Source organism: Dendropsophus ebraccatus, chromosome 6, assembly GCF_027789765.1.
Source record: "Dendropsophus ebraccatus isolate aDenEbr1 chromosome 6, aDenEbr1.pat, whole genome shotgun sequence".
NCBI classification, from domain to species: domain Eukaryota; kingdom Metazoa; phylum Chordata; class Amphibia; order Anura; family Hylidae; genus Dendropsophus; species Dendropsophus ebraccatus.
The window spans coordinates 35,383,012-35,527,190 of NC_091459.1; the positions used below are offsets into that span (position 1 = coordinate 35,383,012).

The 144,179-nt window shown below is 43.3% G+C and overlaps 2 protein-coding genes across 3 annotated transcripts; both read right to left on the reverse strand.

Annotated features, from left to right (window-relative positions):
* Positions 1 to 30,433: 30,433 nt before the first annotated feature.
* On the reverse strand, positions 30,434 to 83,230 carry POPDC1 (popeye domain cAMP effector 1). 2 transcript variants are annotated; one of them, XM_069974783.1, is made up of 9 exons: positions 83,069 to 83,230; positions 56,675 to 56,892; positions 52,420 to 52,544; positions 48,850 to 49,037; positions 47,457 to 47,565; positions 44,754 to 44,921; positions 38,249 to 38,390; positions 35,499 to 35,605; positions 30,645 to 30,733 (listed from the first exon to the last, which is right to left on the reverse strand). In XM_069974783.1, the coding sequence occupies exons 2-8, from the start codon at positions 56,880 to 56,882 to the stop codon at positions 35,538 to 35,540; spliced, it is 1,008 nt and encodes a 335-aa protein (XP_069830884.1). In that variant the 5' UTR covers positions 56,883 to 56,892; positions 83,069 to 83,230; the 3' UTR covers positions 30,645 to 30,733; positions 35,499 to 35,537. The 2 variants fall into 2 exon arrangements, with proteins under 2 accessions (XP_069830883.1, XP_069830884.1); XM_069974782.1 differs by lacking the exon at positions 35,499 to 35,605 and having other exon boundaries at positions 30,434 to 30,733.
* A 15,476-nt stretch (positions 83,231 to 98,706) lies between these two features.
* On the reverse strand, positions 98,707 to 115,101 carry POPDC3 (popeye domain cAMP effector 3). Its single transcript, XM_069974784.1, has 3 exons — positions 114,305 to 115,101; positions 101,144 to 101,252; positions 98,707 to 99,843 (listed from the first exon to the last, which is right to left on the reverse strand). Exons 1-3 carry the CDS (start codon positions 114,874 to 114,876, stop codon positions 99,547 to 99,549), a joined length of 978 nt encoding a protein of 325 aa, XP_069830885.1. The 5' UTR covers positions 114,877 to 115,101; the 3' UTR covers positions 98,707 to 99,546.
* Positions 115,102 to 144,179: the final 29,078 nt, after the last annotated feature.

A 144,179-nucleotide genomic window follows, 5' to 3' on the forward strand; every position in this document is an offset into this window, starting at 1 on the left:
GCGCTTGCTGGGCATTTATTTGCTCGAGGCAAAGCTGCATTGGGCAATAATTCAAATCCGAAAAGCCAGCCATTTTAATATGAAAACTACCATGATGTGTACGAGACTGGTTATGCGGTATTACGGTAATATTGCTGCTGCTCATCATGATTATTATATCCACTGGCACATATCAAGTCACTACACTTGAATATCATAACTGTGCATTTTATGGTTATATAGTACTGGTAATTGTATTTTAATTCTCATTGTGGTCTAATGCAAAGTTTAACTTTTTGACGATATTGAATGTGATGAATTCATGAAATGCTTCCTTACCTTATGTAAGGAAAACTTATTTAAGTTATGTAGACGAATCAAAGTAGAGTTGCATAACCTAAGACCATGTGCTGTTAAGAGCGCCTGGAATTGTCCTGATGCTTCTGTACTGTGGGTTCTACGACAAGTGCTTGATAGAAAATCACAATTGTCACTGTGTATGAAACCAAAGTTTCCTCACTTTCTGCCAATAGAAGGTTTGCGGAATTTGAAAAGTGGGCATTCCCTGTTTACATAGAGTTCCAAGCTGTAATCTGGTGGTCACTTAGACTATCACTGCTCATATTATGACCCTACGCCTGTGCATCCCTCCAATCTAAACTACACGGAGCACATACCAAGCCTATGTTAACACTAGGTTTTATTTTTGTACATGAGAATTATTATCACTATATCAAAACCTACTCAGGACTAAGAACTTTTCTCAGGGAATATACCATGTGATATTTTACTTCCCATGACCGAATCGTCTACAGACCTGTTGTATCGGAAAGAACCAAATAGATGTAGAACGTATATCTAATATATTAAGTGTTATATTCTGGTATTAGTAACTACCTCTCATATTTCATATCAACCCACAATTCTGGTAATCACATAAAATATTTTTTGTATTTTTATTTCATGTGTTAACTATAAAACGATGTGTTCATATTCTAATTATTTACTGTATGTGAATATTTGTGATTTTTGAATTTTTTTTTTTTTTCGGTTGTATTCACAATGCTTACATTTTAATGTTCTTTTTTGTTTTGTTTTGTTTTTTCTTCTTCTGTTTACAGCAAAAGGCTACCTCATTCAACCATATAGCATTTTATATGCTGCTTCAGACCTAGATAAATGTTATATCAGTGGTACATTTTTTTTAACCTGCTTATCCATTCAAATGAATGCAATTTGAACAGGGCTGTGTTTTAGATAACCTCATTTTTTTTTTTTATTTTAAGTCATATTGAGTGTTTTTTTTGTGATTTTGTTTGGAAAGAGGCCTTTAGCTTTGCATACCTTATTTTGTGAATGTTAAGACCTTACACTAGGGGAAATGACCAGGCTGGACCGATATCCATGCCCATTCACTTATAAAATCATTATCAAGAATCTACCTCTTACTCTCTACCCTTTTTGTTTTCATGAATGTTCCTCATTTTAGTTGTGCCATTTAAAATATCAATGTAAAGTCATCTGCTCAGAATAAGAGATGATCAAACATCAGGATTTTGCAGGTTTGATCAAACTCGAACCTTCCGCATTTGATTCCCAATGCCTACCCGTTCTATGGGGAAGGAGGAGACAGACTATTACTTAGGCTGTATCCCGGAATTCCAGGCGGTACTCAGGTTGTCTGCTTACCCACGGAACGGGAAGGCATCGGGAATCAAATGCGGAAGGTTCGAGTTCAATCAAACTTGAAAAATCCCGATGTTCGATCATCTCTACTCAGAATTTCTAATATCTGCTTTGAATAGGCGCTACTTTTGATTTTGGTTCAAGGGTTAGTGCAACCTTTCTTCAAAATATTCAAGGTACCTTGTAAGTCTTCTACAGTAGTGTTGCACTTTGCATAAACACAAAGATGCCAGTGTAGTAAAATTTGCAGAATTTTCACCCTTTCAAAGTGCCTCCATAAATCTCAAAGGATTTTTCAGTGGACATGAAACTCCTTTGATTCATTGTTGTCTATAAAAGCCTACACTTGGCTCCTCATTGCGCCCAAGTCTTTTTCAAAAGTAAAGGAATTAATTTTTGTTATTTTGGCAGTGGAAATTTCCATGTTTCTTTTAATGTCTGTAAAGGACATATTATAACATAACATTTTGCCATATAATAGTTAATCGTGGCAATATTTTTTAATTTCAGTAGGTTTCCTTGTTATATAGCTTTTTGAGACTTTTTATTATCCAAATTATACAAATAATAATCCCTTTGTGATTTTTATTTAGTAAGTATACTATGTTTTATGCAGCAGATAACATTCTTTATTAAGACAAGTAATGAGCTGTGGAATCTCGATAAGTCTTGAAAGTAATTTAAGTTTAATTTATCGCCTGTAAAATAATGTTTATCATTAAAGTTATATATGTCAATATGACCCATTTATAAAATAGACCAGGGTTGGGGAATATGTGCATGTGCACTGATATCTTTATGTAGATGTATTTTATGAGCAAGACAAGTTTTAGAAAATAATCCAACCTTTTTGTTTCTGTTACACTTATTTTAAGTAATGTACCCTCTACTTTTATTCTGTAGTAACACAAACATTGTGCTGACCTGTTCTGAAAAATAACAGGAGGTTTGCATATGAACTATTATAAATCCCATTTTATTGAACAAACACCTAAAGGGGGTCTCCAGGATTTACAATAGGCCTTCAATATCAGTTTGTTAGGGCTCTGACTCCCGGCACTTCCATCTCAGCTGACATAAGTGGATGTGGGGCTTGGGTGGGCACAGTGGCCTCTTCATTACTAAGCACAGCCGCTAATGTATCAGTTGTCTTTGGTTCTATACCTTGCTCAGTCTGTTCACCGGGACACAAGTGAGCTGCAGTAGCAGGCACAACCACTACAAAATCTATACCAGCGCTCGCTTGTAGATTACAGCCTCCTGAATTGGCTGATCATTGTGGGGTGTTGGGTGGAGACGATCTAACAGCGGAAAATCTTAGTTTCTATAGAACTCGAACCATGTCGAACCTTCCACATTTGATTCCCGATTCCTTCCCAGTCCGTAGGGGAAGTAGGAGACAGCCCGAGTCCCGTCTGGAATTCTGGCATACAGCTTATTACCTAGGCTGAATCCCAGAATTCCAGGTGGTACCCGGGCTGTCTCCTCCTTCCCCACAGACCGGGAAGGCATCGGGAATCAAACGCGGAAGGTTCAACAAGGTTCGAGTTCTATAGAAGCTAAGATTTTCCACTGCTCAAACCCCCAGCAATCTATATTTGATCTATCCTAAGTCCTAGAAAATCTTTTTATGGCTGTGTTCACACACCATCAAATTATGGAAGTTTTTGTTGGACAGACGTCATTTAACAGGAAATAGACGTTACTTTTCGGCTGTTATATGAATAACTACTGCTGTTATAAAACAACGCCTGATGGCTGTCAGTATACAATAATGACTCATGGTCGATGTTATAAAAAAAGTGTGTGAACATAGCCTCAAACACTATAATGTCGTTTTTCCTTATTGGACCATGTTATGTTAGCACAGCTACTGAAGCCATTAATAGATGTAAGAGGTTTGATGGAGTCCAGCCTTGTTTGTCAGCGTTAATGTAACAATAGTGACTACCTCTTGAAGTTTCACTTAGAGATATTTTAGGGATCTAGAATGTTCTCAGTCTTTAAGCATTCATTGCTTGAAAATACTTGTAACTACAATGAAGAACAAAGTAAACACTCACTTTGCTCCCTGGTGAACTAAAAAAACATTGCATCTAGTTTACGCTAACCTTTCTAGAATAGAACCCTTTAAGTTCCTGTTTCTTTTTGTTTTGTTTTTTGTTTTTTTTTAAAACTCGTTTACAAGAACATAAATATTGCTTGAATTATATGTAATATTTCTGTAAAAGGAAAAACGGAAAAGCAGCAAATTGAAGTTAAGGGTCATGATGCCTGTTTACGGTCTTCTCAATGGACTAAAGCACTGATTGCCTTTCTGCATATCACATATTTTATTTTTTCATTTCATGTCTTTTTATAACTGTCAATCATGAAATTGTGAGGTTTAATATGAATTACTTGATTTAAAAAATAAAATGTATAACTTTGGCATTTATCATACGTACCTGTGTCTGCTTTTTGGGGGATCATACTAAATTCTGCACCTCGTATACACGATGTTCCTGTAAAATGTAAACTTCAGTTATCAACTTGCCTTTTATAATTTCTTCTGAAAAGCTTCTGTCATTCATCATGTCATCTCTGGGCAGCTGTGACTAGATACAACAATTTCCTTCATTCTGATTTTGGCACATTGCAAGCATCTGGGTCCAGGTCTCTGAGGACTATGCGACATACGTCACCATAAGATAACTGGTCCAGTTTGGTCAGTCAGATCAATTATGTGGTTGGACAAATGGGCGGGGTGAATTGCTTGCTACAGAACTAGAATGTCAGGCGTTTTATATTGCAATTCCTTTTGAATGCACCCTTAGGTTTTGAATGCACCCCCCCCCCCCCCCCCCCCCCCCCCCCCGGCGTACTGGGCAGAAAGTGTCCAAATGGGAATATTTTATTCGCAAAACGGCCATTTGCGCATAAAATTATTCGCATCTGGCCCCTTTCCGCCAAAAATACACATTTTTGCTTTAATAAATGTCCCCCATAGTATACACCCCAGCTTGGATCTCTATCAGCGCCGTAGAAAACTGACATGTCAGTTTTCTGTGGCCGCTATTCAGTGAATAACGGACGCAGAAAACCCTGCGAGTTCACACAATGGAGCGAGCGGCTCCGGCCGCACGCTCCATATGTGCTGTGGGGAGTTCTGATGCAGGCACGCACTGACGCGAGTGCATCAGAACTCGGAGGCACTAAAGATCATCCGGCTAAATATGCCATTATCTGCATTCAAAAAGACTTTTCCCAGGTCCCCCTCCCTCCTCTCTCTCATTCACTGCTCATTATCAGGAAATCTCAACTCCTTTACATCAGTCGAGCCCTGTGTAACCTAAGGAGGAGGGAGGAGGAAGATTAGTAGCCAGCAGAGGACAAAGGATTACACAGCAGGACCTGTGTGAAAGACGATATACAGAGGTCAGTGCTGATTTCAGAGGAGATAGCCCGGTGATGTAGCTGTAATCTAACGCTTTGTTGTCCTGTTTTGGTGCCTCATCTCCCTTCACCCCTCCCCTCTCCCTAGAAAACCATGAAGACAGGGGGGAGAGCTTCAAACTGCTTTTTCATGATAAAAATGCATTTTTCAGCTAATAAACCCAATTACAAAGTTTTTTAAAATCACCTGTACTATTAATTTCTCCCCAAAAAAATTAAATCACAATGACACTTTAAACAGCTGAAAAACCAGACCAACAAGCAAATATCAATCTTTGGTCCTGGTAAAAATTTTTAGCCGCATCAGACAGAACACACAGTAATGGCAGAAAATGGAGTTCTAAGATTCACCAGAATTATCACTTGGGCCACAGATTGATTTACTATTACAGATGTCAAAGAGAGGTGACGGCAACTATACAATCCAGTGACTCACATATGACGTCTTTTCTGATCAGAGTCACTCTCATTCCCTTTTCTTCTTCCTATAGTCTATAGGACTTCTCGTGATTGCAGTTTGATGAGACGTCTATGGTCCCTTAGTTCTGAATTCATCTGCACATTTCATCAATACAAATAAATTTTTATCACAAACCCCTGAATACATTCTTACTGCAGACCCCTAAATAATATCGTACTCATCCATGGATCAGTTTTGTTTTTGTTTTTTGCAGACCCCAAAAATGTATATTTCAGACCTTCTGAATACATTCATTTCTCATATCCTGAAATACATTCATATCCCAGATTCCTGGATAGTGTCACAACCCAGACCTGAATCAGTTATAGACCATTCCCCAGCATGCCCCCATTCCCACACAGTAGTCCCCCAGATCTTCTCTCAAGCTGCAGGAAGAGGTGTGTTGTCAGGGGGCAGAGCCAGCACCAGGGACAATAGAGGAAATTCTGCTCAGGCAAGAACAGAACACATAGACAGTAGAGGAGAGACATTGCTAAACATTCAGATATTAGAGCATTAGGCCTAAATGAGGAATAAACAGGAATAACAATCTGCAAGGATGAAAAAAATCACCTTGGTCTGGTCATTTAGTATACCCCAGTACTGAAATGTTTAAAGGAGAAGTCCAGGCAAAATGTTTTTTTTTTAATATGTTATTACATAAAGAAAGTTAGACAAATTTCTAATATACACTAATTATGGGAAATGCACATAAAGTGCTATTTCCCTCAATTAAGTAGATCAGGCAGGCTTCAATTCTCCTAAAAAACGGTAACGTCACAAATCAGTTGTAATTCCTATGAAGTGTCCAGCAGGGGGCGCAGAGTATGAGAAATTGCATTGTAAGAATAACTATTTCACAAGTGCCAGCAGCCCGATCCATGGCATCCCCCCATCCCATGCCAGCAGCCCCCAGTGAACACCTCCCATCCCTTAAAGACCGCCAAACTACCCCCATCATAAGTGCCAGGAGCCCCATTCACGGCACATAGGACGGGGCTGCTGGCACTTGTAGTGCGGCTGGGGGTGTTCACTGGGTGCAGCTGCACCACAAGTGCCAGCAGCCCCGTCCTATGTGCCGTGGTTGGGGCTGCTGGCACTTGTGATATAGTTATTCTTACTGCTGGACACTTCATAGAAATTACAACTGATTCGTGACGTCACGTTTTGTCAGGAGAATTGAAGCCTCCCTGATCTACTAAATTGAGGTAAATAGCACTTTATGTGCATTTCCCATAATTAGTATATTAGAAATTTGTCTAACTTTCCTTAAGTAATAACATATTAAAAAATACATTTTGCCCAGAGTTGTCCTTTAATATATACTTTCATATATTCTCTATGACTAAACATACTTTGCTGCCATATTTGATTTATGGCTGTGACCTGGTATAATGGTTATGGCTTCAAATAAAGGGACAATCACAGAAAGTGAAATGATATCTAGCTTTTATTGTACTTGTAACACAACAGTATTTTAAAGACTATAGGTAATTTGCTGTTTCTTATAACACTTTCTTTCTGACTGCTGTGTTGTAGTGTAAATGTAATATTTGTATGTGTTTTATGTGTACAGTTTATGGAAAATGGGAGGGAAGTGAAGCAGCGCACATGTTCCAGTAAACCTACAGCTGCATACCCCCTAAGGCAATTAAAATAATGTAAAATTTATGGTTGATAATTTGTCAGTGTAGGAAGTAAAAAGGATTTACAGTAAAAGATAAAGCTGTATACTTTATTGTTTTAGATATATTGGTCACAAGTGTCTTGCAACATGAGTGTCTTAAAGATGTTCATTTCTAGCTCCCAATATAAAAACTGTTGTTTTCTGTCATATCTGCAGAAATTATTTTATTCAGTGGTAATACAGTAATAGGCTATGTTCACACAACGTTCTTTTTAAGTAAAGAACGGAGGCTGATTGCAATTGCCTCAGCGTCCGTTCTTTACTCCAAGGGCAGCATTGCATTGAAGTCAATGCAATGCCGCCCGCTGTGTTCTCACATCGTTATTCTAACGCCCGCTCTTTAGAACAAGCGTTCACACAGCGCAATTCAGCGTTTAACTGTTCACACAACGCAATGTGCAGCGACGCCGCACATTGCATTGGAGTGAATGGCTAATTGATTTGCGGGTACAGCCCGCAGCCGATACGGAGGTATCTGCTGCAGGAACGCAGCCCGACAGTCGGCTGTTTAACAGCGTCCGTTGCTATGCAACGGGCGCTGTTAAATGTTGTGTGAACCTAGCCTTAGGCTAGGTTCACATGTCAAAAAACGGCCGTTTTATATTAAAAAAGCCGTTTTTGCCACGATTTAACTGACTGCAATGGCAATGCATTGAAGTCAATGGGAGGAAGGTTCACTGAATATAGTATAACAGCACAGGCAAAAATAGAAAAAATGGATTAGTGCACGCCTCACCAGACTGGGCTCAATGTCCGGGATTATCCAATATATTAGGAGACAGCACTTTGTAGAGTGAAAAACAGTGACTTTTATTCACACCTCAATGTTGCGACGTTTCGGCTATACACAGTAGCCTTCCTCAAGCATAAAACCAAGTGCCAATACACACACTTATATATGTGAACACTACAATCAATTTCAAAGCATCAGCTGTGAATCATATAAACAGTGATAAAACAATTCCAAAGTAATCAGAGAATATAGATGTTTAGTGAAGTATATACAAAAGAAATATACAAGTCATCATGTGTCTGTGTTCATTAATATTCATAAATATGTGACATAGGGAGCGATCCTCACACCGATCACTCTATAATCCCAATATTTAATATATAAACAAAAGCAACAAGTGACAATCATGTGTATACTATGAACTATAATGAAAACGAGGGAGGGATGTTATTACCTAACACACAAGGATGAATGGCGTCCCATGACTCCAGGTATACCAAGGCGCAGAAACAATGACTACACTGATGCCGCGTCACTATCCGGCTGCCGCGCATGCGCACAGCAGTCGGCTGTTCCGCGGCGGCCATTTTAAAAAAGGGCTGAGATGCCAGGAGTTCGGTAATAGTGAATATCATGTCAAGGCAATAAATTAATGATGCGAATCTATTAAGATGGATTATAAAGGGAAGACATGAATAATAGCAAAGCATATGTGTCGGTTGGTAGAGATATAAGCTCGCTCACAACCATAGTGAATCGTATTATGGACTTATATATATATATATATATGTGACGTCACCTTCCCTGGTGGACTGCGCCACCTTCTATGACTCTATGTCGAAACTCCAACCTCATGTTTATATATGGCAATCTACACATAGTGCTAACTACCACATAATCAACACAGCAGACCACCAATGAACCTCCGGTAAACCAAGAGACTATAATTGGGGCTGACGTGGAGTTCAACTCAAGTCAATTATTGAGGCAAGGGACAAGTTGCACTATATAGTGCTTACAAAAACGAACAGCACACTATAGTGCTTACACGAACAGATTACTCTCTGTAGTATTTATAGGGACATATTGCACCATATAGTGCTAACAAGAACACATTGCACTGTGTAGTGCTTACAGGGACACATAAGGGCAAATAGATTCGCATCATCAACCCACACTAATCCGCACTGATTCCACCACTACCATGACTTTACAGAAAAATTGAACAAAGTATAAAGTGTAAAAAGAATAATCAGCCTTTTAATAAACATAACTCCATGTGCATGAAAAGATGACATAAAATTCTGATATAAAGATATTTAAATATAGAGTAAAGGGAGCCAAATAAAGTTTCCAAGCTTGTGGTTGGTAGTTTTCATCCAATCCCATAGATGAATTATCTAGAAGAAAAGAAATAAGAAGGTTACTGATCAAGGTAAATCAATATAAATAAATACAACTCTGTGTAATAGTGGCACTAGGTAACCTCCCACTACAGAGATGTGAAAGGACAGGATCACAGGGACACACCGCGTTACAGTCGTATCCCAGATGGTACATTCAATGGTATACTCTCAGATGTTGAATTCCAAATTCAAACCATGTGGGGCAAGGCTATTCAGTTTATGTATCCACATAAGCTCTCTCTTTTTTAGTTCTGCCACCCTATCCCCTCCCCTGCGTTTTCTTGGGATCCTATCAATGATGGCAAATCTCAGGTCCTCTACTCTGTGAGACATTTCCACAAAATGGTTGGAAACAGGCAGATCCACTCTCTTGGTTCTAATTGTGGACCTATGTTTATTGATCCTTGATCTACAGTTCACAGTTGTTTCCCCTACATATACCATTTTGCAGGGGCAGGTAAGTACATATATCACGAAGTCAGTACGGCATGTCAGATAACTACGGATCTTATAGACCTGTCCTGTCAGAGGATGTTGGAAAGAAGGGCCTTTTAACATTAGGGGGCAATTACTACACCCCAGACAAGGGAAACAGCCATTTTTAGAGGGCCTAAGGTATCCCTGAGTAGTGGTGGCTGTAGGACCCAAATCTGCCCTAACTAGGGTATCCTTAAGATTTTTAGGCCTCCTATATGCCATCCTGGGGGCTGTATTAAACTCCTCTATCTGTGGGAATGCCCTACCAAGTACACCCCATTCTTTCTGTAGTATACGTGAGACATGTCTGCTGGCATGGGAATATGTAGTCACAACTGTCATCCGTGGATTAGTCCTTGTCTCCTGTGGATTCGTGGTTGGTCTGGGGGATAGGGCCTTCTCTCTCTGTTGAGCAATTAACATCGGGGGATATTTCCTTGCCCTAAATTTCTCACACATGGTATCCAGTCTTTTTGGGAGTCTCGTCTGGTCTTGTACAATCCTGGTCACTCTCAGCAATTGGCTGTATGGTAGAGAGCGGACCATCGGTCGTGGGTGGAAGCTGTCAAATTGAAGTAAATTATTCCTATCGGTCGGCTTTACATAGAGGTCCGTCAGCAATCTGTCACCTTCTCTGTAGACCCAGGTATCTAGAAACTGTATCCCTTCTTCTGAGGCTACATATGTAAATTTGACCGTCTCATCTATAGTGTTAAGATAGCGGTAAAAGGACATTAGTTCTTCATCTGTGCCCTTCCAGATGACAAAGACATCGTCTATGTATCTCCACCACCTCAGGACATGCCCGAAGTGGTGGGACACATAGACGTGTCTATCCTCCAACGCTGCCATATACATATTTGCATATGTAGGCGCAACATTACTGCCCATTGCGGTCCCACGCCGCTGGGCATAAAACTGGTCACGGAACAAAAAATAATTTTTGGTCAGAATGATGGTCAGCAAGTCCAGTAGGAATTTTTTAGCATGAGGTGTGATGTCTGAGTAGTCAAGGGCCTCCTCAACTGCCCCTATTCCCCTAATGTGGTCAATAGACGTATACAGGGATGTAACATCAAAGGATACAAGGATCACCCGCTCTGTCACGACTACCTCCTTCAATTTACACAAAAAGTCCTGAGTGTCCCTAATGTACGACCTGGCACATGTGGCAAACCCTCTGAGTACCTTATCCAGGTAAATAGCCAGAGGGCCAAACACAGAGCCACAGCCCGCCACTATAGGACGTCCAGGAGGGGTTTTTAAACACTTATGGATTTTGGGAAGTATGTACAGGACAGGGGTCACTGGGTGTATAACTTCCAAGAAATCCCTGAGTTGGGTATCAATGATATTTAATGCATACGCATCAGCAATAATCCCATCAATCTCGTTTTTGATCTCCACCAATGGATCACGATCCAACGGAAAATATACCTCATGGTCAGAGAGCTGTCTCTCAATTTCAGCAATGTATTGGCTCGTATCCATCACCACCAAAGCTCCCCCTTGGGAGGAAGGTTGTCCAATACATTCAATGCATACACTGCATTGAAAAACGGATGTTTTTACCGCGATAAAAACATCCCTTTTTCAATGCATTGTGTGCATTGGATGTCCGTCCTCCCATTGACTTTAATGCATTGACATTGCAGTCAGTTAAATTGTGGCAAAAACTGATTTTTTTAATATATAAAACGGCCAGGCTAGGTTCACGCAACGTCAAAGATGGAGAAAAAAATGGGCGATTTAGCTAATTGCAAAAACCTCAGTTTTTACCTCGATTTAAAGGAGAAGTCCGGCCAAAATTATTTTTTTATATGTTATCACTTATGAAACGGCACGGCACTTCCTGGTGTCCCCGGCCGGGGTGGGGGCGGGCTGACGCGGCCGTCATGCATGAGCAGAGAGCGGCAGCCAGATAGTGTAAGGAGCGGTGAGGAACGGGGCGTGCGGGCGGGAGTCAGGGAAAGTGAAGAGCGGTGCGGCCGGCCGGATAGTGAGTAGCGGCCCGGGCGGGAGGGAGTGAGCGGCAGTCAGAGGCAGCCCCTGTGTGAGCGGCGGCGGCGGTGATAGGCATAGCACAGGTACTACTCCCCCATTATCTGCAGAAAATAGGGGAGTAGTACTTTGTATATGTTCCCAGCACCGAGCAGGGAGGGGGGAGGTAGATGGCACTCCTCTCCCTCCCTGCTCGGTGCCCTGCAAATCTATTCATTGAATACATTTATGGGATACTTTGGGGAGCAAGGACACTTTCTCCCCAAAGTATTCTATAAATGTATTCATGAAGTCCCCAAAAGTACAGTGCATAACATAACATTACATACACTGTAATTCCTATGGAGTGTCCAGCAGGGGCGCACTATATATAGAAGTCAATGGTACTCATTGACTTCTATATAAAGAGCGCCCCCTGCTGGACACTCCATAGGAATTACACCTTTCGTCGTGACGTCACTGCTTCTGAGATAATTCTAACACTTCCTGATACACTAAATTAAGGATAATAGCAGTATATGAACATTTCCCATAATTAATGTACATTAGAAAATTGTATAACTTTTCATAAGTAATAACATATAAAAAAATAATTTTGGCCGGACTTCTCCTTTAACTAACTGCAATGGCAATGCATTGGAGTCAATGGGAAGACGGACATCCAATGCACACAATGCATTGAAAAACAGACGTTTTGCTGCGGACGTCAAAATAATGAACATTATTTTCAGATGTCTTTTGCAAACAGAGGACGTTTTTTATTAGTTGTTCACACACAATTCTTCTTTTTCCACCGTTTTTTCTCCGTTTCTACTATTAAATTCAATGGACTTTTAAATTAAGACACACCCAAAGAGCAATTAATAACCCAGACTAGAATAATGTGCAAACACCAGTCATTGCACTAAGGGAAGGCCAGGCTGCTAAATGACGTCCATTATTTTAGACTCAAAATAACAGACGTCATTTTAAACGGAGCTGAAAAAACGTAGTGTGAACATAGCCATACAGTGGTGCCTTGGATTACGAGCATAATTTGTTCTGGGACCGTGCTTGTAATCCAAATTACTCTTAAACCAAAGCAATTTTTCCCATAAGAAACCACTGATATGCAGACAATTGGTTCCGCACCCCCAAAAATATTTTTTTTATTCTGAATAACATGTACAACAGATAAAACAAACAATGAGAAACAGCTGGATATGTCATATTATAAGTTACTGTACAGTACAGCAGTCAGCATGTAGAGTATAATGTATAGCAAGTGCTTAAAAAAACAGCAGCAGTAGATACAGAATGGAGATGCAGATCCCCATCATGCAGTAGCGTAGTATAACAGGCTAGAATAGAGAAGCAGGGCTGCTGTCAGAGGTCTGTGTGGTCACATGACAGCAATCGGGAAGGGGACCAGGAAGTGAGAATAACATAGCTGTGCAGGAGGACAGTGACAGAAACTTTTCTATACAGCAGTGGGAATGGCTGAATGTAAGTGCAAGCACATTATAGCAGCTGTGTGTATAGCTGAATGTAAGTGCAGGCACATTGAAGCAGGAATGGAGAGGATGAGAACCACAAGGGCTGACAGAAACTGCAGGGAGTATGAAGAAATGGACATAAGTGGGCACAGTATAGCAGCACTCTCTGTCCAGGGAGAGAGGGGTTACAGCTATAAAGACATTACCCCCACAGTCCTGTCCCCTGATGCAAGCCCCAACCTGAAGTGGATCTGCTATGACTTGGAAGGTGAGGGAGACTTCCTGGGTCAGATTACAGGGCTGTAGACCCCGCTATACAGACCATGCCCTTCCCCCACTCACGCTCCCACCCAGTGCAGGGAGCTTTTAAACCAATGCAATGCTCTTACTCCAAGTCACAATTTTGAAAATCTGTAAGCTCTTCTTGTAAAACGCTCGTAATCCAAGTTAGTCTTAAACCAAGGTACCACTGTATATGGTAAAGTTTAACACATGGAAAAAAAAGGTAACCATTATTAATACCCTATAAATTTTACATGATTGTATTAGACGGCCAATCACTATAGTAGATGAGTGGGGATCTGCTAGATGAGCAGGCTGTTATTTCAAACCCTGGCTCTGAAGTTGCATCAGCCGCTGTGGGGAGAACGGGGAAGTGATGAGAACACTGGGGAGCATGAACAGGTATTGTATGAGCTTTATTATTTTCTTTACAGATTCATCTGCCATTGGCCTCGCATTACTATTAGGCCCCCATCTACCCGGATTTCTTATCAGGAAATGGTGTTCGTTCTGGAAAAATAGGTCAGGATTTTTTAGATCCTGTCCTATTTTGGTCCAGAGATCCGGCACGGGCGCCCCATAGAACTCTATGGGAGCACCCCTTGGCACCCTCTCGTGGATGTTAGCGCTCGACCCCCTGGACCCTGCAGTGCTGAATACTGCTCCTGGACCCTGGCAGTGCTGAATATTGCCCCAAACTCCCCCCCCCCCCAGACCTCACCTGTGCCCTGCCCGCCACCCTACCCCCATTCACCCCTTCACCCCGGACCCTGGATGCGCTGGATCCCGACTCCAACCCCCCCCCCCCCCCCCCCGCCTTTTCTCCTCTCCATGCTAACTCATCCACCTCGGCCCCTCCCCTCTCCATAGAGCATAATGGACAGAGAAATCCTGCTTCTTCTGTAGTGAGGGGGGAGGTAGGTAAACAGCTTTTTGAATACAGGAGAAAACTCTTTTGCTTAATAAAACCTATTACAGAGTTTCTTAAAATTGCTTGTACTATTAATTCTTATTGATTTCTAAAATCTGACATTTAAATGACAGTTACGCTTTAAGTAAATTGGACGGCATGGCTATTCCCATGTGACGATGAGACCTAATGCCATTCACTTGCAGAAACCTCTGTACAGAATTAGATTAAGCTACTTTTATTCTTTATTACCAGAACCATGACAGTTAAATAATCTTTATTATATGCCCATGGCATCTTGAAATCACAAGAAGTAGATAATCAATATACAACCTAGACTGGATCTCCAGTGTCTCGGTTAGAACTCATATGTGGGCCTAGCATATTGGTTAAAGTGGCGTTTTGATTCCACTTGTATTAGGATGTCACTGAAGGCTTGTTCTCATTAGGGCTTGTGTAAAGTGCTTCTCTTCCTAATTAAAATCCTCCCAGAAGTTCATGTCAAGGTCAATGTGAACAAAACCAAATGTGCAATATGACTTTCGTCTGTTTAGAGAGGACCCTTTCAGCAGAGCTTTTAAGAAGGACTACGACTAGTACTTAATAATCCATGTAACGTGCGCCACTATGTCATAGTTCATATTCAGGTGCCCAGATATCATACAACATTACGCATAAGCATACATCATGCAACATGCATTTTTTTATTAATATGTAATCAGTGGCAAATACAGAAATATTATTAGTATAAAGTAGATGCCAACATGAGTACATGTAATTGTTACTAGAACAAGCTTCCCTGGTCTATTAGTACAAATACAATTTCATATAGCTTGCCTGGGTTAGAGAATACAAAGTCCAAAACCTGCCTAATGTATATGAAAACATAGCTCCATTTAACCCCTATCATTCCTTATATCATGTAAAACTTCAGTAACTCACTATAACTGGTCTGGTAGAGAATCAGATAAAGCAAACCATTGCTGTTACTTAATACTTCCTATAAATAATGAAGTAAGAGCCTTCCCGTAACAGAAGGTATTCTATTCTAACTTCTCATTGTCCGCTTGTAACAACCAGCATGATCTCCAACAAACATGGTAAAGGATTACATTTTCAGATAATATATGAAAGTTGTACTTTATTGTCTATATTCTACCATGTCCATTGTGTATTTGAAATCCATACCAGTCTGTCTGTTCCACGATTGGTATTAGAGATAAGTGAATTTACAGTATTGCCTTTGAACTCCATGCTGCTCCTTGCCGCTCCAGGTGCCTGGAAAAGCTGAATCCAGTGCTGGGAAACTAGGTTTATGCAGGCTTTAAATGAGGGAAACATAAATGCTGAACAGATCAATGTATCACATCATTTTGCTCAGCCGTTCTCCTAATATGCAGGAGAATGGGATTCATGCCACTCAGTTGACTGCCTATATACAGCATGGATAGATAACTGCCAATCAGCAGCTGGTGGCTGGAGGCTCATGAATATCCAGGACTACTTGGCTCACGCAAATAATGGACTACTTATTGTCCATGTTATTCAGGAGAATATCTCCAAATCAGCTTCACAGAACAATGTAAGTGATACATCATTCTGTTCAACTTCTCTGCCACCCTTAACTACGGCAACATAAACCTACTGACCGAGTCCCTTTAAGCACCATTTTTAACTGATACATTTCCGATGCATGCTACAGATGAGGAGACTTACCTGGGACACTTTTGAACCCAATGATATACCTGCCGCCTGTGCCGCTATCATAAAAACAATAACAAATGAACTGCATGTGAAATGTCTCGATTCCATCAGAAAGGACCTTGTTATTTCATATATAGATGCAATCAATCAGCCTGTGAAATGAGATTTATTTATTACTTTCCTTTTGATTGATCACGATTGTTCAGAGCTTTGAAGCAGTAGAATGTCATACTTAGTCCAACACAAATCACTCATTCATTCGTATGATTTTGTGATTGGGTACTTAGCAGGCCTGATTGAAGTGGCCGTGTTTTGCTTTAATGTATGTTTGTTATATCTTATTTTCAAATATTTTACTGTTTTTGGATATTTGTTCCTCAATGAAAAAAAAAAAAAACAACAGCAACAACAAAACTTCCTTCCCATGTCAATAAAATTCCCCTAGACTATTCCTATTAGACTTATGTTGTGCATGTTTGCTTTATTTTAAAATTATAATTTGAGATAGGATAGAGCCACTAAATTCTATAATGAGAACAATAGGAAGGTACAAGGGGCTTATGCATAAAAGTAATGCCCCCAGGAAGGTAGAGCACACAGATAATTGCAATAATGTGTAGACAATCACTAAAATTCTGTTCTGCAAGAAAAGGTAGGTGGCAACAGCTAGGCCTAGGGGGGACAAGCTTTAATCAGAAGACCCCTTTAAGTAGAGGCCCTGAGTACAGAAAGAAGTAGTTAAAACCAGGTACCAGTTGGTCAGCATTCCCAGTTCCCATACTGGGATTACGCTTCTTTATAAGGAGAGCCTCATAATAGCTTACAGGCCAACTGTACATCACTAAGAATTCTGGGAAGAAAGAATATGCAAAGCAACTCTTACACCACCTGTTCAAGGTAGCTTTCAATTAAAACTAGTGTTTCACTCCAACTAAGAGTCTTAAGACCTGCTTAGGAATGTATGCCAAGCCAGAAAACTGTCTAGAAGAAAAGAAAACCCATCTTAGACAGCTATGGGACTATGAGATCATGGGAGGGGGAGGGGCTAAACTCTGTACCCCCCGCTGATCTCCATATCGGGTCACTGGGTTCTTTGTTATGAATACAGCTGTGGGTACAGCACATGACCAGCGGCTCCATTCGTTGCTGTGGAGCTGCCGCAAAGTGCTTACTCGGTTTGTGCCATACCCATGGCTGTATTCATCACAAAGAAGCCAGGGACCCGACACGGGGGTCAACGGGGGGTGTAGCGGTCAGACCCCCTCATGATCTCTTACTTGTCCCCTATCCCCTATTTTGCCTGGATAACCTCTTTAAGGGAAAGCTACCTTGAAAAGGTGGTGAGAATTTCTTCCCAGAATTCCCAGATGTACTATAAATGGCCGGTAGTCTCTATATCTCTTTATGATACTCTCCTTAATAAGAAACTTAACCCCTTTGGTCCCATGACGATAGCTACTGACGAAGACCAATAACCCCATAACAGCTGTCTACAGAGTGTACAGAGTCTGGGAAACCTCTTTAAGTTTGTGTTCACACAATGGTTTTTCAAGTGTTTTTGTAGCTGTTAAAAAAGAAGTAATATTGTAAAAAAAACTATTTTATTTTATTTATTTTATTTTTTTACAAATCTTGTTTAATTGTTAGTTGTATCATTCATTGCCTTATGTGACTGCACAAACCCTTATTGAATGCGGAGTACTGCACGCTTTCCCTACAGAGCAGGTCGGAGTGGTCTACCACTAACTGCAGCTCTGACTTATGAGCCTTCACTTAACTCATGCAGGATGTTTCTGTGTTATTACCCTGAGTTCAACAGTCACGAGCAATTACCGGAGCAACTTCCTCATCCAATGCCTCACACAGACACTCAACCATTCATTAAAAAAGAGAACTTTATTTCCTGAAATATAAAATCTGCCAAATTCTAACTGCGAAAATGACTAAGAAGACAAATTAAAGTGGCATGTCTGAGGGCAGGCTGTAGCACACGTTAAAAAAAAAAAAAAAAATTATTTTATAGATTTTTTTTCATAGGCTTAATTATTTTTTATGCTTATACACAAATCTACGTATTATTCAAATACAACTTTACGTTTGTGAAATTTGACTTCGAGTGAATCTGGATCTGATACAAATCAGCATCTCTGTTACAGGACTAGCGTTCCAGTGATCACATGACCATTAGGATTAATAGACTTAGGGCCCTATTATCGTTCGCATAATCGTTAACTATTAACGATCTCAAACGACCGCTATTGCGAAAGACCTAAAAAACGTTTACTCATTTCCATGGAACGATAATCGTTACTTATAATCGTATTTGCGATAGTTTTTTCTTCGCTATTTCTTCGCTATTGCGTTCGTATCTATTGCGAATGACCGAACGACGTCTTATTCAATGCGAACATTTTGGAAACGAGCAACGACAAAAATAGGTCCAGGTCTTAAAAAGCGATCAACGAATTCTCGTTCGGTCGTTAATCGTTAACTCCATTTTAACCGAACGATTATCGTTTAGATTCAAATGATTTAAACGATTATTACAGTATGTAGCTGTATTATGTCCTGGGGGCACAGTGTGTAGCTGTATTATGTCCTGGGGGCACAGTGTGTGGCTGTATTATATCCTGGGGGGCACAGTATGTAGCTGTATTATATCCTGGGGGGCACAGTATGTAGCTGTATTATATCCTGGGGGCACAGTATGTAGCTGTATTATGTCCTGGTGGCACAGTGTGTAGTTGTATTATGTCCTGGTGGCACAGTGTGTGGCTGTATTATATCCTGGATGACAGTGCTGGAGCTGTATTATATAGAAAGTAAGGGATGTGATGCAGGGGAGGTAAGGAATTTCTTGAGGAGCCAATTGTTAGAAAACTCTTCCAAGAGATAAGTAGTAAGAGGGAGAAGTCATCATGGAGATCTGGGCTGGATGGAGAAGAAAAGGAAATAGGACGACTCTGATCAGAGAAGATGTCATCTGGGAGTCAATGAATTTATAGAGGAGATGCTACCGGAGCTGTGTTTTGCATATTTAAGAGAATGGTGACGTAGAGTTAGGGAAAGTTCAAAGTGACAGGACTGTGATATTGATATTTATGTGGGCCGTTGGGGCTCTCAAAACACAAAAACACATAATTCATTGAATGTCACATCTAATTCATGGTATAGCTGATGGATTCAGACTTGTGTAGTCTTTTACTATACAACCACCATGTTGCCCATCTTATACTGACCTCTAGTGTTGACTCCATGCTCTGAATTGGTTATAATTTTTGAATGGACTGCCTTTGTGTTATGTTGGACATTAATAAGCAGTGTTTGTAACTATGACCCAGTGACCCCCAGCTCAAACTCACAAGCACCTAATCTAGTCCTGGGCTACATGCATTTAAAAAAAATTGATTTGATTGAGACTTCTCCTCTCCTCAAATCCATTCCTGGCTTTGGCTTCAAAAATCTGTCAGATAAATCTCTCTGTGAAAACACACCATAATGGGGATTCATTAGAGCACTATAATGAAAGGAATTATTATTAAAGTTCTGGATTTTATTCATGGAGAAAACACTAAAAAAAAAAAAAAATTATAATCCATGTCTATCGCCCCCTGATGGTGAATTATTTACTTGCAACAAACCTATGAAACATTTATCTGATGATATGTCCCTATATACAGTCCACACATGTGCTATCAGTTTGGGACATCCCTTGCCCATTCTAATAGATTTCAAGTATTACATAGTTAATATTGCATAGTTAATAGGGTTGGAAAAAAAAACAATAGTCTATCAAGTTTAGTCCATAACCCTACTGTGATGATCCAGGTTACAAAAACCCTCATGAGCCAGACGCCAATTGCCCCGTGACTTAGAGAAAAATTGCGTCCCAACTCCAATGGCAAGTAGAATAAATCCCAAGATCAACGTCCTATCACATCAAACTCTAGTGCCCATAACCTGTTATATTATATTTATTGAGTCAAGCTTCCAGGCCTCCCTTGAACTTATTTAATGAATCAGCCTTGACAACACCATGTGGCAGAGAGTTCCATAGTCTCACTGCTCTTACAGTAAAGAATCCGCATCTGTGCTGATGCATCATGTAGCACAGTATCAAATGAAAAGTCCACATACACAACCCAGGTCCAATCTTTGATTGTTTAATATGCGAAATGACTATATTATTCTAGGTATAAGTGAGTCCCTCCTCAGTCAGTGATTGGCTGAAAAGTCTCAGAAGTAGCAGCCAGCATGAGCAGGAGGGAGCCAGGAGTCGTCATAGGGAGCACCCAGGTTGGTAAGTATATGTTTTTTTTTCCCCTTTTAGTGCAGCCCCAGCAATATATATTAACCCCTTAAGAACCCATAATGTTTTGGTACATCATGGGAAACTGGGACTTAAGGACCTGTGATGTATCAGTACTGTTGGAGGCAGTCCGACTGATGAACTTCTAAGAGAAGAGAGCAGAAAACACTGATTAAATGCTATGCAATGGCATAGAATTGACTATTGTAAGCAATCTAATGACTACATGTAATAGTCCTCTAGGGAAGCATTAAAAGTGTAAAAAAAAAAAGTGTTTTTTTTTTTTTTTTTTTAATTTGACAAAGCCCCTCCCCCAATAAAAGTTAAAATTACCCCCCTTTCCTTCTCTACAAATAAAAATAAACATATTTGATATCGTAGCGTGTGTAATTGTCTTATCTATTAAGATATAACAATAGTGTTCCTGCACGGTAAACTGTGTAAATGAAAAGCGGAAAAGACGCCAGATTTTTGCCGATTTTTTTGTCATATTATATATCAGAAATTATTTTATAAAAAGCAATCAAAAAATTCCCATCTACACAAAAATATGGTATCAATAGATACAATAGATCATGGTGCAAAAATTAAGCCCCCGAACAGCCCTGTAGGTGGAAAAATTAAGCAGTTATAACCTTTTCTATATTACAAAGGATATCTTCAGTATACAATGCTGCTCAAATATAATCATCGAGCATCCAGGAAGAGAACAGCACAAATCTCCCCCCACACAATGGACTCTTCCAGCTCAGAAACAAACTGCCAAATAGTGACCCCCAACTTTTCCCCAAACAACCTTTTGTAATAGGGCCAGTGCTTTATTACTGATATAAGAGTATGGAGGTAATGCTTCACTTTTCACTAAATGTATGTCAGAAAGTGTTTTTCTAGTTTTAATAAATAAGCTACTTAGATTCATAGAAAAAATATTGAGGAGTAACATTTATAAAATTCATATGAAAACTTACAGGATTTTTTTCACCAATTTAACCTTTATAAAATAATATTTGTGGGGTTTCGTCAAACATTTTAGGCTGGGTTTACATATATCAGTTGGCATCAGTTGCGTTTTTTGCTTAAAAACTGACCACAACTGATGTCACAACTGATGCCAAAAATGCATCAGTTGTCATCAGTTTTTCTATCCGTCTTTTCATTAAAAACCATCAGTTGCCATCAGTTTCCATCAGTTGTCATCAGTTGTCACAAGTTGCGCTCATCAGTTGACATTTTTTTCCCCAGTATGTTTTCCTGTCATTTTCAATGGGATTTGCGGGGGAGCGCACGGGGGCTATATACTAACTGGGGGAGCTCACAGGGGGGCTATATACTACAAGGGGAGAGCGAACAGGGGGGCTATATGGGAGGGGGAGAGCGCACAGGGGGGCTATATGGGAGGGGGAGAGCGCACATGGGGGGCTATATGGGAGGGGGAGAGCACACATGGGGGGCTATATACTATTGGGGGAGAGCGCACAGGGGGGCTATATACTATTGGGGGAGAGCGCACAGCAATGCTGTATACTAATTGGGGGAGAGCACACAGGGAAGCTAAATATTACTGGGGGGGCAACAGGGGGGCTATATACTACTGGAGGAGAAACAGGGGGGGTGATATACTACTGGGGGACCAAGGGGGGACTATAGGGGAGGGGGAGAGCACACAGGGGGAGATATATGTTTATTTTATGCTACTATTTGACTGAACGCCGGATGCCAGGGCCGAACGGCATGCGTCCTGCCCGGCGAGGCATCCGGCGCTCTATTCGATTGTATTGGTGCGGCGCCGCATCACCGGAGCGGCGGTCCGCCAGGACGCTGCAAGATGCGTCCTAACGCACCGACGGTCCGGTGATGCGGCGGCCACTATTTCCCGCCGCACATTTTGAACGATCCCATTGAAAACAATGGGATCAGTTCAAAGATGCGTTTCCCTCCGGCGCTTTTCTCCTGCGCCGGAGGGAAACGCCGCCGCACCGCCGGACATATGTAAACCCGGCCTTACAGTGGATTGGAAGGAGTCACAACAAAGTTAAATTGTTTCTAAAAAAAAAAAAAAAAAGCCGTTTAGATAGAAAAATTAAAGAGGTATGGTGCGGAGGAGAAAACACTAATTTAAATTGTACATTTGGTATTCCTGTACAAAGTGGCACAGTAATAGAGAGATCACTTACTGGAGGGAGTCCACATCTCATAAACAGGTCAGACTCCTGCCTTGATGCTCTGTTAGGCTAGGCTCACATAGAATTTTGGTCAAGACTTGGTCCTTACTCTCATCAGTATTTTTAGCCAAATCAGTAGCGGGTCTACAAAACACAGAAAGAGATGAAAATTTGGATCTGAATTTGTCTAAAAATACTGAAATACCAAAATTATGTGTGGAACCAACCCAGGTTTACACATACTGTATACACTGAGGATTTTATGTGTATACAGCACCTAGCATAGGTAACATACATACTATTTAAATCAGCAGGTCTTTTACTACTGTACTTCATGATGCTCTCAGATAGGGCAGAATAAACCAGGTGAAATGTTCCCTTTAAGCATTTAAAGGGGAACTCCAGGTAGAGGTTAAAAAAAATAAAACTTCTGCAGAAGCATAACGCATTACTTGTCTTGTCTATCCCAGTTTTGAAACTACCAAAAATCCATTTGTTTGTTTGTTTTTTTGCTCTGTTGTGTGTTTCTCTTCTTCCTGGTTTAGCATTTGCCAGAATGCAATGCTTTCCCTCATGTGATCATCACAGCCCCCCCATTACAATCAGTAAAATTAGTGCAGCAGCTGCTTCTGGCTGGACAGAGATGGTGAATCAGTCAGGGGATTGGGTTATCCAGCTAAGCCTCCTGTGACATCACACCCTGCCCCCTGTATGCATCATCAGCAAACACACACAATGTTAGACAGAGGCATGGAATATTTGTCTCCTAGGGGGGGGGGGGGGGGGGGGGGGGGGGGGGATAGCAGCAGGAGCAGGAGACAATGTGAATTGGCACAGGGGCCATTTTTTTTTCACTTCCTGGATTTCTATCAGCTGCCAGTGGCTGAACAGATACAGTAATACATTGCATCATAAAGATGGCCGGACCATAAGAACAATGAAGCTCTTGGTCCCGCTGCCATTTTGTCTCAACCCCCCCCCCCTGATAGTCTGTAAGCTGATGCATGCGAGCAGGGCCCTCACCTCATGTATGGATAACTATATGTATATCTCTGTAACGTCTGATTGTTGTCTGTGTATGTACCCCCAGAATTGTGAAGTGCTGCAGAATCTGTTTGCGCTATATAAAATAAAAAATTATATAAAACAACAAAGAGCAGATTGTGATTTTTTTTTTAGATGATTTAAATGTGACAGGGGAATAAACTGAGTCTTTGCCCCATTTTAGTAATATTTTTCTTCTTGTATGTTTAACCCCTTGCCGCATATGGGCGTACCGGCACGTCCAAATCTGCAGCCCGTTCCTGCAGATGGATGTGCCGGTACGTCCTCGGGATGACAGGGCGCAGGAGCTGCGCTCCTGTCATCCCCGGCAGGGCCCGGCTGTCAGTGATAGCCGGGCACCCGCCACAACTGCCGAGATCCGGGCCGAGCCCGGATCTCTGCATTTACCCCTTAGTGACCGCCGATACGGTGGTCACTAATGGGTCAGCGCCACACTGCCTTTCATCTCCCCCCACCGTGAATCCACGGCGGGGGGAGATTAAATAAGTCAATCAGACCCCATATCAGCCCCCCCTAGTGGGCTGGTCACTAACCCACTCCCTCCCCCGGTGGCCATCAGACCCAAGATGGCCGCCGCCATCGTTGTGAACGGACTATGTCTGTTCACAGCGATGGAAAATAAATAAATAATCAAAGCCCCATGCTCTCCACCACCGGAGGTAGCGGAGAGCATGGGGCAGTGATTGGGGACCCCCCTGTGGGGTCCCGGTACACGCGATCAGCGGTATATATATATACCGCTGATCGCTTGTACCATGTGCTGATCAGCACTTTTTATCCCCTGTCACCATAAATGATTGGTGACAGGGGATAAAAAGTGATAGTGTCCCCCCCTCCAAGTCGCCCCCCACCCCCAAGTCACCCCTCCCTTCCCATTATACTCACCTGATCCTGGGAGGCCCTTCCTTCTCGGCGTCCAGGCTGCTTCTGAAGTGCGAATGCGCTCCAGAAGCAGCCAACTCTAAAAAATTTAAGTGACAGAGACCAATTTGGTCTCTGTCACTGAACTATGATTACTGTGATAGAAAATATCACAGTAATCCTAGTAATACAGTGAAAATTAATGTATAAAGTACAAAAAGTGACAAACATTCAAAAAAATAAAACACACACTTTTTATTATAGTAATAATTGCAGTTTACTCCTAAATTACCCCTAATCCCCCCAGATTACCCGTAACCACCCCAGGTTGTCGATAATCACGCCAAATTGCACGTAACCCCCCAGATTACACGTAACACCGCATGTTGCCCGTAACCACCGCACGCCGCCTCTAACCACCGCAAGCTGCCTCTGACTATCACACGCTGCCTCTAACCACCACAAGATGCCTCTGAGCACCGCACATTGCCACTAACCACCGCAGGTTGCCTCTAACCACCGCACGCCGCCTCTAACCACCCCAAATTGCCAATGACCCCCTCCAGATTGCCCGTAACCACGCCAAATTACAGGTACCCACCTCAGATTACCTATAAGCACTTCAGTTTATCCGTAACCACCCCAGATTGTCCGTAACCACCCCAGATTTGCTCCAGCAAATTGACGCTCCTTCCCTTCTGAGCCTGGCTGTGTGCCCATACAGTGGTTTATGCCCACATATGGGGTACCGTTCTACTCAGGAGAACCTGCTTTACAGATTTTGGGGTGAACTTTCTCTCCTGTTCCTCGTGAAATTGAGAAATTTCAAACTAAAGGAACATAATTTTGGAAAAATTCGAGTTTTTCATTTTTACTGTCTAATTTTGAATATTTTCCTCTAATACCTGTGGGTTCAAAATGCTCACCACACCCCAAGATGAATTCTCTGAGGGGTGCACTTTCCAAAATGGGGTGACTTCTGGCGAGATTTTACTCCGCTGGCACTACAGGGGCTCTGCAAACGCACCTGGCGCTCAGAAACTTCTTCAGCAAAATCTGCATTGAAAAGGCTAATTGGCGCTCCCTTCCTTCTGAGCCCGGCTGTGTGCCCATACAGTGGTTTATACCCACATATGAGGTACCTTTTTACTCAGGAGAACCTGCGTTACAAATTTTGGGGTACTTTTTTTCTCTTGTTCCTTGTGAAATTGAGAAATTTCAAACTAAAGGAACATATTATTGGAAAAATTTGAGTTTTTCATTTTTACTGTCTAATTTTGAATACTTTCCTCTAATACCTGTGGGGTCAAAATGCTCATACTACGCCAAGATTAATTTTTTGACGGGTGTACTTTCCAAAGTGGGGTGACTTATGGGGGGTTTTCTCTCTGCTGACACTACAGGGGCTCTGCAAACGCACCTGGTGCTCAGAAACTTCAGCAAAATCTGCCTTGGAAAAGCTAATTGGCGCTCCTTCCCTTCTGAGCCCTGCTGTGTGCCCAAAAAGTGGTTTACACCCACATATGGGGTATCGTTGTACTCATGAGAACCTGCGTTACAAATTTTGCGGTGCTTTTTCTCTCATGTTCCTTTTGAAAATGAGAAACTTTAATCTAAACGTATATATTATTGTAAAATTTTAATTTTCCATTTTTTTTACGGCCTAATGGTGAATACTTTCCTCCAGCCCCTGTAGGGTTAAAATGCTCATTATACCCCAAGATTAATTCTTTAAGGTGTGTAGTTTCCAAAATGGGGTCACATATGGGGGTTTCTAGTATACAAGCCTCCTAAATCAACTTAAAAAAAGAACTGGAAATTTTCACGTAAATGTGGTAATTTGCTGATAAATTTATAAGCCTTGTAACACCCTAAAAAAGAATAATATGTTTATGAAATTATGCCAGAATAAAGAGGACATATCGGTAATGTGACTTAGTAACTAATTTATGTGATACGACGTTCTTTTTTTAGAAGCAGAGAATTTCAAATTTCATAAAATGCTAATTTTTTAAATTTTTCATGATATTTTGATGTTTTTTACAAAAAACACACAAAGTAGTGACCAAATTTTGCCACTAACAAAGTGACATATGTGACGAAAAAACAGTCTTATAATCGCTAGCATACGTTAAAGCATCACTGAGCTATAAGCGCATAAAGTGAGACAGGTCAGATTTTGAAAAATGAGCCTGGTCATTAAGGCCCAAATAGGCTTAGACTTGAAGGGGTTAAACTAAAACCCTATTTTGTGTATACATGAATACAATGTATGAAAATTCTTATTTTACTTTACTGATAATACGTTGAGTAATTGCACATGCCTCCACTAGAGAGCACCCTTACTCTTTACCAATCCTTGCTTTGACATTGTTATATGAATTTTGCGGTTACAGTTCTGTGTCCAGTTTTTGTAGAGGTTTAAAAACACAAAAATATTTGGGACAGCTTCCAAAATATAAAGGTGTAAATATTAGCTTTTAACATAAACAGAAACTGGATTACAAAATATAAGATATGAAATAACCTATAAATTGAAATCTACAAATAAAGATGACAGACCTGGTTGGAAATGGGGGCAGTTGGAGAGATGTAACATCTTAAATGCCACAATCGTTATTGACCACAGTGAATCCAGACAGCCGTGCACCCCATCCAACAAATCTACTCCCACCTTACCGCCCCTGCTCGCCCATCGGGGGATAAAGCAGGTGTACACCAGGTACAAGGGGCGAATCTGCGCCTTCTCTCTGGGGTACACCCTGGCTGTAGGTTTCATCAATGTTCCCCAATATGACGATCTGAAAACTTTTGAATGCATATGTTCAATGTTTCAGTACTTTTGCACAACTTGGGTGTTATGTAGAAAGAAACTTGTTAGGTGATGCTCGGTGATGATGCTACAGTGTGGCCAAGTGCGGTCTATGTTTTGACCCTTTATCTTGCCTCCAGGATAAGGAAGTCTGAGTTCTGCAGCTAGAGGACACCAGCAATATCGCCACCTGCAGGCTGTGTAATGTATACTATGTTAGATATGCCTCAAGAACACTAAAAACTCGCATTAGAAGTCATATGTCCCATGCAAGAGGTGAAGCAGTAAATGTCTCGTCTCTTTCAAGGCACTTTAGAGATGTACATGGGGGGAACATTACTGTTATGGCTGTAATGGGTATAGAAAAAGAGTTTTCTGCCACAAGAGGATACTCCTAAACCAGCAATAATCTTGGATATTCAAGCTGGGCATGAGATATCCTCTTGGTTTAAATTCAAACCATGACTTAATCTTGATGTTTTGAATATATGATAGTAAGACGGAACGCATACTCAAATCTTTATATAGATTAAGATGAAAGTTTTCAATATGCGCTATATGTTTTTAAATGTTTCTCATGTGATTAGATTCTATGTAACTAGAGGAGTGTGACCACAACAGGGTTGTGGATCTCCTCCCTATAAGTAATTCTCGCAGAATACTCCGCCGATTGCTCCCACCTGAATTTCCGCCTGTCACATGGGCTCCATTATATGCTCGGGTGGATTCCGCCATCCGCCCAAAGAATTGACAGACAGTGGAATCCGCCAGAGCATATAATGAAGCCGGCGGAGATACCTGTATTTCAGATACAAAAGTGTAAAGTTGTTGTGTGGTTGAGGAATCTTTGCAAGTTATTTGCATATACTGCCCTTACAGGGAGTTAGGAGCTGACTGCTTCCAGACCCATATTCCCCGTAGTGTGGGTGGCAAACAGATGATTGGTTGGGCACCAACAGTCAGCATTCCGCCGATCAACCATTGATGGTCTATCTCATGGATATCAGTAAAGTTGTCTTCAGTAAACCACACCACACTTCAGTAAATATGTGGGGGTCCTCTACAGAAGAGTCTAGTCCTACAGCCTATGACTACTGGGACTAGATCTGTTCGCCAGCAGGCAGGATGATATGATGTCATCACTTTTTATCACAGGCTGAAGGCCTTTAGAGAGAGATGGCAGCTCTATGTATCATGGAAGCTTGGACTAGATATGCATTAGTCTGATTTTTTTTCTGTCTGGTCACACTGGAGCATTATTACTATATGGGGGCATTATTAGTACAGGGACACAGGGGGACATTATCACAACTAAAACTATTAAGGATTGTTGGTTTGAACTAAAGTGGAAAATGACTATTAAAAAAGAATGCACATACCGTGAATTATGTTATAAAGTATTTGCCCACCTGATCTCTAGTTGTACAAAATTGTTCTGTACATTCCCCTTATGTTTCTGAACACTGTAAGTCTTTTCAGCTCTGATTTCCCTGTGGTACAGCACAAGCTATATGTCCTGGGGATACAGTAAGCACAGGTTACAAATTCAAGAAGTATTATGGTCGGATATATTCTTACTTTCAGAGTCTCACAATATCAAGGATATCTCCCAGTGGAGAAGCTTTGGAACTTATACTTTTTATGAAATTTCTCTTTAGTTCCCAGATGTGAATAGCTAATTTACACTATTTTTATGAATACAACAATGTCAGCTGTCATAGAGATCTGCCTTCACCACTTGCTATAAATAGAGCATAGGTTTAGCGGCAAGCATGGACACTTGCCAGCTCTTTTGTGTACAAACAGTACATCAAACATGCTTAATAGTCATCCTCCAACACTGCATCTCCATTTTCAAGAAGAATGGACCCCAGCCAAAACACATTTTAGCTGAACCCAACCAATCAATAATCACCTTGGTAGAATAAAAATACTTCATTTTCCTGTAAAAGATAAACAGACTAACACTTAAACCTAGCACACTAATATTCAGAAAAATTGTCTAATTTCTTTCAAAGGAGGTCTAGCCCCTCAACAGGAATAATCGAGTGCTTTGTTTGAAACCACTTAGTTTGCCATTTTGTTTTTCCATGCACCACACTGTCTAATATGGTGTATCATTCAAATGGATGACTGTATACACCACTTCCATAGTGTTATAATGTGTGTCACAGAACGGCCGCTGTTTGTGCCCTGTGTGAACATGCCCTAAGGCTAAAATCATATGATGTTATGCCAGTAACGTCTGGTCAACATTAGAGAAGAAAAGCATACCAGCAACATTCCCATTCCTTTTAATGGTCAAAGCATGCTCGACTAGTGATTACATTTGGGCCACTTTCTCTGTATATATGTTTACTTAACAGAACTCAAAAAAGTGTGGCTTACAGCACTTCTTGGTCCTGCTAAAGACATATATGTGCAGGAAATAGTTCATTAAAGGGGCATTTGCATCCGATAGAAGTATTTTTTTTAACTATTTACAGTAAACAAAATATTTTTTTTGAATTTTGGCATGCAGTCACATGACTAAGGCCACACTCCTTTTTACCAAGGCCCCGACAGGCAGAAAAGTGCGTCTAAAGTGTTCGAAACCTATAATAAATTTAGAAGAAAAATCCCATGCAACACTTTTTGGATATAATTCTGGTGAAACACATTAGTACATTTGGACCAGTGATGGTGTCCTTCATCCCCTTTTCTTGGAAAACAATATTTTTTCTACCTTGTGGTTTGATAAGAGGAGGAAGCCAAAACCTTTTATTCCATAGTGCCTTCCAAGCCATTGGGATATATTTGAAAACGAGCAATTTCCCGATCTTGGGAGGAACCACCTTGAGTTAGTTATGTAAAAAGGGTACAAAGAACCCATCTGCACCTTTCCTTTAACAGTCTGGACTTTTTGCAGGTGTCAGGAGATATGAATAAAAAGTTACAGAAAGAAGCGTTTTTCTAAGTCTTGCAGACTTTATATTTTTATTAACACTAAGACAAACATAAGTTAAATGATAAGGACAGTAAATCAAATAGTGAGGTGTGTACAAAATGACAATTGTTCCAAAAGTGACAAAGTGAATACTATTTTTTATTATATGAAAAACAAACAAACTGATCTTTTTGGACTCATTTACTCCCAAAGCAACATTTTCCTTTTTAAATTCTTTGGTCACGGCTTATGGCAGCCTTTGGGTTTTTGCTGCCAGTGGAAATGCTGGCTCAAACACATCATCCTCAACACCTTCTTCAATTGGCTTCATCTTGGAAGAACCTCTCATGCACGGGGATTGACCTGTCAAAGAGGTCAAACACAGTATTATTTTTGTACATATTTAGGCCTAGCTCTGGTATATTGTGTTAACTCAGAGACAAAAACTCTACTTTTTTTAAAGGGGTTATCCAGCGCTACAAAAACATGGCCACTTTCCCCCTACTGTTGTCTCCAGATTGGGTGGGGTTTTGAAACTCAATTCCGTTGAAGTAAATGGAGCTTAATTGCAAACCGCACCTGAACTGGAGACAACAGTAGGGGGAAAAGTGGCCATGTTTTTGTAGCGCTGGATAACCACTTTAAAAGATTATTCTTCTTGGACAAACCTTATGAGTCTCCTTTTGTAATTCCTTAGCTCAAGCAATAAGGGACAACATTACTATTTGTATTGTGCCACATTACTAAAATGAATATACTGTATATATGTATTCAAGTGACACTGTCACCCCCTTTTTGCATTATGACTTCTCTACACAGGTGTAAAGGGTAAATTTAGCAGTTTTCATACCTTATTTTATATCATACGTTCATGGTGCTTGTTCCAGTAAAAGTGATCTTTTTTTTATCATCTGTGGATTGTGCTATCGGGGCGGGGCATCACAACCAAAGGGGCACTTAGCCCCGTCCACAATGTCACAGTTGGCCCCTCCCCCAGGGCTAAGTGGCGCTTTGGCCATGAAGCCCCGCCCAGATGGCACAATCCGCAGATAAAAGATCCCTTTTACTAGAACAAGCAACATGACATATGATATAAAATAAGGTATGACAACTGCTAAATTTACCCTTTACACCTAAGTCATAATGCAAAAAGGGCAGACAGTCACTTTAAGCTATGTATAAACTTGAATAAATATGGTACTATAAGTAGGAACACAGATTATGCAAGATGGAAAGTGGCCAAGTAGCCTACAATACTTATCCATGTCCCAATGGATACATAGACTTACCAAGGTGCTAAAGTTTCAAAGCAGACTCTCTAGCAAACAGCTAGAAGTGTTGATTTTGCCTGAAGGGAGAGGGCATACCCTGTCCTCACAGATATACTTACCTGGTCCCCACTGATCGAACAGGATCTTCATACGGGTGGCTTCTTTAACCATGTTTGCTTGTTCAGCCTTTAAGCCACTGGGCCATGAACCACCGAGGAAAGTGTACAGAGAAAGAACATCTCATAAAAACCACTGCTCAGGACTCTGTAAAGAATAAGCTGTCTGTATAAAAATCCCACACAGAACTCTAGACTGGTGGGCAACAGCTATGACTGGGAGTTAGTTTTAAACTGGACAAATTCACTGGCCTTAATTGCAAAAATATAATACTCTATTAAAACAATCTGCTGTTTGCCAGTATGGTCTAAGGACACATGAGCTTTTCACTATTCATCTAGCCAGGTAGAAAGTATATATTACTATTTTATAGATTATAGTTTATAAATTATTTTATAGATTACAAGCACAGATTATACCCCTTCATGTGGTACCAATATTCAAGAAGGGGTCAAAGAGTGATCCTGGAAACTACAGGCCCGTAAGTCTAACATCTATAGTAAGTCATAAGAGAAACAGATTGCTGAACTCAGGGAGACTAGCCAAACGACAATACTGCTGGCTGCTAGTGAAAGCGCTCAATGCAGTGAAGTCCTAGGTGCATTGCCCCCTGGGAAACATGAATATGCATAAGAGGTGCCCGTGGAGCCTCATTGAAGAGTCTCAAAACACAGGACTAGCCAGATATCCCTCCGGGAAGGACTCAGCTCCTGTTAGGAAACCACCAAATCCACCATATTAAGTGGCCCTATAAGTCAGTGTAATGACAAGGGATAAAACCAAGGCTAGGAAACCATCCACATACAGCTGTTTCGGGTGTTGCCCCTCATCAGTGTGGAGCAGGATTCTGGCTAGGTGGGAGCAATGCCTAGTAGAGCCATAAGAGAAACTATACTGGAGTATCTTAATGAAAATAATCTTATAATGCAGCACCACCATGGATTTATGAGGGATAGATCCTGTCAGACTAATCTGATCAGCTTCTATGAAGAGGTCAGTTATAGACTGGACCTGGGGGAGGCTGTGGATGTTGTGTATCCGGACTTTTCAAAGGCATTTGATACTGTGCCACATGAAAGGTTGGTCTACAAACTGAGGATGCTGGGACTAGGGGAAACATATGCAAATGGGTTGAGTGGGGTGGAGTGATAGAAAGCAGAGGGTGGTCATTCATGGAACATATTAAAATTGGGTTTTAGTTACTAGTGGGGTACCACAGGGGTCAGTGTTGGGTCCACTTCTTTTTAATATGTTTATAAATGATCTTGTAGAGGGGCTACAGAGTAGAATCTGTAATCAGTACAGAGGAGGATAATTTCATATTACAGAGGGATTTGGAGAAGCTAGAGGCTTGGGCAGTGAAATGGCAAATGAAGTTTAATGTGGATAAATGTAAGGTTATGCATTTGGGCCGTAAATATAATAAGTATAGTTATGTGCTAAATAATAAAACACAGGGTAAAACTGCTTCCGAAAAGGACCTGGGGGTATTGGTGGACAGTGGATGCATCAAAAGAGGCATAGATCCTAAGATGAGAACATAGTTTTGCCTCTTTATGAATCTCTGGTCAGACCACATATGGACTACTATGTACAGTTTTGGGCACTGGTATATAAGAAGGACACAGCTGAACTGGAGCGGGTGCAGAGAAGGGCAACAAAGGTCATTAAGGGAATGGGTGGTTTACAGTACCAGGACAGGTAATCAAGCTTGGGGTTATTTACGCTAGAAAAAGGACGTCTTAGGGGCGATCTGATTACAATGTACAAATATATGAAAGGACAGTACAGAGGTCTTTGTAGTGAACTTTCTCCCTGTGATGGGGCAATTGTCATCTGCCTCATAGGGGTTTTTGCCTTCCCCTGGATTAACACAGTAGGGTTTTCCTAGGTTGAACCTGATAGACTCTTGTCTTCTTTCAACCTTTTTTACTATGTTTTACTATGACTAAATCAAAACACCATTAAGTTTGCTTAATTATGTACATTGACATCAATAAGGGTAACATATCTGATATGGAAAGGTTTAATGTGGAACACATTGTACATGTATGTCCTTTTCCAGTCAGGTCTCTATGCTTGTCTCGTAACTATGCCCTAATTGCCAAATTAGTATAAAATTATTTGAGTAGTGTTAAAATATGTTTTACGTTATGCAATTAAAACTTGAGTAGGACATGGTTTTATCTTTAATGTATATGAAATCACAAAATATATGGTTTAATCAAGTCTACCAAAGATGGGAGCCACTTTCTGAAGTGGGGGAGACCAAGCAGTGGGCCCCGCTCTGTGATAAACAAGTTTCCTACTAAGCCTGGGAAAAGAGTTATCCAAATCAGTTTACCTCCCTTAGGGAAATGTTATGCAGCTCACAACAAATCATTTAAATTAATTGAAGGATAAGTCCTGTGAAACTAAAAAAATGACAGTAAGGCAGGGGGTATGGGAACATGCCCCCTGTTTAGGCTCCGCAGTGCTGCTCCCGAGTCTCGCTGACAGCAGCCGGCCTCTTGCAACTGCAGCTGCGACGTCACGTACCAGGCTGATCGACTGTCCGCTCAGCCAGTGACTTGGGGGGGGGGGGGAGAACCACCAATGTGACCTACTTGTATTCCAGCTGAAAATGACAGCCAGTGGCTGTTACAAAGACCGGGGAGCGGTGCAACGGAGGCACAGGAAGGGTAAGTACACTTTTTTTTTCCATTTTTATGGGACTTCTCTTTTAAAGGAGAACTCCACAGCATATGATAATTATCTACAAGGGAGGAACATAATAAACAAGTAATACTCACCTCTCTCTGTGCCTCTGCAGCGCTGCCTTACCACTCTGGGACTCCTGTTAGGCTCCTGGATCTTCTTAGGCAGCAATATCCCGACTCAGATGATGGATTGCCCACTCACCCAGTCAGTTACTGGGGTGGAACACCACTCCGGTCACTGATTGGCTGAGTGGACAATCCATCGGCCAGGTTTGGGTATTTTCTCCCGAATTGTGATGTAATCACACACAAGGGAAAAATGAGTTCCTACAGGGGTCCTGGAGTCAGTGACACAGCGCTGCGGAGAGATGTAAGTAGTGCTTGTTTATTATGTTCCCCATCTGCTCCTGCCTCCTAGAAAATCATCATTTTCCAGAGTTCTCCGTTAGGTCCCATCATAATCCGCCTTAAACATACTGTCAGCCAATAGCAATCCACAACTTGCAGGCTGCTGATGGGTGAAATTGGGAGCCCCTTAATCTTTTGAACAACTCAGATGCTGTGGTTACAATATGACCATTACAGAGGGAGTCCTGCTGTTAGTCATAGAAGCGCTCCTGCAATGATTCTGTAAGTCCAGCATCTAAACCTGTGTTATCTGAATGACATGCATGCACAACATTCTGCATAAATTAGCCCATGCAGGTGATGAACATGAATATTATTTTGCATCAAGAGGTTAAAACACAAGCAAAAACTGTATAAAAAATTAAAAGTTAAACATACAGTTTCAATGTAGAAGAAAAAATTGCATTTGCTTTTTTTTCTTTCTTGCTAATCATTGCAAAAAAAAGGAAAAAAAGGTGCTGAGAACAAGGAATAACACGTTTACATTAACTTTACACTTAATTACTCGGTTATCTTAGTACTTTGGAGATAATTTGATTAAAAGGATTTGTAATATTGAGATAATGGCCTAGTATGGCAATTAAAATGAGTAAAAGCCACATAAACAATGTTCTAAGATGTACCCATTAGTACCTTGTGAGTAGTCCTTGTATTTTTTTTAAAATGTAGTTATCAACAGAAAACACCATGCGTCACACGACCCATTCCATATGAAATATAGAACTCTTGGTGGTTATTTCCTTAATGTAAAATCAGATGGTTAGTATACCTTAGTCAGCAAACACGCAACACACATTAGACTTGGCATGACAAGACTAAAAATAGCACCCTGAAAACAAAAAGAAAATCACTTATTAGATTAATTGAGTTATCTAAGCATGTGGCTTTAGGTCAGCTAAATAAAACCATTACAAGTAGGCACTTTATAAACCATATAACATTTTTAATTTTTAACCATTCTACAGCCAAAAGTTTTTACTATAACATGGTGGTGATTAACTTGGCATACTGTTGGGGTCTTAAATGTGGCCACTGATCATACTAAAGGTCTGAATTTCCATCCAGTTTGCATTCAGATTTACTTGTGAACTGGACCTGGAAACTTGGAGCAACTTGCATAATATGACATAAAATGATAGACTACCAAAAAGTCTGAAACACGCCCCAAAGACAGACATTATATAAACATAGCCTTAAACAGTGTCGGATTGGCCCACCGGAGGCCCGGACGATCCTCCGGTGGGCCCCCTGCTTTAGAGCCTGCACTAAAACTGATTGACATGTTGTTTCTCACTGGTTTTTTGTTGGAGGGACCCCAGGATCATTTCCTCTGGTGGGCCCCAGATACCACAGTCCGACACTGGCCTTAAAAAGAAGGTTAAATATTTATGTAAATGGGGCTTTCTATGGAATTTTGGATGAGTTAAAAATGTTTCATTCTTTGGGATTCAAATGTTAGATGTAAATATGACTTTTGGTAAACAACAGGGGTGACAGGAGTTTTCGCCAAATAATATATTTAGCTGTTTATCTTTTTTATTTTTTCTTATTTTGCTATGGTCTCTCCTGCAGAGATGCTGAAAATGCCAGACGCTTATACAGCAACATCTCTCCCGAGCTGTCAGGCAGTGATCTATTGCAGGGTTTCTTTGTTCATTGTGCGCTCAACCTCTCTGTATAATATACTGTGCTTGCATGTGTCTTGTGGAGTTCACTTTTAGGATTTTGAATATCCTGCTGTGTAAGCCTCATATATGCCCACTCACTGTACAGCATGCTCCCTCTATGTAAATCATGTAGTTTCCTCAATCGTCAGTGTGCAGAGGACGCTAATGGACATGATTTACATAGGAGGGGGCACAGATAATTGGCACCCAAAGCTATTACGTGGTGTTAAAAACTCAATTTGCTTGGGAAGACAACAAGTCTGGAGACGGCACTAATGAATCTGCCCCACTGTATGGAAAAAGCAACAGTCAATGAAACCTGCTCTTGTGGATCAAAATTGATTATAATTCACTCACAGTATTCTAGGGAACCGATATTCAGCCGTGCAAGGACGCAAACAAAGGCCGATCGTCGCTCGCTTGTAATAAATCACATGGCTGAGCTGCACGAACGATCAATGTATCATTTGTGTGGCCATTTACATCCACTATAATGTTGCAAATTATGAAATCAACTGACGAGCGGACGTTTGCCTGCTAATCATCTGATCTCTGGCACTGAAAACACAAAAATCTGTGTGTAAACAAGTCCCTGACTGGCTTTATCTGAAACATTGTGAGTTCATAAGCAACTTGACCTCAAAATAACCATCCCAGCATTACAAAGATGCTACAATGTTGCAGATAAAGCCTGCCAGGGACTTGTTTACATCTCAGAAGGGAGGGGGGAGGATGGGGTGATAGAGAAAAAAGCTCTCATACAGATTTTTGTGTTTTCAGCAGAAAGAAGCAGCTGAAAACTGGGGAGAAGGAGACTGAATGGATAAGTATGGGAGGAATTGTTAGTCTTACCATGTGCAACAACATATCCAAAGATATGTTTAAGTGGAATGCCCCTTTAAGGGTCCACTCACATGTAAAAGATCTGCAGCAGATTTGATGTCACAGATTAGTTGCTGCAGATATCAATATAACTAAATTATAAAACACATTATCAAATCTGCAACACCCAATCTGCTGCAGATCCTGTATGTCTAAATGGACCCGAAATCAAAGGTCCTCCTTTGGTTAGATTTACCACATAAAAATGTGTTGTGTTCAAAATCTGAACCCAAACTTTTTTTTGTATGGTCTATGATTTGTAGCTCAGATCCTGGCTACAATATCATGTAGCTATGCTCATCAATGCTTGCACTCCTAACTATAAAGGGTTGAAAAAGCACACAAAGCCAAGTTTAAATAGGTTATAGATTAGAAAAAAAAAAAGAAAAAAAAGGTCTTGCCTTTTTTTCTATAGAAACAGTAATTTGTAGTGTCTGTTATTGCAGATTAGTACTATTCAAGTGAATGGTATCTGACTCGTGAAGAAATATGTACACCATACAAAAATATTACACACATCATGCTAAAATATAGTTTTGCAGCAAAATAACACACACAGATAGATAGATAGATAGATAGATAGATAGATAGGAGATAGATAGATAGATAGGAGATCTATATATACACACACTAAATGATGCATTCATCATGGGCCACAAAGCAGTATTCACCCATTCACCATATTATCTATACTCAGTTCAATTCAGAACTTAACAATGTCCATCAAGCTGCTTAATAAGCTTTACAATGTGCTGTTATTCATTGCAGGTCCATCTGTTCACAAACATGTAGACAGATGCCGACTAAGTTTTTTTTTTCTACTAGGGCACTTACGCAGCGAAGAAGCTGTTGATGTTCCTCGTAGAAAGTTATGCAAACCATCCTCACTGTCACTTGTGCTGGCCATGCTGTTTCTCATCTGCATTACAGACAGCTGGGAGCAAAGACTTGGTTGACGGTCAATTTTCTTTGCCACCTAAAAAGTAGACAGGGAATGACATGTTAAAAGTTTTTTTTTTTATAATGACAGTGACACTTTCAGGATTTTTAGGTTGTAAGTGCATTTGTTCACTGTTTTACGTGCCATACCTACAGGGTGCTTTATGCCATTTTCTTATTGATTTATTTGATTTTATGAACACCATGATGCAGTGTTACTTTTTTGCACAATTTATTTTTAAGGAGAACCAATCACGGCCGAAAATCTAAAATTTATTTTTCCTTATTGAATGTATATTATAATTTTATGAATATTTGTAAATACAATCAATCATTTTTATTGACACGTTTAATTACAGACGTTTTCCTTTCCTGTCTCGCGCCGTCTCTTTTCAAAAGAGTCGGCTCGAGACAGGAAGCTCCCGTCATGCAGAGCAGCAGCAGGGCCGGGCGCCGCCATCTTGATTACGTCACTTGCGTTCCAACGGTGGAACGCAAGTAATGTAATCAAAATGGTGGCGCCTGGCCTTGCTGCAGCGGACAAGAGGATTAGGTAATACACAAAATGAAGATACAGACTGCCTTTGCAGTCTGTATCTTATACTTTACCTGATCCTCTTGTTCGGTGCTGGAAGGCCGGGCGCCGCCATCTTGAATACGTCACATGCGTTCCAGCGGTGAAACGCAAAGTGACGTCATCAAGATGGCGGTGCCCGGCCTTCGTGCAGCGAACAAGAGAATTGGGTAAAGTATAAGATACAGACTGCCTTTGCAGTCTGTATCTTCATAGATAGACTTAGGGAGAGATTTCCTTTGATAATAGGGACAGTGATTTTTAGGTGATTGGTTCTCTTTAAGGACTACAAATTAATAAAGATTTTTTTTGTTGTCAATGCATCAGTGTATTGTTGTGGCATATTTGTAGGATGGCAACTTGCTTTTGTTTGAAACTAGGACTAGTGTGTACTTGTTCACTCGACACATTTTCTAAAAACGGCCGTTTGCGATTAAAACAACGACCGTTCTTGTCATAGAAAAATGTGTTGCATCGAAGTCAATGCTAACAGCAGCCTATGTTTACACAATGTATTGAGCAACGGCCATTGTTTGATATGGCCGTGTAAATAATTGACATGGTAAATATTTCCGGCCGTTGTACACTGAAATCAATGCACTTTTGATTGAGAACAATGGCCATTGTTTGGAGTGCCAAATAACGGCCGTTGTTTATACATTGGGAGAACATAGCCTAAGGAGAACCTGTCACCAAGACAATGCTATCTAATCTATCATCATCATGTTATAAAGCAGGAAGAGCTGAGCAGATTGATATATATATAATGGTGGGAAAAAATTCTGTATAACTTGTAATATGTTGATTGTTATGCTGAATCTTTTCCCATAAAGAGATATATCAATTCACTCAGCTCCTCCGGCTCTATAACACAATGGTGATAGATTACGTAGCATTTTCATGGTGACAGGTTCCCTTTAACCCTTTAAGGACATGGCCCATTTTCGTTTTTACGTTTTCGGTTTTTCCTCCTTGTGTTTAAAAGGTCATAGCACTTGCATTTTTCCACCTAGAAACCCACATGACCCCTTATTTTTTGCGTCACTAATTGTACTTTGCAATTACAGGCTGAATTTTTGCATAAAGTACACTGCGAAACCAGAAAAAAATTCGAAGTGTGGTGAAATTGAAAAAAAAAACGCATTTCTTTTATTTGGGGGAAATGTGTTTTTACGCCATTCACCCTGGGGTAAAACTGACTTGTTATGCATGTTCCTCAAGTCGTTACGATTAAAACGATATATAACATGTATAACTTATATTGTATCTAATGGCCTGTAAAAAATTCAAACCGTTGTTAACCAATATACGTTCCTTAAAATCGCTCCATTCCCAGGCTTATAGCGCTTTTATCCTTTGGTCTATGGGGCTGTGCGAGGTGTCATTTTTTGCGCCATGATTAGATCTTTCTATCGGTACCTTGATTGCCCATATACGTCTTTTTGATCGCTTTTTATTACATTTTTTCTGGATTTGATGCGACCAAAAATGCGCAATTTTGCACTTTGGGATTTTTTTGCGCTGACGCCGTTTACCGTACGAGATCAGGAATGTGATTAATTAATAGTTCGGGCGATTACGCACGCGGCGATAGCAAACATGTTTATTTATTTATTTATTTGTTTACTTTTATTTAAAACCTGGGAAAAGGGGGGTGATTCAGACTTTTATTAGGGGAGGGGGCTTTTTACTATTAACAACACTTTTTTTTTTTTTTTTACACATATACTAGAAGCCCCCCTGGGGGACTTCTAGTATATACACTGTGATCTCTCATTGAGATCTCTGCAGCATAGATATGCTGCAGAGATCCATGAGATCGGCACTCGTTTGCTTTCGGCTGCTGCAGCCGGAAGTAAACGAGTGCCGAGCCGAGGACGGCGCCATCTTGGACGCGTCCTCGGCCGGCATCAGTAACGGAGATCGCTCCTCCGGGACAAGGTCCCGGAGGAGCGATCTCCCCCACTAGACACCAGGGAAACGTTGCCTCCGGTAATCGGAGGCAGCTGTCAACTTTGACAGCTGCCTCCGATTAGCTAATTAGCGGGCACGGCGATCAGACCGTGCCCGCTAATAGCGGCGGTCCCGGGCTACACGCGGCACCCGGGATCGCGGCACTTCAAAGCGGGGCCGCCGCGCGGCCCCGCTTTGAAGTGCAAGTGAGGACATAGGACGTACCGGTACGTCCTATGTCCTTAAGAGGTTAAAAATATTACAATAAAATTAAAAAAAAAAAAAAAACATTCCGCTACCAGCAAGTGTTTTCATATTGAGGTTAAAAACAACACTGAATCCAAAATGAGTACAATACTTTCACAGCGTAAAGACTTTTATACTACAAACTGTAGCACTACGGGGGAGATTTATCAAACTGGTGTAAAGTGAAACTGTCTTAGTTGCCCCTAGCAACCAATCAGATTCCACCTTTCATTTTCCAAAGAGTCTGTGAGGAATGGAAGGTGGAATCTGATTGGTTGCTAGGGGCAACTAAGGGCCCTATTCCACCGGACGATTATCGTCTGCATAATCGTTAACGATTAACAATCTCAAACGACCGCTATTGCGAAAGACCTGAAAACGTTCACTCATTTCCATGGAACGATAATCGTTACTTATGATCGTAATTGCAATAGTTTTTTCTTCGCTATTTCTTCGCTATTGCGTTCGTATCTATTGCGAACGACCGAACGATGTCTTATTCAATGCGAACGATTTGCGAACGAGCAACGATAAAAATAAGTCCAGGTCTTATAAAGCGATCAACGATTTCTCGTTCGGTCGTTAAGTGTTAACTGCATTTCAACCGAACGATTATCGTTTAGATTCAAACGATTTAACGATAATCTGAACGATAATCGTCCAGTGGAATAGGGCCCTAAAGGCCCTATTCCCCGGATTGATTATTGGCCGTGTCTGACCGATATCGGCCGCCACGGCCGATAATCGGCCCATGGAATGTAAAGGCCGCAATCAGCCGTCATTGTTCATGTCGGCTGCTGGTTGCAGTCGTCTGTCTTTCAACCATGTTGAAAAACAAACTGCCGTCCACCAGTGGAATAGGAGCGGCAGCAGCAGACTGCCACTATCCTCTATGTGCTAGCCAGACGATCTAGCGATCACCCGGGCAACCCCCCACAGCTCCCCGCGGCCCCTTCCGCATTCACCCACTCGTTGCCGCCGCGTGTAAAAGTGGGGTACGAGCGTTGACAGCGCTCGTTTGCTCCTCACTGTCGGCCCATGGAATAGGGCCTTAAGACAATTCTACTTTACACCAGTTTGATAAATCTCCCCCTCTATGTTTTCTCCTTTCCTCTAGGAGATCAGTGAAGGAGAATATTAATCTACAAAGGGGACTACTAATCCACTAAAACTAATACTATGGATTGAGTCTTAGGGCCCTATTCCACCGGACGATTATCGTTTGCATAATCGTTAACGATTAACGATCTCAAACGACCGCTATTGCAAAAGACCTGAAAACGTTCACTCATTTCCCACTCATTTCCATGGAACGATAATCGTTACTTATGATCGTAATTGCGATAGTTTTTCTTCGCTATTTATTCGCTATTGCGTTCGTATCTATTGCGAACGACTGAACGATGTCTTATTTAATGCTAACGACTTGCGAACGTTTTGCGAACGAGCAACGATAAAAATAGGTCCAGGTCTTATAAAGCGATCAATGATTTCTTGTTCGGTCGTTAAACGTTAACTGCATTTCAACCGAACGATTATCGTTTAGATTCGAACGATTTAACGATAATCTGAACGATAATCGTCTGGTGGAATAGGGCCCTTATGCTCATACTCCTTCCTTGCATATGAAAAAATATATAGGAGTATATACACGGCAAGAGAAAATGCATTAGCTATATACACAATAGTATGGTTGAAGCAGTTTCCAAATGTAATGCATTAGGAACCAAGTAATAGATTTTGGCAGTAAATTTTACACTCATTAAATTATTATATGTGTCTGCGCTTACAAGAGTAGCTCCTAGCTACCTCAGTCTCATTGTTTATAAACACTACCTCTGCCTTACAGCAAGGATTTATGATGGAAAGACTAAAGATTGTTATTACTGCACTGTCAGGGCTCAAGATCTGTACATGAAGCTAATTTAACCCAGAAAATGTTTATCGTGTGCCGATATAATACAAAGAGATTTCTCAAGCCTGCTGAATATAAAGGGGTGGGAATCACGCTTGTGTTAAAGGGCTAGTGGGGCGCTAAACAATTATTCACTAAATAACACACATTACAAAGTTATACAACATTGTAATGTGTGTTATTTAAGTGAATGGCCCCCTTCCCCAGGTTCCCCCCCCCCCTCCGCTAGACCCGGAAGTGTGATGCTGTATACTTAGGCCAGCCTAATTGCTCCGAGATAATCCTGTCAAAGATGACAGCTGCATCCGATTACCTGATGCAGCCGTTCCCTGGTGTCTAGTGGCGGAGATCGCCCCCCCCCCCCCCCCCGGGACGTTGTTCTGGAGGAGCGATCCCCGTGTCTTCACCCACCCGGGGTCTGCGCCGCAATTGCGCTGATCCCGGCTCAGCATTCAGTTGCCTCCGGCTGCAGCAGCAGGCAATCGAGTGCCTATCTCAATGATCTATACAGCATATTACTATACAGCATAGATCTCAATGAGAGATCAGTGTGCTTATACTAGAAGTCCCCCAGGGGGAAATAACCCTAGCCCCAGGGGGAATAACCCTAACCCCAGGGGGCTTCTAGTATAAGTGTAAAAGAAAAAGAAAAGAAAAAAGTGTCATTAATATTAAAAAGCCCCCTCCCCTAATAAAAGTGTGAATCACCCCCCTTTTCCCATGTTATAAATATAAATAAACATGTTTGCTATTGCTGCGTGCGTAATCGCCCGAACTATTAATTCATCACAATCCTGATCTCGCACGGTAAACGGCGTAAGCGTAAAAAAATCCCAAAGTGCAAAATTGTGCATTTTTGGTTGCATCAAATCCAGAACAATTGCAATAAAAAGTGATCAAAAAGTCGCATATGCGCAATCAAGGAACCGATAGAAAGAACACTTCATGGCGCAAAACATGACACCTCACACAGCCCCATACCCCATAGACCAAAGGATAAAAGCGCTATAAGCCTGGGAATGGAGCGATTTTAACCCTTTCCCGCACAAGGACGTAACTGTACGTCCTCGTGCGGGCGTTCAGAGCGGGGTCGCCGCTCTGAACCGCGGCGGTCCCTGGTGCCACTTGTAGCCAGGGACCGCCGGTATTAGCGGGCACGGTCCGATCGCCGTGCCCGCTAATACAGTAATCAGATGCAGCTGTCAAACATGACAGCTTTATCAGTTTACCGGACGCAGCTTATCCCTGGTGTCTAGTGGAGGAGATCGCTCCTCCGGGATGTTATCCCGGAGGAGCGATCTCCGTAACTGAAGCCGGCCGGGGACCGCTCCAAGATGGCGCCGTCCCCGGCTCGGCACTCGTTTACTTCCGGCTGCAGTTTACTTCTGAGCTCAGCTTCTGTGGATAGGGGATACTTTTGTTAGTTGAGAATACAGGAAATGCCTAGAAGCTGCTGTAAAGCAAATGTGCTTCTGCACCAGTCTATGGGTCTGAGAGAAACAGTCTAGGACATCACTCACCTGTTTCCGTCAGCCCTATAGACGTTAGCAGACCACCATATAGTCATACATATACTCCAATCCCTGTGGAAGGATAAAATGTCTTTGGGAAATGTCTTTTATTGTGCTATATACAGCATTGCCCCAATAAACTAATGTCAGCTATAGCAGTCAAAACATATTGCTCAAATATTGCATAACAAACGTTCCTACCTTATCACTTAATGTTGGGTCATTTAAGGAGTACAACTTATTTGTAATGTCTTTACCAATCAAATATTTAAATATTTCATACAAGAAAGGTTCAGACTCCAGGAAATATGTTAGCCTTTCCCGACACCAGCACAGAAACACACAGTTATCGTCTGCAGTAATGGTGACCTAAGAATCCAAAAGACAGCAAGAAAAGTGGTTAAAGAAAACAATTGGTAAATATCAAAAACATATGTAACAACACCAACTGCTTAGGTATTTTCACATTGAATGTAGCCATAGGCCCTGATTTACTCAGTGATGGCTCAAAAAATATATATTCTTTTAGTTGCTAATGGCAGTTAGCATTTTTTAAAGTGTCACTGTCGTTTACATTTTTGGGGGAGAAATCAATAGTACAGGTGATTTTAAAGGACAAGTTCCATGAAAAACTTTTTCCCAGTAATTGAAGCACATTACAAAGTTATATAACTCTGTAATATGCTTCAATCACCTATCTGCCTCCCTTCCCTGTCTTTTTCCCCCTCCACCCCCCACCAGGAAGTGTCCTGACTCACACAGACCTGATTACTGTAGTCACCGTCACCAGGCAGCTCCTTCTTGTGAGGATGAGTCATCAGCAGGAGGGCTGCTCTAGGTCCTGTTGCAGCAGTCCCCAATCCAAGTGATGGCTTGCAGTTGTTTAGCCTATGGGAGCTGAGCAAGCTGAGTCACCTGACAAGGCAGGGGAGGGGGAGGCTGGTGTAACAGGAGAAGGAGCTGAGAGAAGAGCTTGGTGACGGCAGTAATTAGGTCTGTGTGAGTTAGGACACTTCCTGGTGGGGGGTGGAGGGGGGAAAAGACAGGGAAAGGAGGCAGATAGGTGATTGAAGCACATTACACAGTTATATAACTTTGTAATGTGCTTCAATTACTGGGAAAAAGTTTTTCATGGCACTTGTCCTTTAACCTCTTAAGGACATATGACGTACCCGTACGTCATATGTCCTCATTAGCACTTCAAAGGGGGCCGCGCGGCGACCCCGCTTTGAATCGCCGCGGTCCCGGGTGCCGCGTGTAGCCCGGGACCGCCGCTATTGGCGGGCACGGTCTAATCGCCGTGCCCGCTAATTAGCTAATCGGAGGCAGCTACTATAAACCGTGCTGTTTATAGTAAAAAGCCCCCTCCCCTAATAAAAGTCTGAATCACCCCCCTTTTCCCAGGTTTTAAATAAAAGTAAACAAATAAATAAATAAATAAACATGTTTGGTATCGCCGCGTGCGTAATCGCCCGAACTATTAATTAATCACATTCCTGATCTCGCACGGTAAACGGCGTCAGCGCAAAAAAATCCCAAAGTGCAACATTTTTGGTTGCATCAAATCCAGAAAAAATGTAATAAAAAGCGATCAAAAAGTTGTATATGCGCAATCAAGGTACCGATAGAAAGATCACATCATGGCGCAAAAAATAACACCTTACACAGCCCCATAGACCAAAGGATAAAAGCGTTATAAGCCTGGGAATGGAGCGATTTTAAGGAACGTATATTTGTTAACAATGGTTTGAATTTTTTATAGGCCATCAGATACAATATAAGTTATACATGTTACATATCGTTTTAATCGTAACGACTTGTGGAACATGCATAACAAGTCAGTTTTACCCCAGGGCGAATGGCGTAAAAACACAGTTCCCCCAAATAAAAGAAAAGCGTTTTTTTTTTTTTATTTCACCACACTTTGAATTTTTTTCTGGTTTCGTAGTGTACCAAATGCAAAAATTCAGCCTGTCATTGCAAAGTACAATTAGTGACGCAAAAAATAAGGGCTCATGTGGGTCTGTAGGTGTAAAAATGCAAGTGCTATGGCCTTTTAAACACAAGGAGGAAAAACCGAAAACGCAAAAACGAAAATGGGCTCAGTCCTTCAGGTGTTAAGAGACTTTGTAATTGGATTTATTAGCCAAAAAGTGCATTTTTATCATGAAAAAGCAGTTTGAAGCTCCCCCCCTGTATTCATGGTTCTCTTATGGATAGGGGAGGGGTTGAGGGAGATGAGGTACCAAAATAGGACAACAAAGAGTTAATTTACAGCTACATCACCGGGCTATCTCCTCTGAAGTCAGCACTGACCTCTCTGACCTCTGAATTACTGGCTTTCATACAGGTCTCCTATGTAATCCTTTGTTCTCTGCTCTCCCCTCTCCATAGGTTACACAGGGCCCAACTGATGTAAAAGAGTCGAGATTTCCTGATAATGAGCAGTGAATGAGAGAGAGAGAGAGAGGGGGGGGGGCCTGGGGAAAGTCTTTTTGAATGCAGATAATGGTATATTTGCCTAATAAACCCAATTACAAATTTCTTAAAATTGCCTGAACTATTGATTTCTGCACAAAAAAAAAAAGAAAAAAAATGACAGTGACACTTTAAAGATGCACAGTGTCACATAGGCGGGGCTTCACAGCAGTCGGACCCTCTCCCCACCTGCCTAGGTAACATTGTCCACCGATAAAATGAAGTGAGAAAATCCAAATTGCAAATCCACGTGTCTAAACTTATAGATGTTTGTAAGAAAATGTAAGAAACCGAGGATCATAGATGTTAGCAAAAAGCTCCATGTAATTTATGCTTACCGGTCACTGTATAGTACCTTTAAATTATACATATATATACAAAAGATAGACAAACTGACAACATGGATAAAAAAAGTTTGAAGTGTACCTGAAATTTCTCACCCCTGTCCATCTCTGTTGATCTGAACTCAGGAGAATCAATATAAGCATTAGGATAAATGTTATGTAAGAAATGTCCTCTATAGGAAACCTTCATCCTAATATTGTATGAATAGAAAAAAAGTAGTATCAGTTCAGATTTTTTAATTTGGTATATATTTACTTGCACAATAAGAATTTGGTGTGAAGGAACCTAAGAAGCCAGCACAGAGCCCTGATCTTAGCGTTACAGAACATAATAAAGACTGTATACTTACCTATCCCCATGCCCCCACAGCGCTGCTTTACTGCTCTTTAACAGCTGCCGGCCTCCTGCAGCTTCTGCAACCACACGACCCGGTTGATGGATTGCCTTCTTGGCCAATCAGTGACCGGGGTAGGACACTGCTGCAGTCACTGATTGGCCGGGCGGGCAATCCATCAGCCAGGTTGTGACATTGTATCAACAAGAGTTGGACTCGAGCTGTGACCTACCAGGAAGCTGAGAGAAAATGGCATCTGGCGGCTGTCAGAGAGTAGTGAGAGCAGCACTATGAGGACACAGAGATGGCAAGAATACTTTCTTTACTGTGTTCCTAGGCCCCCTGCCTGCAGGTGATTTTTTTTATTTTCACGGGACTTCTTGTTTAAAAGGAATAATGATTGCAAGCCATGCATTCCCATTCAACACAAGTGTCTGGTCTTACAAACACTCTTCTAGTTCAATGAAAGCTTTCCACAAGATTTTTGACACTGTTAGAAACAAAAGATTTTTGGCATCTGTGAACATGTGAAAGAAAATAGTTTCTGCTGCAGTACCACCTTTGATATATCTGCTCCTACTTACATTTTCATTTTCTGACCTGCGTGGCAACCTTTACAATTCTGAAAAGCCTCTTTAAAGGGGTTGTCCAGCAAAAATCTTTTTCTTTCAAGTCAACTGGTTTCAGAAAGTTATATAGATTTGTAATGTACTTCTATATAAAAATCTTAAGTCTTCTCATACTTATTAGCTGCTGTATGTCTTGCAGGAAATGTTTTCTTTTCAGTCTGATAGAGTGCTCTCTGCTGCCACCTCTGTCTGAGACAGGAACTGCCTAGAGCTGCAGCAAATATAAAACCTCTTCTTGCTCTGGGCAGTTCCTGTCTCGGCCAGAGATGTCAGCAGAGAGCAGACTTAAAAGAAAACAAAATTTCGTGCAGGACATACAGCAGCTAATAAGTATGGGAAGACTTGAGATTTTTTTTAAATAGAAGTAAATTACAAATCTATATAACTTTCTGAAACCAGTTGATTTGAAAGGAAAAGATTTTCACTGGATAACCCCTTTAAAAGAAATAAGCAAAGGCAACTATGCAGATTTCATACAGCAAAATGACATTGCTTCATATTTATCACTTACTTCCCTCTCAGGAGTATGCTTAAGCGGTCATCAACAGAAGTTTTGTCTTCTACTGCATAAGTCTGTCCCTTATGTAAAGTCTGTATACTACAAAATTGTCCAGTGAGTCTCCTAAATAGCTCAGGAGGCACATGAAGAGGTTCAAACATTTTATGGTAGATGCCTTTCAATTCCTTTTCTATTTTGATCTAGAACACAAAGAAAAGAAAACATATTTTCATAAAATAAAATGAAGAATGTAGACAGGCAGGGCCAGCGCCAGCACAGGGCTTACAGTGTTGGGGCCCCAGCGCCTCCAGGGGTCCGGAGAGGGACTCTGTGTTCTGATGTACCCCTCCCCCCTCACTGTAGTGCAGGCTGAGCGCTGAAAATCAGAAGACAGAAAGAGCAGGACCTGTGAGCGTCCTGCAGAGAGAGAGGGATAAAGGGCCTGATCACATGACCCGCAGGTCCTCAGTACTACAGTGTGGAGATTGGCCCAGCAAAGAGGAAGACTGAGCTGTAAGTGTAGTGTGTGTGTGTGTGTGTGTGTGTGTGTGTGAGTGAGTGTGTGTGTCAATCAGTAAGTGTGTGTATTTGTGTCAGTCAGTAATGTGTGTCAGTCAGTAATGAATGTGTCAGTAATGTGTGTTTATGTTAGTGGTGTTAGTGTTAGTAATTGTGCATAGTGTGCGTCCTTCTAGTCAGGGAGGGACCAGGGCATCTCCAGTAACAAGACCGTATAAGGCTAGGTTTACACACTGTAAGAGACTGGCCATTCTGTGACCCGACCGGGTCATGGAACAGACGATCTCTGAAAAGCTCATCCCGGATGTTCTTTAGCTCTGCTTAGTTTTGATGCAGGGGCGCAACCACTTGTGCGTGCATCAGAACTCTCCTCTGCACACTATGGAACGAGCAGTAGGAGCAGCACGCTCCATAGTGTTCACTGACAGGGTTTTCTGCCCCCACTATTCAATGAATAGCGGCCGCAGAAAACTGACATGTCAGTTGTTTGCGGCACCGCTAGAGATCCCGGCCGGAGCGTATACTAGGTGTATACGCTCCGGCCAGCATTCCATAGACGGCAAGGTAACGTATATTTTCATATTAATCACTGCCATTGTTGCAATCGGCAACAACGGCCGTAGTTTTACGAAGATATACGTAGTGTGAACATAGCCTAAGGAAGACTCCTTCTCAGCTTGTTAGCACTCCTGGATGGAAAAGTAAGAAACAACTATACTGTCAGCTTCTATAGAGAGGACACTGATTCTATCCAGAGTCTGCCCCTAGTGACACAGATAAGCATCAGCACCAAGGGGGGGGGGGCATAAGATGATGAAAATTTCATATTGTATTTGTTATGCTATAAAATCTACCAAATACTGTAAACAGCTTGTGACATTCTTTCAGGATTTTCACTATGAAAACATTTCAAGAACCCCTTTAAAATAGATCTTAAAAATAAAGCACACTGAAATGTTGTTCACCGTGCACCACTGGGAACCTTTTGTAATTCCATTTTGACATGAAAGGTTGACAGCAAGGACACTGAAGTGAAACTGCATGTTACTTGCCTTATGAAAAAAAAGTCAGCATTAAATATTTACGTAATCTTCAGCATTTTACAAAAATAAAATCACAGTAATAAGGAACATTACATACTAAGAAATGTCCAGTAGTAAAACAACTAAAATACCTAGGTATTCACAATATTAAGCATTCTTATTTACATTTACGCCTATACATTGCGCTGTATGTGATTGTATATGGTTTACTTCTTAATGGGATCAAAGGACAACCTCAGGGAATTCTGAAATTAGTTGGGAATTGTTTCTTATGCACTTCCTCTATCATGTTATACTTACTCTGTACAATATGATAGTGAAAGTGCAGAAGAAACAATAAAAATATTCTTTAAAGGGTTTATCCCAAAAGATACAGTGATCCGAGACTTATTCCAGCAATCAGTTGGGGTCTGAACACCCAGACCCCAACAACATGTAAAATTTTCTTTAAAGTGACAGTGGCCATTTATGAGATCTAATATTTTATTAGATATTATAAGTTAGTCATCTGGTTTTAGCCGAATCTAACAATTAAAGTTTGTGCAGGAAAATAAACAAAGTAGACTTACCCGTCCCCATACCTCAGTAGTGCTGCACCCATTCCTGCTGACAGCCGACGAATTTCATTTTCGTCTGGAATCCAGGTACATCATGTATCCAGTCCTCCAGATACGTCATGGCCTGGCCGAGTGATTGCCCGCTCAGCCAGTCAGTGAGTGAGGCGGATCACCTGGGTGGCCAGCGGCTGTCAACGAGACCCGGGTGCAGCGATATGAGGCCACGGCAATAGGTAAGAATACTTACCGCACCCCACCCTCGCTTTCTCCCTTTTTTCAATTTCAATTAACTTCTCCTTTAAAAATGACTATAAGATGTTAAAATATTTAGTTTTTTTTTCTCTCTGTCTGGTCCCCAGGGTCGGATTCGATGGGAAGAGGGGTTTGGGATATGTGAATTTTTTTTGTAAGATGCATGGCACTTGGTTGTGGGGCTCATATTAAGCTCTATTTTGTATGTATGTATATATATATATATATATATATATATATATATATATATATATATATATATATATATATAGATATAGATAGATAGATAGATAGATAGATAGATAGATAGATATAGATAGATATACACTTTTGTATGCATTTGTTAGGGGGTATGCTACATCTGGGTTTGTTTTCCTAGTGCTTTAATCTATCTTTGTACAATTGTAGGGACTCAGGTTGTGCTGGTCCCTTCACCTGTATGTAAATTTTTATTAAAAAAAATCTAATAAAGAATGGAAAAATTTTTTTTTATATATATATATCATCAGTCTTTTCTCTGGAACTTGGACATTCTTTTTAGTAGAGCAGCTACAACTGAACCTTGTTGTGTAATCCTCTTATGCCTTCTTTTTTGACTATTTTTGTATTTGTGTTACACTGAAATCAACACAAATTGATTACACTAACATATAGCTAGTATATGGCATTTTTTACCAGATTTCTACTCTTCAGGCTTCACATCTAACTGTAAATTGTCCTTTCTATCTCTATAGCACACTTTCAGGAGCAGCATGGACATTATAGAGCAGTGTTAAGAAATGAAAGGTGCTTGGGTTATATCAAATACTCACCAGAAACACATGCAGTGTGTGTGAGTGCAGGTTTTTTTCCTCTCTCCAACCATCCCTCTTTCCTCTACCTCCTCCCCTATCCTCTCTCCATACACTTGTATGGGCAACTAAAACATGTTATTTTAGAAAACTGATCTGTGTCAAGATGGTCATAAGCTGTTTTGCAAAGTGAATAAGGAGATTAGTAGGAGGATCTAAGAAAGGAGTCTAGTAAGTGGCGAAAGAGGCATTTTTCTCTAATAAGGTACACTGTATTACAAAGTTTTTTGTTTTTTTTATAAGTGCCTGTACTGTTGATGTATACGAAGTTTGTTAAAAAGACAGTGACTATTTAAAGTACTAATTTTACACTACTGACTAGTTCATTTAAACTGATACATAAATCTGCATGATACTTACAGGTCTTTTCTTATATACCAGATAAACAAAATGCATAAAATTAATAACCAGAAAAACGGCATTCCATATCATTATATCCAATGCACATCGGAAAAGAGTTGCCCAGATGATGAAGAAAGAACAACCTTTAAAGAAAGAACAAAACAGTGATGTAAGATCATTAAGAATATAATAAATAGTAAGAAAGTTATTTTTGTATATTCCCGTGGTTATCAAATAAAGAAAGTCTTGTCAATTGTGGAAGAATATATGTTTGTCATTTAGTCAAAAGGATATTTCAGGTAAAAGTAACCAGTCAAACCAGAATCGGTGGAAGAGACACAAGATATTTCTATATTACCTTATAAGCTCAACACTTAGGTTAGCTTAAGTTGCAATGTGTTACTTGCGGATTTCTCATAGACGTTACAGATAATGCACATAGCTAATTCACTTCCACAGTTCTTGTTGTCTTTAGACCTTAGTTCTTTAACCTCTTAAGGACGGAGCCAATTTTCATTTTTGCGTTTTCGTTTTTTCCTCCTTGTGTTTAAAAGGCCATAGCACTTGCTTTTTTTTTACCTAAAAACCCACATTTTTTTGCGTCACTAACTGTACTTTGTAATGGCAGATGTAATTTTTGCATAAAATATGCTGCGAAACCAGAAAAAAATTAAAACCTCCTATAGAAAAAAAAAAATGTTCTTTAAAATTGCACCAGGGACAGGGGGCACAGATACTATCCAAATGCAGCTGTCAGCTTTGACAGCTGCATTTGAATAGTTAAATAGCCGGCCGCTGCGGTCCCTGGCTGCACATAGCAACCGGGGACTGCGGGCTGCAGAGAGAGCTCACGCCGGGGGCCCTCTCTGATCCCCCTTAACGGCCGCATGACGGGTATATCAGTCATGCGCCATTACGGGGTTAAGAAAGCTAGATGCAGCTGTCATGTTTGCTGAACTCCTCTTGCAGATGTATGTCGTACCCGTACGGCATATGTCCTTAAGAGGTTAATGCAGTGCTTCCTAATTTCAGTCCTCATGGCCACCAACAGGTCATGTGTTGAGGGTTTCCTTAGTGTGTCACAGGTGATATATTTATACTCAGCACATCAGGTAATATCACAGGTGTTCTGTGTATGAGATATCCTCAAATCATGACCTGTTGGTGAGGCCATGAGGACTGGAATTGAGAAGCACTGCTTTAATGTGTTTGGAAAGTGCAGTTCCCCAACTGGTATTAGAAGGGCAGTACTAATACCCCCAAATGAGTTAAAGAGGACCTGTCACCCCCCATGCCGTGGTGACAGGCTCCCGACCCCCCGTTACAGCCCCCTATACTCACCTGATCCTGCCGGGTCCCGCTTCCTGATCCGGTCGGGTCACGGAGATATGAGCGCCCGAAGCCCGGCGCGGGCGCTCACAGGAGAGTCCGATGCCCATAGAGAATGAAGGAGCATCGGACTCCCCATTCATTCTCTATGAGCGTCGGACTCTCCTGTGAGCGCGTGCTGGGCTTTGGGCACTCATATCTCCGTGACCCGACCGGAACAGGAATCAGGTGAGTATAGGGGGCTGTAACGGGGGGTCGGGAGCCTGTCACCCCGGCACGGGGGGTGACAGGTCTCCTTTAAAAATATAACAAAGAAAACAACATTAATAGCTGTCCCCTGGGTTCGCAAAAAAGCTAAAATAATGTCAATGCAAAACAACATTCATGCATAATCATTTAATCTAGGGATAAACAAAATTACAGAAGCAGTAAAGCGCTTTGCTAGGTTTGGCAGCCTGCTGCTTCACTCTAGGTGCCAGGAAAAACCGGATCCAGTCCTGAGAAACTTCTCTCAGTTTCCCAGAATTGGATCCAGCATTTTCAGGCACCTGGAGGAGAGTGGCATGAAGCTGCACAGTGTTCAAGGACAGAGGGCTAACAGGCCGACCGCTGAGCCTGGCTAAGCGCTTTACTGTAAATTCGCTCATCCCTAATTCCATCATAAAACACTGCAGGGCCCTGGCAGTTGATAGTATGGAATCACAACAAAAGCAGTATTAACAATGAATCACTGGTCTCGGAAATATATCATTAAAGTCCTATATCCAGTCAGCCCAAAAAACAATCATGGCAGGGCGATGGCTCTATCCATGTTTTCCATACAGTCCTTGAGCTGTCTCCACCTTCTCCATGGAGCGGGATATAAAAGCCAATTGTTTACCTTCTTATGCAGCTAAATGAATCCCGCTTCCCTAGTCTCTAGTAAGAACTTTTTTAGGGTGCTACACATGCTAATTTGATCAAGTTTTTTTTCAATAAAGGAAAACAAACCACAGAAAAGCACAATAATTGTAAAACAGTAGCGGAATTGATGCAGTTTTTAAGTAAAATAAAAACACAATACTCCTCCTTTTTGGTAATCTAGTTTTGGCTTCTAAAACTCCATCGAAACGCTACATGTAAAAGCACCCTCAGGAGTGTATTTTACATCTCTCAGAAAAATTACTAAATAAAGTAGTCAATTGACCCTTTTCAAATGCCGGCACAAAACACTTAGGGGGTTAACATTTTAGAAATCAGTCGACAGATTACTACCTGGGCTATAAGCAACTTAGCAATAATATCATTATAAGCTAGTGACGACAAGAGAAGGCATGATCTGGAAAAAAAAAAGTAATCCCAATATGAAATTATCTACTTGGAAGAGACCTTAGGCACGATTTATACACTATTTATTAGAAGGTAGCCCATTTCAAGCCTCCCTGACTTATTTAATATGATTCTGAAAAGATTCACAGAAATATCCCACATAGTGAAAAAACACATTAAGTATCGCTTTCATTTAAATAAGAAGCATTACCAATCACTCACAGCTGTCACATTTCCTAAATACCAACAAAAAAATATGTCACTTCTGCAGGGCCCTCTGATCTATGGCTTATAATTTTCAGGATTTCTACCAAGTCACAAATCTTGTGTCAAGCCCTGGCATTTAATCCAGCCAATATAACTCCCTGACCTATTTATATTTCCTCCCCGCAATCTGAAAGTTGGGAAAGCAAAGTCACTCAACAAGCATCAAAGTAAATGACATGTTTAATTAAAAGGAAAATAAGTTCTGTATTTAATAGAGAATACATAAGGTCACCGCCGGTGAGCACAATATCATTTTCACCTGATATACTTTACAAACGTTTAATGGGAATTTGTTTATTATGTGAATAAGAAGCATTATCGCTCAAAATGATCCCGAGGCTGAAGTCATACATGGCAGGGTTTTGGAAAACTGCCTCTGCGGTTTTTGAGCCAATGCCAGAAGTGGATTCAAAAAGAATGGGAAGCTTAAAGGAAGGGCTTATGATAATTTATGATATGATATGATATGGTATGATAATTTACCATGGCAGTCTGAGTTTTTTTGAAGGCCTTTGTGCCTGCCATAGTAGGTCTTCTAGTACAGCCTGCCTTCTAGAAGCCTTCATAAAATGCTCAAGCCAGGCCAGGCCGCCCCCAGTGGGAGGGAATTTCCATCCCTGTATGACACGGCTCCATTCATTCTAAGGGAGCCGCGTCATACAGGGGAGGAAATTCCCTCCCACTGGGGGCGGCCCGGCCTACCTCCAGTGCTTGAGCACCGGCCGGTTCCGGTGCATAGTACGGCGCCATGCACGGGAACCGGGCCGCGATCCGAAAAACGGACAGCGGCACCGGCTTCCCCGTGACGGCACTGTTCGATCCGTGGGTTCAGCTTAAAGAGGACGTACCTGGTGGTACATCCTCTTTAACTTACTCATATTTTTATTGGCTACTGTTGTAACTTGATGTTGTTTCCCTATAAAGCGAAACTTGAGATGCACTTCTTGGGGATTGGTGGCAGTTTTTCAAAAAACAGCATTCTCTTGGTAGTTTTTTTTTTTTTTTTTTTTACCCAGTTGTAACCTTTATCTCCCACAGCTCTTTATTTTTTTTCTTGGCTTAAAAAATACATGTATTTTTTTTCTCTAGGTGCATTCCTCAAGAGAAATCCTTGAGTCACATGATTAAAAGAATCAGATGATTTGCCAGTCAAAAAAAAATCCACAGAAAAAGAAACAAAAAAACACAGGTAATTAAAAAGAACGCCACACAAACTGCATAAAAAGACATGAAGCACAAAATAAAAAGCATTTTTGGAGCAATTTTCAATTCAACAAAGCCACAAAAAAGTGTGGAAATTAAGAGCCAGAGATATATTTTATACAGACAACAATCTATATTGTAAATTTATATTGCACAACTTACGTACCTAGGCATAGTAAAGCACGCAGGAAAACCATATGGAGGTTCAGTGTTGTGGGAATAATCAGTCCTAAGGCAAAACATACATTTGCCAAATGAAAAACCAAGTGGTGAATTTCTCTCCAGTTTTCACACATTTCATCCCCTGTAGCGTTCTGGATGGCAACTGTAGAATTCATAGGCAGCATGATGGTTATTATGCTTTCAGTAGGCATCTTCAAAACCCTGGCACATAAACAGAAAGCACACATTTAGTTTCTGGCAATATTAAAATAACTGTATGGCCGATTAGTGTTTAACAGGTAATATCTGCTGAAGCCTTTATGAAACCAGATCAGGTCATTACTAGAGATGAGCGAACCGAGTTCGGGTTCGAGTCCATCCGAACCCGAACATTCGGCATTTAATTAGCCGGGGCTGCTGAAGTTGGATAAAGCTCTAAGGTTGTCTGGAAAACATGGATACAGCCAACGACTATATCCATGATTTCCACATAGTCTTAGGGCTTTATCCAACTTCAGCAGCCACCGCTAATCAAATGCCGAAAGTTCGGGTTCGGATGGACTCGAGCATGCTCCAGGTTCACTCATCTCTAGTCATTACTAATTTCTAATGTCTATGCCCAGTTATATTAAAGGGCACTCCAGCAAAAAAAAATTAATAAATAAAATTTGTTCATTTCAACTGATGCCAGAAAGTGCCAGAGATTTGTAATTTACTTCTATTAAAAAATTCAGTACTTATCAGCTGCTGTATATCCTGCAAGGAGTGGAGTATTCTTTCCAGTTTGGAGAGTGGAAGAGGTTTTCTATGGGGATTTGCTACTGCTCTGGACAGTTCCTGCCACAGACAGAGGTGGCAGCAGAGAGCACTGTGTCAGACTGGAAATAATACACTTCTTTCTACAGGACATACAGCAGCTGATAAGTAGTGGAAGACTGGAGTTTTTTTTCTAATACAAGCAAATGACAAATCTCTGGCACTTTCTGACACTAGTTCATTAAAAGAAAAAGATTTTTTTTTTACTTGAGTACCCCTTAAGGGTGGGTTCACACATACTGGGATCACAGCAGATTTAGCTGCCGAACTCGCAGCGTCAAATTTCCAGGACTGTCACTTTGAATAGGTTTACATGTAAGGCGCCATCCCCCCTCACCGCTCCGCCCTCTGGCCTGCTTCTGTAGCTCCCGACATCCTGACGCCTCAGCCCGCCACAGCAAGTGATCGTGATTGGCTGAGCGGGACATGAGGATCTCAGGAGCCACAGTAACAGGCCAGAGCAAGGACTAGTAAGGTATTTGCCGGGCTGACACAGGTTAAGGGGGATTGGGCTTTACATAGTCGTAGCAGAATGAAAAGGACAGTGCTGGGAATCGCAGCGAAACTCACAGCGTGAAATCCTCTGCGATTCGCTACATGTGAATCCCCCTTAAAAGTTTTAAATGTTGTCAGCATTACATTAAGTGAAGAATCTAAAAAAAAGCCCACTGTCCACCTCCTTTTACAGTGGACTTCACACAACACTCACTGCACTTATGGGGGGGGGGGTGTGTCTAATTTTATGTTACTAAAGATCACTTTATCAACTTAAGACTTAATCTGTAATGGTGTTAGTGCTATAGACACATACACAGGATACTGAATAAGGCAATTGTTTCATGTTTATTCTATTTTAATATTAAAATCACATTGTATCTCCATCAATCTCAGCCACTTCCCAGCCCCAGTTTAACAGGGTTATCCAGGCACAGAAATAAAACACTTCCTTCTAGACAGCACCCCTCTTGTCCTTAGTTTGGGTATGGTTTTGCAGCTCAGTTCTATTAAACTGATGGGAGCCAAGTTATAATACCACACACAGACATGGTATTGCTTGTGCAAGAAAGTAGCTGTGTTTTATTCCTAGATCCTGGTTAACTCCTTTAAATTGGCAACCATTAAAAAAACCTTTTGACCGTGAAAACTTGAAAACCTTTGACATATTAAAAGTTTTGAATGGTTGGGTCTCAATCCGACCCCCACAATCACAAATACGATGCGGGAGAAGCACACAATAGCACATTTCACTCATTGGCTTGTAATGATCTCTGTCCAAGCGGGTCCTTTGTAAGTTTATGGCCAACCAATCAAAACTTTTGACAGGTTCCTGTAACATGTCAAAAGTTTTGTTTAATGACAGGTACGCTTTAAGGAGCAGAAACTGTCATGGCCAGAACAGACTATAAATCACTGTCCATGGTGCTGAAAAAACAAGAAAAGGTACCAGAGTACGTACACACGCTGACGCAATTTCAAAGATTTATTATGTTAAAGGGTCGCAGTTTTCAAAAAAAAACTTGAAATACCTTAGGGTCCTATTACACAGAGCTATTTTTAAGAATTAACGACTAACGATAAACGATCGCAAAGGAGATTGTTTATCGTTAACGTAAAATCGTTCACCATATTACACAGAACGATGGTCGTTCGTTACGATCGTTACTATGATCATTTTTTTCCTTCTGATACCAGCAAAACAATGAACAATGTGCAATTAAACTGAATTATTAGTGAACAAATGCAGAACTTGAGCGAACAAATGTGGAATTACAGTGAACGATTAGCGAACTATTAACGATAATTTTAGGTTAAGATCTAAATCAACGACATACGAACGATTTTTCGATTGTTGCCTGCAATTGCAGAGAACGATTATCGTTTAAATTCGAACGATATAACAATTTTTTGCACGATAATCCGTGCCGTGCCGTCCCATGTAATAGGGCCCTTAGAGACATGCCAAAAGTTTTAATTTGTCAGGGTGATGAGACCCCAAAAAGTCACTAGAATGACCTGAAAGAAAACCACACAAAGTGCATTCTGTCCTGGCTCTGTACCAAGAAATATGACCAAGACGGTCTCATAATGTTACTCTATGGAGCTGCCTCGGATCCTGTTTATAGAAAGCACAGAGAAAAGGGGGTGGGGGTGCTTCTTTAATGGATTGTTACATTTTAAATGTATTAAAGAGGACCTATACATTCTAAAACCCTAAAAAATAACATTACATTAAATAAAATTTTTATAATTTGTAATGGGACATAGCTGTTTAAAAAAGATCAATCTGCTAGAGGAGGACATAGCTGCTTGTAAAGGCTTAATCTGAGTCTTATACACAGCCAGCCTGAAACATCCTCACACTGAGGAGAAAGTTTACCTCTGTTGCTGCTACTTTTAGCCTTCTCCTCCCTCTCATATAAGAACATTACACATGAAGTACAATAGTAGCTCAGCAATATACCCTACATTAGAATTTCCCTTATGAAACTAATCAAGTAAGTAATAGGCACCACAATGTTAAATCTCCTATACATCCCTCCCCCCAAAAAATGTACAAAAAATGGCAACTTTAGAGTTAAAAGACACACAAAGGAACGATTAAGAACATACAGGTGGAAGAACATGTATTCACACAAATTACATGAAAATACAGTAATACAACAACTCAGCTCAACTGGGTCTATGTGTCTCCTGCAGGAAAGTCCTGAATTTGTGTCCCGGGAGGTCTGCCACATATCCTGATAAATGATGTTCCTGCCCTGTTTTGTTTGTGTTGTGTTTTTTGTGTTTTCATAAAATCTGTTTGAATGGAATCCAATGTATATAAATATATTCATATGTACCGACTGGCTGAGTGGGCTGTCCCTCCAGAGATAAAAGTGACAGCCCACTCAGCCAATCAGTGACTAACTGAGATGAGACTGAGCTGTGGCCAGTGATTGGCTGAGCAGGCTGTCACTCTCGTCAGTCAGTAATTGGCTAAGAGGGCTGGAGGCAGCTGAAGATGCCCGAGACACACCAGAGGTGTTTTCACTAATGTTTAAAATGAAGTTTGCAAAAACCTGTTTGACCTGCTTGGTCAACTAAGAAAATTTTGGCAAACTTTATTGTGAATGCAGCTTCGCTCATCCCTAGTTATAATATTCAACCACAGTCCTCCATGTTAAGCCTACTTTCTTTCTATGTTGCCTTGATTGGTATCTGCAAGCATGTAATGTATTCTGAGACCTAGAAGAAAAAGGTGTTCCATTACATAAAATGTTTGTAGTTGATGTGTCATAGCCACTACATCTTACTAAAAACAGAATGTATTAAAAATAAATACACCAATTCATATTCTGTCAGATCCTATCCACAAGCATATTCCCCATGCACTCAAATAAAGTCAAAATATATGAGCTGAAATATTTTTTCTTTACGTAAAATTTAGTTTTTATCCATGAATATCAAAAGCTAAAGTCTCATCCACGCATCAGCTTTTCTTCCGGGACCCCAGTAATCTGCATCAGTGAGGTCCTGGAAAAACCATCAATGTGGCATCAGTGATACATCTATTGTGCATGAGTTATTGAGAATCTACAAAAACAGATCGGACGGTAATAAATGGCCCCTGGGACGAGCCTGCATAGAAGTTGATAGGCAGTGCTTCAACAGATGGCACATTGATAATGTATTACTATGTCATCCATTTAATACAGACCAATTGACTTCTATTGGAGCCTCCTTTCTGTAAAAACGGACCATATAAGTGCAGGTCCTACTTTTTTTTGCAGAACGGCCAAAAACGGCTCAGTGGATGACCACATTGAAAACAATGTGCAGTGATGGGCAATTATAGAAGAGCAGACAGGGTCGCTTCAGTGCACTTAAGGGTAAAGTACCTTGGTAATTGGTACTTATTAATAAAACGGTTGTTATATAATAATGGTGCACCCGAGTGTGTGCCGCTCTGCCTCCTCCCTCCTCCTCGCCAGGACTGGAGTCTAGAGTAAGCCACGGCACCCTCCCGCTGCGGTAATCAGGCTGCTTGGTAGTGTGGGGCTTTTCTGGACAGCTCTGTCTCCCTAGCCTGTACCTCCAGGAGTTACAGTGTTGCGGTCTCTCTCCTGTCCCGCGGCGCTGTAGGTAGGTATAGTATGCATTTAGAAGTTTTTTCACACTGTGTTAAGGGATCCTTTCTGCTATATCTGTCAAATGGATGACGGAAAGAGGCTACCTACATTTATATATATGGCTGTGCTACTCCATACAGAAGCATCCTGTAAAAGGAAACCAGTCACCTCCCAGATGGAGTGTGAACTGGACCCAGTAGCTTATAGCGGCCGTGAATCCACAAATCTAAACCATAACCTGATTTAGTAAGACTTGGAAAGCTTTGCACTGAAATAATTTAGCAGCACACGCTGACGTAGTTGTGACATCGGGGCAACAAGGGATTTGTGTTTTCAGGATATTAACATTTTCAGCCTATGCCCTCCCCACATGAGTCAGAACTTTGTCACATCTTACACTTCCCCGCAGCTGTTTGTGTCTGACAGGGGAGACAACCACTTTCCAGGGTTTTTCTAGGAATATAGATCTTGTGAGGATACTTACTTGCCTGATGAATGTTTCACAGTTTCTGCACTGTTCTGTTTAGTCATCCCACATTGTCCAAACAGAGCGGCAGATGACAGCCAACTAGCAGCGGAAACAAATGCTAAATAGTTATTAGAATAAGTATAAAGGAAGTAACAGTGTATAAATAAAATATAAGGGTTCGGCTGGGATTTGCACTGGATTGTTATTTTTAAGACTGACAGCTTATTAGAGACGACCGTCTTGTAAGTACTGACTGATAAGTGCATGTCCTGGAAAGTCTCCCAGGATATTTCCTCTGCTGCCAAAAAGATAAACAGGACAGCGTCAGCGACTGATTTCTTCACATTGGGTTAGAACATGGCACCCCTTCAGGATCAGTTTTTAGACTCGCCTAACCTCGTAAGAATTTACATGAAATACCTGGATAACTTATAGTGACACTGTAACCTCCGTTTTGCATTCTGACATCTCTACAAAGGTGTAAAGGGTAAACTTTGCAGTTTTCATACCTTATTTTATATCATACGTGATGGTGCTTGTTCAAGTAAAAAGTTACCTTTTATCAATTGCAGATTGTGTTAAGTGGGCGTGGCCTCACGGCATTAGCGCCGTTCACAACGCCACAGTTGACCCCGCCCCCTCGTCGGCCATTGGAACAGGCTGGATGAATGGTCTAGGCCACACACCCTTTTCGGCGGCCAACCAATGGGCGTCAAGGGGGCGGGTTAACAGTGCAGTTGTGGGTGGGGCTAAGTGGCGCTATTGCCGCGAGGCCACACCCACTTAATACAATCTGCAGTTGATAAAAGGACACTTTTTACTTGAACAAACACCATGACATATGATATGAAATAAGGTATGAAAACTGCTAAATTTACCATTTACACCTGTGTAGAGATGTCAGAATGCAAAAAGGGGGTGACAGTGTCACTTTAAACTTATCCTTTACTGTAATGCTGTACAGATCACTTTACAGCAGCCGCCTTTTGATCAACACAGACAGAGAAAGCCTTTTTTTAAAATACAAGAATATTATACTATTTAATAAACTGAACATGACTTATTTTGCTGTAATATTAGTTCCCCAGAATACCCCCTTAACATGTGTCTTTTCCTTTTTTTTTCCTTCAGACTAATACAGATTAGGTTCTTTAAATATTCCTTGATATGTTTTATGCTTATATTGTCACTGTCATTATAACTTTCAAAATCTAATCAACAGGTATGTGATATAAGCATGTTTGCAATTTACATTATTATTAATTTGACACAGGGCTGCAATTTTAAAAGTATTTTTTAAGGACAATAACTGCATCACCTGCCGAGCGGACCCCAGGGCAGCTCTTGGATTAAAAGCAGCTATCCAAGGGTACAAGCAGTTTGGGGGGCAGAATGTGGGTACTGAGTAACTTTAATACAAAGCTATACGTGTATCCAGGTCCAGACGCCTGAAAGCAGCTTTTTAATCTTGTGCTGGTTGGAAAAAAAAAAAAAAAAAAACGCAGGAAATCCTGCTCATCTGCACACTCACAGAGAAGGCAGACATTTGATTAATGGATGTGTTTATCCTTTTTTTTTTTTTTCCAACCAGAACAAGACTGCCTTCAGGAGACTAAAGCCTGATACAAGTAAGTATAGCTTTGTTTTAAAGCATGATAACTAAAGGGAAAAAAAATTAACCCTTTGATGACCAGGCCAATTTTCATTTTATTCCACCTCACAGAGAAGGCAGACATTTGATTAATGGATGTGTTTAGTCTTTTTTTTTCCAACCAGAACAAGACTGCCTTCAGGAGACTAAAGCCTGATACAAGTAAGTATAGCTTTGTTTTAAAGCATAACAACAAAACAAAAAAATTAACCCTTTGATGACCAGGACAGTTTTCATTTTATTCCTCCTCGTGTTTAAACACCATAGCACTTAAATTTTTTCACCTATAGATCCATGAGCCCTTATTTTTTGCGGCACCAATTTTACTTTGCCATGACAGACATAAATATTATTTGTGCTGTGAAATAAAAAAAAAAAAATTCATTCTGGGGGTTTCATTATCTATGTTCCTCAAGTCAGTACGATTACAATGATAGGCGACTTAAATTACTTTGTGTTTAAAATTGCTCTGTTACCATTCTTATAATGCTTTCATTTCTTTGCTCTATGGGGTTGTGTGAGCTGGCTTTTTTTCGCCATGATCTCTACTTTCTACCAGTAGCTTGCTTGCATATATGTGACCTTTTGATCACTTTTTATTAAAATTTTCCAGAATGTGACCAAAAATCAGCAATTTAGCACTTTGGATTTTTTTTGAGCTTACACCGTTTACCGTGCGAAATCAGAAATGCAATAATTTAATTTGGGCGATTCCACATGCAGCCATATCAAATATGCCGGCTAATAGCTGCAGTCCCTGGCTGGAGCATCACAATTCAGAGCGGGGTCATGGCGTGACTTCCCTCTGAATTCCACCATGACGTAAGCTTTGTTTTAAAGCATGATGATAATATATATATATATTAATAATAAAAATAATAATGTAAATTCCAAACATGCTTTATATCACATCCCTTGTTGATTTAGATGTTGAAGTTTAAAAAGACAACGACACTTTCATACATATTTTTGTATCTGTTCTATATTATCAATGTCATTCTATAAACAGAGTCTCCAGACCTGCCCATAGCATTCCAACCTGAAGACTTCTATATTCTGCTACAGAATCAATCTTACAATCTTTTCCTGATGAAATGTCTCTTAGGTTCACAGAACGTGTATCAGGCATCTGTCACTCAAGGTTACCAAATTCACATTGTCACTGCATCCTCTGCAGACTTGTAAATGTACCGTGTCCTGAGGGGAAAGCATTGTCCATTAAACATTTCACCTTCATAGGAAATGTTTGCAGTATTTTATGGATGCATGTCACCAGTCCGGAATAAGGGCAAGCGTGCAGCCCTCAATCCAAATATCTCAGATGTCACAAAGAACTAAGGAGGAAATTTATCATTATGAGTCCCTGGAGTACGCCACGGAAAAGGGGCCCCTTTTCTACAGCGTACGCCTACTTTATCCCTAGTTTGCCTAATGGGGGAGGGGGGCGACAAGGCCGTGGCCTCCTTCCACACCTGATTTATGAAGGTTTATGACTGGAAATATGCTTATATAATTTTAACAGGATGTGGTACATGTTTGATCTCTATACAGTTCATTGGGATAGTAATTGAATCTATAGCATGTATCATTCGTCCTTTTCTGTTAAAGAGGTTGGAGACATAACTTCTCATATGTTGCTGCCCATGGTGAAACTAAACAAATTATTCCATATTTGTCATTATCTATTCAGTCTCCTTCCCCAAGATCTGAGATGTTGCTTTCTGCTAAAGACACAAAAATCTGTGTGTGAGCCTCTCCCCCTCCCTTCTGAGACAGATGATGTAAACAAGTCCCTGACTGGCTTTATGTGCAACATTGTAGCTTCTATATAACCTCCCAGCATTGCAATACACCCGCCCCTGACTGACTGACATTCATGTGTGAACCTGAAATGGGTGGCAATCAAAGATGAGCGAATTTAGGGTATGTTTACACTGAGTAATATAGGTGGAATTCCTACCTGCCTTGGTATCACACAGTGTCTCTATGGGATGGCTTGCACACCACTGGGAGCAGAGGCATGCGAGCCATCCCATAGAGGCCCTGCGGAATTCCACCTGTATTACTCAGTGTGCCCCAGTATAAACGTCGGCCGTCGGCTTATCAGCCTGCCTCTATAATAGAAAAAGATTAGAGGTAAAAAAAAAAAAAAAAGTTAAGGTGCATCAACTGATCACAGGATGGACATGACTGCACTATTTAAATGCTCTATATTACTTTAACTTTCACTGTCATATGACCAAGATGGTCTCTAATCATCTATGGGGCCACCTTAGTCATGCACACAGAGATCGGGGATGCTTTAAACACATAAATGATGGTGGCTGGTTCCTTTTAGCTTCAAGGGTTGCTACTATGGGTTGGACAGTTCTATTCTATTTACATAGTTCAACCAAATCCAAAAAATGCTTAAAGGGGTTATCCAGCGCTACAAAAACATGGCCACTTTCCCCCTACTGTTGTCTCCAGTTTGGGTGGGGTTTTGAAACTCAGTTCCATTAAAGTAAATGGAGCTTAATTGTAAACAGCACCTGAACTGGAGACAACAGTAGGGGGAAAAGTGGCCATGTTTTTGTAGCACTGGATAACCCCTTTAAAGGAGAAGTCCAGTGAAGATTTTTATTAAAATATTGTATTGCCCCCCAAAAGTTATACAAATCCCCAATATACACTTATTACGGGAAATGCACATAAAGTGCTTTTTTCCCCGCACTTACTACTGCATCAAGGCTTCACTTCCTGGATAACATGGTGACGTCACTTCCTGGATAAAATGGTGATGTCACGACCTGACTCCCAGAGCTGTGCGGGCTGTGGCTGCTTGAGAGGATGATGGCAGAGGGACACTGAGGGACACAGGGCACTGGAGGGACACTGAGCATCCCCCTGCCATCATTCTCTCCAGCAGACACAGCCCGCACAGCTCTGAGAGTCGGGTCGTGACATCACCATTTTATGCAGGAAGTGAAGCCTTGATACAGTAGTGTAACGCCTGGAGTAGTGGATCCACTGGACCGTCACTAGCGATAGCACTAACCTCACCAGGGAGCGGAGTCTAAGGGGCCGCTGGTTTTCACCAGAGCCCGCCGCAAGGCGGGATGGACTTGCTGCGGCAGGCGACCCCCAGGTCGCTACCCCTGGCTTGGTTGCTAGTGACGGCAGGCGAGGCGTGGCAGGAGCAGTAGGCAGGAGATAGTGCAGGCAGAGGACTGTAGACGTGCTCGCAGGTGGCGGACAGGACTCAGGAACAATGGGAAGGCAGCGGGCAAGGACTAGGGACAAGGACTGAAGACAGGAACAAGGGACAAGGACTAAGGTCAGGAACAACAGGGAGCTGGGCCAAACGCTATGGGAAGCATGTAGAGGCTCCAACACCTGGAAGGGGGCAGAGCTGGAACTTATAGGGGAGTCATTGACATATGGACCAATTAGGAGCGCACTGCCCCTTTAAATCTGAGACAGCCGGCGCGCGCCCTTGGAGGCGGGGACGCGCGCTGGCCGGCTCAGCGACGGACAGGAGCGCGGTGAGGTGAGGCGCCCCCCCGGGGCCGAAGCAACAGCAGCGCCGGGTCCCTGCCTATGGTCACCGGCTGCTGCAGCTGTAGGAGAGAGGGTGCGGCGGCGGTCCGGAGAACGGGACGCCGCCGTGGCCCTAACAAGTAGTAAGTGCAGGGAAAAAACACTTTATAAGCATTTCCCATAATAAGTGTATATTGGTGATTTGTAAAACTTTTGGGGGGCAATACAATACTTATATAAAAATTTTCGCTGGACTTCTCTTTTAATCCTTTTAACAATTTCTTGTTTTAAAAAAAAAAAGAACTTTGCATCCTTCACTTCCATAATTGTCCGGCTATGGCAATTTTCATAAAGCAATATTCTTATATTGTGTAAAAACAATAGATTTTATCACTCCTAAAGTAACATATACATATTTACATAGTGCTTAAAGGGGTTATCCAGCGCTACAAAAACATTGCCACTTTCCCCCTACTGTTGTCTCCAGTTTGGGTGGGGTTTTGAAACTCAGTTCCATTGAAGTAAATGGGGCCTAATTGCAAACCGCACCTGAACTGGAGACAACAGTAGGGGGAAAAGTGGCCATGTTTTTGTAGCGCTGGATAACCCCTTTAAGAGAAGACACAAAATGACCATGTATGTATGTGCTGTATATCTGTGAATGAGAATGAGGTATAGAAATATGCTTCTGGCTTTTATCAGGCAGCTGTTAACACGTTTCTTCTTAGCTGTAGCTGATGATACCGGGCAGAAATTGAGGTGCAGTTCACAGCCGGCTCCGAGCCTATTTCATCAGTCTGGATGTTAGTGAAAAGGGGAACTAAAGGCCCTATTCCACCAACAGATCTGACGACAGATTATCTGCCAAAGATTTGAAGCCAAACCCAGGAGTGGATTTGAAAAGAGGAGAAATCCAGTCTTTCCTTTATGACCTGATCTCTGATTATAGTCTGTTCCTGGGTTTGGCTTCAAGTCTTTGGCAGATAATCTGTTGTCAGATCTGTTGGTGGAATAGGGCTTTTAAGCTGGTCCTAAACCTTAGATTAAAATTCATGAATGTGGACAATTCCAGCCTGTTCAAGAAATACCTTTGGTTCATGAGTGAACAGTCCTTATTCAAATACATCCTGAAGGAATACCAGAGTAAGGGCCCTCTTACACTGGACGATTATCGGCAAGGTACATTCTTAGAAACGCTTATTCGGCCGATAATCAGCCCCTCTAAAAGTGTCAGTGATCAGCTCTTGGATTAAAAGCAGCTATCTGATGGTACAAGCGGTTTGGGGGGCAGAATGTGGGTACAGAGTATCTTTAATACAAAGCTATACGTGTATAGCTTTGAAAGCAGCTTTTTAATCTTGTGCTGGTTAAAAAAAAAAAAAAAAAGACCAAACGCAGGAAGTCCTGCTTATCTGCACACTCACAGAGAAGGCAGACATTTAATTAATGGATGTGTTTAGTCGTTTTTTTCTAACCAGCACAAGACTGCCTTCAGGAAACTAGAGCCTGATACAAGTAAGTATAACTTTGTAATCAGCAGGAAAACGCCCTCTCTCCGGCTGATCGCATCTTTGTGTGGGTGGTAAAATTTATCCCTAATAGTCTCAGATTTCCCTCGCTTGTGCGGCCCTACTGTTGAATTGATTGTGCCTGGTGCAGATACGGCAAAATAGTTTGCGGTTACAGAAACCCAAAGATTACAGCGTGTAAAAGGACCTTAAGGGTATAAACCCACACACCGTATACACAGCGTATTTACTGCTGCGATACGCAGCGAATACGCAGCAAAAACGCAACAAATACGCAACAAAAACGCAGCAGATTAGATCTAAATAACTGAACTCAGCATTAAATCTTCACCATCAAACTGCTGCGTATTTGCTGCGTATTTGTTGCGTATACGGTGTGTGGGTTTGTACCCTAAATCTCACAACACTAGGATTTAAAGTGTCAATGTCTTTTAAATTATTTTTTTTTTGTACAGGAATCAATAGTACAGGTGATTTTGAGAAACGTTGCAATTGGGTTTATCAGCGGCAAAGTGCATTTTTATAATGAAAAAACAGCTTTAGGCTCTCCCCCCTCCATGGTTCTCTTATGGAGAGGGGAGGGGTGGAGGGAGATGAGGCACCAAAACAAGACAACAAATAAGTTAATTTACAGCTACATCACCGGGCTATCTCTTCTGAGGTCAGCACTGACCTCTCTGACCTCTGAATACGGCTTTCACACAAGTCCCCTGTGTAATCCTTTGTTCTCTGGTGGCGACTAATCTCCCTCCTCCCCCCCCCCCCCATAGGTTACACAGGGCAGACTGATGTAAAACAGTCGAGATTACCTGATAATGAGCAGTGAATGAGAGAGAGGAGGGGGGGGGACCTGGGGAAAGTCTTTTTGAATGCAGAGAATAACATGTTTGCCTAATAAACCCAATTACAACATTTTTTAAAATCGCCTGGGCTATTGATTTCTGCAAAAAAAAAAAAAAAAAACTGTGACACTTTAAGTAAAGATATTTCAGAATGGTTATCTAGTTGTTTGTTACTAGACTGCTTCATGCGTGTGGACATTTAAATATACTGCTAGCAGTAACTCAAAGATCAGTGTTGTCCTACTTTTTCTCAATCCTAAACTGCCAAGACTTCTGTCATTCATGTCTTGTGTATGCAGAATTTGCTACACACTACCGCTGACCATAATACAGCACCCTTCTGTACCATCAGAATATAATCATGTATGAATATAATACTGCTACATATTGTGCCCACTGGATATAATACATTAAAGCGAATGTACCACTACGTACATCGCTTTGGATTTTTTTTACATGACCAGACCGGTGCCAACAGATGCCAGTGGCGTGGACCTTTTTTTGAACTGCCACCTGGTTCCCACGCCCAGCGCTGGTCTATTCCCAAGCACTGGCCCGGCATAAAGCACTGGAGGCGGGCCCACCGGCCCCCAGTGTGATGAAACCCCCTCCCCTCTGTTACACAGCTTCATTAGAATCAATGGAGGGGAGGGGTGATCGTCACACAATGAGCCGGCAGGCTCGCCTCCAGTGCTTTGTGCCGGGCCAGAGCTTCGGAATAGACTGGTGTCGGGTGCGGGAAATGGGCGATTCAAAAAAAGGTCCACGCCACTGGCATCCCTGTGACGGTCTGTTCATGTAAAAAAAAATCCAAAGCGATGTACCTAGTGGTACATTTACTTTAAGGCATTGTTTTCCTTAGGATTATTTAACTGTAACACCGCAATACACTGTGCCCCGATATATAATGGTGCCAGAAATGGTGCCTCCAGGACATAATACTGTCACACATTGTGCCGGGAGCACACAAACACTTAAATGTGGCCGTAAGGTATCAAATCTTAAAAGACTGCTCCCTCCCTCTGTGTCCAAGTGGGCCAGAAGTATGGATTAAAAGTTCCTGATGCCCCAAGAAAATATTATCTGGGAATTGGGATCCTGGAGTGACTGACTTATGAACTGAGCTCAGGTTCTTAAATAATTTTTTTACAGAAATTACTGCTTGGCATAGATACCATAAAGAGATCTAAGCTAATGGGCTGAATAGCAGCAATGAGAACACTATAATCACACTGTCAATACGAGGGTGTATAACAAAACCATGATGGTACTGAAAAATATTATAAAAATACAACATGGTTTAGTTTACTGAAAGTCTGCAAGGAGAAGTAGAGCAACATGTTCTGCTTTGTATGGCAATAGAGGTCACTTGATAGAGCATCACTTCTGATGTTTGCAAGTAGCTATCACACTGTAGTGTTTCTATCATTGGTCTCTAGGGGGCACTATGCCGAGTATTATCCATCTACATCAGTCATGTCAAACTCTGGTCCACGGGCCAAATCTGGCCCGTGGGGCCATTATTTTTTTTGCCCACCAGGCAATTCAGAGTTTGAATTACATCTGGCCCGCCATGGCTACTATATAAGAGACTATGGGGGAGGGCTACCTACTATAAGACTATGGGGGAGGGCTGGCTACTATGAGACTATGGGGAGGACTGGCTACTATGAGACTATGGGGAGGACTGGCTACTATGAGACTATGGGGGAGGGCTGGCTACTATATGAGACTATTGGGGAGGGCTGGCTACTATGAGACTATGGGGAGGGCTGGCTACTATGCAACTATGGGGGAGGGCTGGCTACTATGAGACTATTGGGGAGGGCTGGCTACTATGAGACTATGGGGGAGGGCTGGCTACTATGAGACTATTGGGGAGGGCTGGCTACTATGAGACTATGGGGGAGGGCTGGCTACTATATGAGACTATGGGGGAGGGCTGGCTACTATATGAGACTATTGGGGAGGGCTGGCTACTATATGAGACTATTGGGGAGGGCTGGCTACTATATGAGACTATTGGGGAGGGCTGGCTACTATATGAGACTATTGGGGAGGGCTGGCTACTATATGAGACTATTGGGGAGGGCTGGCTACTATATGAGACTATTGGGGAGGGCTGGCTACTATATGAGACTATTGGGGAGGGCTGGCTACTATATAAGACTATGGTGGAGGGCTGGCTACTATATAAGACTATGGTGGAGGGCTGGCTACTATATGAGACTATTGGGGAGGGCTGGCTACTATATGAGACTATTGGGGAGGGCTGGCTTGGGGGGGGATGGCTACTATTTGGGCACTGCCTAATATGTGGGGCAATTTTGGTTGGGTTGGCTACTACATGGGGTAATATTGGGGGGGGGGGGCTATTTCATGGGATGGGGTTTAATCATATCATAGCAATTTATCATAGTGCACGGGGCTGGGAGACTCACACCACTGACAGCGCCAGGAACACTGCACGCACTCTTCAATTATTATCAAGGTTGGCCCGCTACTTTGTCCAATTTTTTTATTTTGGCCCACTGTGTATTTGAGTTTGACACCCCTGATCTACATAAATATGGATGGCTGTCAACACTATGGCTAGCATTATTGAGGGACACCATGGTTGACAGAATTATATAGAGCACAGAGATCAGCAGCACCACAATGTAAATATAAGGATATATCCTTCCACATGTTTGTGCACACAGTGTTAGGATCCAGTTAGGCCACTTAAGCCCCATAACAGACATTACCCTGAAGAAGCCGGAGCATTCATCTTCAAATTGTAAACAGGCTGTGAATCTTTATTCACCAAATAGCTACAATGTCTTGAGAGTACATAATGTATCCTGCATGTACTGTACCAAGGTACTCTAGTTCCACCCCTGGGTAAGCATACTTTTGTATCAGTATATAAATACACAGAGGGAAATATGCAACATAATCCACATAATTTTCTTAAGAACTTCTGCAAAGTTTCAGCAGGAATCTGATTTTTATGCACCTACCCTTAGTGTGTTACTTAAAGGGGTATCCTGTAGAAAAAAATAGTTTTTAAATCAACTGGTGCCAGAAAGTTATACAGATTTTTCTATTTAAAAACCTCAAGCCTTCTAGTACTTATCAGCTGCTGTATGTCCTGCAGGAAGTGTTGGATTCTTTCCAGTCTAACACAGTGCTCTTTGCTGCCAGCATGCAGAACAGGTTTTCTATGGAGATTTTCTACTGCTCTAGATAGTCCCTGTCATGGACAGAGGTGGTAGCAAAGAGCACTGTGTTAGACTTGAAAGAATACACCACTTCCTGCACGACATACAGCAGCCGATAAGTACTGGAAGACTTGAGATTTTTGAAAAGAAGTAATTTACAAATATGTATAACGTTCTGACAATTTTTTTTTTTTTACTTTGGAATACCCCTTGAAGATCACCTTTATACTGACTGATGACATTTCTGAACATTAACCCCTAGACGAACCTGGATGTACAATTACGTCCTGGAAGTCACAATAGACCCATTTTATTAATAATTTTTTGCAAAAAAAAAAAGTATTTAATAAAAAAAAAAATATATATATATATATATATATATATATATAACATATATATATATATATATATATATATATATATATATATATATATATATATATAACATTAGAGAATCTGTGTAAACCTGCATATGGTTGTATTCGGACTGACCTATAGAGTAATAGTATCATGTCGCTGTTACCATATAGTGCATTACGTAGACACAGGAACCCCCCAAACGTTACCATATTGCATTCTATTTTTACGATTTCACCTATTTATATCTTCATAAATAATATATTTGGGGTTCCATCATACATGTTATGGTAAAATGAATGACGCCATTACAAAGTACAACTATTCCTGTAACAAACAAGCCATTACATGGCCTGTAGATAGAAAACTGAAAGTGCTAGAGCTCTTGGTCCTCAAAGTGTTAAAGGGGTATTCTCATCACCCGAACTTTTCTTACGTGACAGATAATACAAAAGTACTTTAGAATTTTAGCCCTCTTCTCTCCCTGTATAGTTACAGACATCTCGTTGTCTGGCTGGGCCGTGACGTCACTTGGTGGCCAGGATTAGAGATGAGCAAACTTACCGGATTTCTGGTTCGTATGAATGCCAATGGCTGTATCCCAGTCTTCCAGGCATTCCTTACGCTGTATCCACCCGCTGCACGGAGCCTGCAGACAGTGGAAATCAGACACCGAGATTTCTGGTTCATACGAACCAGAAATCCGGAAAGTTCGCTCATCTCTAGCCAGGATCCCCTGGAGCTGGTATGTTTTTAACCCTGTTATGTCTTCCTCTGAGATCACACACACCTCCAGGGCTTGTAGGTTGTCCCTGGAAGTGAGTGTAATATCAGTGTGAGATACAACAATGCAGAGCCAATTCAGCTTGGTATTGCTTCGTCCCATCCTCACTAACACCCCACCAAACCAGAAAGTGAGAGCTGGAAGCTGCGGTATTGGGCATTACAAAGATGCTACAAAGTTGCTACAAAGTTGCAGATAAAGCCTGCCAGGGACTTGTTTACATCACTCGTCTCAGAAGAGGAGGGGGAGACAGAAAAGCTCACAAACAGATTTATGTGGTTTCAGCAGAAAGCAGCAGCTCAGAACTGGGGGAAGGAGACTGAATAGAGAATGATAAGTATGGAAGGAATTGTTAGTCTCTCCACGGGCAGCAACATATCAAAAGTTATAGTTAAGTGAAATACCCCTTTAAAGGGGTACTCCAGCGTGGGGGCACTTTTGCGCTGGGACCGGGGACGAGGTGGCCGATTGAAAAGACGTCCACTCACCTCCCCGGTTCCAGCAGCAGGTCCTGCATCGCGGCGCTCCGGTGCCTGGTTCCCGGCCACTTCCGGGTGTCTGACGCGGGCCCGAGACGTGGCGTCTCAGGTCCGCTCAGCCACTCAGTGAAGGAGGCGGGATCTGAGTGGACTTAAAACGGACCCCGCCTCCTTCACCGAGTGGCTGAGCGGACCTAAACAGTCACGTCTCGGGCCCACGTCAGACACCCGGAAGCGGCCGGGAACTGGAGTGCCGCAATGCAGGACCCACCGCTGGGACCGGGGAGGTGAGTGGTCCCAGCGCAAAAGTGCCCCCATGCTGGAGTACCCCTTTAATTTAAGTTTGAGAACTAGAGTGAAAACGCATTTTTAAAAATGCATGCATTTTTTCGATTGATCTTGATAGACAGCAGCTGGCAAAACAGGATTTACCAACAGCCTTTCTTTATTATATCAGTCTGATGCTCCCCATAATGCTGATGGCGCTGATGTACACAAAGAAATGCAGCCTTAGGGTACAAACGCACACAACGTATCCGCAGCGAAGTTCTCGCTTCAAATTCGCAGTGAAATCCGCTGCGGGTACTTGCCCATTCACTTCAATAGGCTGACATACTCGCAGCACCATTAACCCCCGGAGCGTCAAACTCAGTGCCATTAACCCCCGCGGCCTTGGAATATACCTTACCGGGTATATAAACCCGCTCCCGCTTGCTTTGGTGCCTCCCAGTGTCTCTCGGCGGTCAGCCAATCAGTGTGCTGTGGTGGGGCAGCCCATTAAAGTGAATGGGCAAGTATCCGCAGTGGATTTTGCTGCAAATTCGCATCGAGAAATCCGCTGCGGATACGTTGTGAGTGTTTGTATGTGCACACTGATTAATTTAGACGGAAAGTCCGTCGCGTAATCCATCCCTCACGCCCACTTGCAGACAGCGGCAGGAGCCCGCGTCTCCACCCGTGTCATAGACTCCATTCTATGCACAGGCAGATTCCTTCCTCCGTCAAAAGAATGATTAAGTTCATTCATTGGATAGAGGAAGAAATCCACCCATGCATAGAATGGAGTCTATGACATGTGTGCACATACCCTTATAGTGGCCGGATGACTGCTGGAAAGTGAGGAAAATACCACCTTCCTTTAAAGGGATACATTACAAATATACTTCACTAGCTGCGCACTGGAAGTTTTGAGCCCTAGTAAAGCATGTGAGCAAAATCTAGCTGGGCCAGATGTACACACATTCTGTGGGTGTACACTATATACAGTACACACATTCTGTGGGTGTACACAATATACATGTGGGTGTACACAATATACAGTACATTCTGTGGGTGTACACAATATACAGTACACACATTCTGTGGGTTTACACAATATATAGTACACACATTCTGTGGGTGTACACAATATACATGTGGGTGTACACAATATACAGTACATTCTGTGGGTGTACTCAATATACAGTACATTCTGTGGGTGTACACAATATACAGTACATTCTGTGGGTGTACACAATATACAGTACATTCTGTGGGTGTACACAATATACAGTACATTCTGTGGGTGTACACAATATACAGTACTCGTACATGTACTCTAGAGTTTGCAAGAACCCAAATGACTGGCATTTGAATCCTGCTGCCTAGAGAAGGTGGATACAGCCCGATGCACAGCCATAGGCTGTATTATGTTTTCCAGGCAGTCCACAGGATACATCCACCTTCTCCAGGCAGACATGTGAACACAGCCCACAGTAGTGCGCTTTATAAATAAATAATAATAAAACAAAAAAACAGCTGCATACTGTTACTCAGGGGCGGATTAAAGAGTGTTCTGGTCCCAAATAGAGGACCTCATACGAAGTATACTTGGTTACCAACCAAATTGGGGTCCAGGTCTGGCATTGATTTCAATGAAAACTGAGAACATTCCACCCCAAGACAGGGTAATATTGCTGCATGTATTAATGTCAGCACGAAGCAGCATAGCTAGAAGATGGAAATCTAGTGAAATCCCATCTACACTAGAGGTTATAGCTAAGGTACAACACAATTATAAGATGGAAACTGCAATAGCTGTAGGAATGGATGGGATTATAAGATCCCATAAACATTGGCAAAAATGGTGCATGTACTATTTGCAGCTTTACCCTAATAGAAGCTAGGATAAGAGACATAAAAATTAAGGTAAAATATACTAAGAATTAGTGATATATAAAATAATAGGCTAATATAGAGAATCAGATGTCGGGGAGGGGGGGGGGAGGGACTTAGTGTATTGCTTATAATTGTTTTTGTGTTTGCTTCGTATCATGAGTATAAGGTATATGCCTTATTAATGTAAATTTCTGTAAAGTTTGAAAATTAATAAAAAGTTTAAATCAAAAAAAAAAAAAAAAAAAAAAAAAAAAAAAAAAAAGAGTGGGCACCCGGGCCACATGCCCCGGGGCCCCCACCAACCCGAACCCAGAAGCAGGTAATGTCTGCGCCTGGGGGGGGGGGGGGGGAGTTACACACAGGCACGGAAGCTCATAGCAGCAGCCCACAGTGCCCGGACTTCCTGCTCGGCAGCGGCGCACAGTGACGTCATCGCGTCGAGCAGGAAGTTCGGCCACCGCGGGCTGCTGCTGTGAGCTTCCGTGCCTGTGTGTAACAGGCTGCCTGCTGGAAGCTCACCTGGCAGGCAAGTGAACGGGGGGGTGGGGGGGCCAGCCCGTCCCGTCCCTCTGCTGATCCCCCTGCCCCCCCCTGCTTCTCTCCCTGCCAGCCCGCCCCTCGGCCGATCCCCCTGCCCCCCACCTTCTCTCCCTGCCCCCCAGCTTCTCTCCCTGCCAGCCAGCCTGCCCCTCTGCTGATCCCCCTGCCCCCATTAGCTTCTCTCCCTGCCCCCCCAGCTTCTATCCCTGCCCCCCAGCTTCTCTCCCTGCCAGCCCACCCCTCTGCCGATCCCCCTGACCCCCAGCTTCTCTCCCTGCCAGACCGTCCCCTAGCTTCTCTCCCTGACCCCAGCTTCTGTCCCAGCCCCCAAGTTTCTCTCCCTGCCAGCCAGCCTGCCCCTCTGCCGATCCCCCTACCCCCCAGCTTCTCTCCCTGCCAGCCCGCCCCTCTGCAGTTCCCCCTGCCCCCATCAGCTTCTCTCCCTGCCCCCCCAGCATCTCTCCCTGCCCCCCAGCTTCTCTCCCTGCCCCCCCAGCATCTCTCCCTGCCCCCCAGCTTCTCTCCCTGCCAATCCCCCTGCCCCCCAGCTTCTCTCCCTGCCCCCCAGCTTCTCTCCCTGCCCCCCAGCTTCTCTCCCTGCCAGCCCGCCCCTCGGTGATCCCCCTGCCCCTCAGCTTCTCTCCCTGCCCCCAGCTTCTCTCTCTGCCAGCCCGCCCCTCTGCCGATCCCCCTGCCCCCCAGCTTCTCTCCCTGCCAGCCAGCCCGCCCCTCTGCCAATCCCCCTGCTCCCATCAGCTTCTCTCCCTGCCCCCCACCCCCCCAGCTTCTCTCCCTGCCCCCCAGCTTCTCTCCCTGCCAGCCCGCCCCTCGGTGATCCCCCTGCCCCTCAGCTTCTCTTCCTGCCCCCCAGCTTCTCTCCCTGCCGATCCCCCTGCCCCCAGCTTCTCTCCCTCCCAGCCCGCCCCTCAGCCGATCCCCCTGCCCTGCCCCCCCAGCTTCTCTCCCTGCCCCCCAGCTTCTCTCCCTGCCAGCCCACCCCTCTACCGATCCCCCTGTCCCCCAGCTTATCTCCCTGCCAGACCGTCCCCTAGCTTCTCTCCCTGCCCCCCAGCTTCTTTCCCAGCCACCAAGTTTCTCTCCCTGCCAGCCAGCCTGCCCCTCTGCCGATCCCCCTACCCCCCAGCTTCTCTCCCTGCCAGCCCGCCCCTCTGCCGTTCCCCCTGCCCCCATCAGCTTCTCTCCCTGCCCCCCAGCTTCTCTCCCTGCCGATCCCCCTGCCCCCCAGCTTCTCTCCCTGCCAGCCTGCCCCTCGATGATCCCCCTGCCCCTCAGCTTCTCTCCCTGCCCCCCAGCTTCTCTCTCTGCCAGCCCGCCCCTCTGCCGATCCCCCTGCCCCCCAACTTCTCTCTCTGCCAGCCAGCCCGCCCCTCTGCCGATCCCCCTGCTCCCATCAGCTTCTCTCCCTGCCCCCCATCCCCCCAGCTTCTCTCCCTGCCCCCCAGCTTCTCTCCCTGCCAGCCAGCCCGCCCCTCTGCCGTTGAGTTGTGGTCGGAGAAGTCTTCATGATGGCTGCGCCAGAGGAAGAGGAAAGCAAAGAGTGAGCGACTGCAATCGGAGAAGACGTCACCCGTGAGTCATTAGTAACTGCACTGTAATCACTTCTACAGTGTGCAGAGCCTGTGTACCATTGGGGTGTAAATAGGTCAGTGTATGGTTTGCGGTAGTGTACTGACACAGCCCCACGGTCACTACAGTACACTAGCGCAAACTTTTAAACTAGAATCCAACTACAACAGCTGCAGGCACTACAACTCCCAACATATCCTGAGGGCTGCAGACTGTCAGTAAATGCTGGGAGTTGTAGTGCCTGAAGCTGTTGTAGTTGGGTCCTAGGTGCATTATACACTGGATGCTTTGTGGTATATAAGATTACATAAATCTGTGGGGGCGCAGTGTAGGGAAGTGACCCCAGAACATCACTAATGGGGGATAGGGGGAGATGTTTTGTTCTATCCCCTATTAGTGATGTTCTGGGGTCACTTCCCTACACTGAGCCCCACAGATCTATGTATTCTGATCTTCCACAAAGCATCCAGTGTATAATGCACCTCGGACCAAACTACAAGAGCTGCAGGCACTACAACTCCCAGCATATCCTGTGGGCTGCAGACTGTCAGTACATGCTGGGAGTGCCTGCAGTTCTTGTAGTTGGGTCCTGGAGGCGTTGTGGGAGATCAGAATACATAGATCTGTCGGGGCTCAGTATAGGGAAGTGACCCCAGAACAGCACTAATAGGGGATAGGGGGGAGATGTTTTTGTTCTATCCCCTATTAGTGATGTTCTGGGGTCACTTCCATACACTGAGCCCCCACAGATCTATGTATTCCTATATTCCAGAAAGCATTCACTGTATAATGCACCTAGGACCCAACTACAACAGCTACAGACACTACAACTCCCAGCATGTACTGACAGTCTGCAGCCCTCAGGATATGCTGGGAGTTGTAGTACAGTGTGGACAGATGTATTGCTGGACCTTCAGGGCTGATGGTTGTCACCTACAGATTGCAGAGACTACAACTCCCAGCATACCCTGAGAGCTGAATAAATGGAGGGGGTTCTGAAAGTTTTAGTTTGACTGAAAATGTTTTTAAGGAAAGATTTGTCACAGATACAGATGAATCCAGAAAAACAGCGGCCTGTCGTGTCTCACTGGTTCTATATTGGTGGGCCCCTAGCAGATCGCCGCTTGTTTACATCGTTGATCGGGCCCTGCTCGGCCCGTGGAATAGGACCCTAAGCAAAACCAAACCTTCTACTTTGTATACAGTATAGACACCACCTGTATAATATCCCCTCTCAGGGGGGGGGGGGGGTCCCTGTGTAATACCTGTATAATATCCCCTCTCAAGGGGGTCTCTGTGTAATACCTGTATATTATCCCCTCTCAGGGGGGTCTCTGTGTAATACCTGTATAATATCTCCTCTCAGGGGGGGGGGTCTCTGTGTAATACCTGTATAATATCCCCTCTCAGGGGGGGGGGGGTCTCTGTGTAATACCTGTATAATATCCCCTCTCAGGGGGGGGGGGGTCTCTGTGTAGTACCTGTATAATATCCCCTCTCAGGGGGGTCTCTGTGTAATACCTGTATAATATCCCCTCTCAGGGGGTCTCTGTGTAATACCTGTATATTATCCCCTCTCAGGGGGGTCTCTGTGTAATACCTGTATAATATCCCCTCTCAGGGGGGTCTCTGTGTAATACCTGTATATTATCCCCTCTCAGGGGGGTCTCTGTGTAATACCTGTATAATATCCCCTCTCAGGGGGGTCTCTGTGTAGTACCTGTATAATATCTCCCTCTCAGGGGGGTCTCTGTGTAATACCTGTATATTATCCCCTCTCAGGGGGGGGGGGGTCTCTGTGTAATACCTGTATAATATCCCCTCTCAGGGGGGTCTCTGTGTAATACCTGTATAATATCCCCTCTCAGGGGGGGGGGGGTCTCTGTGTAATACCTGTATAATATCCCCTCTCAGGGGGGGGGGGGGGGGGTCCCTGTGTAATACCTGTATAATATCCCCTCTCAGGGGGGTCTCTGTGTAATACCTGTATAATATCCCCTCTCAGGGGGGTCTCTGTGTATTACCCGTATAATATCTCCCTCTCAGGGGGTCTCTGTGTAATACCTGTATATTATCCCCTCTCAGGGGGGTCTTTGTGTAATACCTGTACAATATCTCCTCTCAGGGAGGTCTTTGTGTAATACCTGTATAATATCTCCCTCTCAGGGGGTCTCTGTGTAATACCTGTATATTATCCCCTCTCAGGGGGGTCTCTGTGTAATACCTGTATAATATCCCCTCTGTGTAATATCTGTATAATATCCCCTCTGTGTAATACCTGTATAATATCCCCTCCCCGGGGGGGGGGGGTCTCTGTGTAATACCTGTATAATATCCCCTCTGTGTAATACCTGTATAATATCCCCTCTGTGTAATATCTGTATAATATCCCCTCTGTGTAATACCTGTATAATATCCCCTCTCAGGGGGGGGGGGTCTCTGTGTAATACCTGTATAATATCCCCTCTCAGGGGGTCTCTGTGTAATACCTGTATATTATCCCCTCTCAGGGGGGTCTCTGTGTAATACCTGTATATTATCCCCTCTCAGGGGGTCTCTGTGTAATACCTGTATAATATCCCCTCTCAGGGGGTCTCTGTGTAATACCTGTATATTATCCCCTCTCAGGGGGTCTCTGTGTAATACCTGTATAATATCCCCTCTCAGGGGGTCTCTGTGTAATACCTGTATAATATCCCCTCTCAGGGGGTCTCTGTGTAATACCTGTATAATATCCCCTCTCAGGGGGTCTCTGTGTAATACCTGTATAATATTCCCTCTCAGGGGGTCTCTGTGTAATACCTGTATAATATCCCCTCTCAGGGGGTCTCTGTGTAATACCTGTATAATATCCCCTCTCAGGGGGGGCTCTGTGTAATACCTGTATATTATCCCCTCTCAGGGGGGGAGTCTCTGTGTAATACCTGTGTAGTATCCCCTCTGTGTAATACCTGTATAATATCCCCTCTCAGGGGGGGGGGGGGGGGGGGGGGGGGGGGGGGGGGGGGGGGGTCTCTGTGTAATACCTGTATAATATCCCCTCTGTGTAATACCTGTATATTATCCCCTCTCAGGGGGGTCTCTGTGTAATACCTGTATAATATCCCCTCTCAGGGGGGTCTCTGTGTAATACCTGTATAATATCCCCTTTCAGGGGGGGGGGGGGTCTCTGTGTAATACCTGTGTAGTATCCCCTCTGTGTAATACCTGTATAATATCCCCTCTCGGGGGGGGGGGGGGGGGGGGGTCTCTGTGTAATACCTGTGTAATATCCCCTCTGTGTAATACCTGTATAATATCCCCTTTCAGGGGGGGGGGGTCTCTGTGTAATACCTGTGTAATATCCCCTCTGTGTAATACCTGTATAATATCCCCTCTCAGGGGGGGGGGGGGGGTCTCTGTGTAATACCTGTGTAATATCCCCTCTGTGTAATACCTGTATAATATCCCCTCTCAGGGGGGGGGGGGTCTCTGTGTAATACCTGTGTAATATCCCCTCTGTGTAATACCTGTATAATATCCCCTCTCAGGGGGGGGGGGGGGGGGGTCTCTGTGTAATACCTGTGTAATATCCCCTCTGTGTAATACCTGTATAATATCCCCTTTCAGGGGGGGGGGTCTCTGTGTAATACCTGTATATTATCCCCTCTCAGGGGGTCTCTGTGTAATACCTGTATATTATCCCCTCTCAGGGGGGGGGTCTCTGTGTAATACCTGTATATTATCCCCTCTCAGGGGGGGGGTCTCTGTGTAATACCTGTATAATATCCCCTCTCAGGGGGGTCTCTGTGTAATACCTGTATATTATCCCCTCTCAGGGGGGTCTCTGTGTAATACCTGTATAATATCCCCTCTCAGGGGGGTCTCTGTGTAATACCTGTATAATATCCCCTCTCAGGGGGGTCTCTGTGTAATATCTGTATAATATCCCCTCTGTGTAATACCTGCTCCCAGTGCTATTAGTAGTGGATTAGCAGGTGCATCCTATGGCTGTCAGCCACTATATGGGGGGACTATAATGCACTATACGTCTTGTTACCACAGAGGTAACCGCAGCCCCATAGACGCCCTGTGTGTCTTGCGCCTCATCCATGATAGCAGCTTTTCATGGAAAGTTTACAGAAGCCTCCCGGCACCTCATGAAATATTCACCGTCCCGTCTCCCGTTACTGATGGACTCCCGGCCGGGCACTTGTCCCTGCACTCTCTCTGTCCTCTCCATAGCGCGGCCCGGGATACACAGCGCTGAGGAGAGACCCGGGGAGCCGCACCGCGCACCGGGCACTTCCCCCGGGGTGAGGGAGAGTACGGGCAGAAGTTGGGCCGCGCCCCGCCGTCCTCCCCGCTCCTTACCTGGCTCTGCCGACCGCTCGTCACCGGAAAGTTAGTCACTCAGGAGCCGGGAAGACGTGACTAAAATAGGCATGAAGATGGGAGGCAGCAGCCCGGAGCCGCGCACACTCCCCTTCCTAGCAGCGCCGGCAGCTCCCTCACTACTGGGGGAGGAGGAGGAGGAGAGACGGACAGGGACAGCGGGGAGGAGGGAGGGTACAGGAGATACTCACAGACACGGTGCACGCCTCTCCTACTCTGCCCCATATACATTGTATATTACAGTATATGTTACTATAGGTTATAGATGGTGCTACAGAGAGTTGTGTTATGTGTGACTGTACTCTCACATACTCCCCACCACATCAGGATCCTAGTCATGTTACTATTAGTATATGAAGAAATAAGACTATATCATAGTATACACAGTATAAAGTATAAACACTTTATTTCTTTCTTTTTTTTTTTCCAGGAGGATTTACCAGGTAAAATGTGATGGCCGCCTCAGCGTCAGCCAAGGCTTCTGGTTCTTACAATCTGGGTGGAAAGAATTCGGAGCATGGGAAGCGTCAGCTGCACCTACAAGTCTTGTCATTGTGAGGCGAGTGTTATGTCAGATAACATGAGACTAGTGCAGCCATCGCCGGCCTCTACGCCACAATCTCCTCGCAGTGCCACCATACCAGTGTATCTATAAATAGACAAGGACTATTAAAGGGACCGTGGTTAAGAAAAAAAAAAAACTTTTGAGGTGTCGGAGATTGGTGCCAAAAGTTTTTATTGCTTGAGGTCTGAGTGTTTCAACCTTAACCGAGGGTTGCACGAGATGGGCTTTATTATAAGTGTATGGAGCTCATTCATTGCTGCTGGACAGAGATCGTGGTCAGCCGGGAAAAGAAGCACAACGCAGCACTCTTCATGCTAGGAGTTAAAGGGGTTGTCCTGCATTTGGTACTTTTTTAATATACTGCTGTTGGTGCAAGTAAAACAATAAACATCCTATGCCCACCTCTCTGCGCCGGTGTCCTCTTCTGCCGTCACCGGGATCCCCTGCTAACTGCAGAGCCTCCATTTCCGAGACAAACTTGTTACAGGAGTGACAGCCCGCTCAGCCAATCACTGGCTGTGGGTCTGTTCCATCTCAGTCAGGGATTGGTTGAGCGGGCTATATTAACAAATACCAAACACAGGACAACCCCTCTAAACTGCCAGGATCAGAGGTTTCTCTGCTCTTACTAGTTAGGGTATAGGCACACTCATGAATAACGTTCTGCGGATTCTTCCACTTGTCCCTGCGCGCTCCCGCTTCACTCTCCGTCCATCCCATAGACTCCTTTCTAGAATGGACACAGAATCTGCCTGGCCATAGAATAGAATCTATCGGACGGGTGAAGAGTGAAGCGGGAGAGCGCAGGGACGAGTGGAAGAATCCGCAGCAAGTTAGTGGCCTAGCCTTAGTTTTTAGCATTAAAATTAAAATTTACATGTGTTACAATAAAATTAAAGGGGTTATCCAGCGCTACATAAACATGGCCACTTTTCCCCCTACTGTTGTCTCCAGTTCAGTTGTGGTTTGCAATTAAGCTCCATTTACTTCAATGGAACTGAGTTTCAAAACCCCACCCAATCTGGAGACAACAGTAGGGGGAAAGTGGCCATGTTTTTGTAGCACTGGATAACCCCTTCAATTATTGGCTCAAATTTTTTATTTTCACAAGAAACTCAATTTGTTACCCAGTTTCTGCTGAGGACAGAAATACCCCATATGTGACTATAAACTGATGTTAGGACACACGTCAGGGCTCAGAAAGCTGAATTTTTTAGTGCAGATTCTTTAGAAATGGTTTCATGTGCGTTTGCAGTGCCCCCAAAGTATAAATACCCCCAGAATGATATATATATATATATGCATACACCCACAGTGGTACCTTGGTTTGAGAGTAACTTGGATTAAGAACGTTTTGCAAGAAGAGCATTGCTTTGGTTTAAGAGCTCCCTGTACTGGGTGGGGGTGGTGGAGGGGCATGGTCTCCATAGCGGGGTGTACAGCACTGTACTCCGACCCAGGAAGTCTCCCTCACCTTCCAAATCATAGCAGATCCACTTCAGACTGGGGCTTACATCAGGCGACAGGACTGTGGAGGTAATCTCATCATGGCTGTAATCCCTCTCTCCCTGGACAGTGAGTGCTGCTATACTGTGCTCACATCTGCCCTGCTCATTCCTTCATACTCCCTGCAGTCTCTGTCAGCCCTTGTCATCCTCTCCATTCCTGTTATAATGTGCCTGCACTTACACTCAGCTATACACACTGCTGCTATAATGTGCCTGCACTTACACTCAGCCATTCACACTGCTGTATAGAGAGGTTTCTGTCACTGTCCTTCTGCACAGCTCTGTGATTCTCACTTCCTGATGCTGATCCTGGTCCATGCTGAACACCCCCCTCTTCCCCATTGCTGTCATGTGACCACACAGACCTCTGACAGCGGCCCTGCTTCTCTTTTCTAGCCTGTTGTACTACACTACTGCATTATGGGGATCTGCAGCTCCATCCTGTATCTACAAACTGCTGCTGTTTTTCAGATTTATGCAGTTACTATACATTATACTCCACATGCTGATTGCTATACTGTACAGTAACTTATAATATCACATATTCAGCTGTTTCTCATTGTTTGTTTCACCTGTCCTACATGTTATTCAGAATTTAAAAAAAAAATCATTATTGTTGGGGTGTGGAACCAATTGTCTGAATTTCTGTGATTTCTAATGGGAAAATTTGCTTTGATATAGGAGTGGATTTGGGTTACAAGCACTGTCCCGGAACGAATTAAGCTCATAATCCAAGGCAACACTATATATATATATATATATATATATATATATATATATTGGTCCCTAAACTTACAATGGCCTCAAGATACAATATTTTCAACATACAATATTCCTTTTTGGACCATTGTAACTTGAGACTCGACTCAACATACAATGCTACAAACAGTCAGGATCAACGGCACATGTTAAAAAAACTAGATGATCGACCAATGAAAGTTGCCATTTTACTGGTAAAATCCCAGTATTACTAAATTGGATGCAGTGACTGGCTGTCGAGTATCCCCTCCCTACAGTACAGTGTGATACTACATGTCCTGTACTGCTGTGTGTGTATAGTATCCCCTCCTTACAGTACAGTGTGATACTACATGTCCTGTACTGCTGTGTTTGTATAGTATCCCCTCCTTACAGTACACGGTGATACTACATGTCCTGTACTGCTGTGTTTGTATAGTATCCCCTCCTTACAGTACACGGTGATACTACATGTCCTGTACTGCTGTGTGTGTATAGTATCCTCTCCCTATAGTACAGTGTGATACTACATGTCCTGTACTGCTGTGTGTGTCTAGTATCTCCTATCTATAGTATAGTGTGATACTACATGTCCTGTACTGCTGTGTGTGTATAGTATCCTCTCCCTATAGTACAGTGTGACACTACATGTCCTGTACTGCTGTGTGTGTCTAGTATCCCCTCCCTATAGTACAGTGTGATACTACATGTCCTGTACTGCTGTGTGTGTCTAGTATCCCCTCCCTATAGTACAGTGTGATACTACATGTCCTGTACTGCTGTGTGTGTCTAGTATCCCCTCCCTATAGTACAGTGTGATACTACATGTCCTGTACTGCTGTGTGTGTCTAGTATCCCCTCCCTATAGTACAGTGTGATACTACATTTCCTGTACTGCTCTTTACCAGGACCAGTTTTCCATAGAGTTTTGGTCTCAACATACAATGGTCGTCCTGGAACCAATTAATATTGTATGTTGAGGGACTACTGTGTGTGTATGTATATATATATATATATATATATATATATATATATATATATATATAAATAAATATTTTGTCGGTTTGAAAAGAGCTGAAGGTACATTGGGTCAAAGAAAACATAACACAAATGTACAGTCAGCTTACAGTATTCAGTAAAGCACCAGCAATGTACCTCAGTGCTATGAACATATGACATCATCTGCATCTAAAGGTAATAATAGCATTACTGCAGTCTGAGCACCCCCAGGGACCCATGGAAATCAGCCATGCAATACCAAGTGGTATACTGGAAATGTTTCATGATAGTGGTTGGTTTCTTCGCACCTAGCACATTTGACATAAAGGATTTCTATCCATTTTATCATAAAACTCTTTGGTATCAATGACAAATGTAGAATTACCATCAGAGCGGTGTCTGTGTAGAATTGTTGGTAGGATGTTTTTAAGCCAGTGTCTCAGAAGACATTTACATGATACCAGCAATGTCAGATGTGTCCCTTTGGAGGAAGTGAGGCCTTATGGGGGATCTTTACCCTCAGCCACCATGTAATGGAAAGTATACAGTGGGGAAATAAGAAGGATATACTGACGATCTAGCAAGTTTTCCAACCTGCAAACAATGGAGCGGTGTGTAATTTTTATTGTTGGTACACTTCACCTGTGAGAGACAGAATCTATAAAAAAAAAAAATCCAGATAATCACATTGTATGATTTTTAAATAACTATTTAGCATTTTATTGCATGAAATAAGTATTTGATACAATAGAAAAAGAAAACGTAATATTTGGTAGAGAATCCTTTGTTTTCAATTACAGAGGTCAGACGTTTCCTGCAGTCCTTGCCCGAGGTTGCAGACACTGCAGCAGGGATTTTGTCCCACACCTCCATACAGATCTCCTCCAGATCCTTCAGGTTTCGTAGCTGTCGCTGGGCAACATTAAAGTGTTATTGTCAATATAACTTTTAAAATCTAAATCAACAGTAGATGTGATATTAAGCCAATTTGCAATTTACATTCATTATTTTTTTTATAGTTATCAGGGAAAACACGGCACTTCCTGTTTTCTTCTCAAACAACAGGAAACAGTCAGAAGTCCTGTGTATCCCAGGCCATCTGAGCGTGCACAGAGAGAAGGCAGTCATGTGATTGACGGACACATTGAGCCGTCACTCTTTGTATTGTGTGGAATTCCTGTGTTTAGTCTGTTTTTTTTTCAACCAGAAAATCTGCCTTCAGAAGACCGGACCTGGATTTCTGGTAAGTACAGCTTTGTTTTACAGCATGATAACAAAACAAAAAAATAATAATGAATAAATATTGCAAACTTGCTTTATTTCACATGTACTGTTGATTTAGATTTTGAAAGTTATAACAACAGGTACACTTTAAGTTTCAGCTCCCTCCAAATTTTCTATTGGGTTCAGGTCTAGAGACTGGCTATACTACTCCAGGACCTTGAAATTCTTCTTACGGTGCCACTCCTTAGTACTGTTAATTGTCATTACTGAAGGAAGGATGTTGTTGGCCAAAATCTCACAATACATGGCCCCATCCATGCTCCCTTCAATATAGTGCGGCCAACCCGTCCTGTTTGTAGAGAAGCACCCCCAAAAGTATGATGTTTCCGCTCCTATGCTCCACAGCTCACAGGGACTGTGTTCTTGGGGATGTACTCATCTTTCTTCCTCCAAACACGTGAGTACAGTTGAGTACAGTTGATGAAGTTCTATTTTGGTCTCATTTGACCACATGACCTTCTACCATGGAGCCTCATCTAGATGGTCATTGGCAAACAGGCCTGACATGTGCTGGCCTGAGCAGAGGGAACCTGCATGCCCTGCAGGATTTTCAGCCATGGCGGCATAGTATGTAACTAACAATAATCTTTGAGACTGTGAAACCAGCTCTATTCATGGTATTAACCAGATCCTGTGTAGTTCTGGGCTGAATCCTGATTATCCTTATGCAACAAGGTGAGATCTTGCATGGAGCCCCAGAGTGAGTAACATTGAAAATGATCTTGTGTTTCTTCCATCTTCTAACAGTAACGCCAACAGTTATTGCCTCCTCACCAAGCTGCTTGCCTATTGTCCTGTAGCCCATTACAGCCTTGTGCGGGTGTACAATTCTGTCCCTTGTCTCCTTGGACAGCTCTTTGGTCTTGGTTATGGTGAACAGGTTAGAGTGTGATTCATTGAGTTTGTGAACAGGTGTTTTTTACAGATTCAAACAGGTGCATTTAATACTGGTGATAAGTGCAGAGTAGGAGGAGCTTCTTATCCCCTTAATGTCAGCAATACGTAGATATATGTTCCTGCTGCACATACCCTGTGCAGTAGAAATGTATATCTATGTTCCTGACTGTGAGGGGCTGTAGATTTGTATGGGACCGCCGCAGTGAGAGTGCTCCCGCACACATCAGTGTTTGGGGATCCCAGCATAATGACAGTTATAGCAGTGATCCCGACGCTGCCTGTCATTATCCGCTTAAATACTGTGATCTATAGAGATTGTGATGTTTAATGTACTCAGTGACAGGACAAGCTCCTGTCACTGAGTAATCAGGACCCCTGCAGCCATACTGCCGGGGTCCCAATAGCTTGTACCAACGGGTATGGGTAAGTCACTTACCTCCTTCCTGTTGGATGGCTGAACTATGTATACAGTCTGCTCTCAGGCAGGCTCTATGCATAGATCGCCGATAACACTGATCTATGCTATGCTATGGCATAGCATAGATCAGTATATGCAATCTATTGATTGCATGTTTTAAAGTGAAACAAAGTGTTAAAAAAAAAAAGTGCATGGATGTCGGAATGTGCCAAACCATAGCGTCCGTGAGTTGGGGTGAGCTGCGGAATCCCCGGTGGGTAATATGCCAGGATTCCGTAGTGTGCACATACCCTTATAGAGCATAGAGAGAGAAAGTTGTTGATGTGGTGAGGATTAAGGCCACCTGTCCTCTCTGTGGTAGCTATGTCACAGACTCTAGATGTAGCACAGCTGCGGTTTTGGTTATATTGCCAGATGGGAATGGGTGGGAGGCAACATTTCTGGTGGAATTGATCCTTTGGAATAAATTGTCTAACTTCAGAGTCTAGGAGAGATCTCAACAAATGTATGTGGTGTTATCTGCATTTTTCATACATAGGATTGTGTATTCCCTCAGAATATAATGGAGAGTGCATTAACAGGAAATGTATGGCAAGGCAACACAGGAGTTTAAATAATTTTCACACAGCTTTCCAGCCGGCTATGATGTCTCTGAAGATAACGTTGTTTCTCAGGGAGGACAGTAAGGGTATGTGCACACTGAGTAAATAGGACGGAAAGTCCTTCGGGTAATCCGACGCTCGCACTCAGCGGCGGGTGCGCGCGTCTCCGACCCTGCCATAGACTTCATTCTATGCACGGGCGGACTCCTTCCTCCGCCCAAAGAATGAACTCGATCATTCTTTGGGCGGAGGAAGGAATCCGCCCGTGCATAGAAAGGAGTCTATAACATGGGCGGAGACGTGTGCACCCGCCACTGTCCGCGAGGGGGTGCGAGCGTCGGATTACGCGACAAACTTTCCGTCCTATTTACTCAGTGTGCACTTACCCTCCTTCAGCAATTGTAGCATGTATTAGGGGGGAAAGTGGCAATATGGCAGCTGAGGAAGTCTCCAGGGTGGTATAAGGGCCTTTTACACAGGCCGAATATCACCAGAAGTGTTAGAAATGCTCCTGCAGTAGACAATCAGTACATGTAAAAGTCACGCCGATCAGCCGAGGATGGGGAAAGCGACCATTCCTCTGCGGATTCGGTCTTTACAGCAGGCTTTCAAATGTATTGTTGTCAGGCACAAATCTTCCTGTGTAAACAGGGGAAATGTGGCCGATAACGAATAAAATAAAACCGACAGCACAGATGTGTATATAGGCTATTTATTAGGGATGGTCTCGGCAATGATTCCCGCTGTCTGCCCGCTCCGTGGAGAGGGTGGATACAGCGGGAGGACTGCCTGGAAAACTGGGATACAGCCATAGCCATAGGCTGTATCCCAGTTTTCTAGGCGGTCCTCCCGCTGTATCCACCCGCTGCACGGAGCGGGCAGACAGTGGGAATCTAATGATCATACGAACCCGAACCTCAGCAGGTTCGGACCATCCTTACTATTTATATATCTGTGCTGTATTTTTGCTATCATGGAGAACACAGCACTTCCTGTTTTCTAATTTTTTTTTTCCCCTCAAAGCGTAAGAAAACAGAAAGTCCAGTGTTTCCCAGGTCATCTGAGCGCTCACAGAGAAGGCAGTCATATCATTGATGGATACATTGAGCTGTGACTCTCTGTACTGGGCGGAATTCCTGTGTTTAGTCTGTTTTTTTTTTTTCTTTCAACCAGCACAGTCAGAAAATCTGCCTTCAGGAGACTGGACCTGCATTTCTGGTAAGTACAGCTTTGTTTTACAGCATAATAACAAAAAAAAAATAATGAATGTATATTGCAAACTTGCTTTATATCACATCTACTGTTGATTTAGATTTTGAAAGTTATAACGACAGTGACACTTTAAAGATCACAAGAAGTGCATACTTACCATCCGCGCTAGTTGTGATCCAGCACATCTCTGATCCATCTTCCAGCCAAGAAGGACTGCAAAACAGCCCAAAGAATGAACATGTTCATACTTTGGACGGACGATGGAATCCATCAACGCATCGGTCCGCCGGCGGGTGCAAGCTACGGAATGCGTAACGGGGTTTCCGTAGCCATTCGGTAGTGTGCACGCACCCTAATAGAGTGTACATAAGGGGAGAGGATTATGTCCCACTTTAATTCTCAGATAAGTCAGGGAGGATTTGGCAATGCAAACTATAGCCGGACACATAGGAAGGGTCAGGTGAAGGATCAAATATATGAATTGACATTTAGAAGCATTCAACTTATATCCAGAGAAGGATATTATGTAAAAGGTATAATAGACAAAAAAACATGGATGTATATCTATGCGCACCCTAGTGGCCAGAGGTGTCATTGCAGCAGAAGGAAGACACCAGAAGACAGCAGCAGCCCCAGGATGACCATGCAGCACAGCAGAGGAGTGGACAGGATGGTTAGTCTTGTACAGCAGCATTATACTAATGTCACAGGAGGCTTGGCGGGATCTTATCTCTGAGCTCTAGCCACACACCCGAGTGACCAATCCCTACGGCCTACTTCACTATGTTTGATACACATATCTATCTATCTATCTATCTATCTATCTATCTATCTATCTATCTATCTATCTATCTATCTATTTCTGTTGAGTTTGCCACATTTTGCTCAAATATGGTAAATAGTGACATTTTGCTGCAATTTTAGTAAAATCACTGAAATTGCGCAATGTTTTAACACAACCTTAGGCAGAGTGAGTTGTGATTGCAACACGCTGCCTTGTTGTGCTGAATGAAACAGCAGGAGCTGTAGCCTAATTACTTGTGCAATAGTCTGAAATGAGATGGTCTGCCACAGCTTTGGGTGGGAAATTGGCAAGAGTGCTGGGGGATGGGAGTAGGGAGGGTGGGAGACTATGATAGAACAGCAAGGGAAAGCAATGCATTCTGGGACTTGTAGTACTAAGCAACTACTCAACCAGGATTTATAACCTAGAAATACAGAACTAAGACCCCAAAAATAAATGGATTTTTGGTAGTTTCAGAAGTGGGCAGATGGGTAAAGCAATAGTTTATGCTTCTGCAGCAGTTTTTTTTATTTTTTTTTACCTGATATTTATTACTTTCTGGTTAGACTATAATAGTTACCTTAACATTAATCATTTTATGGGAACTTCCACTTACTGTTTGATACAACTGGTTTTCTTTCACGTGGAAAGAACAATTTATAAAGCTTCTAGTGCTCAGTACTATTGATTAAATGCTTATGAAAGAAGCCATCACTTAATCTAACTCTTTCAAGCTGACTTTTTAGTTCTTCACAGTATTGTGTCAGGAAATTTCTGACCAAGGGCATAATAACCTCTATGCATTTTATAGCAGGTAATACTCTAAACATGCTACTTTTCCTGTGACTGTGACTTTTCCTGTGGACAGACCTTACCGAATATACATTTGCACAAGAATTTTTTCACTAGCACATTTTTTCACATGATGTGCAGAAATCTCTGTTTCAGGCGGAAAAAATAAAAAAAAAAGCAATTTAAAATTAAAAAATAGAGAGGACTTTATTGAACAAGTTACATTGGGAAAACTTGGTAAAGGAGAGTGATGGGGAACTTGTCAAATTACCTGGCTACCATAGCTCCTAACATAGACTCAAAAAGATAGCTTTGGTTGAGGTGGAGCACAAGGGAAAGCTGCTGACAGGTGCTCAACAAACATGGAAACTTCTTAAAGGTGTACTCCAGGCGGGGGTTGATTTTAGGATATGGCCAGGGAAGGGGTGGAAATAGAGGTCGCCGGTCACTTACCTCCCCGGTTCCAGCGCTGGGTCCCAGATCACACTGCCCCTTTCTCCTGTCCAGCCACCCCTTCCTGGTTCTAAGCTGCGGCTTGAGACGTGACGTCTCAAGGCAGCTCAGCCATTCAGCGGTCGTAGCAGAGTCCCACCTTGTCTCAAGCCGCAGCTAAGACCAGGAAGCGGCGGTCGGGAAAATGGGGCATCACGATCCGGGATCTGGCGCTGGAACCGGGGAGGTAAGTGACCGGCGACCACTATTTCCACCCCTTCCCCGGCCATACCGTAAACTGCACAAAACAAAAGAAGTAACACTCGGCACTACTACAACAAGCAGAGAGTCCAGGGATACAATAGCTGAAAGGGTGATTACAGCAGGTGGTGCTCAGCAGAACGCACACAGTTATACAGAAAGGCATCAGGGGGGTGAATGGGAGGACGTACACACGGACATACAGTGGATAGCGACGATCGTTTCGTGTGGACTAGCCACACTTCATCTGGCTAACAGTTGCCGCAGTTTCTCCTTTACTTCACTGGACTTTGTTTGATACCGTAAGAATAACCCCCGCCCGGAGTACCCCTTAGAAGATTAACTGAAAACCATCCATGAAGGCTACCTCTTAAAGCTGGTTAAGAAAATAAGAGATGAGGCAATGGCTACTTTGAAGAAACTAAAATATAGGACTAACATGCTTTTCCGTTATGCCATCAGACAGACCAAATGTCTCTAGTAGACTCGGCTTGGTTTAATAAAGCCTATGGCCATTCATGTTATTAATTAATCAGAAACTTGTTAGCAAGCATATGCAAATACTTCTTCTCCCAGCTGAATTGGTTACCATTTAATTATGCCTTTTCATTGTTAGACATACATGCAATCAATATCTGTTGTAGCGAATAAAATGCATGTCACACCTTCTAGCAGAGCTGGGCCATATTAGTGATTTATAACATAGCAATTACTGAAGCAGCTGTTGATGTCAGAAGCCTCATACAATTTCAGTCTTTTGTGCCATAATTATTAAATTTGTGTAATGAGCGGGACTGATCAGAATTGTAAAGTGCTACGGAATAATATGATATGCTATGAAATTACTATGGGATAATATGCTGAGGGATGAAAGCTACTAAAAAAACTTATTTCCCGGTCCACTCTGTCTAGACTAAACTCTATTTCCCTCCCTTCTGAGACAGAGGTCACATGATCTCTGTCTCTTCTGTTGCCAGGCCACCTGTACCACCTCCTCTGTAACCCCGCCCACTGCTGACAACACACAGTGATCTCCTGAGTAGTATAGGGGAAAGGAGAAACTTGTTTCATCTCTCTCTCTGTTTCTCTAATATATCTATGTGGATGAATGGATAGACAAAGATAGATAAATACTGTTAACTGTACAAAGCAGATACTACAAGACAGGGGCGGGTACCCGGCAGTTAAGTCTGCAATGCAATGTATCCTAGGAGATGTAGTTTCCCAGCTGGGTGCCATGATGTTAAACTGGGATCATTTGTATAAGTTTGACAGGTGGCAAAGGTGTCAAATGGTGGGGTATTGGTTAGTATGCCTAAATGCTTTTTGTGTATTTTCTATGGGATAGCTGGAGTTCCCCTTTAAGATTTGAAAATCTGGAAATTCCTTAGATTTCACAACCCAGGCTAGCCATGGCCAATTAAATATATATTTAGGGAATCCACTTTTTGGGAAATGATCCTTAGAATGTCCAACATCCATTATTATACATAGTAATTACCTGAAATATTCTCATTAGCAGTTTAGGAGCTTTTACTATATAAGCATTGGGATCTTGCAGATCTGTACAACTCCCTGGCGAGCTTTATTTCTGCTTTGTTCATTGTAGAGGTTACGACTGGGACAGAGAAGCAGCCAGATCTTCTAATAATACATAGGATGAGAACACACAATCAGATTTTATTGCAGTTTGTGGCTGCATTCACACTACGTATATTTCAGTCAGTATATGTATATTTCATTCAGTATATTTCAGTCAGTATTGCAACCAAAACCAGGAGTGGATTAAAAACACAGAAAGGATCTGTTCACACAATGTTGAAATTGAGTGGATGGCCGCCATTTAATGGCAAATATTTGCTGTTATTTTAGAACAACGACTGTTATATTGAAATAATATAATTTATATAATTTACTGTTATATGGCGGCCATCCTCTCAATTTCAACATTGTGTGAACAGTGCCTTTCTGTGTTTTTAATCCACTCCTGGTTTTGGTTGCAATACTGACTGAAATATACTGACTGAAATATACGTAGTGTGAACGCAGCTAAAAACTGCATCACGTCAGTTTCCAATAGTAAGAAATGGAAGAATTTCATTGCAGTAATTTAATTACAATCGCAAAATGAACAGCAATTACTCATGGTAATTTCCATGTGAGTTTTAGGCTTGTAAATCCTTGAAAGTCAGTGACAGGTGTTTTATATCATTTCTGCCGTAAATATGGTTAAATATTACCAATTTATTTGCTCACAATAAAATAAATAAAAAAAGTCTGTGCTATTTATGAGTGGTTCTAGCTTTTCCTTCTGTAATAATTATACCGTCCAATCACTTTGCTTTCCTCAGAAATTGGGTATTAATAATTAATAATCTACAGAAGAAGTGTATACTTGATCCTTATTGTGTTTGCGCTATATGCATAAGCCATACATATTCACATAGCTCCTGCTCTAAACTAATTCAAATGAAAGACACTTGGCCAATTTTGAGAGAGGTCAACCCCCCCCCCCCCCCCCCCCCCAATATTACGCAGTTATGGGGTCCCACTGGGTCCCTGGAAATTCAATGCTGCGTGACTTCTACACGGTTCTATATACCAGGATAGAAACCGCGAATGAAGCCACACTTTTTGTATCCCAAGGCTCCCAAGTCTGTCAACGGAGGACAGGGAATTCCCTGCTTCCAGCGGCAAAGGTCAAGTGGCCATAAAAAAATTACCAAATAAAGCTCCAGGACCAGACAGATTCACTGGGGAATTCTTTAAAGTGTCACTGTTGCAGAAATCAATAGTACAGGCGATTTTAAGAAACTTTGTAATTGGGTTTACTAGGCAAATATGCCATTATCTGCATTCAAAAAGACTTTCCCTAGGTCCCCCCCCCTCCTCTCTCTCATTCACTGCTCATTATCAGGAAATCTTGACTCTTTTACATCAGTCGAGCCCTGTCTGTGCTATGGAGAGGGAAGGATGGAGATTAGTCACCGGCCGAGAGCAGAGAACAAAGGATTACACAGCAGGACCTGTGTGAAAATGGTACTCAGAGGTCAGTGCTGATTTTAGAGAAGATAGCCCGGTGATGTAGCTGTAAATTAACTCTTTGTTGTCCTGTTTTGGTGCCTCATCTCCCTCAACCCCTCCCCTCTCCATAAGAGAACCATGAAGACAGGGGGGAGAGCTTCAAACTGCTTTTTCATTATCAAAATGCATTTTCCGGCTAATAAACCCAATTACAAAGTTTCTTTAAATCGCCTGTACTATTGATTTCTGCAAAAAAAACTTAAACGACAGTGACACTTTAAAATTCTACAGAAGCAAGTGACACCTTATTTTACTGTTCTTTCAGTCAGGCAACTCTATCCCCCTGAAGTGAACACAACTTATATCATTGTTCTTCCTAAAGACCTTACCTCTCCAGCTGACTACCATCTGATCTCCTTAATTAATTTGGACCTTAACGCTACGGAATCTGCGCAGAGAACTTCCCGCAGATTTTGCCGCTCACCCCACCTGTCCTATAGACTCCAATCTACTAGAGATGAGCGAATATCGAGCATGCTCGAGTCCATCTGAACCCGAACGTTCGGCATTTGATAAGCGGTGGCTGCTGAAGTTAGATAAAGCCCTAAGGCTATGTGGAAAACATGGATATAGTCATTGGCTGCATCCATGTTTTCCAAAAAACCTTAGGGCTTTATCCAACTTCAGCAGCCACCACTAATCAAATGCCGAACGCTCGGGTTCGGACAAACTCGAGCATGCTCGATATTCGCTCATCTCTACATTCTATGTTCTGGAGGATTTCACAGCCTGCTGAGCATAGAATGAAGCCTATGGGACAGGCTGATAATTCCCGGTATCCCCTACCTCCTCTATCCAGCAAGTCCTGTGTTTTTGAGAAAAATATTTAAACTAGGTCCTCTAGAGTACTGGGGGCATTCCTCCGCCCCCGAGTGCACTGTTTGGCCCGCAACCTCCGATGTTTACACCTACTTATGCATATTTAAAAATGCATAAGCAGACCAGTCTTCCGACATAATGGAGTATGCATCGGTAGACGCAACCGTAGGAGGCTGCTGGCGGGCCGAATAGTGCACTGGGCGGGCCAAAGAAAGCCTCCAGTGCTAATTGAAGAAGCTAATCTACATATTTTACCAGATCAAATTTCTTGAAAGATCACAAGAGCGATGCACGAATCTGCCGATAGTTTTCCTTTACCTTCTTGCAACTCCTGCAGATCACATTGGAATATAGGAAAGCCTGTCATGTTTCCAAACCAATGTTTTATTAAAGAATACTCCGTCCTACTATATATACTTATCATTTCCTATTAGTATGAGTTATAAAGTGTCAAGATGTAGGCAAATGTATTTGAATAATAATATTTCTACATATTCATCTGTCGTCTGTTTGTAATCGCAATGAACAATTTCAGCATAAGCAGAAAAAAAAAATTATGGGTCTGATTTGCGTCTGTCTGGCATGTATGAACAAGGAGAAAAGCAATCACCAGAAAGAAAAGAGACATTACAAATTACATTGATTGAAAAAAATGTTTACTATGAATATGAGTTTTCTTGACGTATGATTAATAATAGAAACTTCTAGTAGAATGGCCTGCTTATAAAACTCTTGATTGTTTGTACAGTCTGGATGTGGAACATTCACAGTAATTGTGGACTATCAGAAATAAAAAGCTATTCTCTGTAGATTGTACTTTAGAAAAAAAAAATATTTAAAAGGAACTAGGGTACAGGATGCATGACAAGAACATCAACCATTCTACATGGATTACTTTAATTGGCACATGTGGAGCGAAAGATGCGTCACATGTCTACTAAATATTTATACTGAATACTAGAGACAAGCGAACCTGCCGGATTTCTGGTTCCTACGAACCAGAAATCTCGGCATCTCACTCCCGCTGTCTGCCGGCTCCGTGCAGCGGGTGGATACAGCCTAAGGAATGCCTAGAAAACTGGGATAAAGCCTATAGGCTGTATCCCAGTTTTCTAGGCGTTCCTTAGGCTGTATCCACCGGCTGCACGGAGCCGGCAGACAGCGGGAGTGAGATGCCGAGATTTCTGGTTCGTACGAACCAGAAATCCGGCAGGTTCGCTCATCTCTACTTAATACAAGGATCAAGTTTGATTATCTTACAAAATGCCTGGTTTACCCTTAAAGCGACTCTGTACCAACAATCTGCCCCCCCCCAAACGCTTTTACTGTCAGATAGCAGCATTTAATCCAAGGTCAGTTTGGTAGGTGACGCAGTTACTGTCCTAAAAAACAACTGTTAATCTTGCAGCCCTGTGTCAAATTGGCGTGGCCTAGAGTACCTGTGCCCTAGGCCTGCGACGCCCCTCCATCCCTCCTCATCAGCAGGATTTCTCCTATTCATCACTTGTCTGAACACTGCACATGTGGTGGATCGTTAAGGCACAGGTGCAGTGTTCACGCAAGTGATTAATAGAAGAAATCCTGCGCAGGGGCATTCCTAATGTTGAGGAGGGTGGGGAGGAGGAACAGACAGGCGGTGCAGGCCTAGGGCACAGACACTCTAGGCCATGCCAATTTGAAACATCGCTTTATGTTTAAAAGTTGTTTTTTAGGACAATAACTGCATCACCTGTCGAGCGGACCCCAGGACAGATCTTTGATTCAAAGCAGCTATCCGACGGTACAAGCAGTTTGGGGGGCAGATAGTGGGTACACAGTCGCTTTAAGATAATACTATGGGTGTTTACAATGCCTTTCACTTTTTTTTTGTAATTAAATGGCAACTATCGAAAGGCATTGTGAAGATATCAGTAGACAATGAGCATTATAAAACAGTGAATATAAAGGAGTTACTGTCTGTGATGAATGCAGTAAGTGGCACTTTGCCTTGTACAGTTACTAAAGTCTTGACTATTATCAAGCTATAATTCCTAGTGAGTTAAGAAAATTGAACATTGGTTTGTTATGGCCTCTTTGCTGCTTTTCTCCTCGTGGAGAAGTCCTGAACATGAATGGTGGGAGCAGTGGAGTGTGACTGTTCTGGCAAGGCCATATGATAATAGTTCGGGAGCCTGATGTCAAATCGGAATCCACTGTCGACAAACACCTTTTCGTTCAATGCGTAGAGTTTGTCCGCTATGTCTCCCCTTATCAACATTGAAAAAAGTCTTGAGATGAAGCGATGTTTTGCAAATAGTAAATAGAGTTTTTTCCTCCTCCAAGTAATGTATTTGCACTTTGTTTCTGCAGTAAGTGTTACCTGAAAAAACAGCATTAAATGTATCATTACAAATGGACATTTAGCTTGACCTGGTAATGGGAACAAAATGCAGTACAATTTTACCTCAATTCATATACAACGTAAAATGGCCCTGTAGTCAAACCTACAAACAATGAACACAGCAAACCTACAGACAATCATGTGGCCCAAATGTTTACCAACTCTAGAAGCCCTAGTTACAGGGAATTTCACATAATGCAATTGCTGCCCTTTTACCTACAAATAAAAAAAATCTTCAATTGATTACAATAGGGAACATTCACAAAAATGCATGTTTTTGTTCCTTGCAGAAAAAAAAGAAATCGCATGTCATATAAATTTCTCCAATGAGATCAATGAAAACTTTAAAAACGAACAAAAAAAACACATCAAAAGCACCATCAAAATACACACTGCAATTTTGTTTTTGAAGGGGTTATCCAGCGCTACAAAAACATGGCCACTTTTCCTCCTCTCGTCTTCAGGTAAGGTATGGTTTGCAATTAAGCTCCATTTACTTCAATGGAACTGAGTTCCAAACCCCACCCAATCTGGAGACAAGAGAGGGGAAAAAGTGGGCATGTTTTTGTAGCGCTGGATAACCCCTTTAAGTTGTTTTTCACAGACTGGTTTTGCCCATGTAAAAATACCCTAACAGAATAGATCCAAACACCAAGTCCATTTAAGACAATGTTCCCACAACGTCCTTATAGATAAAAAAAAACGGCCATTGGTTTTAAAGGGAACCTGTTACACCGGCACCCCCTGGACCCCCCAGTAGAGCCCCTGATACTTACCTGCTGCTACTGGTCCCGCTCCCAAAGCTGGTCCCACTGTGGAGAAATCGCTGCCCGATGGTCTGAGGGCTCAACATGTAAATGAGAAGAGTCAGTTGTCTATAGCAAATCTCTGGAGCAGGGATTTCCCATGGACGTTGGACTAATTTACATATTAGGTGTGCAGACCGTCGGGCGGCAATTACTCCACAGCAGGTCTGGTAAGTATCGGGACTTGGAGCTCTATAGCGAGGTCAGACAAGCTCTGCCCCAAGTGCTAAGGTGAAAGGCTCCCTTTAAAATAATGGCTATTATTTTATAATCGTGGCTGTAAATAGTGACCATGATTATTAACTGTTGCCATTATCAAAAAACTGTAGATTTTTCATCTAAAATATCTAACATCTAACATAGCCTTAATATATTAAATAGTTTACCTTTCTTACTTATTATACTATAGTTTCTCTTTTTTTTTTATTGGTATACATCAACTAAATTTGGACAAAATTGTTAATAATTCTTACCTGAAAGACACCCTCTTCAGAAGGTCTCAGTGAGTCCCATTCTGGAGAGTCCAAAAACTGAAGTGGAAAAATATAATGAAGAAATTCTCCATCAACTGTCACACGTATTCTGTAAAATTCAAGATATAAATTATCACACTGAGATGCCACATTCCATTGCTACTCATCCCCCGGCTGTTGGCTTCCTAAAGCAACATTAGTAGAATTAAAAAAAAAAAAAAAAAAAAAAAAATTTTTAGCCTTTGTTCACACACCAAAGTGACTGCCATTTTTATTGGACGGCCATCATTTAAAGGGAAACAATTGGCAGGTTAGACTAATCTGTCTAAGCACAGGTTTCTTACCTTCATCTTTTGCGCCTTTTCTGGGTAGTTTGTAGTTATTTCCTTATTGGCAAATTTGGAGCAATGGGAGCACCGATCCACCCCTTCCTGTCCGCCCCTCCTAATCTATATCAATGTATCAACCCAGCCAGGGTCAGGTCACACTGGTCCTCTGGGATGGTAGTCCCGCCCCCAGTGCTCCAAACTGCCTGATTAACCTAAGGACATGCACACACCCCATCCAAAATGCTGGATGGAAAATGCCAAGAGAGGATGGTTGGGTTTGATATATTCTAATATTGTGTCTGTATTAAACTACTATTAACCTTCCAAATTGCTGACACTGTTAGATAACTATTAAGTCAAGGTGACACATGATACCTTTCATATATCCATCTGTGCTTCCAAATTGCTTTTATTCTCTGGTACAAAGTGTCAAAGAGACTTTCCATATTCCTGAAGTGCAGCAAGCTGGAATGCCTCCTTGCTCACCACCCTGTCCCTAACCCTGCTCCGGAATCACCCTCAGCTGACTGTCAACCAAGCAGAGAAAAGGATGGCAATCACAGCTTGCTGCAACTTCAGCTCTTTGACACTTTGCACCGGAGAATATAATATTTTTTCTACATTATGAAAGCACAGATGGATATGTAAAAGGTGCCATGGCCCTCCGCCGCGGAATTCCACCGTATTTGCTCAGTGTCCTGCAGTGACAGGACACGTCCGCTTCCTTCCCCTCTCCGCTCTAAGAAGTGACATGTCACTACTTTGAGCGGAGAGCAACGGCAGCGGAGAAGTGCGTGCTCTCCCATAGACGGGCAATGACACACTGACCACGGCGGGGTTCCGCTGTGGAATTCTGCCTGATTTGCTCAGTGTGAACATACCCTTATCAAGCAAAATAGAAACTGGTGTAAAATGCCCACCGCAACCAATCACAGCTCAGCTTTCATTTGACCCAGATAAAAGCTGAACTGTGGTTGCTATGAGCAGTTTCACCAGTTTCTGTTTTGCACAGCTTGATAAATCTGGGCCCATGTCTCTATTTTACCCATAAGTTGTTTTTTTTTACCAATATCAGCAGTTAGAGACATTGCAGCTGACATAATATATTGTGTATCATAGAAATAAAATGAAAAATATATGTATATCTTGTATATCTATATCACTTGTAGTAAGAACATGTCTGTACATTTCTGACAAGGTCTCAGACGTGATCCAGAGTTTTTCGTACAATCTATAACCTTTGCCAAGAGACGAGAACACGTGTAGGTTCCAGTAACAATTTGTTTCCTAAGGTCCCTCCGTATCTGCGGGTCATCTTTCTATTTCTGGCACACAGTCAATGGCTGCTAGAGATTTCAGGCTCCATTATCCTATTTGGAATGTGCAGAAAGCCAGAGCAGAACAGCCTCTTGTTGTGACAAGTAACAAGTGTACAAAAAGTGATAAGGATTGAAGGTTTAGTGACAAATCCATGCTGCCTGCAAGAGGCTTCTATAGATGTACATTCATATCTAAGAGAAGAATGAAGGACCTGCAAATGTCACAGAGCAGAGTAGTCGCACTGTCACCAAATAGGGTAACACTAGCATGATATATAGGGGGCAAGATGGGCCCTGCTTGTACAGAAAACTGGATTATAAAATACTTCTAACAGGGGGATAGTTCCCCATTACCAAATTATACATATTGGGCCTCATTTACTAACAATGCATCAATTTTTAGCTGTTATCCTTTTTTTTTTTTTTTCTACAAATCCCGCCACACTAGAAATGGCTGTTATTTATAAGAGAAACCCACAAAAAATGACGGTTTGCTTAATAAATCTGTCAGTAGTGGCGGGTTTTAAAGGATACACCCATGACATGCCTACTTGGCAGGTTTTGGTCAAATATGACAGATTATCAGGTTGTTAAAAAAAATTGTAACGTCCTTGCAGACTATGGAAACTGCACGGATAAGCTCCGGAGGATTCTGTGCGCTCATATCCCCCAACCCCCGCTTGAAGATCTGACCGTCCAATAGCCTCCACTCTATTCACTTTATTCAGTCAGACTCCGCCATCTGCCCAAAAAAGAATTTACATGTCAATTCTTCGGACGGATGCCAGACCATGGAATGGAGCCTATGGGACGCCAGATGTTTAAGCGTGAGCGCGCGGGGGGGGGGGGGGGGGACGGGTCTGAGGGGTGGCTGAGTGCATGGAATCCGCCGGAGCTTATCCGCACATTTTTCGAAGAAGAATCTTCTCTTAATTTCCGCTTGAAATTCCTCCTGTAAAATATGAACAGAGCAATGTCTCATTGTGTTCAATGGAATTTCCGCTCTGTTGTTCACACTGCAGATCTGCTTTCCGCCCAAAGAGTTGACATAAATCCTATATAAATCAATGGGGGATTTAATTCTGTTGAATTCTACTAGAATTCCGCTCCTATTATGCCAGAGCAGAAAACTTTCCTCTTCAATTCCTCGCCTTTTCCTCAGTGTGCACATACCCTTAGTAAATACGTCAGAACACTAAGCCGACAGGGAAAATGGACAAAAACCTGAACACATTAGTAAATTAGCCCTATTATGTATGTGAAAGAAATTAAATAGATCAAAATGATACTTTTTTAATACTAAAAAAAAAAAGTGAAAGATGTCTCTACGTAAGAAATCAGTGCTGTATCATAGATAGAATATTAGATGCTGGTGTAATTATATGGATAATAGTACTTATAACTATTTTTATATCTATACCTAAATGCAAAAATGTTGGAAATGCTAGATCTCAGACTGGGTTGATTGACATCCTAATTTCATAGAAAATCCCGGTCAATCAAGCCGGTCTGGATCACTTATATAATTGCAAGAAAAAGCCCGACATTAACAACAGTAAATTTGTTATTACTCATTAATGGCCATTTATGAAGGAGTTGGAAGAAGGCTTAGGGTGTGTTTACACAGGCAGATTTATCTGACAGATTTTCCAAGCCAAACCCCGGAATGGATTTGAAAAAGGGAGAAATCTCAGTCTTTCCTTTATGACCCGTTCCCTGCTTATGGTCTGTTCCTGGCTTTGGCTTCAAAAATCTGATAGATAAATCTGCCTGTGTAAACGCACCATTACTCACCTGTCTTGTTTGAAAAAAAAAAAAAAAAAAAAAGACTGTGGAGCCTCATTTAAGAGTCTCAAAACACAGGACTAGCCAGATATCCCTCTGAGAAGGGCCCAGCCAAGCCAGAATCCTGCTCGACACTGATGAGGGGCACCGCCCAAAACAGCTGTCTGTGGATGGATACCCGGCCTTGGTTTTTCCCCTTGTCATTACATTGACTTATAGGGCCACTTAATATGGTGGTTTTGTTGGTTTCCCTACAGGAGCCACCCCTTGGCTGGGTCCTTCCTGAATATCTGGCTAGTCCTGTGTTTCTAGACTTTTAAATGAGGCTCCACTGGCTCTTTGTATTTGCATATTCGTATTTTCCAGGAATGCATTTAGCTTTATGCAGCAGCTGACAGTGTTATCTTTGTCTGGTCTCCCTAAGATCAGTCACCTGTTTTGTGCAGCCTGGGTGCAGAGAAATGAAGCACTGCACTCGCACTGTCAATCAAGCCAGTCTGAATGGGAGGAGAGCGCAAATCACTTTAATCTGCACAGACATCTTCAACCTTAGAGCCTATGGTGGATGCATGCTCCTCTACACTTACTATCCCTGCTTTGCCAATGTTGACACCTCCTACCCCCCCCCCCCTACTTTGATACACCACTGGCTAGGGCTGGGCGATATGGGCCAAAATCAATATCGCGATTAATCGCACATGTAGCCGCGGTAACGATAATTATGACACGCCCCTTTTTGCAAACCACACCCACTTGCTATGAAAAACTGTCAATATCAAAAAAGTAAAAAACTCACTGAGCATGACTATACAGGGGTGGCGGACAGGGGTGTATAACTATACAGGGGTGGCGGACAGGGGTGTATAACTATACAGGGGACGGATAGGGGTGTATGACTATACGGGGGGGGTGGACAGGGGTGTATGACTATACAGGCGGGGGGTGGACAGGGGTGTATGACTATACAGGAGGGATAGGGGTATATGACTATACAGGGGGGATAGGGGTGTATGACTATACAGTGGGGGGGGGATGGGGGTATATGACTATACAGGGGAGGTAGGGGTGTATGACTATACAGGGGGGACGGACAGGGGTGTATGACTATACAGGGGGGATAGGGGTGTACGACTATACAGGCGGGGTGGGCTGACAGGGGTATATGACTATACAGGCGGGGTGGGCGGACAGGGGTGTATGACTATACAGGCGGGGTGGGCGGGCAGGGGTGTATGACTATACAGGGGGGACGGACAGGGGTGTATGACTATACAGGGGGGGGGACAGGGGTGTATGACAATACAGGGGGGACGGACAGGGGTGTATGACTATACAGGGGGGGGACAGGGGTGTATGACTATATGGGGGGCGGACAGGGGCGTATGACTATACAGGGGGGGGCAGACAGGGGTGTATGACTATACAGGGGGGGAAAGGGGTGTATGACTATACAGGGGGGGGGACAGGGGTGTATGACTATACAGGGGGGGGGGACAGGGGTGTATGACTATACAGGGGGGACGGACAGGGGTGTATGACTATATGGGGGGCGGACAGGGGCGTATGACTATACAGGGGGGGGCAGACAGGGGTGTATGACTATACAGGGGGGGACAGGGGTGTATGACTATACAGGGGGGGGGACAGGGGTGTATGACTATACAGCGGGGGGGGGACAGGGGTGTATGACTATACAGCGGGGGGGGGGACAGGGGTGTATGACTATACAGAGGGGGGACAGGGGTGTATGACTATACGGGGGGGGCGGACAGGGGTGTATGACTATACGGGGGGGGCGGACAGGGGTGTATGACTATACGGGGGGGGCGGACAGGGGTGTATGACTATATGGGGGGCGGACAGGGGCGTATGACTATACAGGGGGGGCGGACAGGGGTGTATGACTATACGGGGGGGGGCGGACAGGGGTGTATGACTATACGGGGGGGGCGGACAGGGGTGTATGACTATACGGGGGGGGGCGGACAGGGGTGTATGACTATATGGGGGGCGGACAGGGGCGTATGACTATACAGGGGGGGGCAGACAGGGGTATATGACTATACAGGGTGGCGGATAGGGGTGTATGACTATACGGGGGGGGCGGACAGGGGTGTATGACTATACGGGGGGGGGCGGACAGGGGTGTATGAATATATGGGGGGCGGACAGGGGCGTATGACTATACAGGGGGGGGCAGACAGGGGTATATGACTATACAGGGTGGCGGATAGGGGTGTATTACTATACAGGGAAATGTAGTTCCCTAAGTAACAGTACAGGGCTGTAGCATAGGAGGAATGAATGGGCTGCAGCAGGATGTCTCCTATAACTTATCCTGCCTGCTGCAGCCCATTCATTCCTCCTATGCTACACTCCTGTACTGTTACTTAGGGAAGTACAGGACAGCCGCCCCCAAATGCTGCTCCTCCAGCCCTGACACGCCGGCGTCCCTGCACACACAGGAAACATGGGCAGTGTTCGCCGGCCGGGTGTGTGGGGGAGGAGCCTCGGACAGGACGGGACCAGTGGGGGGCATCGGACGGGACTGGACCGCTGGGGGTGGGGTGTTATCGGACAGGTGAGGAGCCTCAGACGGGACCGGACGGGTAAGGAGGGCGGGCGCTTGGATGGGACTTGCGGGGGGCGGGGCCTTCTTACACTGCTGCTCCTCCACCACCTCCCGCTCTGATATTAGCGCCCCTGCACATAATGTACAGCGCTAATGCCAGGCGGCGTGCGTGTGTGCGGGGGGCGCTCTCACAGGATGGGCGCAGTGAGGGGGCACTCTGACAGGGAGATAGAAAGCAAAAATACCGCAGATACCGTCCTGGCTAAGTTGAGGTCGGTTAACCGACGCCAGTGACGGTATCGGTATTTTTGCGGTATACCGCCCAGCCCTACCACTGGCTCATTACAGGTCTCCATGGACTGTGTCCTCCTGAAATCATGGAAGATCGTTAAGGCATTGCCAACACGCTCTGTTTTAGAATCAACCTATCCCTACTGGAGGAGAACCAAGCTAAAGCTGTTCAAGAGTCGCCTCAGTTCTTGCTCAGAGTGGAGTGGAGAGACACTCTGGAACAATGTTAGACACCAATGCAACTGACCTGTCCTTTATGTTGTCCTGGCTCTACTATCTTGTAACCAGGGACAGCGTAGTTTATCAGGTACAGCAACAAGGGGCAAGACACTGTATTAGGTTAAGCCACAGGGGGACAGGGATGGCTGTTAGGTAAAGCAACAGGGGACTGGGCGACTATTAGGTACAATAACAGGGGGCGGCTATTAGATACAGCAAAAGGGCAGGGATGATGCTTGGGCAGGAAGAGGTTAGTCAATGTTGTATACAGTACCTAACTGTACCAACTCGTGTTCTCTCCTGGCTCTGACCTCCTCTGACACACACAGCAGGAAATTAGGGCCAGGGGAGGTGTCAGATGCTGGCTCCTCCTGTCATCCTCACTGCGATTGGTTCGCCTGTAAAGACAAACCAATCACAGTGATTGCTGGCCTGACAGAGTGATGATAGGCCCCAGGCTGGATGCTGAGACCTGCCATCATTTCATGACATCACTCAGACTTAAAATGTCATTTAAGAATATAATATAGGATATGTGTATTTTTTACATGCTTGGATTTTGCTCTTTGCAGCATGTTATTTTATGTAATGCGTGTTAATGTAATGTGCTTTTATAGTCTAAATTGCCAAAATAATAATATTGTTTGGAGGGAAGCTCCAAGACATAATTTTTTTATATATGACCAGTTCAGTAGTTGTGTGTCGCAGCTGTAACACAAGGGATAAATTGCAACTGTATAACAGACAGCTAAAACCAGCTGATGGCAGACTGGGTGATGATTTATAACGTTTTTTTGTTGTTCTCCCTGGAACAACTTGGACTATAAAGTCTGACCCAAAAACTGGGCCAGTGTTACTGGAAATATACACAGATACGTCATTCATTAAAACAACTGGTGAAGTGAATAGTGACCAGTTATGATAGCTAAATAATAAGGTCAAGACATCTCCAAATTGCAGGTCTTGTGTGGTGTTCCTGGTATGCAGCGGTTAGCACTAGCGATGAGCGAACTTGCATTAAGTTCGGGGTTTGCATGAACCCAATAGCTTGACAATTGAATCCCACTTCCTGGAGAAGATAGATGCGGCCCTAGGGTTGCCTGGAAAACATGGATATAGTTGTATCCATGTTTTCAAGGCAGTCCTAGGGCTGCAACCATCTCCTCCAGCAGAATTCAAGTGCCGGACAATCAGGTTCGCGAGAACATACCGTAAGTTTGCTCATCTCTAGTTAGTGCCAACCAAAAGATACCCAGTAATGGTGGCAGGCAGTGGCGTAGCTACAGGGGTCGCAACGGTCGCAGTTGCGACCCGGCCCGCCAGCCAGGGGGGCCCGGCTGGGCCCCCCATGCCACCTTGCTGTGTCCCCGAAGCTGCTTGCAGTGGCTTGCAGTGGCGTAGCGAGGCCCCCCCTTGCCACTGCACTGCTCCCCTCCCACTCCCTCTTGTGACCGCAAGCAATGTTTTGCCTGCGATCACAAGAGGAGGCTGGGACGGGGCCGGCTGACGTGCGGGGCTGGGAGCATCAGGTAGGCAAAAAGACAGCTCCCGCGAAGCTCCGCCCCCTCCGCGGGAAGCCCCGCCCCCGCCGCGAGAAGCCCGCCAGCGCGCGTGACTAGAAGACTAGAGGAACCATTCAGGTGAGTAAAGATTTTTTTGTTTTAAAGGACATGATGGGGGTGTAGTGGTATGAGGATGGAACAAGAGGATGATGGGGGTGTAGTGGTATGAGGATGGAACAAGAGGATGATGAGGGGTGTAGTGGTATGATGATGGGGGTGTAGTGGTATGATGATGAAGGAACAAGAGGATGATGGGGGTGTAGTGGTATGAGGATGGAACAAGAGGATGATGGGGGTGTAGTGGTATGAGGATGGAACAAGAGGATGATGGGGGTGTAGTGGTATGATGGTGGAACAAGAGGATGATGGGGGTGTAGTGGTATGATGATGGAACAAGAGGATGATGGGGGTGTAGTGGTATGATGAAGGAACAAGAGGATGATGGGGGTGTAGTGGTATGATGAAGGAACAAGAGGATGATGGGGGTGTAGTGGTATGATGAAGGAACAAGAGGATGATGGGGGTGTAGTGGTATGATGAGGATGGAAAAGGAGGATGATGGGGGTGTAGTGGTATGATGATGGAACAAGAGGATGATGGGGGTGTAGTGGTATGATGAGGATGGAAAAGGAGGATGATGGGGGTGTAGTGGTATGATGATGGAACAAGAGGATGATGGGGGTGTAGTTGTATGATGCTGGAACAAGAAGATGATGGGGGTGTAGTTGTATGATGCTGGAACAAGAGGATGATGGGGGTGTAGTGGTATGATGAAGGAACAAAAGGATGATGGGGGGTGTAGTGGTATGATGATGGAACAAGAGGATGATGGGGGGTGTAGTGGTATGATGAAGGGGGTGTAGTTGTATGATCATGGAACAAGAGGATGATGAGGGTGAAGTTGTATGATGCTGGAACAAGAAGATGATGGGGGTGTAGTGGTATGATGATGGGGGTGTAGTTGTATGATCATGGAACAAGAGGATGATGAGGGGTGTAGTGGTATGATCATGGAACAAGAGGATGATGAGGGGTGTAGTGGTATGATGATGGGGGTGTAGTGGTATGATGATGAAACAAGAGGATGATGGGGGTGTAGTGGTATGATGATGATGGAACAAGAGGATGATGGGGGGTGTAGTGGTATGATGATGATGGAACAAGAGGATGATGGGGGGTGTAGTGGTATGATGATGATGGAACAAGAGGATGATGGGGGGTGTAGTGGTATGATGATGGAACAAGAGGATGATGGGGGGTGTAGTGGTATGATGATGAAGGAACAAGAGGATGATGAAGGGTGTAGTGGTATGATGATGGAGGGCAGGAGGATGAAAGGGGTAGTAGTATGGTGATGAAGGGGCAGGAGGAGGGGACAACATGGGGGGCATCTGTAAGGGGGATAAAATGGGGGGCCATCTATATGGGGGATAACATGGGGGGCATCTATATGGGGGATAACATGGGGGGGCATCTATAAGGGGGAAACATTGGGGGGCCATCTATAAGGTGGACTACATGGGGGGTGTATACAATAGGGCATGCACAGAGGGGGATATGTACTATAAGGGGATCACATAGTGTCAGGGCTAGCTACTAAATGAGGGTGTAAAGGGGCCAATACAGATGTGCAGTGTGTTTAGAGAGGAGGATGGTGTCAGTGTGAGGAGACTAATATGTCTGTCTGGCAGATTCTGTGGATTCGTGGCTCAGACGTTCTCATAATGGCCCAGGGCAGATGGAGAAGAAGATGAAAAGGGAAGAACTCCGATCAGAGAAGACGTCCCCTGTGAGTCACTTGATATAACTGCACTGTAATGTATATGGTGTATAGAGCCTGTGTGGAGCTGCATCCACCTCTATATGACTGGATGAGGTGATATTGGTCTATGTACAGAGGATTATATTCAGTAGCAGTGGTGGTGTTAGTCAGTATGTGGTGGTATTAGTCAGTAGCAGCAGTGGTGTTAGTCAGTATGTGGTGGTATTAGTCAGTAGCAGCAGTGGTGTTAGTCAGTATGTGGTGGTATTATTTGTTGTTATCTGGTACTGTGTTTTATTGGATTTAGTATACTGGGTTTGGTCAGTAACAATATGGTGGTGATGGTTGTGGTATGGCAGTAATATTTCCCCTTGTGTACTGGTAATATGGGTCTCAGTAAACAGGATTTGTTTAGTAACAGTATGGCGGTAATATGTACGGTGATAATATTTCCTGTATACTGGTATTATTGGTAATATCAGTCTTGAGATATATATCTACCAATAGCATCGAGAAAGGGGGGGGGGGGCCCAAGTTGACCTCTTGCACCAGGGCCCAAGAGACATTAGCTACGCCCCTGGTGGCAGGGTACTGAGAGTTGAAGGATCTCAGACTTTTACCCAATACTCCGTTATCTCAATACTTCGTTGGTGATATTTTTTGATTACCCTCTTAATTTCCTTGGTGGTTGATGGATGTTGTATGTTTATGTATGGTAATATTGGACTTATTCTGCATTTATGTTGCATTTTATTAGTTTATTTTAACTGTGTTGCATTTTATTTTAACTAGTACATATGATTTATCTCAATTAGCCTGTGTTCACACTGCATTTTTTGCATCTGCATGTAATTTTAACCATGGTCAACCACATTTTTGTAGGCAAAAAAAAAAAATCTGATCTGTTTCAATTTTTTTTTATAACAAGTTGATTGTAAACAGATCCTGACAGATGGCATACAATTGCATCCGTTTTCTTCCCATACAATGGAAACGTTAAAGGCATTATGCTCATAAAATGGTTTGATCATTTTTCATACAATCTTTTGTTTTAGACATGGAGCATGAAGAAAATGTTCAGGAATGGTATGAAGAAAATGACAAGTTAAAGGAGTTAACTTGGCCTTTTTTTATGGAGGAACCACTGAGCAATTTCAGCACGTAAAACACCTGCTGCCAGTGGTGTAGTAATAGGGGGTCACAAAGGTTGCTATTGTGACCGGGTTCATACTCTCTGGGGCAATAATTAGAGGACAGTGGTGCAGTACATTAGAAAACAGTAGCATAGTACATTTGAAAGGACAGTGGTACAGTACATTAGAGGGGACAGTGGTACAGCATATTAAGAGGGGACAGTGGCACAGTACATTGGAGGGGACAGTGGCATATCATTAGATGAGAGTGGTATAGATTATGGCATTGTTGCACAGTACAGGGGACATATTAAGAGGGGACAGTGGAGCAGTACATTAGAGGGCAGTGATACAGTACATTAGAGGACAGTGGTGCAGCACATTAGAGGACAGTGATACAGTACATTAGAGAGGACAGTGGCATAGCACATTAGAGGAAAGTAGTACAGTACATTAGAGGACAGTAGTATAACACATTAGAGGACAGTGGTACAGTACGAGGACAGTGGTACAGCACATTAGAGGGGACAGTGGTATAGTACATTAGAGGACAGTGGTATAACACATTAGAGCACAGTGGCAATGTTCATTAGGGCACGGTGACACATTAGGGGTAAGTGGCCTTAAAGGAGAAGTCCAACCATAGCAAAATGAATGCAGCTGGCAGGGTAGCAGAGAAAATAACAACTATGGAATTACACCTTTACCTTGTGCCCGAGATGTGCCGCCTTACCAGCTCTTGGACCCCTACCAAAAGGCATTTCCCCCCTAAGTTGTGAAGACGTCACATTTTTGGGGAAAATGCCCATCCCGGCTGATGGACTGCACGCTCAGCCAATCAGTTACTGCAGTGGCATTACGCCCCATTCACTGACTGCCTGAGCAGCCAGTCCATCAGCTTGGTTGTAACATCTGCTCTGCTGGATATCCTGGAGCCCAGCAGGGGTCCAGAATCGGCAATCCAGTGCTGTAGAGGCATGGGGAGAGGTGAGTTAGTATCTTTTGTCCCCCAACCCCCACCCCTGTACCCTGCTGTTTGATTAACATCCTTGTGGCCGGACTTCTCCTTTAAATGACTTAAGGGGGTAAAGTGGCACAATGAAGTGATGTGAGGGGGCACAGTGGCACAATTAGTTCTTCCAGTACGCTAACCTCACCTAACCTTATCCACAATATGTCCAGTGTTCCCACTCTGGTCCTCCATGCCAACTTTGTTTACTTCCCTGCAAAGTTTATATGCCTAGCCCCTGGCATCAGGGGTCTAGTGCCATCTACTGCTGAGGCCAGTGATTGACTATGGGGTATCATCTCTGCAATGAAGAAAATAAATGTGGCAGGGAGGAGCTTAGATAAAACAGGTGAATATTTTTTATTTTCTGACAATAACATACTGAATTTTTTTTAGATAATTTGGACAATCCCTTTGAAGGGTAATGGTGGCATAATTATTCAGGGATCAGAAAGAGAAAGACAGGGGGCGCTTCCTCGTGTAATAAAAGATGACCAGGTAAATGGTAGCAGGGTCTTACAGGGATCCACTCACCTGGGTAGGTTGTGCAAAATTTAGGCACAACTCTATATGCAGCATAAAGGGGTGTACTCCGCAGCTGTACTGGGGGACGTCACCACAGACGGTGGGAAAAGCAAATGCAGATGTGTAATCAGCCGATTACAGGACCAAGAGTCGAATCCACACCAGGTATAATAAGCGCAGGAGTATTCAGATTTGCACACAATGGTGCAACCAGGGATCATCCAGAGGTAGATGGCATAGTAAACATATACTCTTTATTGCAACACGTTTCGGCCCTATATTGTCTAACATGGGCCTTTATCAAGCATCATGCTTGATAAAGGCCCATGTTAGACAATATAGGGCCTGTGGAGTTGATGCCTTGGCAAGTAAGAGCTGTGTTAGCAGACCAAAGAGAAGATGGTTTTAATGTTATAGCTCATCAATTAGGAAGGGAGAAAGATTATCAACTACTTAAATTGGATTTAGGTAACCTGTGATTGATTTTTCTATGAAAATTTACTGGCTATTTAAAATTAAGTAGTATGATAAACAAAACTGTACCATATAAACCTGTATAGCAAATTACTCAAAATAGCATTTGTTAAAAAAAAAAATCAAATAAAAACCTATAATTTATATTGACATAATAAAATATATAGAAAGAATTACCAACCTTCCAGACACGAGTAAAGAAAGTTTATCAATGGGCGTCTTCCCTTGAATTGCATAGCAATGTTCCCTTTCCAGGGTTATCACCTCCGCATTACAGTACGAGATGATCTTTCGAAAAACAGTCAGTGAAATCCCCAATGGTTGAAAGACAGAAGTATAGACATCTTGGAATTCTTTATCAAAGGTGACACTCCTCAGCTGATAGGCCAGGTGAATAATTTGCACAATACATATAACCAGGAGGATGAAGTTCCAGGAGAAGACATCGGCGGCACAGACATCCAGCCAGGCCCAAATACAAGTACAGAGAAAACTCAACGCAAAGAAAATGTAGACGTATAAAAGTCCAGAGAACCCGCTTCCTCCCATACAGCCCAATACAAAGAAAATACTGGCCAGCTGGTATATAGATCCCTCAGCCTCTTGTTTCCAACTGGTGCACACGGGATGTCCCGTCACGAGGCTCTCCCAAAAAGTCAAGTTGCCATCCATGCTTTCCGTTCTCATGTTGGCTTCTACATCTGAAGTGCAGTGTTTCTTTCTTTCAAGTAACCACTCATGTTGTTTTCCCATATCTTTTTTTTTTCTTTCTGAAATAAAGCGATTTCACATCAGCTCCAGAAATAACATGATGGTCAAGTCAGTTCCGACTGAGGTTTCAGTTCATCCATATTAGATTATGTACGGATAGTAGCGCTGTTGTCATTAGGATTTTGCAATAGCAGTCTTTTATAGAAGCATCCCCATCTTCTGTAGTATTTAGTTTTATGCAAACCTCTGGGGTTCTAGTCTAGCCAGGGCTGACGGTCTGGAAGGAAAAGAAAGAATTATGAGTAAGAAAAATGGTTTTTAGTAAATATCAATAACCCTACCTTCTACGCTGGAGCAATTTATGACTATCAAAAAACGCACCATGTGCATGTATAATCCTATAAATCAGACCCAGGCAAAGTGCGACCCCTGGCTCCCTTTCAGGATCTCTAGAAGCTGGGTTGCAGAGCTTCTAGGGATGCCCTGTGTGAGGGGGTGCATAGCAGGGGGATTATTACTGTGGGTGGTGGGGGTGCAAAGCATGGGCATTATTACAGCGGGTGGGGGGGCTGTACACAACAGGAGATCATATTGTTATTACACTATGTGTACAACAGGAGAACATTATTAATATATGGGGGCACAGCAAGGGACATTACTACTATATTGGGGGGGTCATGGAAGGAAATATTATAACTGTATGGGAAATCCTACATATGGGGGGAACCCACATACCTACTAACTTTACTGTGCATGACACCAAACAACAGAATTACCACTGTATGGGACCCTATAGGAAGGAAAAAGAGAAGGAAAGTGAAGGAAAAGTGTGGAGCCTAAGATGTCTGGCGAGTTCTGAAGAGATTAATTGTAGCTGTAAGAAATTATCATGGTGGTCTGGGCCAGACGGAGAGGAAAAGGGAAAGTGACGCCTCAGATCAAAGAAGGCGTCACCTGTGAGTCTGCTCTACCCCTCACAGACACACACACCCGAGCCGAGTCAGCATAAGGTCTGACTGGCCATTTCCTAAGGGAACGGGACGTCATCGGATGTTATGAAAACACTGACAGCAGCGCAGAGCAGACAGCTCAGGAACTGGTAGAGGCAGAAGAGTGGGATAGGCAAGTATACATTATTTACCTGTCACCCGCAGCATGGACAATTATGAATTTTTCCCAGACAACCCCTTTAATTCAGCCAATTCTCAGTATCTTTCCATGTCTGTGTTCGACTTGACTAACAAACCACTGAAATCAATGAAAGACTCAAGTGTTTAGCCAGGTGCCATTCGCTTGCCAGAGCAGAGAGTGTCTGGTTAACCTACTGAATTTTAGGGGGACAAAATATAAAAAATTTGACCACAAAAAACACAATAAGTTACTGCAAGAGATATAAGTGACAATCTGTCTGTTATCGAACGTGTTTAGCCAGTTGGCCACCTCTGTCCGGGGCGCCATGAGGTGCTTGGTTTAGCATTGAGCACTGAGCATGCTCACTGAACACTAGTATTTACCATCATATAGATTTTTCTAACATAGCACCACACTATTTTTTGCTGCACCGAGTGTAAGACCAGAAATACAAAAGTCAGAAGAAAAGGAGCCCAGCGAGTGTTGAAACAGCCACTGCACAGGATCAGTAAAATGAGTAGTTTTTTTTGAGTAGCAAACTTTCATCTGGGTCAAGAGTTTGCACTAACATAAAAACAAAGAAATGAAGACGTAAAAACTATATGTAATTTATTTTTAGACCGCTTGAATGTCTATGACATACCGGGCTTATATTAGGTATCTGTAGACCAGATAAAATTACAACCTGTTGGCATTAACCAACTCATGTACGTAGATACCCTGTGACCTAACAACAAAACTCAAGCAGGACATATAACACAAAGCAAATAACAATCTATATCCAGGCCAAGCCTAACTGGTATCAGTGTGTTTTTTATTGGTTGTTTTCCCCTCAGTGAGAATAGAGATACTGATACATAAAAGGGGCATGAAAATAGCACACTGCAATAGATGATCTCTTCTACATACACCTTCAGGTGTCACGTAAGCTGTGGTTACAGATGATGTGCCAAGGTCTGAAATCCATTCTTCAATGCCCTCCGTTTTCTTCTCAGCTGATTGGATTTTATTACATCCTGAAGTAGAAGATGAACAGCAGAACACAAGACGGAGATTGGAAATACACTGTATCTTTTTGCTACTTTGTTATTTTTTTTTACAGTAAATTTTTAAAGGGTCAGAGTCATTCGACATCCTACTTAAAGGGGTATCCCCACCCCCAAATGTTTTTGCATTAATACGTTGCCCACCCATAGCTTTCCATCTTTCCAATATCAGCAGTTTTGCTGTTATCTAGATGCATTCATCCCCACCAAACGCATAGAATCATCAGTGACAGCTGTGGCTGATCACTGTCTCCCTCCCTCCCTGCAGTCCCCCACACTGTGCCCCCCCCCCCCCGAACAGTGCGGTTAAACCTGCCCACCCCCATACTGACTAAACTCTGCTATTCCTCTGACTCAGCTCTGCTATGTGACTGACTCAGCTCTGCTATGTCGCTGCCTGCTACATCATGGACCAATCAGGCATAAGCATTGCATGATGGGAGGTGTAGTTTTCTGGCCAGTGCCATGTTGAATATAGATCGACTTTTTAAAAAACTTGTGACTATGGAACGGAAGCAGCTAGAAAGACGGGAGATGGCTCAAAATGCTCAGGGGGGCTTGGTGAGTAAGACCAGTTAGGTTTGGGAGCATTTTATTTTTTTAGCTCTTGGGGGGAATATCCATTTAAGTAATGTTTTTTGTGACATATTGCGGTTATTTCAAATACCAGCACTGACCTAAGGTGCAGGTTTTTAAAATGAATTTAAATTTTTTAAATTAAATTTTAAAAATTCTGTGAAGGATTTTACCTATTTCAATTAAATGCACAGCAAAATGTGCATGTTACATGTGGATTTTGCTGCAGGTTTACCAGCAGAATTAAAGGAGTAAAAAAACCTTTCCTGCTTGAAGCTGTGGCATATTCCTTGAGGGTGGGTTCACACATAATTAGAGATGAGCGAACCGGGTTCGAGTTAATCCGAACCCGAACGATCAGCATTTGATTAGCTGGGGCTGCTGAACTTGGATAAAGCTCTAAGGTTGTCTGGAAAACATGGATACAGCCAATGACTATATCCATGTTTTCCACATAGCCTTAGGGCTTTATCCAACTTCAGCAGCCACCGCTAATCAAATGCCGAAAGTTTGGGTTCGTATGGACTCGAGCATGTTGGAGGTTTGCTCATCTCTACACGTAATGTATCTGCAGGGGATTTCACGCTGCGAGTTTGCAGCAAAATCCCTTCACTGTCACTTTTAATACGATTACGTAAATAAAAAAAATTAGCTGGCAAAATAAAAAATGCAATTATTTTTGTAGTGCAATAATATTTTACACTGCACAGTGACGCTGACATGCTGAATTTATTCTACAAGTTTGTACAAACCCAACTATACCAAATTTGGCAAATTTTTGTTTGGTTTTACGATTAAAAAAAAATCTCTGCATCTCCGCTTTATTCTGACCCCTTTAACCTTTTAATTTTTCCAACTACAGAACTACAGAACTTATTGGTTTAAAGAGGATGTACCACCAGGTACATCCTCTTTAATCTGACACAGGGATTGAACAGCGCCGTCACGGGCAAGCCCCTGCCGTGGTCCGTTTTTCGATTTGCGGCCCAGTTCCCGTGTACGGCGCCGTTCTATCCACGGGTCCCGGGCCGGTGCTCAAGCACTGGAGGCCGGCCCGAACCCAGTGGGAGGGAATTCCCGCCCCTGTATGACACGGCTCCATTGATTCTAACGGAGCCGTGTCATACAGGGGAGGGAATTCCCTCCCACTGGGGGTGGGCCGGCCCGCCTCCAGTGCCGGACCGCGGCACCGGCTTGCCAGATTAAAGAGGATGTACCTGGTGGTACATACTCTTTTAGAGTAACTGGATCAAAGAGCGTTTTGGTTTAAGAGTGCACAGTTTTTCAAAATTTGTACTGGGTGGGAGCACGAGTGGAGGAGGGGCATGGTCTGCATAGCGGGGTCTACAGCACTGTACCCAGGAAGTCTCCCTCACCTTCCAATTCATAAAGATCCACTTCAGGCTGGGGCTTACATCAGGGGACAGGACTGTGGGGGTAATCTCTTCATAGCTGTAACCCTTCTCTCCCCGGACAGAGAGTGCTGCAGTCTGTCAGCCCTTGTGTTTCCCATCCTCTCCAATACTGTACAGTAACTTATAATATCACATATTCTGCTGTTTCTGAATGTTTCTTTCATCTGTTTTACATGTTATTCAGAATAATAAATCATTATTTTTGGGGTGTGGAACCAATTGTCTGCATATCAGCGATTTCTTATGGGAAAATTTGCTTTGGCTTCAGAATGAATTAGGATTACAAGTGCGGTCCCGGAACGAATTATGCTCGTAATCCAAGGCACCTGTGTATTTTCAAATATGTTACCTTTTAGACAATACCGCATGCATATATAACAAAAAATGTTTAAAAAAGCGAGAAGAATCGTTTTACACGTGAAACAGCTGTCGCACAGTTTATTTGTGGATAGTACCTGCTGTTGATGCCTTCTATGTCCAAATAAAGCATCTTTTAACCGATTTTGGTGAGCTGCCCCACTTCATCTTATCCTTTTGTGCAAACAAAAAATGTTTATTTTATTTTTCTTAATTTTAAAAACTTTTTTTTTTTACTTTACATTTTAAAGTTCGAGTCGATCCAGTATTTGATTAGCGGTGGCTGCTGAACTTGGATAAAGCTCTAAGGTTGTCTGGAAAACATGGATACAGCCAATGACTATATCCATGTTTTCCACATAGCCTTAGTGCTTTATCCAAGTTCAGCAGCCACCGCTAATCAAATGCCGAAAGTTCGGGTTCGGATGGACTCGAGCATGCTCCAGGTTCGCTCATCTCTACTGACGACAGATTATCTGCCAAAGATTTGAAGCCAAACCCAGGAACAGACTATAAACAGAGAACAGGTCATAAAGGAAAGACTGGATTTCTCCTCTTTTCAAATCCACTCCTGGGTTTGGCTTCAAATCTTTGGCAGATAATCTGTTGTCAGACCTGTTGGTGGAATAGGGACTTAACTGAGAAGCAAGATGGTCTTTTTGACAAATTTCCCACCATTTAGGCTGTTTAGATCAAGCTGTAAGGGACAATAAACAAATTCTTTTCCTCTAATAATGTAACCGCTTGAATACATAATCATTTAATTCACACATTTGGTTTCCTAAACTCTTAATGCATTATTATGTATGTTAATACAGTTTAATACAAACATGCCTACTATCTCGAGGCAGATCGAGGTAGCTCCTGGGGCTCTTTGTAATCCATGCTCCAGTCTAGTCATGCAGCATGTAAATATCGATGGCTGAAGATGTTTGATGGAGCCCTAAGGGGCCTATTCCACGGAGCGATAATCGGCCGAATTGGCCCGATTCGGCCGATTATTGCTCCGTGTAATAGAGACAACGATCAGCCGATGATCGTGTCATTGGCTGATAGTTTGTTTAGGTTCCAACCTAATATCATCGGGCAACGACCGTGCATCGCTGCGTGGAATAGCGGTGCGCGGACGGCGACCGACAATTTCAGAAACACCATACTTTACCTACACATGTTGCAGGGTTTCTCCTGCGCGCCTTCTTTCTCCCGGCCCCGTGCGCAGCAGCAGCTTCGGTGCGGCCTGTCTTAGCTGACAGACCGCTCAGCCAATCATTGGCCGGGACCGCCGTGGCCAGTGATTGGCTGAGCAGTCTGTCAGCTCAGACAGGCCGCACCGAAACTGCTGCAGAGTGTGGGACCAGGAGGAAGAGGAGCGCAGGAGAAGCCCAGCAACATGCTTGGTAATGTATGATGTTTTAAAACGAGGGCTGCAAGGACATCGGTAACGATGTCCCTGCAGCCCTCGCTAAACGATTATCAGGCCGTGGAATAGGCCCAGTAATCGCCGCTCGTTTACATTATTGATCGGGCCGTTGAAAAACAAGCGACATCAACGTTCAGCCGAAATAAACGGCTTATCGTTCCACGGGACGATTATCGTCCGTAGTGGCAGATATCGGCCGAATATCGTTCCGTGGAATAGGGCCTTAAGAATTTATTTGTTACATGATATACTAAATAAAGACCATTTAATGGAGACCTTTCACCCCGGCACAGAGCCCGCCCGACCCCCAGTAAAGACTTACCCTCCTCCTCTTGCAACTCCCGTTCCAAAAGTAGGTCCTGCCGCGAAGAAATCACTGCCTGACGGACTGTGTGCGCAATATGTTAATGACTAGAGAGAAGTCCGACGTCCATAGGAAATCACGTCGGACTCGTCTCTGGTAATTTACATATTACACATAAGTATCCGGGTCTCTACCGGGGGGGCCGGTGGGATCTTACCCCAAGTGTCGGGGTGAAAGGTCTCCTTTAAAGGCCATAAATGTGAGGAGTGGCAATCAAGTTTCAATACCGTAAAACACCATTGGTATATACTGAGCATTACAGCAGGGAGCTGTGTATAGGACGTTCTCTCAGCGACAACATGTAAGTGTTATAATCTGCACACTTTGTAATGACGTCCCTTGTTATCCGCTGTGACGTTGAGTAATTCTATCCCGTTCCCCATAAAGCTGTGTTGGCTGATTAGTCCTTGTCGACTATGTAATGAACTGAATAAATCACAGTGAATCAGCCTGACAATTTTTTAACGCCAGGACAATGAAAACCAAAAAGACTAAAATTATACATTAAAACAAGAACGTTTTAATGTGTTCTATAGCTCCAATAAAGTTCTATCCCAGTAGACAATATGAATTAGAGCTGGATGAGACGTTCTCAAACAATATAGCGGGACTTTTGTTGCGTGTTTGTTTCAAGCGGTTACAAATGGTGCTGTTACAAGCATTTCCCTTTGTAGGCTATATTCACACACAATTTTTTGAATCTACAGTAATTTTGCAACGAAAACAGCAAAATAGATAGATAGATATATTTTTTTTTTACAACAGCTGTTTATGTTTCGAAATACAATTTGTGAACAAAGCCTCAAATTTGCAAGAGCTAGTGCACAGCGTTCCCTGATAAGTGTATGGGGATATCATCTGAATATGGGGCACTATAGAGAAAAAGGACTGAAAATGCCATACCGTCATACAGTATCTCTAACAATCGCTTATCTCTAACAATCATGAAAAATATGGCTGCAGCATTTTAGCCCCCAAGCAAAGCCATGAAAAATGCCATGAAAAAAGGTCAATAAGCAGTGTGAGGACTGGTGAAAAATAAATATTTTGTGTTCTGGAGAAGAATAAATATTTTTAAATTATCTAGTGCCATAAAGTTATACAGAATTGTAAATGACCTTTATTTATCTATTTTTAAAAAGCCTTCCCGTACTTATCAGCTGCTGTATGCCCTGGAGGAAGCCATGCAGTTCTTTAGAATCTGAGACAGTGCTCCTTGCTGCCACCTCTGTCCACATTAGGAATCAGAGCAAACCTCTTTGTTTTCCTGCTCTGGACAGTTCCCAACAAAAACAGAGGTGGCAGCAGGGAGCACTGGATAGAAATACACAACTTAAGGGATTATTACCACACCCTGTATCCACCCTGTACCGGACTCTTTCCCTGCCCAGCATGATGTATCAATATGACGGCGGGAGCGGTGAAAGTGTTTGAATATTCGCAGCACTGTAGTGACACAGACGGACGAATGCTACATAAAGATTCAGTTTTCCCGCTCCTTGCATCATGCCGGGCACGGAAAGAGTCCACTACAGGGCTTCCCCGTCCATAGCTTCTGTGAAACACAGGACGTAGGGATTAACTTTTCTCTAGAATACTTTTTTAAAGACCATGAGATTATCTTTTTTTTTTTTACTTTTTAAAGCCAGATACTAAAACAAGTTATTTGATTACTGATGGGTGAACAAGTTTGATGCAGCCCTAGGAAGTCCTGAAAATCATGGATACAGCCTATGGCTATGTTCCGACAGGTAAAGAATTTACAGAAAAACTGATTATCAGTCCTGCAGTACTATGGCTATGTTCCCACAAGATATATTTTGAATTAATCACGGCCGTTGTTGAAAATTATACATTGCATTAAAAGTCAATGGAATCACAACCGGAGTGTATATACAAAGTATACACGCCGTCCCGGATTCTAAGCGGCCGCAGGAAAAACTGACCGCACAACACTGACAGTTCACACAATGTAAAGTGCAGCTGCGGTCGCACCTCCTATTGTGTGCTGTGGTGAATTGCGATGCGGGCGCACCCGCATGCACCCGCGTTCCAATTCAACAGAAATTACCGTTCTCTGACACGGCCAGGTCACAGAACGGCCAGTGTCTTACTAAGTGTGAACCCGGCCTATGGTTGTATCCATGTTTTTCAGGTGGTCTTAAAGAGGTTAACCAAGATTGGAAAATGCACAGCTACTTTCTTGCAAAAACAGCGCCACCCCTGTACTCAGGTTTTGTGTAATATTAAAATTCAGCAAGTTTCACTTTAATGGAACTGAGCTGCAAAACCCGCACCCAAACTGGTCACAGGAGATGTGCTGTTTCTGGAAGAAAGCAGTCATGGTTTTTAAAGCCTGGACCACCCCTTTAAGGCTGCATTTAACTTCTACAGCTGCCGGTATTTAAATGCCACACTAGTTCGTTCCTCTCTAGTTGTGAGCAACAGCTATTGTGTGTACCTGTGTTCTGCATATACTGGTGTCACCTTTTCCTATATTCCTGTCTGTGTTAATAAGAATACGTGCTGATAGGAAGGACACTGCTGGGAAATGATCCGTGCAAAACAAGTGGCGTTCGCTGAGATTGCGCTCGTCGTCCGCAGCCCATCGCCTGCATATCTCTTTATTATACATCTAACAATAGAAGCGTTAGCCATTATAACACTATATAATTGGCAATGGAATTACACAGATTAAACATACAGATAATAGTGTGAGGTTCAGGCCTAGCTAGAAATAAAAACAGAATGATGTGATACCAGAAGATTGATTGAGAAGATAAATCACGATGAAGCAAGTCGGGCTGCGGACGTGAGAACACAGAAACATTTACAGTTTAACCCCTTAATGATGCAGTTGATTTATGTTCTTTCATTTACATCTTTCTTCATTGTCTTTAAAAAGCCATAACGTTGCATTTTCTCATCAGCTTTGCTGTATGAAGGTTCGCTGTTTTGTAGGATAAGTTATTCTTTTTAGTGGCATTATTTATTATTCCATATAAAATATATTTTTTTAAAAAAAGCTTATCGGTTGAAATGTAAAAAAGACCCCCCCCCAAAAAAAACCCCCAAAACATTGTGATGTTGTTTTTTATGCTGTATGTATGAGAGGAGAGGGCATTCTTTACTTTATATACATATATATGTACAGTATATTATCTTTTCCCTAGGGGGACTTGCACATACAGTTGCTCTTTCACTTGAACATCATTTTACCCTGGCAGGGTGTAATAAAACTAACCACCTTTATGCTGTAGTCACCAGTAAACACAGTATCTAAAGGGTTAATGTCGCCACAGGGTGTTAAATTTAAAGAGGTTTTCCCCTTAAAACTAACATCCCCTTATCCACAGGACAGGGAATAAGTAAGAGAATGGGGAGGGGGTGACCTCTATACCCTCCAGTGATCTCCAGATCGGCCCCCGGCTCCTTCTATGAATACAGCTGTGGGTCAGCGCGGGATCCGCGGCTCTATACATTCTTTATGGAGCCACTGGAAAGAGCAACGTACAGCACTCGGCTCCACAGAAAATGAATAGAGCCGTGAGTCACGTGCCGACCAGCGTCTGCTTTCAAAACATAGGAGCCAGGGGCCGATCTGGAGATCGCTGGGGGTATCTAGGTTGGACTCCCTTCCCGCAGTGTCTTACTTGTCCAAACTAACTTGACAAGTTAGTTTTAAGTGGAAAACCACCATACACATCAGCTAGACATATGCAGCAGATGTCACTTAAGGGTTAATAAATCTTTGCTGTAGTCTTGTTCTTCCCCTTGACATTAAGGCTGAGACATGGTAAAGTGCTGAACTCTCAGAACTAATAATACATGGACGTGCAGCTATTTCTTAGACTGGTTGTGAGGGGAGAAGGCTGCTTCTGAGACATATATACTACTCTAAGGTCAGATTTACACGTTCTGTATCTATGGTCTGTGCAAGGACTGTATGGTACAGAACGGAACGGAACTCCCGGTATCATCATTCATTATGATGCTGTGAGTTCTGAAACTGTTAAATCTTCATGCTACTGTACTGACACACTGTGATGAGCCCACAACCTGCTCCGTAACAAGTATCATCAATCAGTTATATGAGCCAAAGACAAACCAATAAACAGAACCAGGTCATACATATACAGTAGTGTGGTACAATGTTCAATTAGAACCATAATTTATATTAATAAGCTAAATGCCCAGGGACGCATCCTTGTTCCCACCACCATACCCAACCAGTTCCAATACTGATACAAAGAATTAAAACCTTGACAGCTATATCCAGGGCAAACAATATATTCCTCTAGTGACCACTTCAGGCTTGGTTTTAGACCAAAAGTGGCCCTGGGCAAAATTAGAAGGGGGACCCCTGATAGATAGAGATCTTTTAGCAAAGAGCTGCGGCAACCGATGAGCGCACAAGATTTGCTGGAATAATTTGGGGGTGTCATTTTGCAGTTGCAGAGGTAACAGTACAGTGAAAAACCCCTAAAGTGACCCCATTTTGGAAAGTACACCTCTCAAAGAATTCATCCAGACCTATACAGAACATGTTGACCCCACAGAAAATTTTTTGCATTTGGTCAAAAAATCCCCCCCCCCCCCGCCCCCACCCCATTACATTACATCCTACTGTTTGGAGATAGAGTAGGTCTCAGAAGGAAAAGAGTGTGATTTAGCATTTTAGTGGAGATTTTGCTGGAATGCTTTTGTAGAGCCCCTGTGGTACCAGTACAAAGGAAACCAGAAGTGACACCATTTTTTGGACCTATACCCCTTTTTACCTATGGATGTAGTGAGCATTTGATCCCAATAGGTGTTTGCCAGAAATTAGTATGCAGTGGATGCTGCACAGTGAAAATTGCAATTTTTCCACAACTTCAATGCCCAAAATAATGTGCCACAGTGAAAAGACAGCTTCAAGATTTTTATTCTGGCTTTAGAAACACCCTACATGTTGCCCTAAGACCTATTTTGCCAAGACATATATCAAGACTCCTAAGTGATAGAGTCCCATTCACATTCTAAGGCCTAATGTGGTCATTTAAATAACACTGCCCCCCCCCCCAACTGCAGATGTCTAAAATGAAAAAAAAAGGAATCCCCCAAAAATGGTCCCATTTTAGAAACGTCACTAGTGATTCCCAGAAGTGAAAAGTGAAAATTGCTACATTATATGCCACATTAGTGCAAAGACGCACACCTCTGCAGGGCTCAGTTTTGGAGTGCAGATTCTGCTAGAATTATTTTTGGGTACCTTCTCTGGGGATGTGCACAAGGGGCATATTAGTGAGGGTAACTTTCAAAATTCTCAAAAACTTTTGAAAGTTTTAATCAGTGGGGTCTTGGTGCGGAGATCTCTGCTGATTGCTGGCAGAAGCATATTCACCGATACTTTCTTTTTTTGGTTCCAAGTTGACTGCATGTCCACTAATCCAGAATATCCAATACTCTGATCCTATCAAAAACCTATGAACGAAACTGATTTTACTGTAATATATACACAACAATTGGCCATAATTTGTAAGTCTCCCAAAACAGTTCTGTGCTGGCAAGGCAAGGACTCCCCAAAACTTCTGCAGGTGTCCTGTAGCGGTGTGCACAGGTAAGCATGGGCCTTCTGACCCATCTGTTATTATATTGTATTCTGACCCCTCTGTTACTATATTGTATTCTGACCCCTCTGTTACTATACTGTATTCTGACCCCTCTGTTACTATACTGTATTCTGCCCCATCTGTTACTCTACTGGTATCTGACCCCTCTGTTACTATACTGTATTCTGACCCCTGTTACTATACTGTATTCTGACCCCTCTGTTACTATACTGTATTATGACCTATCTGTTACTATACTGTATTCTGACCCCTCTGTTACTATACTGTATTCTGCCCCATCTGTTACTATACTGTATTCTGACCCCTCTGTTACTATACTGTATTCTGCCCGATCTGTTAATATACTGTATTCTGACCCATCTGTTACTATACTGTATTCTGACCCCTCTCTTACTATATTGTATTCTGACCCCTCTGTTACTATACTGTATTCTGACCCCTCTGTTACTATACTGTATTCTGACCCCTCTGTTACTATACTGTATTCTGCCCGATCTGTTAATATACTGTATTCTGACCCATCTGTTACTATACTGTATTCTGACCCCTCTCTTACTATATTGTATTCTGACCCCTCTGTTACTATACTGTATTCTGACCCCTCTGTTACTATACTGTATTCTGACCCCTCTGTTACTATACTGTATTCTGACCCCTCTGTTACTATTCTGTATTCTGACCCCTCTGTTACTATTCTGTATTCTGACCCCTCTGTTACTATTCTGTATTCTGACCCCTCTGTTACTACATTGTATTCTGACCCCTCTCTTACTATATTGTATTCTGACCCCTCTGTTACTATACTGTATTCTGACCCATCTGTTACTATATTGTATTCTGACCCATCTGTTACTATACTGTATTCTGACCCTTCTGTTACTACATTGTATTCTGACCCCTCTTACTATACTGTATTCTGACCCTTCTGTTACTATACTGTATTCTGACCCCTATGTTACTATACTGTATTCTGACCCATCTGTTACTATACTGTATTCTGACCCCTCTGTTACTATATTGTATTCTGACCCATCTGTTACTATACTGTATTCTGACCCATCTGTTACTATATTGTATTCTGACCCCTCTGTTACTATACTGTATTCTGACCCCTCTGTTACTATACTGTATTCTGACCCCTCTGTTACTATACTGTATTCTGACCCCTCTGTTACTATACTGTATTCTGACCCCTCTGTTACTATACTGTATTCTGACCCATCTGTTACTATTCTGTATTCTGACCCATCTGTTACTATACTGTATTCTGACCCCTATGTTACTATACTGTATTCTGACCCATCTGTTACTATACTGTATTCTGACCCATCTGTTACTATTCTGTATTCTGACCCATCTGTTACTATACTGTATTCTGACCCCTCTGTTACTATACTGTATTCTGACCCATCTGTTACTATACTGTATTCTGACCCCTATGTTACTATACTGTATTCTGACCCCTATGTTACTATACTGTATTCTGACCCATCTGTTACTATACTGTATTCTGACCCCTCTGTTACTATATTGTATTCTGACCCATCTGTTACTATACTGTATTCTGACCCCTCTGTTACTATACTGTATTCTGACCCTTCTGTTACTATATTGTATTCTGACCCATCTGTTACTATACTGTATTCTGACCCATCTGTTACTATTCTGTATTCTGACCCATCTGTTACTATACTGTATTCTGACCCCTATGTTACTATACTGTATTCTGACCCATCTGTTACTATACTGTATTCTGACCCATCTGTTACTATACTGTATTCTGACATAGTCAGCATATTTTTTTTTCCAGGAATTGTGTAGTACTGCGTCTCTCTGTAAGATTACACCAGATCGGCTTGCCTTCATCAGTAAGCTGTGGGGGCTCACAACGCCATTCCTAGCGCATCAGTTGCTTTTCTTGCATCACATTTGGTGGGTACTAACAACTCCATGCTGAGATCATCCCACAAAGAAAGTCATCTAGGAGGTTCTCTGACCCATTCGTCTAGCCGTAAAATATTAATCTTTATTAGTTTTACAGATTTTTACACTTGCCAATTTTTCCTGCTTCTTTAAAGTGTCACTGTCATTTAAATTTTTTTTTTGCAGAAATCAATAGTACAGGCGATTTTAAAAAACTTTGTAATTGGGTTTATTAGCCGAAAAATGCATTTTTATCATTAAAAAAGCAGTTTAAAGCTCTCCCCCGTCTTCATTGTTATCAATGGAGAGGGGAGGGGTGGAGGGAGATGAGGCACCAAAATAGGACAACAAAGAGCTAATTTACAGCTACATTACTGGGCTATCCCCTCCAGCACTGACCTCTCTGACCTCTGAATACCGCTTTCAAACAGTTCCCGCTGTTTAATCATTTGTTCTCTGCTGCTGACAAATCTCCCTCCTCCCCCCCTCCCCTCTCCATAGAACAGACAGGGCCCGACTGATGTAAACCAGTCAAGATTTCCTGATAATGAGCAGTGAATGAGAGAGGAGGGGGGGGGGGGGGACCTGGGAAAAGTCTTTTTGAATGCAGATAATGGCATATTTGCCTAATAAACCCAATTGCAAAGTTTTTTAAAATGACCTGTACTACTGATTTCTACAAAAAAATTAAAACGACAGTGACACTTTAAACGGTTAACAGTTACAGGATGCACAGCAGATTTTATGGCGCTGATTTGCATATGAAGCTGCAGATTTGCTTTGAATCTTCAACTTCAAATCCGCACCATCAAATCTGCTAGGAATCCTGTATACGTGTGAACGTACCCATAAGGAGCATTCTACTCAAACATAACTTTTCATATGTTACTGTCCATGGTGAGACTAACACTTTCTTCCATACTTGTTATAATTGTTTCAGTCTCCTCCCCCCAGTTCTGAGCTGCTGCTTTCTGCTGAAGGCACAAAAATCTGTGTGACTTTTCTCTCCGTCTACCCCCTCTTCCCCCTCCCTTCTGAGACAGCTGATGAAAACAAGTCCTTATCTGAAACTTTGTAATGCCAAGAGGTTTAATCACAGTTCATTAGCAACTTGACCTCAGAATAACTCTCCCAGCATATAGAGCTACAAAGTTGCAGACAAAGCCTGCCAGGGACTTGTTCACATCATCTGTCTCCGAAGGGAGGGAGGAGATGGGGAACACAGAGAGAAAAGCTTACACACAGATTTGTGTGTCTTCAGCAGAAAGCCGCAGCTCAGAACTGGGGGAAAGAGACCGACTGAATAAATAATAACAAGTATGGAAGGAATTGTTAGTCTCACCATGGGCAGCAACATATGAAAAGTTATGCGGTTCAGGGAAGAAACAGAGTGCTGCACCTCACACCTATGGCTGATACTAGTGCCCCTAGGCTAAATAAAAAACACATCAGAATTTTGTGTATGAATTGATCAAGCCATACTGCCCCATGTACCTCGTGCCGGTATCTGATACACATGGGTCCCTACACTAAGTCCACACCGTGCCAGTCAGTGGCCACCAACCCCGCAGGCGCGCACAGCCAGGGAACGGGGGCCATGGGACGGCCCTGCGACCCCCATGCCACAGGACCAGACCCAAAAACACCACACCAGAACCCGGCCAGCACCGCCGGCGGAGAAGGTCGCCCCCAAGCAGCACAAGTCTGGATAAGATATTACACTCACCATAGCTGCAGCAAACAGAATGGGAAAAAACAGGAGGGATTAAAACCATGTGCACTCAGGTGTCTCCTGCTAATTGCGGTCATGTGGGTCTCACCAGGAGGAGTGCAAAACACGGAGAAAAGAGAGAAACAAAATGCGGTTCAGGGAAGAAACAGAGTGCTGCACCTCACACCTATGGCTGATACTAGTGCCCCTAGGCTAAATAAAAAACACATCAGAATTTTGTGTATGAATTGATCAAGCCATACTGCCCCATGTACCTCGTGCCGGTATCTGATACACATGGGTCCCTACACTAAGTCCACACCGTGCCAGTCAGTGGCCACCAACCCCGCAGGCGTGCACAGCCAGGGAACGGGGGCCATGGGACGGCCCTGCGACCCCCATGCCACAGGACCAGACCCAAAAACACCACACCAGAACCCGGCCAGCACCGCCGGCGGAGAAGGTCGCCCCCAAGCAGCACAAGTCTGGATAAGATATTACACTCACCATAGCTGCAGCAAACAGAATGGGAAAAAACAGGAGGGATTAAAACCATGTGCACTCAGGTGTCTCCTGCTAATTGCGGTCATGTGGGTCTCACCACATGTTTGAGCGGAATACCCCTTTAACGTCACAATATGACAGTCTACATCCTAGCCCTTTTATATGTGAATATCAATGCCATTCACTTTACTGGTTTAAATGTTATGGCTTATAAAGCAAATTATTCTTCAAATATTACATACTGAATTTACTGTAATTAAAGGACATATCATTTATTACAGAGTAAAGAAATAATGGTAATAGAAAACAATGTGCGTAATGAAATAGTGAGACAGATTCGGAGGCCTTGTTTAGGATTGTGTGCTGCGGAGAATGGGTTTAGGGAGCAATTCCTGCCGAGCTATAAGCAGTGTCATGCACTTAAAGTATCAGATACAGCAGAAGGAAGATACATAGTAGTACTGGCTGCTCACCTACAATTTCCTTCCATCTTGCCTCATGTATTATTCATTCACAAATACTAACAGGTCCACAGAAATAGTCAAGACTTCAGATGATTACCAGGCCTGTATGTTATGCAAGCCGGCCTTAGGTTGTGGATACAACAGAAAGGAGAAGTATAAAGGCGATTACGGTGTAAATGAGTCTTCATAGGACGCTCATTGCCGATAGTCAGCCCATGTAAAAGGGTCAATGATCAGCTAACATTATAAAAGTTAAGTCTCGGCACTCACCATAGTGCTTCATTATTTTTATTGCAGAAAAAAGTCTGTCACAAAATACAACGGAAACAGGACGTTTCGGCGTCAAGCCTTCCTAAACTGACGGTGATGCAGTAGTAAGTGCAGGGAATTGCACTTTATAAGCATTTCCCGTAATAAGTGTATATTGGTGATTTGTATAACTTTTGGGGGCTATACAATACTTTAATAAAAAGTTTCGCCGGACTTCTCCTTTAATTATACTGTCCACTAGGTTCCAGGGCCATGATACGACTACTTCTGCTATATCCAGCTTACTCGTCCGTCTCTAACCACTGTAGACTGGATTTCTGCTCTGAGCAGATCAACTTACAAGTATTTGGTGTGACATTGCCTCACATGCTTTCTAAATACAGCAACGACCGTACGGCACGGAGTACAGGAGGACTGGGGTTACATAATATTACATACACCTTATACAACACTGCAGCACATTGCACAGGTATGGTGGTGCTTACAACGTACGTGAGGACAGTGGGGATACTGCGCATGTAGTTCTCTCTCAGCTGTATAACTTCTGAGACAAGAGGACGGGTACAGTAACACCATCATATAACATGATGCCGATAGATTAGATAACATTGTCTTGGTGACAGATTCCCTTTAAACATGGACTGTTGGAGTCATAAGTCTACATACACTCAAAGGGGTTTTTTTACGATATAAACTTAGGGCCTTATTACACCAACAGATGTCTGACAGATTTTTTACAGCCAAAGCCTTTTTGAAAAGAGGATTTGAAAAGAGGAGAAATCTCAGTCTTTCCTTTGCCACCTGTTCTCTGTTTATTGCCTGTTCCTGGCTTTGTGAGATAATCAGTCAGACATCTGTTGGTGTAGTAGGGCCCTTACTTGTGCTGTACTCCGCTCCCTCCGGCAGCTCCATAGAGAATGAATGGAGCTGTGGGTCATAACGAAGGAGCCAGGGGGCGGAACTAGAGATCAGACCCCCCCCGCAATCTCATACTTGACCCCACCCTACAACTAAGTAGGCTATGCTTTTTTTTTTTTTTTTTAATATTGGCATTTCCCCCCCCCCCCCATAAACATATGCAAATGCCATATCTATAAGTATATGGGTGTTATCTGCTCAATTTTTCTATAGAAATCCTGGAATTACATTATGAAAAAATATCATACGACACCTATACTAATTTACACTAAAATAAGAAAACGCCAGAAAAAGTGCTAGAAAACCCACCAAAAACGGTTGCGGTGTTTTACGGTTTGTTTGTTTTTCCAACTCCAAAAAATGCCGTGCAAAACTGGCGTCTGAGGGAAACCTTATGCTGCGTTTATACGGAACGAGTATCGTTCGATTTCGCGTTTGAGCGATAATCGTTCTGTGTAATTACAGCGACCGATCAAGCGACGAGCGAGAAATCGTTCATTTTGATCTTTCAACAAGTTCTCAAATCGTCGTTCGCTAAAAATTTGCAGATCGTTTCGCATAAACAGTCTTTCAAAGATTCACCCTATGGGCGAGATGGGCTTAAGCGATCTTAAAAACGATTGCAATAACGATTCTTCTAACGATTTATTCGTCTAAACGCTGTTCGGTATAAAAACCAAATTGTTGCTTCAAAATCGTTAAACGATCGATTGGGCGAATTATCGCTTCGTGTAAACGCAGCATTAGCTAGATGAATAAGCGAGTCAGCCAAAGCAAGAGGATGTGACACCTGAGATCCCGTTAGTGAGGGTGGTGAGGGGGCACCGGCGCCTGTGGTGGTTGCATGCTGCATGGCTAAGAGAGAGATTTATCTGACAGATTTTAAAAGCCAAAGCCAGGAACAGACTATAAACCGGTAATAAAGAAAAGACTGAGATTTCTCCTCTTTACAAATCCACTCCTGGCTTTGGCTTCAAAAATCTGTCAGATATGCCCGTGTTAACACATCGTAAGAGTCCTTGGCAAAACTGCTACTGCGTTTCCCTGTAATGGCTGTGATTATGTGACTTGTGCGGCGGCCCATCTGTACAGATACAGTATATATCATACACCAGCGATCTGTATACTGAGCTGAGTGCACACTCTCCTGAGGTTACAGTATATATCATACACCAGCGATCTGTATACTGAGCTGAGTGCACACTCTCCTGAGGTTACAGTATATATCATACACCAGGGATCTGTATACTGAGTGCCCACTCTCCTGAGGTTACTGTATATATCATACACCAGGGATCTGTATACTGAGTGCCCGCTCTCCTGAGGTTACAGTATATATCATACACCAGGACTCTGTATACTGAGCTGAGTGCACACTCTCCTGAGGTTACAGTATATATCATACACCAGGGCTCTGTATACTGAGTGCCCACTCTCCTGAGGTTACAGTATATATCATACACCAGGACTCTGTATACTGAGTGCACACTCTCCTGAGGTTACAGTATATATCATACACCAGGACTCTGTATACTGAGCTGAGTGCACACTCTCCTGAGGTTACAGTATATATCATACACCAGGGCTCTGTATACTGAGTGCACACTCTCCTGGACTCTGTATACTGAGTGCACACTCTCCTGAGGTTACAGTATATATCATACACCAGGGATCTGTATACTAAGTGCACACTCTCCTGAGGTTACAGTATATATCATACACCAGGACTCTGTATACTGAGTGCACACTCTCCTGAGGTTACAGTATATATCATACACCAGGACTCTGTATACTGAGTGCACACTCTCCTGAGGTTACAGTATATATCATACACCAGGACTCTGTATACTGAGCTGAGTGCCCACTCTCCTGAGGTGACAGTATATATCATACACCAGGACTCTGTATACTGAGCTGAGTGCCCACTCTCCTGAGGTTACAGTATATATCATACACCAGGACTCTGTATACTGAGCTGAGTGCACACTCTCCTGAGGTTACAGTATATATATCATACACCAGGGATCTGTATACTGAGTGCACACTCTCCTGAGGTTACAGTATATATCATACACCAGGGATCTGTATATTGAGTGCACACTCTCCTGAGGTTACAGTATATATCATACACCAGGACTCTGTATACTGAGTGCACACTCATGTGAGGTTACAGTATATATCATACACCAGGACTCTGTATACTGAGTGCACACTCTCCTGAGGTTACAGTATATATCATACACCAGGACTCTGTATACTGAGTGCACACTCTCCTGAGGTTACAGTATATATCATACACCAGGGATCTGTATACTGAGTGCACACTCTCCTGAGGTTACAGTATATATCATACACCAGGACTCTGTATACTGAGTGCCCACTCTCCTGAGGTTACAGTATATATCATACACCAGGACTCTGTATACTGACTGTGCTGTGGCCCATCTGTACAGATACCCCTCCCCCCCTGGGATATTTCATCATAGATCTCTGCTGGTTTCGCTCCTGGCACATTGATCAGCTGTTATCCATTGGGAGAGATGTATGTTGCTTTGGCTAATGGTGCGTTTACACGAAACGATTATTGGCCCGATCGTACGATTAACGATGTCGGAGTAACGATTTTTTTTTCATAACGATCAGCGTTTATACGGTACAATATATCGTACGGAAAATTCGTTTTGCGATCGTTTTGCGATCCTTAAGCCTATCTCACACATTGGTTAAATCGGCGAACGACTGTTCACACGGAACGATCTGCAAATTTTTTGCGAACGACAAACGACGATTTGATAACATGTTGAAAGATCAAAATGAACGATTTCTCATTCGTCGTTTGATCGTTCGCTGCGTTTACACGTACGATTATCGTTCGAATTTGATTGTTATCGCGCAAATTCGCACGGTAATCGTTACGTGTAAACACACCTTAAAGAAACCCTCTAAAAACTCCATTATAATAACATTATGGGAACTTTGTCACCAAAATCCTCTTGTACGGACACCGGACGTTCCTCGGATCGTCCTAACGGGTAACAGATCAGTATATATAGTATATATAGAATGTGACATGTATTGATCATCCTCACCCTGCAGCACAGTGAATATACAGGAGCAGGGGGTATAGTGTACAGCAATGCATTGTCAGGGGGAATCCCTTCTGTTACGGGATCCTCTGGATCACACTAGGTACAAATGACGTCTTTCATAATAACGGCTGTCATTGCACAACTAATGTGACGGCCGCTTTATCGAAAGATGCCCCTCATTTTTACATAGTGTGAACCTAGTCTTACTGAGAAACAATATCAACAATATCTGATCAATCAATTCTACCTACTCCAGATCACAATCCCTGCACAGTCCATGTATAGTGGGATACAGAGAAAGTCATACACCAGGGATGTGTATACTGAGTGCACACTCTCCTGAGGTTACAGTATATATCATACACCAGGGATCTGTATACTGAGTGCACACTCTCCTGAGGTTACAGTATATATCATACACCAGGACTCTGTATACTGAGCTGAGTGCACACTCCCCTGAGGTTACAGTATATATCATACACCAGGGCTCTGTATACTGAGTGCACACTCTCCTGAGGTTACAGTATATATCATACACCAGGGATGTGTATACTGAGTGCACACTCTCCTGAGGTTACAGTATATATCATACACCAGGACTCTGTATACTGAGCTGAGTGCACACTCTCCTGAGGTTACAGTATATATCATACACCAGGGATGTGTATACTGAGTGCACACTCTCCTGAGGTTACTGTATATATCATACACCAGGGACGTGTATACTGAGTGCACACTCTCCTGAGGTTACAGTATATATCATACACCAGGACTCTGTATACTGAGTGCACACTCTCCTGAGGTTACAGTATATATCATACACCAGGGATCTGTATACGGAGTGCACACTCTCCTGAGGTTACAGTATATATCATACACCAGGACTCTGTATACTGAGTGCACACTCTCCTGAGGTTACAGTATATATCATACACCAGGGATCTGTATACTGAGTGCCCACTCTCCTGAGGTTACAGTATATATCATACATCAGGACTCTGTATACTGAGCTGAGTGCACACTCTCCTGAGGTTACAGGTCACCAGGGACTTGGTATGACCCCTTTACTAATCCTGGAGTGCGCCCGGGGAAGCCCCGCACTTCTACCTGTCACTGCCGGCACACAGCCGCCTACTACACGGGGGACACAGCCGCCCACTACACGGGGGATACAGCCGCCCACTACACGGGGGACACAGCCGGGCCACTACACGGGGGACACAGCCGGGCCACTACACGGGGGACACAGCCGGGCCACTACACGGGGGACACAGCCGGGCCACTACACGGGGGACACAGCCGGGCCACTACACGGGGGACACAGCCGGGCCACTACACGGGGGACACAGCCGGGCCACTACACGGGGGACACAGCCAGATACACGGGCGTCTCTGTACAGAACCGATCCGGAGGTGATCGGCAGCGCAGCTCTGGGTCCTGTAGCACCTGCTCTGCCTGACAGCTGACGCCGGGGAGTGTGGGCAGAAGTTGGGCTGAGCCCCGCCGTCCTCCCCGCTCCTTACCTGGCTCTGCGGAGCGCCGGTCGCGGGAAACTTTCTCACCCGGGAAGACGTGACTAAACTGGGCATAAAGATGGGAGGCAGCAGCCCGGAGCCGCGCACACTCCCCTTCCTAGCAGCGCCGGCAGCTCCCTCACTACTGGGGGAGGAGGAGGAGGAGAGACGGACAGGGACAGCGGGGAGGAGGGAGGGGAGGACGGGGGACAGGACAGGGACAGCGGGGAGGAGGGAGGGGAGGACGGGGGAGCAGGACAGGGACAGCGGGGAGGAGGGAGGGGAGGACGGGGGAGCAGGATAGGGACAGCGGGGAGGAGGGAGGGGAGGACGGGGGAGCAGGACAGGGACAGCGGGGAGGAGGGAGGGGAGGACGGGGGAGCAGGACAGGGACAGCGGGGAGGAGGGAGGGGAGGACCGAGGAGCAGGACAGGGACAGCGGGGAGGAGGGAGGGAAGGACGGGGGAGCAGGGACAGCGGGGAGGAGGGAGGGGGAGCATGCGGGAGCAGGACAGGGACAGCGGGGAGGAGGGACACGGGAGCAGGACAGGGACAGCGGGGAGGAGGGAGGGGAAGCACGTGGGAGCAGGACAGGGACAGCGGGGAGGAGGGAGGGGAGGACGGGGGAGCAGGACAGGGACAGCGGGGAGGAGGGAGGGGGAGCATGCGGGAGCAGGACAGGGACAGGGGGGAGGAGGGAGGGGGAGCACGCAGGAGCAGGACAGGGACAGCGAGGAGGAGGGAGGGGGGACACGAGAGCAGGACAGGGACAGCGGGGAAGGGGAGCACGCGGGTGCAGGACAGGGACAGCGGGGAGGAGGGAGGGGGAGCACGCGGGAGCAGAACAGGGAAAGCAGGGAGGGAAGTACACAGGAGCAGAACAGAGACAGGAGGGGGGGGGGGACACGGGAGCAGGACAGGGACAGCGGGGAGTAGGAAGGGGGGACACGGGAGCAGGACAGGGACAGCGGGGAGTAGGGAGGGGGAGCACACCGGAGCAGGACAGGGCAGCGGAGAGGAGGGAGGGGGGAGTACACGGGAGCAGGACAGGGCAGCGGGGAAGAGGGAGGGGGAGTACACGGGAGCAGGACAGGGACATCGGGGAGGAGGGAGGGGGAGTACAGGGGAGCAGGACAGGGACAGTGGGGAAGGGGAGCACGCGGGTGCAGGACAGGGACAGCGGGGAGGAGGGAGGGGGAGCACGCGGGAGCAGAACAGGGACAGTGGGGAGAGAAGTACACAGGAGCAGAACAGGGACAGGAGGGGGGGACACGGGAGCAGGACAGGGACAGCGGGGAGTAGGGAGGGGGGACACGGGAGCAGGACGGGGACAGCGGGGAGCACGTGGGAGCAGGACAGGCATCCCACCAATCAAAAGGGGCACCATATTTTTGGGCTGGTCTCCCTGAGATCAGTGGTCTGTTTGTCTTATACTATATGAGGGTGCACAGAGAGGTCTGACACTATATAGGGACTGCACAGTGGGGCCTATACTATATAGGGAGCAGAGCATACCTAACTATGTGGAGGCACAGGGGTTCTCTAAACTATATAGGGTCTCAGAACCTAAGTACTATATGTGCCGGAGCAATGTTTCTCTGTCAGATTCTGGGGAGAGGATTCACGGCCAGGAAAAGACTTTGAGATTGACCAGGCTGAATGGAGAGAAAAAAGGTGAAGTGAATGACTCGGATCAGAGAAGACGCCCCCTGTGTGTCACTGAATGTACCTGCTCTCTTATATAGGTCTGTAGTGGTAGTGAGATTGGTTTTGGTGTCGTGGTATTGTGGCGGTGCTGTGGGTGAACCCCGGTGATGTTGTGTCGGAGGATTGGCCGGTCACCTGCTAGATGGTAGTGTGTGACGCCACTCCGGTGGTGGTTGGCCAAGATGGAGCCATATGGAGGTATAATATCCCTTTGGTGTTGTGCTGTGTGATATGCTGAGAGGTTGTGTTGCTGGGTGGTGTAGTGCAACCTTAGGGCTCACCTTCTGAGACCTTCCTGCCCTAGTATGTATTTGATCCATATACAGTTATCCTGGCACCCCTGATTGTACCCCCTTTAGAGTAGCCAGCACACCCTACCATCCCCAATCTCTCCCCCAATCCTGTCCCTGCTGGTAATGTGCCCCCCATCCCTCTGTAGACCCCCCCCCCCCCAAAAAAAAAAAAGACTACATGCTTGCCTGCTGCAGCACTGTAAGATCCCATCCCTGTCAGCTCTCTCCCAGTTCTGCGGACATACGAGTCACATTCGTGTGCCACAAGAGTGATTGGCAGGGATTGTGTTTAAATGTTCCTTTTTTTTTTTTTTTTTTGTTAAAATGCTAAGTCAGCTGTGCAGATTACTAGCATTGTACTTCATCTTACCTGAAATATTGGTCAGGATTGCTGAAATGGGCTTTCCAGTAATTACATGGCTATGTACTTCCATAGAACTCCCCAAGGTGCTTCCCAGATAATAATGGATAATAATAGGCCGTCCTGGATAATAATAGATACTCATTCAATGGAAGCAATGCAAGGATCTTTGTAAATCTAATGGTGGTTATCCAAAATTATTGTACCTCAAAATTTAGCTGAGCATCCAAGTATTCGAATTCAATTTTTTTTCCCCAAAGTAACAGATACTATGATTTATACTTTATTATAACTAATATTATAGTAGGGATAGATTTAAAAGCTGTAGCCATGACTCTTGCAAGCATATTCATCCAGTATGATCAAAATTTGCAGTAAACTCTAAAATGTTTATGTAAAAAAATGGTGAACAGCAATAGATCAATGGGAAAACTGAATCACTTAGCCGGTTTAAAGGGATACTCCGACATTAGCTTAACCCCGCCACTAATTGTACTTTGCAATGACTGGCTGAATTTTTTCATAAAGTACACTGCGAAACCAGAAAAAAATAAATGTGTGGTGAAATTGAAAAAACAAACAAACACATTTTGTTTATTTGGGGGGGATTTGTTTTTACGCCGTTCGCTCTGGGCTAAAACTGACTTGTTATATCAATTCCTCAAGTTGTTACGATTACAACGATATGTAACATGCATAACTTTTATTTTATCTGATGGCTTGTATAAAATTCAAACTATTGTTAACAAATATATGTTCCTTAAAATCGCTCCATTCCCAGGCTTATAGCGCTTTTATCCTTTGGTCTATGGGGCTGTGTAAGGCGCCATGATGTGATCTTTCTATCGGTACCTTGATTGCGCATATGAGACTTTTTGATCGCTTTTGTTTACAATTTTTCAGGATTTGATGCGACCAAAAATGCGCAATTTTCCACAATGCGCTTACACTGTTTACCATGCGAGATCAGGAATGTGATAAATTAATAGTTTGGGCGATTACGCACGCGGCGATACCAAACATGTTTCTTTATATATTTATAACATGGGAATAGGTGGGTGACTCAAACCTTTATTAGGGAAGGGGGCTTTTTTATTAATAATAACACTATTTTTTTTACACTTATACTAGAAGCCCCCCTGGGGGACTTCTAGTATAAGTACACTGATTTCTCATTGAGATCTATGCTGTATAGTAATACAGCATAGATCAATGAGATAGGCACTGGATTGCTTCCGGCTGCTACAGCCGAAAGCAATTGAGTGTCAAGCTGGGATCAGCGCCATTATGGCGCTGACCACGGCCGGTAAAGGATGTGTGGATCGCTGGGAATTGTCTGCATAAAGGATTCAGATGGAGCTGTCAACTTTGACAGCTGCATCTGAATTCTTAATTAGCGGGCACGGCGATCAGTCCCAGGCTACATGCCGCACCCGGGACCCTGGCAGTTCAGAGCAGGGTCGTCGCGGGGCATGGATCGCGGCCCCGTATACACGTACGGACGTGTGAACGGGGCCATATTATAACATTGGTTTCATGTTCCGCCCCCAATTGCGGACAGAACAACGGATGTGTGAATTAGCCCTTAGGCTAAGTTGTAATGAAATCAGCGTCCGTTCTTTTCTGTGGCGGTGGCATTGCATTGAATTCAATGCGATGCCGCCCGCTGTGTTCCGACATCGTTATTTTAAATAGGCGTTAGAATAATGAACATGCCTATTATTATTTTTGGATGCTGTTTGCCGAACAGTGTCTGGAAATAACAACTGTTCACACAATGTAAAGTACGGCCAGTTCTGCTCCTCATTACGCAGAAGTCGCAGGCCCTCATACCCTGCTTCCCCTGCTCCTCCTCTCTTCTCCTCCTGCCTTCACACGCTTGGGGGGCATGGGAGCTGATATCAATCACTGCTGAGGTCCGGGGTAAGACTGTTAAGAGGTATTCGGTGTTATAATGGGGGCAATCACACTGGGCCCCCCTGGAGCCTCGGGCCCCATGCCGTAGCCCAGATTGCCCTCAATATAATCTGCCTATGCCTGTGTCCCAATGCTGTTCTCCTCAGCCGTCTGTGATGCTGCACAGAGCTGAAAAGTAACTTTTTTCTCGCTGGAGCTGAGATTGGTTTTACAGTCACATAGAGCCATTACAGTCACACTTGTCCCCCTCCTGCCCAGACAGTGGGGACCGACAGCCTGAGGTATACAGATTTCAGGCTATGTCTATGAATATAGAATATACTGTAAATATACAATACTGCATTTTAATATTAACGTGTCACTGTTAACTTTTTTTCTTTTTTTTTTTTTTTTGCAGAAATCAATAGCACAGGCGATTTTAATAAACTTTGTAATTTGGTTTATTAGCCTAAAATTTTATTTTTATCATGAAAAAGCAGTTTGAAGCTCTCCCCCCTGTCTTCATGGTTCTCTTATGGAGAGGGGAGGGGTGGAGGGAGATGAGGCACCAAAACAGGACAACAAAGAGGGAGGGGGGGGGGGGACCTGGGGAAAGTCTTTTTGAATGCAGATAATGGCATATTTGCCTAATAAACCCAATTACAAAGTTTCTTAAAATCGGCTGGACTATTGATTTCTGCAAAGAAAAAAAAACCTGACAGCGACACTTTAAATTGCTGGCTGATTTGATGTAACATTGTGAGGGGGATGCATCAGAAAAATCTACTTGACCACAAAAGCTTTTGCTCCATGTTTGCAATATAAGTTCCCGAGAGCATTGACTCTCTCTATTTGTAAGTGCCTCATTAGGAATACATAATGCAACAGTATTAAAAGCAGTGCAGAACTTTTAGATCCCGTAGCATCAGCTTGTTTCTGATAAAACGGGAAGGCTTATTTGTTTATGAGAAGTCGCATTCAATAGCAGTCCTCAAAGAGTGGGGCTTTTATGCACGCTTTACTATTCTATTGACCTGCTACAATCCAATAAAAATCAGAGAACCAATTTCCATTTAAAGGGGTAGTGCGGCATTTAACATTTATTCACTAATTAACACACATTACAAAGTTATACAACTTTGTAATGTGTGTTATTTAAGTGAATGGCCCCCTTTCCTGTGTTCCTCCCACCCCGGAAGTGTGGTGCATTATAGTCACCGACCCGGGCCGCCATCTTGGGTCGACAACGTCATCTTCGGGAGGACCGCTCCAGCCATCCCTCATGCCGGTCCCCCTCTGACACGTCATCAGCTGCTAAGCATAACTGTGCTCAGCCAATCGTGGCTGAGCAGCTGATGACGCGGCAGAGGGGGGGCGGCCTGAGGGATGGCTGGAGCGGTCCTCCCGAAGATGATGTCGCCGACCCAAGATGGCGGCCGGGGTTGACAGCGAATACGTAAGTATAATGCACCACACTTCTGGGGTGGGGGGGACACGGGGAAGGGCGCCATTAACTTAACACACATTACAAAGTTGTATAACTTTGTAATGTGTGTTATTTAGTGAACAAATGTTAAACGCTGTACTACCCCTTTAACCTGGCCCAAAGATTGTCCAGTATCAGGAGAAGTTCTGCAAATATTTTGATAAAGGGGTTATCCAGTGAAAATCTTTTTTTTTTTTTTTAATCAACTGGTTTTAGAAAGTTATATAGATTTATAATTTACTTCTATTTAAAAATCTCAAGTTTTCTTATACTTATCAGCTGCTGTATGTCCTGCAGGAAATGTTTTCTTTTCCGTCTGACTTAGCGCTCTCTGCTGACATCTCTGGCCGACACAGGAACTGTCCAGATTAGTAGCAAATTCCCATAGAAAACCCTCTTCTGCTCTGGACAGTTCCTGTCTCAGACAGAGGTATCAGCAGAGAGCACTGTGTCAGACTGAATAGAAAACATTTCATGCAGGACATACAGCAGCTGGTAAGTACTGGGATACTTGAGATGTTTAAATAGAAGTAAATCACAAATCTATATAACTTTCTGAAACCAGTTCATTTTAAAGAAAAATATTTTCGCTGAATAACCCCTTTAACAATTAAAATTCAGACATAACAGTGAGTTGCACAGTACACAAATTATTAGGGGGTATTCACACATCCGCAAAAAACTGTCTGTGAACGGACAGTATTCTACAAACTAGACCTCAGAGCAGTTTTTAAGATCTATACGCAGGGGACCACCACTGACATCACACCTACTCCAAATATTGCTTTGCTTTCCCTACTCTCTGCCAATCTATGGCTTGTAAGAAAAGGCTTCCTACACCACTTCTTAGCGGTGGTGAGATCCCTAATTCTGAGAAATTGGAAGGCGACAGAGCCCCTCTTAAAGGAAAACTCTGGCGGGACCCCCCCCCCCGAAAAAAAACACAGACACACACAGACACCATACTCACCATCCCTCCGGTGATGATCGACACTCCATTCGCCCACCGTCCGCCTCACCGTCACCGCCGTCCGCCGTCAAGCGATGTCTCTGTCTTCCGGGTCCTAGGGATGGAAAAGGCTGCCAGTGCGCTTGCGCACCGGCAGCCTTTTCATTGGCTGGAGCGCATCACATGGCTTCCAGCAACCTCAGCCAATCAGGGCTGAGCAAGCTGGAAGCCATGTGATGCGCTCCAGCCAATGAAAAGGCTGCTGGTGCGCATGTGCACCAGCAGCCTTTTCCATCCCATTCACTCTCCATGAAGACGCCGAGGAGGAAGAAGACCTG

What these genes read in the sequence shown, in the direction of transcription:
- POPDC1 (XM_069974782.1), bottom strand. Translation starts at nt 56,882, where the DNA reads ATGCCTACTGAAAGCATAATAACCATCATGCTGCCTATGAATTCTACA. An exon ending in TGGTATATAAGAAAAGACCT is followed by an intron (nt 49,038 to 52,419) that starts GTAAGTATCATG and finishes TTTGTGTTCTAG; the next exon opens with ATCAAAATAGAAAAGGAATT. An exon ending in ACCCAACATTAAGTGATAAG is followed by an intron (nt 38,391 to 44,753) that starts GTAGGAACGTTT and finishes TCTACTTTTTAG; the next exon opens with GTGGCAAAGAAAATTGACCG.
- POPDC3 (XM_069974784.1), bottom strand. Translation starts at nt 114,876, where the DNA reads ATGGGAAAACAACATGAGTGGTTACTTGAAAGAAAGAAACACTGCACT. An exon ending in TCTTTACTCGTGTCTGGAAG is followed by an intron (nt 101,253 to 114,304) that starts GTTGGTAATTCT and finishes TGAATTTTACAG; the next exon opens with AATACGTGTGACAGTTGATG. An exon ending in CTGAAGAGGGTGTCTTTCAG is followed by an intron (nt 99,844 to 101,143) that starts GTAAGAATTATT and finishes CTGTTTTTTCAG; the next exon opens with GTAACACTTACTGCAGAAAC.